The sequence below is a fragment of the Neoarius graeffei genome, chromosome 24 (genome assembly GCF_027579695.1).
Source record: "Neoarius graeffei isolate fNeoGra1 chromosome 24, fNeoGra1.pri, whole genome shotgun sequence".
NCBI lineage: Eukaryota > Metazoa > Chordata > Actinopteri > Siluriformes > Ariidae > Neoarius > Neoarius graeffei.
In genome coordinates, this window is record NC_083592.1 from 18,127,607 (window position 1) to 18,246,575 (window position 118,969).

Sequence of the window (118,969 nt, forward strand, 5' to 3'; positions counted from 1 at the left end):
TGGTTTGGCATTGTCATGTTGGAAGATGCAAGGTCTTCCCTGAAAGAGACGTCGTTTGGATGGGAGCATATGTTGCTCTAAAACCTGGATATACTTTTCAGTATTGATGGAGTCTTTCCAGATGTGTAAGCTGCCCATGCCACACGCACTAATGCAACCCCATACCATCAGAGATGCAGGCTTCTGAACTGAGCGCTGATAACAACTTGGGTCATCCTTCTCCTCCTTAGTCCGAATGACATGGCGTCCCTGATTTCTATAAAGAACTTCAAATTTTGATTCGTCTGACCACAGAACAGTTTTCCACTTTGCCACAGTCCATTTTAAATGAGTCTTGGCCCAGAGAAGACGTCTGCGCTTCTGGATCATGTTTAGATACGGCTTCTTCTTTGAACTATAGAGTTTTAGCTGGCAACGGCGGATGGCACGGTGAATTGTGTTCACAGATAATGTTCTCTGGAAATAATTCCTGAGCCCATTTTGTGATTTCCAATACAGAAGCATGCCTGTATGTGATGCAGTGCCGTCTAAGGGCCCGAAGATCACGGGCACCCAGTATGGTTTTCCAGCCTTGACCCTTACGCACAGAGATTCTTCCAGATTCTCTGAATCTTTTGATGATATTATGCACTGTAGATGATGATATGTTCAAACTCTCTGCAATTTTACACTGTCGAACTCCTTTCTGATATTGCTCCACTATTTGTTGGCGCAGAATTAGGGGGATTGGTGATCCTCTTCCCATCTTTACTTCTGAGAGCCGCTGCCACTCCAAGATGCTCTTTTTATACCCAGTCATATTAATGACCTGGTGCCAATTGACCTAATGAGTTGCAATTTGGTCCTCCAGCTGTTCCTTTTTTGTACCTTTAACTTTTCCAGCCTCTTATTGCCCCTGTCCCAACTTTTTTGAGATGTGTTGCTGTCATGAAATTTCAAATGAGCCAATGTTTGGCATGAAATTTCAAAATGTCTCACTTTTGACATCTGATATGTTGTCTATGTTCTGTTGTGAATACAATATCAGTTTTTGAGATTTGTAAATTATTGCATTCCGTTTTTATTTACAATTTGTACTTTGTCCCAACTTTTTTGGAATCAGGGTTGTGTGTGTGTATATATATATATATATATATATATATATATATATATATATATATATATATATGTGTGTGTGTGTGTGTGTGTATATATATATATATATATATATATATATATATATATATATATACACACACACACACACACACACACGCACATATACACACACACGGGACATTCCACCAAATGGGTGCCATTTGCTTGTTGTACCACTCCCAAATTAAACTTAATTTGTGATATCTTTTCAACACTGATTATAATAACACACATATTTAACTATTCAAAATGTGTATTGGTCAACATCAGGCTACGTTAAAAGGTTTGGAAGTCAAAGATGGCTGCATTTTTTTCAGTCCTGTTACCAAAACTCTGAAAGTAACAGGACTGAGTTTTTAGCCTAGGATTAGCTAATACATGGAATTAAGCCACATGGCGTCATTGCTAATAGCATGACCACACTTAGCACATTCTAGTGATTTACAAAAAAATCTGTATTTTTAAAATAAACAAATATCTGTGAAATAATTTAAGTAACAAGACAGTATGTTGACATTGATCTTATCAGTCAAAGTTAAAAAATCAAATGTACAGAAAAGTAAATGAGAGAACTAACTTTTGGTCTTCCCATGGCCTTCAGAAGACACAACTGATGTAACTTCTTGTTGAGCATGTAATTTATGAAATGTTCCAAATTTGTCAGATGGGGTAATATTTTTGGGTAACAGGACTGAGTGAAAACCCACGGACACGACTAAAATGTGTATTTTAACTAAGATATTGTGGATTTATTCTGAGAAAAATATATTTAAACCACTGATAGGATATGGAGTCACACAACAGTGCAAAAGAAATACTGTTTCTGAAGGATTTTAATCATAATATTTCATAGTTAAGTATAAAGTTAGAGTGCTGGGACAGGTAACACATGCTATTTTTCAGTGTTTTAGGTAGTTTTTATTAATCCTTACAATTATATATCTTAAATTTGAAATCAGATCAATGTGCAGGACATTCTGCGTAATAAGGGAATGTATTTTAAAGTACATTTTTATGTGCATTTATACATACAATTTTCTAGGGATGGAAATGGCACCAATTTGGTGGAATGGCTCATATATATATATGTTTGTGTGTGTATATATATTACATACATACACACTGTGTGTGTGTGTATAAAAAATACACACACACACACACACACACACACACACACACTTTTCCCCCTCCAACTAGGGGTTGTGAGTGAGGTGAAGTTGGGATTATGAAAAAAAAAAAATTGTCCAGTAAAACCTGCCGAAGAATTGAGGACAGTCTGAAAATCACATTGTTTAAAAAAAAAAACTATCCTCCCTTAATTTCTTAAAAATTTCCCTGGTAACTAAAAAACTAAACGCTGACATGGTAAGTTAAAAATGGTTTTAACCAGTTGATTTTTAAGAACACCATCAAGACATTTAAAAAATCAATTGCTTCTTGTCCACCCTCCCTTTAGTTTGTCAATACCATTATCTTGTCATGCACTTTGTTTTTCCAAAAGAAACTAACAAGGTTGTCTTATTTTAGAGTTTGTGAATTGTTCAGTGTGCCAGATACCAAAATGTATGTGCATAAGCACTGAAAAAGTGAGTTTTACATAACATATCCCCTTAAAATAACGTAATATTATTTATTTGGCAATGGTGATTAAATTATGGTGGAATTTCAAAGCATTTTGGAGATTTTGATGTTTGGTTTAGGGTTAATTTTTTCAACCTTGGACCCTGGAGTGGCCAACCTCGTATAGGTATAAATGCAAGCTAAATAGACTTTTGAACTATATTAAATACTGAACAGGCTATTTTTAGCTGCATATTTAATAGAGAAAATGATATTTAATGGTATTTTCATGGTTTCACTATGCATATTTAACTTTATGATGGCAGGGCATGATGATGTGTTTTGTCTTAATTTGGTCTGGTGCCCTATACAATGCATTGTGAGTTGATGGATTTCAGACAGGGCTTTAGTGCTCACAGACAGAGGTGGAAAAACCCGGGTGCAGAAAGTAAAAACCCTGCCACATTTTTGCTCCAGCCAATTCAATGAACCAGCTGATCCTAATTACCACATCCCCTAAGCCAGGTTGATGAGCTAATTGGTGAAATCACCTGTGTTGAGAGCACAGGCAGAAGGAAAACCTAAGCAGGACTTTTACTTTGTCAATCCAGTTTTTCCACCTCTGCTCACAGACAGTATTCAAACATCACACTATTTTGGAAGTCATGTCTCATGCCACTCAAATAAACATGCTCAAACTTTGAACTTGTTTATTAATTTCAATTTAAACTGGGGGGGAAAAAAAACAGGATTTTTGAAGTCCAGGAGACTCAAGTTAATTAACAGAGTTTCATGGTCTATCTGGGAGGGTTTCTTACCCGCTCTTCTTGTTGCACTTAAAAGGCCAATATAATTGATCTCTGACATGCTCTGCAAAAATGGTGTCTTAGCAAGTGACAATACATCAATCAGCAATAACATTAAAACCAGGTGACGTGAATAATATTGATTATCTTGATACAATGGCACCTGTCAAGGAGTGGGATAAAACTGACAGCAAGTAAACGGTCAGTTCTCGAAGGGGGGCACAATCAGTGAAAAACAGTGGTGCTTGAAAGTTTGTGAACCCTTTAGAATTTTCTATATTTCTGCATAAATATGACCTAAAACATCATCAGATTTTCACACAAGTCCTAAAAGTAGATAAAGAGAACCCAGTTAAACAAATGAGACAAAAATATTGTACTTGGTCATTTATTTATTGAGGAAAATTATCCAATATTACATATCTGTGAGTGGCAAAAGTATGTGCCTGAAGTACCTCTAGGATTGAGCAGTTCATTTGAAGGTGAAATTAGAGTCAGGTGTTTTCAATCAATGGGATGACAATCAGGTGTGAGTGGGCACCCTATTTTATTTAAAGAACAGGGATCTATCAAAGTCTGATCTTCACAACACGTTTGTGGAAGAGTATCATGGCATGAACAAAGGAGATTTCTGAGGACCTCAGAAAAAGCATTGTTGATGCTGATCAGGCTGGAAAAGGTTACAAAACCATCTCTAAAGAGTTTGGACTCCGCCAATCTACAGTCAGACAGATTGTGTACAAATGGAGGAAATTCAAGACCATTGTTACCCTCCCCAGGAGCGGTCGACCAACAAAGATCACTCCAAGAGCAAGCCGTGTAATAGTCGACAAGGTCACAAAGGACCCCAGGGTAACTTCTAAGCAACTGAAGGCCTCTCTCACATTGGCTAATGTTAATGTTCATGAGTCCACCATCAGGAGAGCACTGAACAACAATGGTGTGCATGGCAGGGTTGCAAAGAGAAAGCCACTGCTCTCCAAAAAGAACATTATAGCTCATCTGCAGTTTGCTAAAGATCACGTGGACAAGCCACGTGACAAGCCACTTTTGGAAAAATGTATTGTGGATGGATGAGACCAAAATAGAACTTTTTGGTTTAAATGAGAAGCGTTATGTTTGGAGAAAGGAAAACACTGCATTCCAGCATAAGAAACTTATCCCATCTGTGAAACATGGTGGTGGTAGTATCATGGTTTGGGCCTGTTTTGCTGCATCTGGGCCAGGATGGCTTGCCGTCATTGATAGAACAATGAATTCTGAATTATACCACCGAATTCTAAAGGAAAATGTCAGGACATCTGTCTATGAACTGAATCTCAAGAGAAGGTGGGTCATGCAGCAAGACAACGACCCTAAGCACACAAGTCATTCTACCAAAGAATGGTTAAAGAAAAATAAAGTTAATGTTTTGGAATGGCCAAGTCAAAGTCCTGACCTTAATCCAATTGAAATGTTGTGGAAGGACCTGAAGCGAGCAGTTCATGTGAGGAAACCCACCAACATCCCAGAGTTGAAGCTGTTCTGTATGGAGGAATGGGCTAAAATTCAGGACTGATCAACATTTACTGGAAATGTTTAGTTGCAGTTATTGCTGCACAAGGGGGTCACACCAGATACTGAAAGCAAAGGTTCACATACTTTTGCCACTCACAGATATGTAATATTGGATCATTTTCCTCAATCAATAAATGACCAAGTATAATATTTTTGTGGGGCGGCACAGTGGTGTAGTGGTTAGCGCTGTCGCCTCACAGCAAGAAGGTCCGGGTTCGAGCCCTGTGGCCTGCGAGGGCCTTTCTGTGCGGAGTTTGCATGTTCTCCCTGTGTCCGCGTGGGTTTCCTCCGGGTGCTCCGGTTTCCCCCACAGTCCAAAGACATGCAGGTTAGGTTAACTGGTGACTCTAAATTGACCGTAGGTGTGAATGTGAGTGTGAATGGTTGTCTGTGTCTATGTGTCAGCCCTGTGATGACCTGGCGACTTGTCCAGGGTGTACCCCGCCTTTCACCCGTAGTCAGCTGGGATAGGCTCCAGCTTGCCTGCGACCCTGTAGAAGGATAAAGCGGCTACAGATAATGAGATGTGATAATATTTTTGTCTCATTTGTTTAACTGGGTTCTCTTTGTCTACTTTTAGGACTTATGTGAAAATCTGATGATGTTTTAGGTCATATTTATGCAGAAATATAGAAAACTCTAAAGGGTTCACAAACTTTCAAGCACCACTGTAGATAATCAATTGTTCATTCATTTTTCCTTAGAGGAAATATAATTTTCCAAGGAAAGAACTCAAACATTAGCATTTTTTAAATTAGTAAAATCACCAGATTGTAGACAGTATCATTACTGTTACATTCTAAATTACAAAGCAAAAATACTGACCTACAGTATGTCCATAAACACTTTTTTAGCATGAAATTAATGTTAGACCCTAGCAAGAATGTACAGATGTGCTAGTCACAGAAACCAATAGCCTTTCACTCCAATCACCTTAAATACAAAACTGAAAAGGGTGTTGTATTGGTTTTTCTCGATTATATAAAAAGATCAAATGCTCAAATATAAAACAATAAGAAAAGTTTAATAAAAAAAATCTGCCTGCAGTTTCTATCTGAGTTCTTTCTCCCATATAATTTGTCCAACATTTGTATAGTTCAAAAAGACTGAATTAAAAAAGACTGATAAAATCAAAACAAAAAAGATCATTCTAAAATGTCATGTGTACAACACTGTTAATCTACAGTCAGCACATTATAAAAATATATCTCTGTTCCTAAAATGTACTGACTGTGGCTTTAACATTCCCTGAACAAAGAGAAATACATGTTTTTATCTGTCCTTGGTGCCTAGTTTCTCGATAAGTTCCTGCAGAGGAACCAGCTCTCTGCGGTCAATCAGGTTGAATTCCTGTCCATATGCAAGCAAACAAAAAAAGGAGAGAGGAAAAAAAGAAATGATTACAATGAAAAAATTTACTGTCAGACAAATTATTTATGGTTCATCATCTACACTAAGTTGCCAGATGTTTGTATTCGGCAAAGTATGATGTGTTCAGTAAAGTAGGATTAAAAAAAAAAAAGGGCTGATTATAAATCCCCCACCTGCACAAAGAAGATGAAATGCTTGAAGGAAGTGTTGAGATGGGCCTCCTCCTGTAGCTGCATGACAGAGTCAAAGTGCTGGTGGTAAATATGAGCATAAACTCTGAACAAACGCTTCAGAATAGTTTTAGCCACCGACATGAAGTTTTTTGGGAAAGGCACACCTGGAAAGAAGGGAAAAATGTTTCATTCATCATAAGGGAACATCAAGTTCAAAAAATGAACTATTAGGACCACCTCCTTAACAAGCAGCTGTCTGTAAAGATCACACAAGGGCAAACCCACAAAAGAAAGGAAAAAAAAAAAAAAAAACCCAGAAGGTTTCGTATGTACCCATAGTTCTACAGCTGAATGGAGGACCATGGAAGTTTCCTTAATCACTACTTAGGTTTTCCTGTTTGTTTGCTTGTTTCGTTGCTGGCTAATAGCAAAGGCATCACCACAGGACCATGAAAAAGAGCCAACATGCACTGCCTATAAAAGGCCCCCAGTATGCTATGCTGATTCTCTGGCCATTCTTGTCCACCCAAGAGACACAGGTGCACGGTTTCCTTCTGAACTACTGGACACTGTGTCGAAGTGTTAATATTGTTCTTTAGGTGATTAGGGATGAAAACCACTCAAGTGTCACTACTGCTCTCTATTGAAGACAATCATTCAAACTCTGATACTGCTCTCTATTGCAGGTGAGAATTACTCAAGGTGCTGACACTGTACATCCGAGTTTAAGAATTGTTCACTCTTAATAGTATGTTCTGCTGAGAGTGAAGATCACCCAAACTGACCACAGAAGCACATGGTTTGCAGCAAAGGAACATTCCATCTGTAAAACCTGATGCAGGCAGATGGTGAGCTCCATGGCACCAATTCATACACGTCCACAAGTATTGGTCTTTTTAGTGCCACCCAGAAGGTAGCCATAGCACGTCATATGGCATTTAAAAGGACAAAGGTGCCTTCTGACCTGGGCTCACACTGCAAAAAATTTAAAACTGTATTTGAGGAGAAAATTACTTAATACTAGTGAAGTTATCTTGCTGCATGGACAGATATTTTTACTTGATAAGACATCTTAGAATAATTTGGTTGCAATCTAGAACTAGGTTTAATCATCTAAGAATTGGTGTATTGTATTCTTCTAATAGGAAATGCTAGTGCTATTTAGCTATCACTTGCTAACATATCATTTTTGCAGTGCAAAATAATGATATAGTCACTTCCTTGGAATGGAATCTCTTTATGGTGCTCCTGAAAGCACATACAGTTAGTCAGTGACCTGCCAGCTGGTATTCACTTCCACATAGTGCTTGAAAGCCCTTACTGCACACAGGGCACATTCTCAATTACAAAAACAGATAGAGATTGCTTGTTTTACTGATAGCTTGTGGTGTCAGCATCCAGGCAAGTAAACATGTGCCTACTCATCTGGTCATAATGATGGCCAATAAAACAAGAGTGCTCTGATAGCACAATATCCCCCGCTGGCAACTATGCCATAACTCTGGTAAAACGCAACTGAATTGAACAAAATTGCAATATTCGTATTACCAACATATAACAAAGAATCCTGCCAAGTTTTATGAAATTCCTCCAAAAATTGTGAGAGGAGTTGATTTCAGAAGGTGAGTACCCTTCCCAGGACAGACGGACATTGCCATGACAATCCCCTGTCGGGCCTTTTGCCCAGCAGGGGATAAAAGCTGTTTTAAACAAGAGCCACTTTATATCTGCATCTTCCATTACATTGTATGGCAAGAGAGCTGCATGCTGCATATATGTATACAATCAGTGTGTTAATGCTGCATGTGCATTCACAAGAGTGGCTGACCCTTTGTGCACATGCCAGTATGCTGCAGGAGCTGTTTAAAGGGTAGCAGGCACTCAGGGAAAATCAATAATAATAACAAGCAGTACAATGGTATAATCAGAAAGAATGGGGTTATCAGTATGCTACTTACATAGTCTGTCATATGAGCTGTAGTCATACAGTGGTGCTTGAAAGTTTGTGAACCCTTAAGAATTTTCTATATTTCTGCATAAATATGACCTAAAACATCATCAGATTTTCACACAAGTCCTACGAGTAGATAAAGAGAACCCAATTAAACAAATGAGACAAAAATATTATACTTGGTCATTTATTTATTGAGGAAAATGATCCAATATTACATATCTGTAGGTGGCAAAAGTATGTGAACCTCTAGGATTAGCAGTTAATTTGAAGGTGAAATTAGAGTCAGGTGTTTTCAATCAATGGGATGACAATCAGGTGCGAGTGGGCACCCTGTTTTATTTAAAGAACAGGGATCTATCAAAGTCTGATCTTCACAACACATGTTTGTGGAAGTGTATCATGACACAAACAAAGGAGATTTCTGAGGACCTCAGAAAAAAAGTGTTGTTGATGCTCATCAGGCTGGAAAAGGTTACAAAACTATCTCTAAAGAGTTTGGACTCCACCAATCCACAGTCAAACAGATTGTGTACAAATGGAGGAAATTCAAGACCAGTGTTACCCTCCCCAGGAGTGGTCGACCAACAAAGATTACTCCAAGAGCAAGGCATGTAATAGTCGGTGAGGTAAGGACCCCAGAGTAACTTCTAAGCAACTGAAGGTCTTTCTCACATTGGCTAATGTTAGTGTTCATGAGTCCACAATCAGGAGAACACTGAACAACAATGGTGTGCATGGCAGGATTGCAAGGAGAAAGCCACTGCTCTCCAAAAAGAACATTGCTGCTTGTCTGCAGTTTGCTAAAGATCATGTGGACAAGCCAGAAGGCTATTGGAAAAATGTTTTGTGGACAGATGAGACCAAAATAGAACAGAACTTTTCGGATTAAATGAGAAGCATTATGTTTGGAGAAAGGAAAACACTGCATTCCAGCATAAGAACCTTATCCCATCTGTGAAACATGGTGGTGGTAGTATCATGGTTTGGGCCTGTTTTGCTGCATCTGGGCCAGGACGGTTTGCCATCATTGATGGAACAATGAATTCTGAATTATACCAGTGAATTCTAAAGGAAAATATCCGGACATCTGTCACTGAACTGAATCTCAAGAGAAGGTGGGTCACGCAGCAAGACAACGACCCTAAACGCACAAGTCATTCTACCAAAGAATGGTTAAAGAAGAATAAGAGTTACTGTTTTGGAATGGCCAAGTCAAATTCCTGACCTTAATCCAATTGAAATGTTGTGTAACCTGAAGCGAACAGTTCATGTGAGAAAACCCACCAACATCCCAGAGTTGAAGCTGTTCTGTACGGAGGAATGGGCTAAAATTCCTCCAAGCCGGTGTGCAGGACTGATCAGCAGTTACCGGAAACATTTAATTATAGTTATTGCTGCACAAGGGGGTCACACGAGATACTGAAAGCAAAAGTTCACATACTTTTGCCACTCACAGATATGCAATATTGGATCATTTTCCTCAGTAAATAAATGACCAAATAATACTTTTGTCTCATTTTTTCACTGGGTTCTCTTTATCTACTTTTAGGACTTGTGTGAAAATCTGATGTTGTTTCAGGTCATATTTATGCAGAAATATAGAAAATTCTAAAGGGTTCACAAACTTTCAAGCCACACTGTACACAGCAGCACTAGCAGAGGAAATTCATAGAGCCATAGGTTTGTCCCAGTATTCACCAACATATCCTGATCTAAAGCATTTATCTCTGTCCTGTCTGTGAACTATACTGGACAGTAAGTTTTCTGTCTATTTGTAACTATATAAATTATTCTGTAGGTAGTCAAATAAGCTGAACTTCCCATTTGCAAATTTGTAGGCAGGGCTTAAGACAGGGGTTCGTCTAATTGAGTTTAGCTGACCTTGTGCAAAATTACTTACGATTAGCAGCCTGCTTGGTTCTTGACGCAAAGCACCACCATCGGTCCACTTTAGTTTGTATGAACTCCCTATGGGGTTTTGAAAATGTTGCATCATTAGCCACACAAATTTAATTTCTGGCATATTGCCACTGATGATTTTTTTTCCCCGTGTGCTTCTCCATTTTTGCTGAGAGTTATCGGTCATAATTTTTCTCTTTGCATGAAAAGAATGTTTGATTGACCAATGCCTCATGGTGTTTGTACACTGCTAGTGACACCTGCCTTTCTGATATGGCTGACAAGCACGAAGCAACATACCAGATTTCAGTACTTCACTACTAATCTTCATTATCCTGTTTAGGGGTGTGGTGTATCTGAAGCCTATCCAGGAAACACAGGGTTTTAAGCAGGACTACACCCTAGATGGGATGCAAGTTCATCAAAGGGCACCATGTACCGTACAAACCAAACCACCTACTGGCATCTACCACATACATGAGAACTTGGAGGAAACCAGTGCAGATATATGAAAATGCAAAACTCCACACAGTGATCAAATCAGGATCAAATCTGGAGCTCTCTCTTTTTCGGAATCAGAAAATATCTAAAAATAACTTAGCCAGGCATTCTGGTCTGTGTACTTCTAGTGTATTTTTGTTGCCTGTTTTTCTAGCAATGACTGCACTTCCACAGTTATTACTGCCAACTGTTTTGGGTCTTGCACACTTGTGGAAACACTGTGGACACTGTGCTCATTAGCCAGTGGTCTGTTGTTATTAAGCTCCAGTGCTCTAGTTACAGAGAAGAGAACCATCCTACCATCAGCAATGGGATTTCTGAACTGATGCAGGATCCTCTGTTAGTTTTGGTAAACCATAAATGTTCATGCCCTGTTCTGACTTTTGTGTGTGTGTGTGTGTGTGTGTGTGTGTGTGTGTATTGTTCATTTGCGAACAATAGCCAATTCAGGTATCTGTGCTTCCAACTAGGCCAAATCAAATTGGTTCACTGCTGCTCAGAATTATTAAACCAAAATGTATAAATGCAAGATTATGAAAAAGTATTATGAAGAAAATAAGCCAGTTTACATATTACTCTTTACGAAAAGTGCACCGTGTTCTTTAACATGCATTGGGTGTTGCTCTCCAATACATGGGACCTCCATTTTACATTCTATCCGAGGAACGAAAGGTTGTTCCATATCCTTATTGTACAGTGAAGGAAACTTCTGTCCAGTGTTGATGTTTTTGCATTTGGCATAGCCAGGGCATGCCAGGCATAGATGTGCTGGCACTAGTAATTTTGTGGGATGTGTGCAAGTTTGGTAACATTGCCTTGAGGTCTCTCAGACAGTATGCATTTTGTAGAGCACTGTAACGTCCCTTGTGTGTCAGAGACGAGTGATGGCCAATTCCCTGCAAGCAATGACTTGATCGACTCCAATAATTCGGAGAGCTTTCTGCTGGTTCGGAGAGCTTTCTGCTGGTTCAGAGAGCTTTCTGCTGGTTCAGAGAGCTTTCTGCTGGTTCAGAGAGCTTTCTGCTGGTTCAGAGAGCTTTCTGCTGCATGAAATTGCCTTTGTCTCCTGGGCTGGTATAGCAGCACCAGAGTAGTGCCCTCTGCATTCTGCATAGCTCCTTCGGCATGTGAAATTAGCTCAGCCTTTAGGGGCACCAGCAGCTTTAGTATACCGGGAGCCAGGGTGCCGGACATAGCAGGTAATCTTAGGGTCCTAGGCAAGCACAGGTTCTCAAAGATAGTTATCCATGCAGGAGCTAATGTTATACGCCTTCGTCAGTCTGAGGTTATTAAGAGTAACTTTGTAGAGGTGTTTAAATTAGCGAAGGCGATGTCCGATGCTGTAGTATGCTCTGGCCCCATCCCAATGCGGCGTGGCGATATAGCTGACAGTAGGTTATGGCCGCTGAACTGCTGGCTGTCCAGGTGGTGCTCTGAAAACAGTGTGAGCTTTATAGATAATTGGGCTAATTTTGAGGGCACTGCTGGCCTGTTAGGGTGAGACGATATCCATCCCACTCGGGAAGGTGCTGCTCTCATTTCCTGCAGCATAGGTCATAGTCTCAGAACAGGCCTAGTTAATTTCTGACAATCCAGAGCCAAGGCCAGGGAGCAGACGAACAGGCTAAACCGACTGCCTGCTAGCTGCACAGAGTCGTCACTCAGGGTCCATGACATCGAGACTGTGTCTGTTCCCCAAGCTCAACAAAAAGGTAGAAATATTCAGAGAGTTTGTTCCAGTAGCCTAATCAATATCAGAATCAGAAGCACTTTATTGGCAGGTATGTTACACACATGAGGAATTTGACTCCGGTTCGACTTAGCTTTCATAGTACAGACAGAAAGAAAGTATAGGAAAAAAAAAAAAAAAACACACACACACAGTCTCACTGCAGTGAACTCCAGGGGGAGAATCGCGTTTCTACAGCGACGGCCTTGAAGGCAGTGCTGGCTGGGAGAGCCAAGATAAGATTGGAATTTGTTTAGACTTAAGATGGGTAGACGTGTCCTTTTTCGCTTAACCCGCTTGTCCATTCTGGCCACCAAAATGATCCATTTCTCTTTGCAAAGCCATCAACTTCTCCATGATGTCATCAATGTTGCGACTCAAGTTCTGAACAGCCACAGTCTGAGTGCCGACAGCTCTGCCCACCGCCTCAATCATGTCGGGCAGCTTTGTGGGGCTTTGAACAGCTGCCACCGTTAACTGATTTCCTCGATACACCAGGGCAATGCCAAGTCCAATCAGGAAAAATCCTGTGATCATGGTTCCGAATAGGTAAATACCCTCTATGTCCTCCACGGAAAGAAATCGCCAAGCACACCACACGCCACTTCTCCCAGGCATCCATGGTGTATCCAGCTGCAAACATTCCAGCAGGACAGGCAGGTTCCCCTGAACCCAGACTTCTCGTCGAGAAGATTGTTCAATTGCGTGAAGTGACCAGTTGATCAAATCCATAATTTCGATTCGGAGAACAGTGCAGGAAGGGTCTCTCAGACAAGACGAGTCCACAGAAGCAAAGCAGGAGAGAGGCTTGTCAGGAAGGGAGAGGCTGAGAAATGAGAGATGAGAGGAAAAAACACCCACACATTTCGCTCCTATCAGGACCGGAATGTGTAGGCATTAAAACAAAAAAAAAAAAAACTCAGTGCAGCATTCCGTGAAGCACGGAGAATAATTAACACAACAATTACACAAAAACATAGAAAGTACGAGAGAGCAAAGTCCCGTGGCAGCCGTCTGCGGCATCATCTTGGATTAGATCATACTGACTGTACAGCTGCTGCCAGCACGTTTGATCTAAAGGGGGGCTATTAAATATTAGATCTCTTACATCTAAAGCGCGAATGGTTAATGAACTCATTACTGATCAGGAGTTTAATGTACTTTGTTTAACTGAAACATGGATTAAGCCAAATGAATATATAGCATTAAATGAAGCAAGTCCTCCTGGATACAGTTATATACACCAGCCTCGTCTAACTGGCAGAGGAGGAGGTGTTGCGGTTATTTATAATGATTAACAAGGTGTAGCACAAAAACCTGGTTATAAATTTAATACATTTGAAGTTCTTCATACTCATATAATGTATGTAGCCTCGAAAAATAAGTCTACCCAGTTAATTCCATTACTTATTATTTACAGGCCCCCGGGGCCATATTCTGAGTTTCTTTCTGAATTTGCAGATTTTATCTCAGACCTGGTTATTTCCTTAGACAAAGCTTTATTTGTCGGAAATTTTAATATTCACTTCGATAACCCAGAAGACCCTTTAAAAACAGTGTTTGTGTCCATTTTAGATTTAGTAGTGATTAATCAGAATGTCATAGGACCGACCCATAGTGGTGGTCACACCCTCGATCTAATACTAACATTTGGGATAAACGTAGAAAATATAGTCATACTTCCACAGTCTGAAGTTATCTCAGATCATTATCTCATCTCATTCAAACTATGAGTAATAATATATGCACCTCACCACGCTACTGTATTAAACGTACATTCACGTCAACTACTGCACAGAGCTTTATAAATGATCTCCCAGAGTTATCAACTTTGACTGGGTCACTGTCAGCCCCTGCAGAACTTGATCAGGCAACTGAATGCTTAGAGTCAACATTCCGCCATACATTAGATAATACAGCTCCTCTTAAAAGGAAAATGGTCAGAGACAAAAAAGTTAGCACCCTGGTATAATGATGACACTCGCACATTAAAACAGACCAGTCGAAAATTGGAACGTAAATGGCGTCAAACAAAATTGGTAGTGTTCAAATTAGCATGGAAGGAGAGCTTCCTGAAGTATAGAAAAGCTCTTAGTGCTGCGAGATCAACACATCTCTCCTCCCTAAAAGAAGATAGCAAAAACTGGAGAAACTACATACCCACCACCTTCCCACTACCTTATGGGGACCTTCCCACTATACTATGGGAAGAAACTGAATTATTTTCATTAATCTTGGCATCAAAAGCCTCAACTTGCGTACTAGATCCCTTACCTACACGTCTATTCAAACAGATAATACCTAAAGTAATTGAACCGCTTCTAAAAATAATAAATTCTTCTCTTACGATTGGCTATGTACCCGAATCCTTTAAACTAGCAGTTATCAAACCCATGATTAAAAAACCTGACCTTGATCCCTGTCAGCTGCCCAATTATCGGCCAATATCAAACCTCCCCTTTATCTCCAAGATCCTTGAAAAAGCTGTGGCACAGCAGTTATGCTCATATTTACATACCGTAGGAATAACATCCATGAAATGTATCAGTCAGGATTTAGACCTAATCATAGCACAAAGACAGCTTTGGTTAAAGTAGTAAACGACCTACTGTTGGTGTCTGATCAGGGTTGTGTTATACAGGTTACTCAGGGTTAGTATATATGAGAGTTTTTTTCTTTGTTGTTTGTTTTTTGTTTTGTTTTGTGTAGCGCTTGCAAAGTGTGGGTGGAGCACAGAGGACGGCAGGACAACGCTTAGAGGCAGAGAAGGCTATTTATTAATCAACTTTTCAGTTTTAACTGCGGCGTAAGCCCACATACACACACACACACACGCACACTCTGCTCTGGTCCCGGGTTGCGCTCCCTCTGCTCTCTCTCTGCCTCCTTAAATAGGGAGCGGTTACTGGGAAAACACACAAAACACAGGTTAACTACCGTCAGGTGTAGCGATTCTGCCACTCACCTTCCCCGGCTCCACCCTCCTGTCACAGACCGGCGCTTGACCACGCCCCCGCTGCCACATACCCCCACCACCCGACTCAGGCCGGGCGCCCGTCCGGCCTGCAGCCGACTCCCCCCCCCCTTGACGGGAGAGGAAGTCCGCCACGACCATCTGCGCCCCCGGCCTGTGGACCACCTTGAAGTTGAAGGGTTGGAGTGCCAGATACCAACGGGTGATCCGCGCGTTGGCATCCTTCATGCGGTGGAGCCATTGGAGGGGCGCATGGTCCGAACAGAGGGTGAAAGGGCGCCCCAGCAGGTAGTAACGGAGGGCGAGGACTGCCCACTTGATCGTCAGGCATTCCTTCTCGATTGTGCTGTAGCGCCCCTCACGCACTGACAGCTTCCGACTGATGTATAGGATGGGGCGATCCTCCCCCTCCACCTGCTGGGACAAAACGGCCCCCAGCCCTCTGTCCGACGCATCCGTCTGTAACATAAAAGGGAGAGAGAAGTCAGGGGAGTGTAAAAGTGGCCCCCCACACAGTGCAGCCTTTACCTCAGAGAAAGCCCGCTGGCACTGCTCCGTCCACCGGACCGGATCTGGCGCCCCCTTTTTAGTGAGGTCAGTCAGCGGGCTGGTGACGTCCGAATAATTAGGTATAAACCTACGATAGTAGCCAGCCAGCCCCAGGAACTGTCTCACCCCCTTTTTGGTCTTGAGCCTCGGGCAGGCCGCAATCGCTGCTGTCTTATTAATTTGGGGACGCACCTGCCCGTTGCCCAAGTGGAAGCCCAGATACCGTACTTCCACCCGCCCAATCGCACACTTCTTTGGGTTGGCAGTGAGTCCCGCCCGCCTCAGCGACCTAAGGACGGCCCTCAGGTGTTGTAGGTGCCGCTGCCAGTCATTACTATAAATGATAATGTCGTCTAGATAAGCGGCCGCATAGGTGGCGTGGGGCCGGAGGACCCGGTCCATCAGCCGCTGAAACGTAGCGGGCGCCCCAAACAGCCCAAACGGAAGTGTGACGAACTGGTGTAAGCCGAACGGTGTAGAAAAGGCCGTTTTCTCCCAGGATAATGGAGTCAAGGGGATCTGCCAATATCCCTTCGTCAAATCCAGTGTCGAGTAAAAGCGAGCCGTGCCTAGTCGATCGAGCAGCTCATCAATACGAGGCATTGGGTACGCGTCGAATTTAGACACCGCGTTGACTTTTCTATAGTCCACACAGAACTGGACCGAGCCGTCGGCCTTGGGAACCAAGACCACCGGGCTGCTCCAGTCACTGTGGGACTCCTCGACGATACCCATTTCGAGCATGGCCTGAAGTTCTTCCCGAACCACCTTTTTTTTGTGTTCGGGTAGTCTATAAGGGCGGCTATGCACTACCACCCCCGGGGGTGTCTCTATGTGGTGCTCTATGAGGTTAGTGCGACCGGGCAGGGGCGAGAACACATCCAAAAACTCGGCCTGCAACTGGGCGACCTCCGTGAGTTGGGTCGGGGAGAAGTGGTCTCCACAGGGGACCGGAGAGGTACGTGATGCCAATGTCCCTTTTTGAACCTCCGGCCCCAGCTCCGCCTTCTCCGGAACTACCGACACCAACACCACGGGGACCTCCTCGTTCCAGAGTTTCAGCAGATTGAGGTGGTAGATCTGTAGTGCCCCCTCCCTGTCCGTTCGCCTAACCTCATAGTCGACGTCCCCGACTCGCCGTGTGACCTCAAAGGGTCCTTGCCACTTGGCGATTAATTTGGAGCTCGACGTGGGCAACAGGACGAGTACCTTATCTCCCGGAGTGAACTCTCTAAGGCGCGTGCCCTTGTTGTACAGGCGGGCTTGCCGTTCCTGGGCCTGCCGCAAATTCTCCTGAGTTAGGTGGGTGAGCGTGTGGAGTTTTGCGCGCAGGTCCATGACGTACTGAATTTCGTTTTTGCTCTGTGAAGGTCCCTCCTCCCAATTTTCCCGCAGTACATCTAAGATGCCGTGCGGCTTACGCCCATATAATAATTCAAACGGGGAGAACCCCGTGGAGGCTTGGGGGACCTCTCGCACTGCAAATAACAAGGGTTCGAGCCACTTATCCCAGTTACGTGCGTCCTCACTTACGAATTTTTTGATAATATTCTTGAGGGTGCGATTGAACCGTTCAACTAAACCATCCGTTTGTGGGTGATAAACGCTGGTGCGGATCGGCTTAATACCCAGTAGCCCATACAGTTCGCTCAGTGTTCGTGACATAAACGAGGTGCCTTGGTCAGTCAGAATCTCTTTCAGGATCCCAACCCGGGAGATGACGTGGAAGAGGGCCTCTGCAATACTGCGTGCTGAGATATTGCGAAGAGGCACCGCTTCCGGGTATCGCGTTGCATAGTCCACCAGAACCAATATAAAGCGGTACCCTCGTGTTGACCGATCTAATGGCCCGACGAGATCCATCCCAATTCTTTCGAATGGGGTCTCGATTAATGGTAGGGGGCGCAAGGGCGCTTTTGGAATGGCCGCTGGATTTACTAACTGGCATTCGCGGCATGCCGTACACCACTTACGGACGTCGCCGCGAATCCCCGGCCAATAGAATCGGGCCATTATTCGGGCTAGTGTCTTATCCTGCCCGAGGTGTCCAGCCATGGGATTAAAGTGAGCCGCCTGGAATACCAATTCCCAGCGGCTCTTTGGAATTAATAACTGGGTGACTCGCTCTTTCGTCTGAGTGTCCTGCGTCACTCGGTATAATCTATCCTTCAAAATGGAAAAATAAGAGAAGGACGGGGTGGCGTTCGGCTGGAGCGTTTGACCATCGATTACTCTCACTTGGTCAAACGCGTGTCGCAGAGTCTCGCCTCGCGATTGTTCTAGTGGGAAATCCACGAGGGATTCCCCAATAGAAAGAGAAGGAGCCGGCGGCTCCTCACTCTGTCGCGGAGATGACGTAGACGGCTCTGCGACCGCAGCTCCAGCCAAAGCGACACCGGGACCCTCCCCTGTCAACCGGCAGGACCCACTCTTTACTAGGCGTGCCATTAAACCCTGAAATCCCGGCCAATCAGTCCCCAAAATCAAAGAGTGGGTAAGGCGAGGATTAACCGCCGCCTTCACTATAGATTTTTCCCCTCTGAAATATATGTGGACCGACACCAACGGGTATCTGTGAACATCCCCGTGCACACACAACACCTTCACCCCCTGTGCTCCCCCCAATGCCTCGTCTTGCACCAGGCTTTGGCGGATCGAGGTCTGATTGCAACCCGAATCCACCAACGCCTGATATGTAGCCCCTTGTACACTCACCGGTATGCGATATGCTCTGGCCCGATCGAGGGCAGCTTCTGGCGCATCGGGGATCCGCACCACCGCCCCCACCTCCATAGCTGCGCACTGTTGCTGCAGGTGGCCCGGTTCCCTGCAGCGCCAGCAAACCGGCCCGGGCCTTCCCTTTGCAGCTGTGTTCTGGGGCTCACTCACCTGAGGGGGGGGGAGAGACAGACACAGAAGGGAGAGACAGGAGGGCACCACGGGTGCAGCGGGCCGGCTGGGGTGGAGCCGGCCCCCGCCTCCATCGTGGGGGAGTGGGGCGAGGACGGGACACAGAAGGGGGGGAGAAAGAGAGAGAGAGAAGAGGAGAGAAGAGATGGCGTCGTCAGCCGTCCTGCCGCCGGAACAGCCGCCAAATGATCCTCCGCCAGTCCTACGGCCTGATCCAGCGACGCCGGGCGGTGGCACTGGACCCACTCCGCGGTTCCGGCTGGTAAGCGGGCGATGAATTGCTCCAGCACCACCTGATCGATGATTCCCTCGGCGTCGCGATCGCCAGCAGGCGTCCCGGAGCTGCTGGCCGAACACGAATGGCCGGCCGACTTCCTCCATCCGCAGCGCGCGGAAGCGCTGGCGCTGTTGTTCGGGCGTGCGCCCCACGCGCTGGAGGACGGCCCGGCGAAGGTCAGCGTAGGCCAGCCGGCGGTCGGCGGGGAGCTGTAGTGCGGCCAGCTGCGCCTCTCCTGTCAAGAGGGGGAGGAGGCGCGCCACGAGCTGCTCCATCGGCCACCCCGAGGCTTCGGCGACCTGCTCGAACAAGGTGATAAACGCCTCGGGGTCGTCCTGCGGGCCCATCTTGGTCATGGTGAGGGGAGACGAGCCCGCGGCAGGGGCGCTGGCAGACCCCGCCGACGCGAGGAGATGCCGGAACACCTCTCGATCTTCCTGCTGGGCCAGCACCAGGGCTTCGAAGCATCGCTCCTGCTCCTTTCGGAGCGTGACGAGTGCCTGGTGCTGGCTCTGCTGAGCCGTGGCGAGGGCGTGGACCAAGTCCGCGAACGGGGAGGATTCCATGGGGCTGCAAAGTTGGTGCTCCACCTTTTCCCGGGTTTCGGCACCACTGTAGCGCTTGCAAAGTGTGGGTGGAGCACAGAGGACGGCAGGACAACGCTTAGAGGCAGAGAAGGCTATTTATTAATCAACTTTTCAGTTTTAACTGCGGCATAAGCCCACATACACACACACACACACTGCTCTGGTCCCGGGTTGCGCTCCCTCTGCTCTCTCTCTGCCTCCTTAAATAGGGAGCAGTTACTGGGAAAACACACAAAACACAGGTTAACTACCGTCAGGTGTAGCGATTCTGCCACTCACCTTCCCCGGCTCCGCCCTCCTGTCACAGACCACGCCCCCGCTGCCGCATTTTGTTTTAAACAGGGTAAAGCCTTTACAAAAAACAAACAACAAAGAAAAAAACTCTCATATATACTAACCCTGATTAACCTGTATACCCCCATATTTTGTATGCTGCTGAATCTGTCCTTTTTTCAGTAGCTTTGTATAAACAATAACCGCTAAATGTAATGCAATGTTATGTAAGGTGATCGCCTAGGCATTCTCATTGTGAAAAGTAAGTCACATGTACATGGACTGGCATTTAATGTTGTATTTGTTCCTTTCTATTTGTTTTTTGTCTGTTCATATTCTTTTTGGGGGAGTAAAGTCAGTTTAAAAATGCCGTTAAATGCATAGGCCTATAGGCCAAGTTTAATGACCTTGAGGTTATCAGAGGTCATATGTCGTTTTACAAATGAAAAATGAATTCAGCACCCAAACATTTAACAAACAAGGCCATTTGCTAACTTCATTAATCATTTTAGTACATTTCATTCCTTAGAAAGCTGAGAAGCTGGGTTCAGCTGAGACGTTTACAGGCCCAAAGTTCAATGACCTCTAGAGGTCAACAGAGGTCAGATAGAGCTCGGCATATTGCAGAATTGAATTCGGCACACCCAAATTGACAAAATAAGACTGTTTGCATACTTTGTCTCAAAAATGCCTTTAACTCCTTAAAAAAGCACTTTTTTGAATTTTGGTACCAGTCTAATATATGTTACCTCTGGGTGATGTTATTCATAAACATTGTAGCTGTCCTCAACAGGAAGAAGGCCACCTTCAGGAGCAGGGATAGGGAGGCAATGAAAGCAGCACAGCAGGAGGTAAAACGCTGCGTGAGGGAAGCTAAGGACAGCTATGGAGCACTTGCATGTGACGTCACAGCTGATCCAGATTGTGACAGACGCCATCTTGTCGGTCAAACGCCATATTTCCGCCTTCTACTTCTACCTTTTCTTCTGGAAAACCCTACTACATACAATTCTACTACAACGGCTGTGGCTACAAGCTCTCCCTACCTGTGCACGTTTTTTATGTTTTTTGTGTGTATTTTTGCATGTTGTTCGTCTGTACCGGACTTCAATATCCACTACAACCGTATGGACTTACTGGACATTGGTTTCCAGCAGAAAATGACGGTTTGTAGCGATTTCCATCGCATGCACAACATTCCGGACGGGATAGCGAGACCAGCGGGGTCTCCGTGGATTGTTATCGGAAGCAAAGCAAAGGAGGCGGCGCCGGGAGAGGAAGCAAAAGCGAGGCTGCAGAGCCGGCCTGTTGACTAAGCTCAGAAAACAGCCACTCAAATCTCCACTGCCAAGCCTCTACCTCTCCAACGCCAAATCCATGGTAAACAAGACGGACGATTTGGAATTACAGCTGGAATTACCTTATTCTATTCTATAATCGGCTGGTCAGTGCTATACTCAATACTTAAGTGACTTACCCGTCCAATGAGGATTATTTTCTTGTTTACAAGATGCCACATCTGAGGGCGGCTGACAAATCCTGAATTTCTGTAAAGATAACTGTCCAGAGATTTATAAGCACGCAGTGCTTCACCACTGAGCAGCGAGGGAAAAAGTTAATGAGGTAATTATACACGTCTGGGTATTCCGCTGGCAGTTCCATATCCACTGACACGGTCGTGAAAACTACGTCCGGTAAGCCATAAGGGTCACTAATCTGTAGATCGTTTATTTTAGACATATATCTAGTTATCTGTTCATTAGAAAAATGAGCCGTGTAGTCCGTCGGTTGAAATTGATCCATTCTGTACACGAGTGCAGCAGTATTCAGCTGGGTTTTTTACCGACAAGATGGCGGCTGTGTACTTTCCGGTCACGTGACTGCAAGATCTCTATAGGAGAAAGGTGGAGCAGAAGCTGAAGGAGAACAGCATGAGGGAGGTCTAGGAAGGTGTGAAAACCATCACAGGCCACAATACAAAGACCAGAGTCGTTGGAGACAGTGGAGAGGGCGAATGAGTTGAATGACTTTTTCAATCAGTTTAAGCCTAGGTCACAACCGGACGTACGATTTTTTTGGCCGTGCGATTTTTGGCGTTTCCCAAATCGCTGCGTTTTTTTTGTTCATGGAGAAAGACGCGCGTTGGCCGTAAGTTTATCTTGCAACCTGAAAAAAACGTAAGCGCCCGTAGAGTTTGTTTGACATGACAAAGAACCTATGCGGCCAGTCTGCGGCCAGTCTGCCGCTCGAAAATCAGCACGTCACACGCGCACCCTCCGTGCGTTTCACTTGCGCCCTCTGTGCGTTTCTTGCATTTTTTGCACGTAGACCGGCCGTAGGAGCACGTACGGCCGGTTGTGACCGAGGCTTTAACCAGCCCACGTCCCCCCCACCCTCTCCCTCACTACAGCCATCTCTCCTTCTTCCCTCAACACACCTCCCCCCAGTCATCACAGCAGCCCCCTCCTCCCCCACCTCAACACAGACTCTTCCATGCATCACTGCAGACCAGGTCAGAGGTCAACTGAGGAAGCTTCACCCCAGGAAAGCAGCAGGCCCAGACAAGGTGTGTCCCCGACTACTGAAGACCTGTGCTGCTGAACTGGGTGAACCACTCCAATGCATCTTCAACCTTAGCCTGCAGCTGGGGAGAGTGCCCACCCTCTGGAAGACATCATGTATCGTTCCAGTTCCCAAAAAGAATCGGCCCAGCGAGCTGAACGACTTCTGACTGGTGGCACTCACTTCACATCTGATGAAGACGTTGGAGCGGCGCTTCCTCAGACCCCAGGTACAACATGCCCAGGACTGTCTGCAGTTTGCGTACCAGGCAGGTGTTGGTGTGGAAGACGCCATCCTCTACCTGCTACACCGAGCCCACTCGCATTTGGATAAGGGAAATGGCACAGTGAGGATTCTCTTCTTGGACTTCTCGAGTGCCTTCAACACCATCCAGCCCCTATTGCTTCAGGACAAACTGAACAGGATGCGAGTGGCCCCCTGCCTGGTCACCTGGATCTCCAGCTACCTCACTGACAGGCCGCAGTACGTCAGGCTGAAGGACATCACGTCTGACACTGTGATTAGCAGCACCGGAGCACCCCAGGGCACGGTGCTGGCCCCTCTTCTCTTCACCCTGTACACCACGGACTTCTGCTACAACTCGGAGCTGTGTCACATTCAGAAGTTTGCCGATGACACAGCCATCGTTGGGTGTATCAGTGACGACAGAGAGGAGGAGTATAGGAGCCTGGTGAGGGACTTTGCTGTGTGGTGCAACAGGAACCATCTGCAGCTCAACACCTCAAAGACCAAGGAGCTGGTCATTGACTTTGGGAGGTCCAGACCAAGGTCACGACCAGTTCTGATCGAGGGAGTCGAGGTGGAGGCTGTGGATTCCTACAAGTACCTCGGGCTGTGGCTGGACAGCAAGCTGGACTGGACTTGCAACACCAAACACTTATACAGGAAGGGACAGAGCAGGCTATACTTCCTTAGGAGACTGCGGTCCTTTAATATCTGCAGGAAACTCCTGTGGATGTTCTATCAGTCTGTGGTCACCAGTGTCCTGTTTTACACCGTGGTGTGCTGGGGGGGCAGCACATCCAAGAAGGACACATCCAGGCTGGACAAACTGATCAAGCGGACCAGCTCTGTGGTTGGCATGAAGCTGGACTTTCTGGTGACGGTGGCAGAGAAGAGGTCTATGGACAAACTATTGAACATCATGGACGATGCCAGTCACCCTCTGCACACCGTCATCAGCAACCAGAGGAGCCTGTTCAGTGACAGAATGCTTCTTCCCAAGTGCAGGATGAACAGACTTAAAAACTCCTTTGTCCCTCACCCCATCAGACTGTACAACTCCTCTCTGGGGGGGAGGAGGGGTAACAGGAGGACAGAGGATGGGAAGGAGTAGTAGCCTAGCCTAACAATAAGCAATACCGGACAATGTGCAATATCTCTCCTGCCGCCGCCCCCCCCACCTTTTCCCCCCTTCCCCATATCTTATTCTTTTTATATTTGTATATGTAAATACTTTATTTTAATTTATTTAGAAATTTTCTCTATTTCTTTTCTCTGTTTATCTGTAATGATGCTGCTGGAATCTTAATTTCCCTGAGGGAACCCGGCCAAAGGGATCAATAAAGTTTTATCTCATCTAATCTAATCTATTAGTTTCCACTGTTATGCTGATGACACACAGTTGTATGTTTCTGCAAAACCTGATGAGAGACACCAGCTTAATAGAATTGAGGAATGTGTAAAGGACATTAGACACTGGATGCTTATTAATTTCCTTCTGCTTAACTCTGAAAAAACTGAAGTACTAGGACCACATGCAGCTAGAAACAAGTTTTCTGATTACACAGTAACTCTGGATGGCCTTTCTGCTTCTTCACATGCAGCAGTAAAAAAAACACGGAGTGATTATTGACCCCAGTCTTTCATTCGAAACTCACATTGATAACATTACCTGGATAGCTTTCTTTCATCTCAGAAATATTGCTAAGATGAGAAATTTAATGTCACTACGTGATGCAGAAAAACTAGTTCATGCTTTCGTTACCTCCAGGTTGGATTATTGTAATGCCTTACTGTCTGGATGTTCCAATAAGTGCATAAACAAGCTCCAGTTAGTTCAAAATGCAGCAGCAAGAGTCCTTACTAGAACTAGAAAATATGACCACATCACCCCTGTCTTATCCACACTGCATTGGCTCCCAATCAAATTTCGTATTGATCATAAAGTACAACTATTGACCTTTAAAGCACTGAATGGCCTCGCACCACAGTACCTGAGTGAGATTCTGCTTCTCTACGACCTGCCACACCTACTTAGATCAAAAGGTGCAGGCTATCTGCTGGTACCTCGTATAGTGAAGGCTACATCAGGGGGCAGAGCCCTTACTTACAAAGCCCCACAGTTTTGGAACAGCCTTCCAAGTAGTGTTCGGGAAATCAGACACAGTCTCAGTGTTTAAGTCTAAGCTGAAAACATATCTGTTTAGTCAAGCCTTTTGTTAATGGTGTTTATGAGGTAAAGGTGTAGATCTGGAGGGTCCTCAGACATAGAGTGTTTTGGTAAACTGGGATGTATGGATGCTGTCAGTCCCCACTCGCTTGCTCACTCGAGTTTGTTGACGGTGTAGCGACTGGCTGCTTTATGTCCCGGGGCTCCCTCATGCCTGTGTTACCTTCTGGCTCTCCCCTTTTAGTTATGCTGTCATAGTTAGTTGCCAGAGTCCCTGCTTGTACTCAGTGCAATATGTATACTGTTCCTACTTATTCAGGTGACATTGGGCATACCTAACAACCTGTGTTTTCTCTCTTTCTCTCTCTCTCCCCCTCCCCCCCAAAATCTGTCCCTCTGACATGTTGGTCCTGGGATCGAGATGCTGACCTCTTCTGCTCCTCAGACTTGCTTGATCCATCCTGGTGCCCTGTGTCTGGTTGGAGTCTCATCGCATCGCTCCTGTGAAGGACGGCCCCATGAGGATAGTTGAAAGTCACACTTGGAGGACGCTCTGGACTCTTACAGTCATGCTTTTATGGCTGAGGACTACAGTTGAGCGGTTGTCATGAACAGTTTTGCACTCAAGTTTCCATCAATGAAGAGTTTATAACATCAACGAAACTGACTTCATGTTAACACTGTTAATATTATTAGTCATGCTGTCTGTTGTTGCCCAAATGAGGATGGGTTCCCTTTTGAGTCTGGTAGGAACCAGACTCAAAAGGGAACCCATCCTCATTTGGGCAACAACAGACAGCATGACTAATAATATTAACAGTGTTAACATGAAGTCAGTTTCGTTGAGGTTTCTTCCTCATGTCGTCTGAGGGAGTTTTTCTTTGCCACCATCGCCACAGGCTTGCTCATTGGGGATAGATTAGGGATAAAATTAGCTCATGTTTTAAGTCATTCAAATTCTGTAAAGCTGCTTTGCGACAATGTTTATTGCTAAAAGTGCTATACAAATAAACTTGACTTGACTTCCATTTACTTTCGCGGTTTTGAAACTCTCTGGAAATAATACACCAGCACTGATTAGTAAACAAGGGAAATCTCTTGTATAACATGTTTCACCCTCATCCCTGAAAGAAAGAAGTGATCATTTAATGTCTCCTGGGCCTGTGTATTAAAGATTTATCCAGAGACCAACGGCAGCTGGCACTTTTATCATGTTGCAGCTTCAACACACTCTTAAACATATATTTAACAGTTATTCCACAAAACTGAGTCGTACATGTGCTGATAGCCGAGTTGGCTATAAGCTACGTATGATGATATTGAGGGGAAAATTGTTTTATTATATCCACATTCACTGGATTTAGAGGAACAGAGCATTTTTTATTTTTTGCAAATTCGATAAATAAAAACTTTCTACAAAACGTCCAACAAAATCATTTCTGCTTCGGTGGACTTCTTAAAAACCTACCAATGGCTGCACAAATTGATGTTAGTGTTTTATTTGTTTGGTTTTCTTTGTAGAAAGTGCTATCTTGCTGTCGCGCCAAGGTATAGAATAGCTTTAGACATTTATTTCATTCTTCCTTGGACATTTCAATTACCGTAGGTAGTTTTCAAACTGCTTTGAGCTTTTGAACCAGTCTAAAAAAAATTCAACAAATTTTAATGCTTAAAGATAAAGAATGTAAACAAACTGGCAAAATGACAGTAGCAATTTATGAAAAATGCTATAATAATTCCTGAAAAATAAAAAAATATGTTCTTGCCATCAAATACTTTCATTCCATATTTTGTTGCTTTTTTGTATTTTTTGGGGTTTTGTTTTCGAGTAGAGTTTTTATTTCATCCTCAGGTGGTTTAGCAAAACACTCCACCATTTTCTTTTTCTATGCTCACGGTATATGAGCTAATAGCCTAGTAGTGGAGTATCTAATCAGAGTGTGTGATTGCTCCTATCCAGTGAAAGTAGATATAATGATATGGAATAGCCCAGTGGCTCATATGGGTGGATGTATAACAAAACGCCAGTAGAGCATTCCATGTTCCTCCTTTTCACCAAGATATTCAGTCAGCTTCAATGTTGAGCGACCAGCAAACTGGGCATCAAGTTCCAAGAATGAGATTTACAGACAGCAGTATTTTTCACAGTCTGTGAGGCATGCTTCCCACATCCCTAATGACATTATATGGCAGTTAGGGCAGGGCTGTGCAAGTACCTGTCACAGATGCTCAGCTCTAAAACAATCTGGACACTGATCATGTCCATCATTCAACTCTATCAGGGCTTGTTAGGACAAACAATTTGCCAAGAACAACTTTGCTTGTCATATTTGGTAAGAAAACAAAAAACAAACAAACAAAAAAAAACCAGGAAATCTCCACTAGTTACAAACGAATCTTCCCTTGGATACTGGAACAAATGGAATTATTACTGTCCTGGATAAATTGAAGAATTTATTCAGCTTATTTTAATTAAATCCATCTCCGTTTCATTTTAACTTTAACTTACTGATGTTATTTTGAAGTTCTTCATCTTTCATGCAACCTTCCAAAATGTTGTTATGGAGGTGGTGAACTTTTTGAAACCTGAAACCCCAATCTAAACTGTACAACTTAACGAGAGACCTGCACAGATCTTTCAGCCTTTTACATTGACACCAGGATTTGAACCGACATTGCAAAATCTATTCCTTTCCTGGACAGCACTCTAGACTGCTGAGGCACAGAGGATTACATAATGAACTGAGGTTATGTAATGTGGCACTTACATGGTCAGTACGCAGCTGCACCACACCACAACTATGGAATCGCTACCTGAGGCTGGCACACCAATTACATTCTTAAATAATGTTCGAACTCAGTTAAACATACACCTACAGACAGGTGCCTCTATAGGCTTCAGCCAGTGGCTGAGCCAACAAGAACTGTGATCATCAGATTCTTTTTTGACCTCCATTCACCATTCTTCTAACTGCTTATATATTGCTTTAGATCTACTATATGAGTGATATATAAGTAGTAAAAAGAATTAACTTCACAGGCATTTCAAAACATTATAGGTACATTATTAAAAGTATAAAGTGTGAACTTTTAATTTATTAAATCTTTATAAGATAAAGAAAACACTTTGGGGTGGTAATGTGGTCACATCACCCCATCAATCATTATTTTCTTAGAACAACTCACCCCATTGTTTTACTGCTTACTTAACCATTTACATACTGTATATATATTCCTTACTTATCCATATACCATGCTAACCAATTTTGGAAGGAAATAGGGTTTCATCATCCAGCTGATCTTGGACCCAAGTCATCAAGTAGTCAATGTATTTTGGAGCGGAGCATTTGATTGGTTTCTTTATATTGGTACCATCAGCCCAGTGATATTCATACCTGCAGAAAAAACAAGAGATATTGTAAACCATCCAAATGTAGTTATATAGCATTACATATTACATAAGTAACAAAATATTATAAAGTATATTATTAGCATTACCACAAGCAAGTTGAAATTCAAACATCGCAGTGCTGCAGCCTATAGCGTGTGAATGGGCCATTGTCTGCACAGTTCACTATTTGCTAACTTCGTTTTCCGAGCATTACATGAGAGACCTGGTATGACTGGCTGCTTTTTTTTTTTTAGCACTACAATGAATTAGAGGAAATCCTGAGCTTCAGTCTGATATCTTATTTATCATTGACAACCAAAAAGTGATAATTCTACGGTAAGTTGAAATTTATCCTCTTCAGCATTATTGTAATATTTGTTATTCATGAACTGCGCAAGTTTTCATAAGAACAGTAATATATTCTCTAACTTTTCCTGCTTCTAATGATACACATGAAAATCCATAAAATGTAATGTTTGCGGAAACACGTTTTAAAATTGTTGTTAGACACTCGTGATATCATAAATAAACAAGTGAGCAATTACTAAAAATGGTGTAAATCAGGTCCTACTACACATCACTCATTCATGTGATCGTTATGCAACATATTAAACAGTAATAAATTCGAGTTGGAATTTCTCCGCCTTGCAAATACACAGGGCACATTCCAAGTACCTTCACCTGTAGATGTTTCCACAGTGGACTCAGTGTTTTTCACTGTCCTTAAAAGTCCACCAATACCAGTGTCAGGTGCAGACCTCCCAAATGACCCGCAAAATGATATCCAAACCGGCTGATCCACCAAGAAATGAAAAAACCCACATCAGAAAAATCTAAAAGAGTAATGTCAATGATCTGTCAGGATTTATCTAAGCCTAAACTTGCCAATAAAGTCAGCCCTGTCAGTAACTGCCGGCAGCCAGTGATTTTGCCGCCTATAAATGCTCCATCTGAGGTAATTAACACTGGACAAGTCTTGCAGTGACTGCTTTTAGCATATTACAAGTTATGCAAGAAAAATGGATCATGTCATTACGATTTTCTCCAGATCCAAGACAAGTTTTAGAGTGATGAGAGGCAAAGAAGCAATGCTTTGCTATGTAAATATATGAGCCCGCAAGTATAATAGGGGAGAGCAGGAAGACTTGGGACAATTTGTATTCCCATAAATGAATTTCAACCAATCAGGTTTTAGTTTACATCAGAACTTAGTTAATCTTGTTGCAATATGATGTTCAAGGCAAGGTCTATACAGTGACATCCTGTTACTTTTGTTTATCTGTGACTTCAATCAGAGGATAGAGACAGAATTTCTTCAGGGTCAAAAATGGATTCTATGTGAATTTTTAAAGGAAAAGTAACAAACTTGCTTCATTAACACAATGGTTATATTTGATAAATGTATACTGTATATAAAATGTAAATGAGTTCAAAAACATGCAAATTACATGCATAATATGCAAATTAAGTTTCTGAAAATGGATTCTGCATAAAATTTTCCTACTGGGTAGCAAGTTTCATGGAAATATCTCCAAGATTTTTAAAGTTATTGCAGAATAAGTACAATAAATATGTAAAAAAAAAAAATGGGGTCCATAATTTGGTATCGTTTCTATATATAATTGCATACAATCCGGATCCAAGAAATCATCCTGATCCTGCACCTTGCAGTCTCTGTATCTCTGGAAGTATTTGATCGATTTTGATTAAATAATAAGCATTTAAATAAGCAGAAAATACTCTTTAGAATGCATTATATTGCAATGTAAACAACCTAAACTAAAATTTCCATGTGGTGAGGCTAATATTATACATTACATAATATAAGTGACAAAATATGAGATTTCTCCCTACTTGGGCCCTGCAGACATGACAGGACAGTTGGTCTCAGTGCAGAATTCAGTGATGGTGCCATACAGCATGTTGATCTGGTTGAAGAAGTCAACAGCTAAAATAAAACCCAAGTAGTTATTAGGAATGACAAGACCCACATCACACTGTCTGCCTTATGCAGAATTGAAGAAGGCTTTTACTACAAATTTGGAATAAAAACTGTGCACCAAAGGTAAGACTAAACTAATAGATAAATATTTTAATCTCTTTGGAAAATACAAAATTAACAGTTTTGGATAATCTCTAGTCTTGAAAACACTACAGTAAAGGGCCTATACACAGGAAGCAATTCTCAGTGATGTGGCGATGAGCAATCATTTGAAGTCAATGAAGGTCAGCAATATGCGGCGGTGAGAGGTGAAATAATTGCTAGTGATGTGAAGTAGGCGGGTACAGAGTTAAACTGCTCTCAACTTTGAGGCAATGTAATTGAGGCAACTACCATTGGAAGTGAAAGGATATCGCTGACTCACAGATGATGCTGACATTAAGTTCCCAAAAACATTTTGCATAAGGAGACAACCTATGTGGGGTGGCACGGTGGTGTAGTGGTTAGCGCTGTCGCCTCACAGCAAGAAGGTCCGGGTTCGAGCCCCGTGGCCGACGAGGGCCTTTCTGTGCGGAGTTTGCATGTTCTCCCCGTGTCCGCATGGGTTTCCTCCGGGTGCTCCGGTTTCCCCCACAGTCCAAAGACATGCAGGTTAGGTTAACTGGGGACTCTAAATTGACCGTAGGTGTGAGTGTGAATGGTTGTCTGTGTCTATGTGACAGCCCTGTGATGACCTGGCGACTTGTCCAGGGTGTACCCCGCCTTTCGCCCATAGTCAGCTGGGATAGGCTCCAGCTTGCCTGCGACCCTGTACAGCAGGATAAAGCGGCTAGAGATAATGAGATGAGATGAGACAACCTATGTCAAAATGGTGTACAAGAGTTGCAATGAAATCACTTAGGCACATGATGCAATTTATAGGGATTGATCTCCTTCCAGAATGTGATTATTTATAGAGCCAAGACTTCTGATTTTTACTTTGGTGAAACTTTTAGCCAGTCATTTTCTTTATAAAGATTTAGCTGATTTTTGATGAGAAGAATCTGTGATATAGTCCATCATTGTGCTCACTAGATATAGGCAGACAGCCTAAAATGTGTCTTAACAAAGCATTACAGAAACCAGAAAAAGTTACAACTTTGACCTATAAACTTTTCTCTGTTTTTCTGGATTTTCACTATTTTCTACAGAACAGTACTGAAGACATTAAAACTATGAAATAACATATGGCACACATATGGAATTATGTGGTTACTGAGGCAACTGGAGCCTGGAATGTCCAGGTGATGAGTGAATCGCTTTATAAGTGGATGGCCCAAGTGACAAACTTTCAGTCACTACGTTTACATGCACATAGAGAGAATCGAATTTCTGCCATTGCTCGACTGAAATCGAAGTTCAAAATGCCATGTATACACCTTAATTCGGCTGAAATTGAACCGAACTTGATTTCTCGGAATCGAGCTACACGACCTAGTTTATGCGATTTCTGCCGAGCTACTTTGTGCATGTATACCCTATCGAACTAGTTCGAGCTACTTCCGGAAGTGACGAGTGACGAGACCACAAGCGGGAAACACAACAGCCTCGGTCGGCATGACAACAGTAGTAGCGAGCAGCAGAAGAGGTCAGGAGGAACAAACGAAGAAGAGAAAATGGCGATGTAGAGCTCTCTGAAGTGTGGGTGGAGCACAGAGGACGGCAGGACAAAGCTTCTGGTACTAATAGGCTTTTTATTGTCAGACTTTTCAGTTTAACAGCCTACTTTTATTCTTGAGAGAAAAACACACACACACACGCGCGCGCTGTGTTCTAGTCCCGGGATGAGCTTTCCCCTCTGTTCTCCCTCTGCCTCCTTAAATAGGGCGTGGTTACTGGGAAGACACACAAACACAGGTTAATTACCGTCAGGTGTACCGTCGTTCTGCCACTCACCTTCCCTGGCTCCGCCCTCCTGTCACAGACCGGCGCTTGACCACGCCCCCACTGCCACAGGCAAGCAGAAACGTGAACTTCTGGAGCAGTAAGGAGAGAGTTCATGCTCATTCAGCTTAAGGAGTTGAATATATTAAAATTCATGGACGGGAGAAAAACGCGCAATGGAGAACACGGAACTGATAACTTTGTTTACACTCTTGAATAGCTCTTCTTCATGACGACAACCGGAAGTGTACCAACACGATGGGGCGTGTAGCGCCACCTGTGGCTCGGGTGCACAATGCACCTCACACAATAGCCCGATTTCATTGTGTGCATGTAGGATTGGATTTCTCTGGCACCCCTGCTGGGACCTTCAGCTCGATTACCGACAGCAGCTCGATTTGGATGTGCATGTAAACGTATGGGAGACCAGCAAATTGCTTCCAGTATGTATGCTCCTTTACAACAGATATTTTAAAATGTAAAAACCTCACATGTAGATCCATTAACCGGTTTCACGTGATGTTTTTATTAACATGAGATTTTATGAAAGATAATGTCATTTATTTTTAATGGACAAGAATACAGACATACACACTTACTATTAACAGCAATCCATTCATTAAGGTCTTCTCCTTCTGGTAACATAACAGCAGCTCGAAGGTTACCACTTCCCAGTGTTGCTTCAGCATGTTTCAACAGCTCATACTGATGAGAACCCTCTGGAATGTTTTTCTTTGGTTTGAATGTCTTTGAAGACCGATTGCCACTAAATCAAACACACAATCATTTTTTTTTTCACTTTTTTCAGTCAGATGTTGATCACATTGATTGTTCCTGAATAACATTGATCACCTGCACAAAACTGTTTTTTTTTTAGAAAACCTGTGATAAGATTGTTAAATTACCATGCCTTGCATAAGAATTGACCCACCTTGAACTTTTCTGCATTTTTTTTAATGTTGGACAATATGTTTAACTTTTAAAGGTGCAAAAAAAAAATTTTGTGATGCAAAGGTTAAATAAGCAACAAAAATAAAGTTGCAAAGGATTCAAGCCTCTGGGTCAATACTTGATAGAAGCACCTTCAGCAAATATAGCTGGGATATGTTCATTCAGGCATACATTCAGGTTTGTTGATACAACTATGTGTCATCAGCATAACAGTGGAAACATTGCTAAGATAAGAAATTTAATGTCACTACACGACGCAGAAATACTAGTTCATGCTTTCGTTACCTCCAGGTTGGATTAATGTACTGCCTTACTGTCTGGATGTTCCAATAAGTGCATAAACAAGCTCCAGTTAGTTCAAAATGTAGCAGCAAGAGTCCTTACTAGAACTAGAAAATATGACCACATCACCCCTGTCTTATCCATACTGCATTGGCTCCCAAGCAAATTTCGTATTGATTATAAAATACTACTATTTACTTTTAAAAGCACTGAATGGTCTCGCACCACAGTACCTGAGCGAACTTCTGGTCCTTTATGACCCGCCACGCCTACTTAGATCAAAAGGTGCAGGCTATCTGCTGGTAACCCGTATAGTGAAGGCTACATCAGGGGGCAGAGCCTTTTCCTACAAAGGCCCCAGTTATGGAACAGCCTTCCAAATAGTGTTCGGGAATCAGACACAGTCTCAGCATTTACAGTGGGGCAAAAAAGTATTTAGTCAGCCACCAATTGTGCAAGTTCTCCCACTTAAAAAGATGAGAGGGGCCTGTAATTTTCATCATCGGTACACTTCAACTATGAGAGACAGAATGGGGGGAAAGAATCCAGGAAATCACATTGTAGGATTTTTAATGAATTAATTGGTAAATTCCTCGGTAAAACAAGTATTTGGTCACCTACAAACAAGCAAGATTTCTGGCTCTCACAGACCTGTAACAACTTCTTTAAGAGGCTCCTCTGTCCTCCACTCGTTACCTGTATTAATGGCACCTGTTTGAACTCGTTATTAGTATAAAAAAGACACCTGTCCACAACCTCAAACAGTCACACTCCAAACTCCACTATAGCCAAGACCAAAGAGCTGTCAAAGGACACCAGAAACAAAATTGTAGACCTGCACCAGGCTGGGAAGACTGAATCTGCAATAGGTAAGCAGCTTGGTGTGAAGAAATCAACTGTGGGAGCAATTATTAGAAAATGGAAGACATACAAGACCACTGATAATCTCCCTCAATCTGGGGCTCCACGCAAGATCTCACCCTGTGGGGTCAAAATGATCACAAGAACAGTGAGCAAAAAACCCAGAACCACACGGGGGGACCTAGTGAATGACCTGCAGAGAGCTGGGACCAAAGTAACAAAGGTTACCATCAGTAACACACTACGCCACCAGGGACTCAAATCCTGCAGTGCCAGACGTGTCCCCCTGCTTAAGCCAGTACATGTCCAGGCCCATCTGAAGTTTGCTAGAGAGCATTTGGATGATCCAGAAGAGGATTGGGAGAATGTCATATGGTCAGATGAAACCAAAATAGAACTTTTTGGTAAAAACTCAACTTGTCATGTTTGGAGGAGAAAGAATGCTGAGTTGCATCCAAAGAACACCATACCTACTGTGAAGCATGGGGGTGGAAACATCATGCTTTGGGGCTGTTTTTCTGCAAAGGGACCAGGACGACTGATCCGTGTAAAGGAAAGAATGAATGGGGCCAGGTATCCTGAGATTTTGAGTGAAAACCTCCTTCCATCAGCAAGGGCATTGAAGATGAAACGTGGCTGGGTCTTTCAGCATGACAATGATCCCAAACACACCGCCCGGGCAACGAAGGAGTGGCTTCGTAAGAAGCATTTCAAGGTCCTGGAGTGGTCTAGCCAGTCTCCAGATCTCAACCCCATAGAAAATCTTTGGAGGGAGTTGAAAGTCCGTGTTGCCCAGCGACAGCCCCAAAACATCACTGCTCTAGAGGAGATCTGCATGGAGGAATGGGCCAAAATACCAGCAACAGTGTGTGAAAACCTTGTGAAGACTTACAGAAAACGTTTGACCTCTGTCATTGCCAACAAAGGGTATATAACAAAGTATTGAGATGAACTTTTGTTATTGACCAAATACTTATTTTCCACCATAATTTGCAAATAAATTCTTTAAAAATCAGACAATGTGATTTTCTGGATTTTTTTTCTCATTCTGTCTCTCATAGTTGAAATGTACCTATGATGAAAATTACAGGCCTCTCTCATCTTTTTAAGTGTGAGAACTTGCACAATTGGTGACTGACTAAATACTTTTTTGCCCCACTGTAAGTCTAAGCTGAAAACATATCGGTTTTGTCAAGCCTTTTGTAAATGGTGTTTATGAGGTAAAGGTGTACAACCCCGATTCCAATAAAGTCGGGACAAAGTACAAATTGTAAATAAAAATGGAATGCAATAATTTACAAATCTCAAAAACTGATATTGTATTCACAATAGAACATAGACAACATATCAAACGTCGAAAGTGAGACATTTTGAAATTTCATGCCAAATATTGGCTCATTTGAAATTTCATGACAGCAACACATCTCAAAAAAGTTGGGACAGGGGCAATAAGAGGCTGGAAAAGTTAAAGGTACAAAAAAGGAACAGCTGGAGGACCAAATTGCAACTCATTAGGTCAATTGGCAATAGGGCATTAACATGACTGGGTATAAAAAGAGCATCTTGGAGTGGCAGCGGCTCTCAGAAGTAAAGATGGGAAGAGGATCACCAATCCCCCTAATTCTGCGCCGACAAATAGTGCAGCAATATCAGAAAGGAGTTCGACAGTGTAAAATTGCAATGAGTTTGAACATATCATCATCTACAGTGCATAATATCATCAAAAGATTCAGAGAATCTGTAAGAATCTCTATGCGTAAGGGTCAAGGCCGGAAAACCATACTGGGTGCCCGTGATCTTCGGGCCCTTAGACGGCACCGCATCACATACAGGCATGCTTCTGTATTGAAAATCACAAAATGGGCTCAGGAATATTTCCAGAGAACATTATCTGTGAACACAATTTACTATGCCATCCACCGTTGCCAGCTAAAACTCTATAGTTCAAAGAAGAAGCCGTATCTAAACATGATCCAGAAGCGCAGACGTCTTCTCTGGGCCAAGGCTCATTTAAAATGGACTGTGGCAAAGTGGAAAACTGTTCTGTGGTCAGACGAATCAAAATTTGAAGTTCTTTATGGAAATCAGGGACGCCGTGTCATTCAGACTAAAGAGGAGAAGGATGACCCAAGTTGTTATCAGCGCTCAGTTCAGAAGCCTGCATCTCTGATGGTATGGGGTTGCATTAGTGCGTGTGGCATGGGCAGCTTACAAATCTGGAAAGACACCATCAATGCTGAAAGGTATATCCAGGTTCTAGAGCAACATATGCTCCCGTCCAGACGACGTCTCTTTCAGGGAAGACCTTGCATTTTCCAACATGACAATGCCAAACCACATACTGCATCAATTACAGCATCATGGCTGCGTAGAAGAAGGGTCCAGGTACTGAACTGGCCAGCCTGCAGTCCAGATCGTTCACCCATAGAAAACATTTGGCGCATCATAAAACGGAAGATACGACAAAAAAGACCCAAGACAGTTGAGCAACTAGAATCCTACATTAGACAGGAATGGGTTAACATTCCTATCCCTAATCTTGAGCAACTTGTCTCCTCAGTCCCCAGACGTTTACAGACTGTTGTAAAGAGAAAAGGGGATGTCTCACAGTGGTAAACATGGCCTTGTCCCAACTTTTTTGAGATGTGTTGTTGTCATGAAATTTAAAATCACCTAATTTTTCTCTTTAAATGATACATTTTCTCAGTTTAAACATTTGATATGTCATCTATGTTCTATTCTGAATAAAATATGGAATTTTGAAACTTCCACATCATTGCATTCCGTTTTTATTTACAATTTGTACTTTGTCACAACTTTTGTGAAATCGGGGTTGTAGATCTAGAGGGTCCTCAGACAGTGTGTTTTGGTAAACTGGGATGTATGGATGCTGTCAGCCCCCCACTTGCTTGCTCACTCTAGTTTATTGACGGTGTAGTGGCTGGCTGCTTTATGTCCCGGGGCTCCCTCATGCCTGTGCTACCTTCTGGCTCTCCCCTTTTAGTTATGCGGTCATAGTTAGTTTTGCCGGAGTCCCTGCTTGTACTGTACGCAGCGCAAAATGTATACTGTACCTACTTATTCAGGTGACATTGGGCATACCTAACAACCTGCGTTTTCCCTCTTCTCCCCCCCCCCCTCCAAATCTGTCCTTCTGAGTTACATGTCAATCCTGGGATCGAGGTGCTGACCTCTTCTGCTCCTCGGACCTGCCTGATCCATCCTGATGCCCTATGTCTGGTTGGAGTCCCATCACATCGCTCCTGTGGAGGATAGCCCCATATGAACAGTTGAAAGTCACACTTGGAAGACACTCTGGACACTTACAGTAATGCTCTTATGGCTATGGACTACAGTTGGCTTGCTAACTTTGGGACTGCGGTTGTCATGAACAGTTTTGCACTCAAGTTTCCATGAATGAAGAGTCATAACATCAATGAAATTGTTGATGTTATAGTCATGTTGTCTGTTGTTGTCCAGGTGAGGATGGGTTCCCTTTTGGGTCTGGTTCCTCTCAAGGTTTCTTCCTCGTGTCACCTGGGGGAGTTTTTCCTTGCCACGGGCTTGCTTATTGGGGATAGATTAGGGATAAAATTGGCTCATGTCTTGGGTCATTCAGATTCTGTAAAGCTGCTTTGGGACAATGTCTATTGTTAAAAGCGCTATACAAACAAACTTGACTTGACTTGTTGATGGTGGAGTTGCTGGACACTATGTCCCAGGGCGGCCTCATGTCTGTGTCATGTTCTGGCTCTCCCTTTTAGTTATGCCATCACAGTCTTGCCGGTGTCTCTGCTTGCATTCAGAGCACAATGTGCACAGTTCTTAACCACTACATGACAATGAGCACACCTAACAATCTGTGTTTTTCTCTCGCACGTGCGCACTACACATTCTACTTTTCTACTTCTGAGAAACCAGTGATGCTGACCTCTCCTGCTCTCCAGACCTGCCTGATCCATCCTGTGCCCTACTTCTGGCTGGACTTCTCATCACTTCGCTCCTGTGAGGGTGGACAGCCTAAAGATACACTTAGAACATGGCTTTGGACAATCAATACAAACATTTTTTGTAGGCAGGACTGCAGTTTCCACGAACAGCTTATACTCAAGTTTCCATCAGTAAGTTGATAACTTCATGTCAAATCTATAATGAATTTCATCGTGACACAACTGCACTTTTTTGACCATATAGGACACACTTATAGAAGCAAGTTATTTATAATCATGTTATCTGTTACCACCCAAACGAGGCTGGGTTCCCTTTTGAGTTTGGTTCCTCTTAAGGTTTCTTCCTCATGTCATCTCAGGGAGTTTTTCCCTTGCCCCTGTCACCTCAGGCTTGCTCACTAGGCATAATTCATATGTTTACATTTTATATCTGGAATTCATATATTTCTGTAAAGCTACTTTGCAACAATGTATATTGTTAAAAGTGCTATACAAATAAAATTGAATTGGATCGAATGCGTCTCCATTTGCTTTGCACATCTGTATCATATTATTTGTGTCCATTCATCTCGCCAAAATTGCACGAGTTCTGTCCGATTGAAACATGAACCGATATCGATAGTCAAGCCCTAATGATAATGCTGCACACAAGTGCAGGCACCTGATTAGCTATCATAAGTAGCTTTAAAAGTCCAAAAGTACATGAAGCTTTTCGCACATGGGCAACCAATATGGCGCCCAGGATGTGACATCAAGTCATTGATGGCCAAGTACCAGAAGTGTAGCCGATATAAACATACATGTTAACTCTTTCATTGGAATAAATCCAGGCTATCTTCAAGTCAGTATAGACAGTGAAGAAACTGGATATCTGTATGAACCGCAGACAAACGACTATCCACATCTGGTAAATGATTTCAACAGCGAATCATCAGATAATTTGCAAGTGCAAAGTCGGGAAGGCAGGTCAAAGGGTTCGGCAGCTATCTGGTGCTGATGTAGAAAGTGTGCCAAGTGGAAAAATGACACTGAAGGTTTTGATGTAAAAAGAGCATGAACTTTATGCGATACAATACAGGTACAGTCACTGAACTCTTTCACGAATAAACCCAGTTTTGAAACACAAGCCTCAGGGCTAAAAATTAACTTCAGTGCTTGGTTGCCATTCAGGCCAGTATCCCTGAATCCTTAGTGGCCCAGGCCAAAATAAAAGTGGCCCTTAAACTTCCTCTAGTCCAACACACACACAAAAAAAAAAAAACTAAACCATTTTTCTTGAATAACACCCCACAATGTTTAACTTATGCCCCCAAAAATGTATTAATCAACAACATTAATTCTATGTAATGGTTGTTTAGATATTGTACATTATTCAAACATTACACTACATTACAGTCATTTGGCTGACGTTTTAATTCAAAATGACTAACAATAAGTGCATGTAGCCAAGAGAATACAAGAGTGACCAGTGCTGAAGTAGTACTGTAAACAAATAGCCTAAAAATACCATCCAATATCTGGAATGATCAGAGTAGTTAAGAAGTTGAAGAAGCTTGGACAAATACATAGACAAGGAATTATTTAAGTACAGTGTGTTTATTGTTTCCAAAGTTTGACAGCATTTCCATCTGCATTAAAATGGTTAGCATATATGCTTCTCTGACCTAGCGTTTGCTTCTTAAACCTATACAAGAGATATCACGGTACAGTAGGCTAGTAGAGTTCTGTTAGACTAGAGCTAGGTGCAGCACCCTGAATGGCCAAGTAGCCCTTGTTAGGGAGAGCACTGCTTGCTCCACACGGAGAGGAGCCTAGAAAAAGTGGCTTAACCAAAGCTTGTCTCCATCAACCCCCAGTTGGTTAGCCGCAGTCAACGGGCATCTTCCAACCAGTCGAGCACAAGAGAAATCAAAGAAAACTACAAAAACAACCTATCCACCCACCTCGGTGGGTATGAAAGGTCTCAAACTCACATGCTGGAATATCAGAACCATGCTTGACACCAAAGATGGTGGTCACACAGAACGATGATCTGCTCTTATAGCACAAGAACTCTCTAGACCAGGGGTGTCAAACATCCGGCCCGCGGGCCGGATCCGGCCCGCTAGATGGTTTAATCTGGCCCCATACTTGTAGAGAAAAAATTTCTAAGGATGTCAAAAAAAAAAGTAAATCTCTAGCCCATTCCTGTGATGACTTATGAATTTTTAAAGAAATAACTGAAATGCTCAATTCAGCCGCTAGGGGCAGCCAAAAAAAGCAGTACTGACATAACAAGAGATCAGGAAATAAACAGCACATTTTAGCAACGTGCCCAGATATGCTGTCTGATTCCATGAATGGCAGTCTTGCCTCACCACTATTAAGTTGCTATCAAAATTATCAATAGTGATACCCTCATTACCAAAATGTCTTTGTCAAACAGAAGAAAAGTTGACATAGAGTGCAGAGTTTTCCAGGAAAAATGGACTGAGTATTATTTATTCACAGAGGTGAATACAAAACCAGTGTGCTTGGTATGTAAATCAACAGGTTGCAGTGCTCAAAGAATATAATATTCAGCGCCTCTATGAGACTCATCATAAAGAAAAAATTCACAATTTGTATGGACAATTAAGAAAAGAGAAGATAAACGAATTGTTAGTTGGCCTGAAGAAACAGCAGTCTGCCTTTACTCACAGCCGTGAGGTCAGTGATGGAGCAGTGAAAGCTAGCTACCTTATTGCAAACGAGTTGGTGCAAGCATCCAAGCCATTTTCTGATGGTGAACTTGTGAAAAAATGCATGCTGAAGGCTGCAGAAGTCGTGTGCCCTGAAAAGCAATCTGCCTTTGCCAACATTAGTGTGGGGAGTTGGTTCAGGTTGTCAGATGTAAAAATTTATTCACTCAACTGTATAAAAATAAACCAGTGGTTTGAGAGTGAAATGCATTTTATTTCAAATCCATTGGCCTCTCTGTGAATATGGTAAATGTGTAATAATCTAGATCCATTGCTAAAGATTTGGAGTTGACAAAGGTTATTTTGCAATTATTTTACTGGTCCGGCCCACTTGAGATCAGATGGGCTGTATATGGCCCCTGAACCAAAATGAGTATGACACCCCTGCTCTAGACTAAGCATTGGCATTGCTGCTCTTAGTGAAGTCTGCCTCCCAATGGAAGGCAGCCTCACAGAACACGGAGCCGGATATACCTTGTACTGGTCGGGCAAGCCAGCAACGGAGAGACGCCTTGCAGGTGTCAGCTTCATGATCAGGGATTCCATTGCAGCCAAGCTTGAAACCCTACCTACAGGTCACTCAGACCACATCATACCCATCCGTATCCCCCTCCTAAACGAGCAATAGTATGCCACACTGCTCAGTGTGTATGCTCCGATTCTTCAAGCAGCACCTGCTGAGAAGGACAAGTTCTACTCTGACATGCGTAAGCTCTTGCAAAACACTCCTGCAAACGACAAGGTCTTTATCCTTGGTGATTTTAATGCCAGGGTTGGTCATGACTCAGAAGCCTGGAAAGGAGTACTTGGAAAACATGGTGTTGGAAACTGCAATGAAAACGGCTGTCTGCTTCTAGAGTTTTGCACCGAACAAAAACTCACCATTACAAACACCATTTATCAACAAAGAGACAGGCTGAAAACAACCTGGATGCATCCCAGGTTGAAATACTGGCATCTTATTGATTACATCCTAGTGCACCAGCATGACCTCAAGGATGTCCTACACATCAGAGTGATGCCAAGTGCAGAGTGCCGCCAAGTGCAGAGTGCCATACTAATCACCGCCTAGTTCGCTGCAGTCTTCGCCTGCAGTTTAAGCCAAAAAGAGGGGGAGTCCCAAGGAAAAAACTTAATGTTCGGAGCCTTCAGTCTGCCGAAGTAAAGGCAAACTTCCAGGCAAGCCTACACTCGAGACTAGAGGGAACACACCATCAAACTGACCCTTCCCCAGAAGTGCTGTGGGAACATCTGAAAACTACCATCCTACAGACCTCGGAGGAAATACTTGCATTCAGTACAAAGAAGAACAGAGACTGGTTTGATGAGAACAACACAGAAATCCAGGAATTGTTGGCAAAGAAAATATCTGCACACCAGGCTCACTTAGCACAGCCATCTTGTCCCACAAAGAAAGCAACTTTCCATCTCACATGCACCAACCTACAGCGCAAGCTTCAAGAGATCAAAAACGAATGGTGGACAAACATCGCAGAGAAAACACAGCTCTGAGCAGATACAAGGGACTAGAGAGGATTCTATGAAGCCCTCAAAGCAGTATACAGCCTCACACACCATGTCCAAAGCCTGCTGCACAGCAGTCACTGCTCACGGACATGGCATCTATTCTGACTTGCTGGTCACAACACTTCCAGACGCTCTTCAGCACCAACCGAACAGTTCAGAACTCAGTAATCCTCCGCATTCCACAACAGCAACTGAAAACAGAACTGGATGACACACCAACACCCCAAGAGACCATCAAGGCAATAGGCCAGCTGAAAAGTGGAAAGGTCGCAGGAGTTGACGACATTCTACCAGAAGTATGGAAATACGGGGGACTGGCACTGCACACCAAACTACACGAACTCCTCGTCTGCTGCTGGGAACAGGGTAAAACTACCTCAGGATCTCCGAGATGCAATAATCACCTTATACAAGAACAAGGGGGAGAAGTCTGACTGTTCCAACTACCATGGGATCACCCTACTGTCCATAGCTGGCAAAATCCTTGCAAGAATACTGCTGAACAGGCTAGTGCCCACAGTTGCAGAACATCTCCCTGAGAGTCAGTGCGGGTTCAGAGCTAACAGGAGTACCACTGACATGGTCTTCGTTCTCAGACAACTCCAAGAGAAATGTCGAGAACAGAACAAGGGACTGTACGTAACGTTTGTCAACCTCACCAAAGAGTTTGATACTGTCAGCAGGAAAGGTCTCTGGCAAATCATGGAAAGACTTGGCTGCCCCCCAAAGTTTCTCAACATGGTCATCCAACTCCATGAGGATCAGCGTGGCCAAATTAAAACACAGCAACAATTTCTCAGTGCCTTTCCCCATTGCCAATGGTGTCAAGCAGGGCTGCGTCCTCGCTCCCACTCTCTTCACCATATTCTTCAGTATGATGCTCCAGCAGGCCACAGAGGATCTGGATGATGAGGACATCATCCGGTATCGTACTGATGGCAGTCTGTTTAATCCAAAATGACTACAGGCAAAGACACTGGAACAACTGATCTGAGAGTTACTGTTTGCCACTTGTAGCCCACACTGAGGCTGCTCTGCAATGTTACATGCTCTAGGGAGGCATGAACAATCAAAAAAAAAAAAAAAGGGGTGGTGACATAAACCCAAAACACAAGACAACGTAAAAAGGGTGAAATTTATTTACAAAAGTGCTTAACAAAAGGTGATAGAAAAAACGGAATGCAAAGTCCAACAAGGAGGGTGGCAGTCCCAGGAGCCAACCCTCAACCAAGCAGACAGACGCGAAATGGCAAGACGAGCATGCAAAAACCCCAAAACCCTCTCTCCTCTCTAACAGGTGGAAGCACAGGTTTATATAGGCCTTCCTCAAGTGAAAACAGGTGAAAGGAGGAGGAGCCAACACAAGCTGCTACACCTGAAGAGAGAGAGACACACACACAAAGAAGGAGAAACATGCACACATACAAACACAGGAGGCGTAACACGCAACACCCCCACCACCAAAAGTTCAACCTACTATAGGTTGAACAAAAGACTGCCATATAGTTCACACAGCACTACCATTATATGGTACTAGAATAAACACTGACACTACAAATCCACACTAAATGCGGGACAAAGCATCTGCCAAGACATTATCCTTGCCCTTCTTATACTGGATATCCAGGTTGAAACCTTGTAAATCATCAACGCATCAGTCTCTGGTTTGTGTTCCGCATCCTGGATAGAAAAACAAGAGGATTATGGTCAGTAAAAACAATCAAAGGAACTGTGGTTGACCCAACATACACCTCAAAATGTTGTAAAGCAAGCAACAGAGCTAGAGCTTCTTTTTCGATTGTGCTATAATGAAGTTGGTGTTTAGAAAACTTCTTTGAAAAATACAAAATGGGGTGATCAATTCCATTCAAATCTTCCTGTAGAAGAACAGCTCCAGCACCTGTGACACTGGCGTCAACCTCCAGTTTGAAAGGCAGCTGGAAATTGGGAGCAGCCAATACTGGCGCACTACACAACAAAGCCTTTGCATTTTTAAATGCCAACTCACAATCCTGAGACCAATCAAAGTCACAACCATGTTTTAACAAATTTGTCAGAGGAAGAACGACATCAGAAAAATTTCGGCAGAAACCACGGTAGTAGCCTGCCATGCCCAAAAACCTGCGCAGCTCCCTTCTCGTGGTTGGTATGGGAAACTTACAATAGCCAACACCTTGGCCTCTAGAGGGCGAACTTGACCCTGGCCAACTTGTTTCCCCAAATAAGTGACGGTAGCCTTCCCGAACTCGCACTTGGCAAGATTCAAGGTTAGAGACGCATCCCTCAACCGCGCAAAGACGATACGAACATCTTCCAAATGTTCAGCCCATGACGATGAATGAATGATGACGTCATCCAAATATGCTTCACAATTAGAAACTCCAGCAAGCACTTTATTCATCAAACGCTGGAAGGTAGAGGGTGCATTCTTTAAACCAAACGCCATTACAGAATACTGCAGGAAACTGTCTGATGTAACAAAGGCAGAAATTTCAGCAGCTCTGGGTGTCAGCGGTACTTGCCAGTACCCCTTCAAAAGGTCTAATTTGGTAACAAACGAAGCCGAACCCACCCTATCAACACAGTCTTCCATACGTGGTAATGGAAATGAATCAGACTTGGTGACGGCATTGACCTTCCTATAGTCCGTGCAAAAACAATATGTACCGTCCAACTTTGGGACTAAAAGACAGGGCGAACTCCACGCACTAAAACTTGGCTGAGCTAAACCATGTTCAACTAAATAGGCCACTTCAGACTTCATGATTGCACGTTTAGATGGATTTACCCGATACGGATGTTGCTTAATCGGCGCATGGCCTTGCGTGTCGATGTCATGGCTCAGCACATTTGTTAAAGACGGCACATCAGAGAACAACTCAGGAAACTGTAAAATAAGATGTTGCATGTCAGTTGCATAAGACACAGGCAAATAAGACAAAAATGAAGGCAAGTCTTTCAAAATCTCTGAATTTTTAAAACGAGCGCAAAACACCGGCACATCGCCGAAATTAAGGCCATCCTCTTCAAGCAGAGGAAGAGGCGCTACTGCTGACACTGTGAGAATCACTGCTCTCACCTTCTCGTGTCACATAAGGTTTCAACATATTGATGTGACACACACGCGTTTTCCGCCCTCTGTCAGGCGTTTTTACCACATAATCAGTTTCACTGAGTTTTCTGTCAATCTCATAAGGACCAAAGAATTTGGCGGACAGTGACGAACCAAGCATGGACAGTAAAACCAACACTTTATCCCCTTTAACAAAAGAGCGCTGCACAGCCTTGCGATCAAAGCGTTTTTTCATTTTACTCTGCGCAGAGGACAAAGCTTCCCGAGCGCACTCGCAAGCTCTGTGCAGTCGTTCTCGAAATGAACTCATGTAGTCAAGAATGTTACACTTCTTGTTAGACTCTTCCGATTCCCAATTTTCTTTGAGCAGTTTCAGAGGACCGCGAACTGTATGACCAAACACAAGGTCTGCTGGACTGAAACCAAGAGATTCTTGTGTCGTTTCACGAGCAGCGAACAAAAGCAAAGGAACTCCCTCATCCCATTCTTTCTCAGACTCAAAGCAATAAGTGTGCAACATTGACTTTAAAGTTTGATGGAATCTTTCTAGCGCGCCCTGGGACTCTGGGTGATACGCACTAGATACTGCATGCTTGATAGACAGCTCATGCAGCACCTGTTTGAATAAACGAGAGAGGAAATTAGAACCTTGGTCAGTCTGAATTACTTTTGGGAGACCAAACGTAGAGAAAAATCGCAGAAGGGCCTTTACAATGGGCTTGGCCTTCAACGAACGCAAGGGGAAAGCCTCGGGATACCGAGTGGCAGCACACATTATGGTTAAAAAAAACCGGTTCCCAGACTTGGTCTTGGGCAAAGGCCCAACACAATCTAAAATTACCCGTTCAAAAGGTTCACCGATAACTGGAATTGGGCAAAGTGGCGCTGGGGAAATGCACTAATTAGGCTTTCCAACAACCTGACACTTATAACATGAGCGACAATGTTTAACAACATCAGCCTTCATACCAGGCCAAAAGAAGTAACGCAAAACACAATTATACGTCTTTGTTACACATAAATGGTCTGCAAAGTCGTGATCATGTCCGAGTGTCAACACATGTAACCGATATTTTGCAGGAACAACTAACTGGTGGACAGAATCAAAATCTCCGTCTGCAAGATGTAATGGAATCCACTTTCGTTTTAGCAGACCATCTTCCCAATAAAAACCAACAGACATGCTATCCAAATCATTCTTGCTAACAGCAGCATCCCAGCACTTGGCCAAATTAGGGTCTTTCGCCTGCTCCAGCTTAATTAACTCCTTATCCACAGAGAGCGACAAGTCACCCTCCACAGGAGTTGGGAGCGGCTCAGACACAACAGTCACTGATTGGCTGCTGGAAGAAGACTCAAGTAAACCATCCGACATGAACGTATCAGACAGATCAACAGCCTCACCATATTTCCGAGCCTGAGCTCGAGTAACGACACAAGCTGGAAACACCTGAGCAAGGCTTTGATCAGAATCACAATCAGACAGAATCGATGGACTAGCGGTCACCTCAGGAAGTAGCACTTTCCCACCCGCTAAATCATTCCCCAAAATAAAATCAACATCCTTCACAGGAAGTTTGGAATGGATGCCCACTTTGACAGGACCCGACACTAAATCATGAACAATATGCACATTATGCAATGGAACAGACATAATTCCCAGCTCAATTCCCTGAACCAAGACATCGGAGCTGTTCTGCTCTACATAGTAAGTTTTCATTTTGACTTTAATAAGGATAAAATATGTTTACGTTAGAAGAATTTCATAAGGTTTCTAAAAGGTAAAGTGGTGTTTAATCTAAGTTTTGTACTACTTACTCTTACTTTGATACATCGTGACACAGGAAGTGGACTCAGGCAGAGGAAGTTTTCTTTATTCATTACGGAAGTCAGTTCAGTAATGCAGCAAACAAAGTGTGGTCGCTAATGTGTTGTGTGTGCAATGTGTTTCATGAACCCGCCAGAAAGCAATGACTGTACGTATCATAGCTGGTTTAATTTGTCTGGTATTTCTTTTATGTAAGTTTAGTAATACTTGAGTAAGGTTAATTCATTTGATAGTCGAATATTTCTCTCCAACCTCCATGTAATGTTACGTTAAGCTAACATGCGTTGTCGTTATCTTTGATGTCATCATCTGTTGTTAATTTTATTAGCTTCCTACAGTACAGTAAGTAACGGAAATGTTATTTTCCTTCTTTTGTAGTTTCACTCCGATTCATGTTGCCATTTTGATGAAAGAGAAGTTATTAAAAGGAGCAAGCACGCTCATTTTCCTGGCTCTTGAAAAGGAGTTTGGCCGACTGTTTAATCTACGTTCACGCTCAGGGAGCATAACACTTAGAGAGAGCAGTACAGTGAAAAGTCATACCGTCAGGAGGATTCACGCATTGTAGTCATGGAGACCCACGCAGCAAACGGACAAGACAGAGCTCCTTCAGTGGCCAGTTCCAAGCGCTCCTCGTCTTCAAGGTGTTCAGTAGCAGATGCCGCGGCCAAAGCCAGGGCAACTGCTGAAGCTGCACATGCGCGAGCTACATTCGCACAAAAAGAGATGGAATTGAAGAAGCAGAGGGCAAGATTGGACTTGGAAAAGGCCACACTAGAAGCGAGCTTACAGGCACTTGAACTTGAGAGGGCAGCAGCTGCTGCCAATGCTGAGGCTGAAGTCTTAGAGGCGGCGGCGGCGGGAAAGGAGTCAGAGGACATGCACAGTCTCAGAAGCAGCGTCACACCACAGGAGAAACAAAGGCGGACAGAGGCTTATGTCGAACAACAAGCCACTCAGGTCAGTTCCAGCTCCCAGGCTCCCCCTCAAAGCGCACCACAACCCCGTCAAATGAAAGAGTCACCACCAACGACACAGCGAGGCTCTATTTCAAACCCCATAGATCCCAATGATGCTCAAACAGTGTATTCAGCCGCACAAAGGAGCGTGTACTTACCCGCAGACCAGCCTCCACAACTCCCCAGCTCCTACCCTCACTCTCCATATGAAGATCACTAGCAGCAAAGCTACTCCTCACACCATCATCCAAGCCGCCCCCTCCATCCACCTAGAAATGACACCTACAACCCTCACGTCACTCAGGGTGCTGACATGATAGACTTTGCCAGGTATCTAGCCCGCAGGGAGCTAGTTACTACAGGGCTCAGTAAATTTGATGACAGGCCTGAGAGCTTTAGAGCATGGCAGTCCTCATTCTTTAATGCTATCCATGGCCTGGGGTTAACAGCTAGTGAAGAGCTAGACCTACTTATCAAATGGCTAGGGAAGGAGTCCTCTGAACACGTCAAGAGAATGCGAGCCGTGTACATCACAGACACACAGACTGCTCTTAAATTGTCTTGGTCAAGACTTCAAGAATGTTATGCCACACCAGAAGTGATAGAGAGCTCACTGTTCAAGCGCTTAGACAGCTTTCCTCGTCTAACTTCAAAGGAGAATGTTAAGCTGAGGGAGTTAGGTGACCTGCTCATGGAGGTACTCTCAGCCAAAGCAGATGGATATTTACCCGGCCTCAACTACCTCGATACGCCGCGGAGCGTTAATCCCATCGTTGAGAAGCTGCCACTGAATCTTCAAGAAAAATGGCTGTCGTCAGGCTCAAGATACAAGGAACAACACAGGGTTTGTTTTCCCCCATTTGCCTTCTTTGTAGACTTTGTTCGCGGTCAAGCAAAGGCCAGAAACGACCCTAGCTTTATCCTGAACTGTAGTCAGGGTCAACAGCTCAGTGAGAGGGCCGCAGCAAAACCTGAGGGTTTGAGAACTGCCATATCTGTCCACAAAACTGACGTGGCTATGACAGAGTCCGGTCTGCCTCAGGGAGCGGGACAAGGCAATGATCCAGTTAAATTCTGTCCACTTCATAACAAGCTGCACCCCCTAGAAAAATGTAGAGGCTTTAAAATGAAGTCACTCGCAGAACGCAAAAAGCTGCTGAAAGAACACAAAAGATGCTACAAATGCTGCTCACCTTCTCACCTAGCTAAAGAATGCCTTGTTAAGCTCAAGTGCAGTGATTGTGAGAGTGATGAACATTGTACAGCTCTGCATCCTGACACCCCCCTCTCTCAAACCGCACCCTCTGTCACACAGTCATACACGGCACAGCAGAATGGTGCTCCTCCAGAGATCGAGTCAAAGTGCACCAAAATCTGCGGAGACGGTCTCCCTGTGCGTTCATGCGCGAAGATATGCTTGGTCCAAGTTTACCCACAAGGCAATAGAGAACAAGCCGTCAAAATGTATGCCATCCTGGATGACCAGAGCAACCGCTCACTGGCCCGGTCAGAGTTTTTTCAGCTCTTCGGCGTCCAGGGCAGCCCTTCACTCTACCTCATGAAGACCTGTGTGGGCACCTCAGAAATGCTTGGCAGGAAGGCAGTAGGGTTCCAGATAGAAGCCATGAATGGCAAGGTGTGCTTAGATTTACCCCCACTCATTGAATGCAATGAAATGACAAGCAATAGGGCAGAAATCCCATCACCAGAGGTCGCTCTTTCGCATGCCCATTTAAGACCTGTGGCCTCACAAATCCCAGAGCTCGATCCTGAAGCACAGATCCTAATACTGCTGGGTAGGGACATCATCCGTGTGCATAAGGTGAGGGAGCAGATTAATGGGCCCAACAGTGCACCCTTTGCACAGTGCTTAGACCTCGGGTGGGTCATAGTTGGGGAAGTTTGCATCGACAGCACACACAAGCCTACTGTAGCTGTCTACAAAACTAATATCCTACAGAATGGGCGTCCATCTTTCCTGACACCATGCCAAAGTCACATCCACGTGAAAGAGAGGGCAAGTTATGGCGGGGAGCAGAGCCATGGTCTCCCTCGCCATCCAGCAGTCAGTGTTCATGCTAAAAACGAGCTCGGCCTCAACGTGTTCAGTAGAACAGAAAACGACAACAAACCTGCATTGTCCTTTGAGGATGAGACATTTCTGAAAACAATGCATGAACAGTTTGTTCAGGACAAGCAAAACAGCTGGACTGCTCCACTGCCATTTCGGTCACCTAGGCCACATCTCCCAAATAACCGTGCTCAGGCGCTCTCTCGCCTCCACTCCTTGCAACGCACGCTGAACAAAAACCCTGAAATGAAAGAACAGTTTCTTGCCTTCATGGAGGGACTCTTCAAAAACGGGCACGCAGAGGAAGCATCCCCTCTCAGCGAGAACACAGAGCGTTGGTACTTACCCTTCTTCGGTGTGTTTCACCCCCAAAAGCCAGGCCAGATTAGGGTTGTCTTTGACTCTAGCGCACCAGAGGGTGGCATCTCGCTGAACAGCGTCTTACTCTCAGGCCCCGGTTTAAACAACTCCCTTCTCGGAGTCCTGCTCAGATTCCGAAAAGAGCTCATTGCGGTTACTGCTGACATCCACCAAATGTTCTACGGCTTCTTAGTGAGAGAAGATCACAGGAATTACTTACGATTCCTCTGGCACAAAGACAACGACCCAAGAAAGGAGGTAACTGAGTACCGCATGCGTGTGCACGTGTTCGGGAATAGCCCCTCACCAGCAGTGGCCACGTATGGCCTACGGAGAGCCGCTCAACAGAATGAAGAGAGGTATGGATCAGACTCGCGTTGCTTCGTCGAGAGACACTTTTATGTGGATGATGGGCTCATCTCCCTCCCGACCGAAGCCGAGGCCATCGACCTGCTCAAGCACACACGAGCATCACTTGCTGAATCTAATCTCAAGCTGCACAAGATTGCCTCAAACAGTGTTGAGGTGATGAAAGCATTCTCATCCGAAGATCTGGCCGCAGGCTTAAGAGACTTAGGCCTTGACAAGGAAGCCCTGCCTGTGCAGAGAAGTCTCGGTTTGTGCTGGGACATCGACTCTGACACTTTCACCTTCAGAGTGGCGGTCAGTGACAAGCCATTCACACGTCATGGAGTGCTGTCCACGGTCAACAGCCTCTTCGACCCACTGGGCTTTGTTGCCCCAGTGACCATTCGAGGACGAGCACTGTGGAGAGAACTTTCCACAGAGGTGTGTGACTGGGACACTGACCTCCCTGCAGACAAGCTGAATAAATGGGAAACTTGGAAAAAGTCACTACAAGACCTGAGCTGTCTTCACATTTCCCGCTCATACATACAGCAGTCCCTGTCCAGTGCCATATACACAGAGCTGTGTCTCTTTTCGGATGCTTCTAACTGGGCCATAGGGGCAGTAGCTTACCTAAGGGTCATCACACCAGGTGGGCAGTGCAGAGTGGGCTTTGTGCTCGGGAAAGCAAAGTTAGCCCCTCAACCAGAGCCAACCATTCCCCGCCTTGAGCTGTGTGGAGCTGTGCTGGCCACGGAAATGGCTGAATTGATTCTGGAGGAGCTAGATCACAAGCCAGATGCGGTGAAGTTTTTCTGTGACAGCAAAGTGGTGCTCGGGTATATACACAATGAGACTAAGAGGTTCTTTGTATATGTACACAACCGCGTTCACCGCATACGTCAGTCAACCTCTCCCCAGCAGTGGCACTACGTGCCCACAGATCAAAATCCAGCTGATCTGGCCACTAGGTCAGTGCCCACATCACAGCTCAACACTACCATGTGGTTCACAGGTCCTGAGTTCCTTCACAAGTCGCAGCAGTCCGGGACTGACGAGATTTTTCCATTGGTGGATCCTGAAACAGACAAAGATGTGAGGCTACAGCTGACCACCCTTGCCACTCACGTAAGCGAAAATAAATTCACAGAGCGCGTCAAGAAATTCTCCACTTGGGGGTCTTTGCTGCAGGCAGTCTCTTTCTTAATTCACCAAGCATCATCATTCAGGCTAGGTTTGCCAGACACGTGCAAAGGATGGCACCTGTGTAAAAAACCTCGCACTCCAGATGAGCTAGCTGCTGCTAAGAAGCACATACTCATGTCCGTCCAAAGGGATGCTTATCCGGAGGAGTATAAAGCACTGCAAGAGAATCGCCCTGTTCCAAAGTCAAGTGTCATCCTGGAGCTCGACCCTTTCCTGTGTGACGGCGTCCTGAGGGTCGGAGGACGTCTGAGACATGCGTCTGAGAACCCTGAGGTGAGAAATCCAGTCATTCTTCCAAAACAGAATCACGTCACAAAGTTGTTGGTGACACATTACCACACAGAAGTGCAGCACCAAGGGCGACACCTCACAGAGGGGGCAGTGAGGGCCGCTGGCCTGTGGGTCGTCGCCGGCAAGAAGCTGATAGGCTCAGTCATTCACCACTGTGTCACCTGTCGAAAGCTGAGAGGTAAGCTTGAGATACAAAAGATGGCCGACCTTCCCCCAGAACGTCTGGACACATCCAGACGACACATCCAAAAGATGGCCGACCTTCCCCCAGAACGTCTGGACACATCCCCGCCATTCACACATGTGGGCTTAGATGTTTTTGGGCCCTGGAACGTGGTCACCAGACGCACCAGAGGCAGCGTGGCTCATAGTAAGCGGTGGGCTATACTCTTTACTTGCATGAGTACAAGGGGTGTGCACATCGAGCTGATCGAATCCATGGACTCAGACAGCTGCATCAATGCCTTAAGAAGGTTTTTTGCAGTTAGGGGGCCAGCGAAGCAGTTGAGATCCGATAGGGGCACAAACTTCATTGGGGCAAGCTCTGAACTGGGCCTAAGGCCGGACGATCCAGGTCAGGCCAGCACCGTGAAATACCTTCATGAGCATGGGTGCACATGGGAGTTCAACCCGCCACATGCGTCCCATATGGGGGGCGTATGGGAGCGCATGATTGGCGTGGCCTGCAGAATTCTTGACACTATGCTGCTGCCAGCTAAGCGCACAAATCTAACTCATGAGGTGCTGTCTACCCTAATGGCGGAGGTGTCTGCCATAATCAATGCAAGGCCGTTAGTCCCTGTGACCTCTGATCCCTCCTACCCAAGGCTTCTGACACCTGCAATGCTGTTAACCCAAAAACCTGGGGTGTCGGCTCCAGCTGGCAGTTTCAATGAGAAAGATCTTTTCAAGTGTCAGTGGAGACAAGTGCAGGCACTTGCCAATGAGTTTTGGACACAATGGAGAAAAGAGTATCTCCATACCCTTCAGCCGAGGCGCAGATGGCGCACCGCAACTCGAGACCTACAGGCCGGAGACGTGGTGTTACTCAAAGACATTCAGTCTCCTCGCAACGAGTGGCCTATGGGCCTGGTCACTGCTACCATCCCAAGCGTGGATGGAAAGGTCAGGAAGATTGAAATCAAGACCACTTCTCAAGACAAAGTAAAAACTTTTCTCAGGCCAATTTCTGAAGTTGTTTTGCTCTTGCCAAAGGAAGGCCAAGGGTCTAGTTTGGACATTTAAGTGTTAAAGTGGCATTAAATGCCAGACGGGGAGTGTTCTGCTCTGCATAATAAGTTTTCATTTTGACTTTAATAAGGATAAAATATGTTTACGTTAGAAGAATTTCATAAGGTTTCCAAAAGGTAAAGTGGTTTTTAATCTAAGTTTTGTACTACTTACTCTTACTTTGCTACATCGTGACACAGGAAGCGGACTCAGGCAGAGGAAGTTTTCTTTATTCATTACGGAAGTCAGTTCAGTAATGCAGCAAACAAAGTGTGGTCGCTAATGTGTTGTGTGTGCAATGTGTTTCATGAACCCGCCAGAAAGCAATGACTGTACGTATCATAGCTGGTTTAATTTGTCTGGTATTTCTTTTATGTAAGTTTAGTAATACTTGAGTAAGGTTAATTCATTTGATAGTCGAATATTTCTCTCCAACCTCCATGTAATGTTACGTTAAGCTAACATGCGTTGTCGTTATCTTTGATGTCAGCATCTGTTGTTAATTTTATTAGCTTCCTACAGTACAGTAAGTAACGGAAATGTTATTTTCCTTCTTTTGTAGTTTCACTCCGATTCATGTTGCCATTTTGATGAAAGAGAAGTTATTAAAAGGAGCAAGCATGCTCATTTTCCTGGCTCTTGAAAAGGAGTTTGGCCGACTGTTTAATCTATGTTCACGCTCAGGGAGCATAACACTTAGAGAGAGCAGTACAGGAGCCACAATACGTGAGGTCAGAAAAAGGAAGCACGGAGTCACAAATAAAGGACTGGGCGGCACCAGTATCTCGCAAAACTCTAATTGGGATCTGATCTCCCTCCCGACCAGTGAGAGAGACCAATCCCTTTAAAATAAACGGATCATACAGAGAACAGGTAACGTCATCTGCACTCTGGACACGCACAAAGCCACAGCTTTTTGGCTGCGTCTGTGGAGACCGTTTTCGTTTTTGCAACACAGGACACACGGCAATAAGATGGCCAGACTCGTGGCAATAGAAACACTCATGCGTTTCAGTCGTAGGCGAGGTCTTGCTGGCAGTATTTCCATTACCACTGTCAAATCGTCTAAAGACTCGCTTCGGACTAGAAGGCTGAGATTGAACGCAACGGGAGGAGTTAAAAACAGACTTATGTGTCAACGTATATTCGTCAGCACAGACAGCGGCCTGTGCCAAAGTTGTAACATTCCTTTCATTGATATACGTAGCGATTGAATCCGACACACAGTTTTTAAATTCCTCCAATAGAATCATCTCGCGAAGCTGATCTTTAGTCTGGATTTGCAAGGACGAACACCAGCGATTAAACGAGTTCTCCTTTTCTCTTGCAAACTCCACGAACGTCAAGTTGTCTAATTTTTTTAAACCACGAAATTTCTGTCTATATGCCTCTGGGACTATTTCGTAGGCACGCAAAATTGCAGTTTTAACAATCGCGTAATCAGAACTCTGATCAACAGTTAGAGCAGAATAAACGTCTTTAGCCTTTCCAGTCAACACGCATTGCAGCAACAGTGTCCACACAGCAGAAGGCCATTGTAATGTTGTTGCAACGCGTTCAAGGTGTGCGAAATATTTTTCGACTTCGGCTTCACTAAAGATTGGTACCATTCGAATATTTCTGGTTACATCAAAAGCAAAGTCACGTCGAGGAGTAGGGGGAGAAACAACGGCAGCTTGAGAACTACCAGCAGGTAGAGTCACCTGCACAGGCCGTACAGGAGACGACTGAACAGAGTGTGGAGGAGAGGTAGGAGGAGGAACTAGCGGAGCGCTGGGCTGCCTTGCAGCCAACTCTAATCGAAGCTTTTCCAATAGGAACTCACGCTCCGCTTGTTCTCTCTGGCGTTGAAACTCTCTTTGTCTTTCTTTCTCCACAACCTCCTGTTCCAACTTTTTAAGGTCCAACTCACGATCGACTTCCAGTCGTCCGAGTTGGACTTTATTATCAAGCTCGAGTTTAAGAGCGCGCGCCTCACAGTCGGCACGAAACTTTTCTAAACTTCCCCCACGCAACTGAGAACCAGGTGTACCAAATGTTCGTAATGGAGAGGGAGGGGCACTAGAACCTTTAATAAAAACACCTTGCTCGATTAATGCCTTTTCCACAGCCGAAAATAACGTGTCTTTTAATCTTTTGTCGTCACTACTGACGTGCACGGAATAATGGTCCGCAATTTCCAACAGCTGATCTTTCGTACATTTTAATAAAACATCCCTTGAAGGATTGTCATGAAATTCTTCTAATGAAGACATGGTTTCAAATCAGAACAAAGAACCACGAAATTACGACACAACAAACTCTTTGCAATATTCCGAAATTAAATCTACAAAAATAATAATACTAACAGGGCCGTCACCACCAACTGAAAAAAACAAATATGCAAAGTGAAACGAATAAAACAAGATCAAAACCACTAGTGCGAATTTACCCAACCACCCTTAAACAGCCAAGGCACGACTGCGGAAACCCTAGTCCTACTTACCTACCCCATAAAAAAAAAAATAACTAGCCTCGACTAGTCTTCAGAGGCGTACCGATTGAAGGCGGCTTTAAATGCTTAACACATAGGAGATGCATCAACGTGATCCACCTCCTTGCAGCATACCTCCCCCCGGGGTAACCTCCAAAACAGAAATCAAAGAAAGCAAAAATAGTGCTCCGATGGAAGAATTCCAGAAATCCAGCTGGAGCACACTACCTCACTAGAGTTTCCGAATAAGAGCAGCTTATTAAGTACGAGCGCCCAAGTGGAAATTTGGGTTTAAGACGAGCCCCCAATTGTTACATGCTCTAGGGAGGCATGAACAATCAAAAAAAAAGGGGTGGTGACATAAACCCAAAACACAAGACAACGTAAAAAGGGTGAAATTTATTTACAAAAGTGCTTAACAAAAGGTGATAGAAAAAAACGGAATGCAAAGTCCAACAAGGAGGGTGGCAGTCCCAGGAGCCAACCCTCAACCGAGCAGACAGACGCGAAATGGCAAGACGAGCATGCAAAAACCCCAAAACCCTCTCTCCTCTCTAACAGGTGGAAGCACAGGTTTATATAGGCCTTCCTCAAGTGAAAACAGGTGAAAGGAGGAGGAGCCAACACAAGCTGCTACACCTGAAGAGAGAGAGAGAGAGAGAGACACACACACAAAGAAGGAGAAACATGCACACATACAAACACAGGAGGCATAACACGTAACATGCAATGCATAACAACCTGCTTCGCAGAGTCCTCACAACTCTTTCGTCTGGAAGTCAGCTTGAAAAAGATTGAAGTTCTGTACCAACCCCCACCCCAAGAAGCATACCATGTCCCCCACACATCACCATCGGTCAGACAGAGCTGAAAACAGTCCATCAGTTCACCTACCTGGGGAGTACCATGTCATCAGATACAAAGCTGGACAAGGAAACTGACAGCAGACTGGCAAAAGCAAGCAGCACCTTTGGAAGACTCTACAAAAGAGTTTGGAAGAACAGACACCTGAAGAAATGCACCAAGATCAGCATATACCGAGCAGTGGTACTGACAACACTCCTCTACGGTATGTAGTGAAAGTTCATTATGTCTACCTATTGAAACTATTCTTTAAATTCGTTTCTTAAGACAAGGATTTTTTAAGATGTTACCTTGACAGTTTCGGCGATAAACTTCCGCCTTCTTCAAAACAGTCACCAGATGTCGAGTGGTGACGTGCCTTAACAGCTGATGTTACTCTAAGGAGGCGTGAACGTCCCGCCCAATTTGACAGAAATAGATAATAGAAAATAGATTCCAGCGTTGGATTTTAGAGGCAGTGGAGATACGAAAGCGTGCGCAGAGAACGATGAACCGGGATGAGGGAGCGTATGCGCTGTCACACACCTGGAGCGCCGTCCTGGAGGAGCGACCTGACAGCAGGAGGCGTGAACTACCTGTCAAATTGGGCGGGACGTTCACGCCTCCTTAGAGTAACATCAGCTGATAAGGCACGTCACCACTCGACATCTGGTGACTGTTTTGAAGAAGGCGGAAGTTTATCGCCGAAACTGTCAAGGTAACATCTTAAAAAATCCTTGTCTTAAGAAACGAATTTAAAGAATAACTCCTCTACGGTGCCAAGATGTGGGCCATCTACCGTCGCCACCTACGACTTCTGGAATGTTTCCATCAACGCTGCCTCTGCTCCATCCTCAACATCCACTGGAGCGACTTTGTCACCAACATCAAAGTCCTTGAAGAGGCAGAGGTAACTGGCATCGAGGCCATGCTGCTGAGGACACAGCTACGCTGGGCTGGGCATGTCTCTAGAATGGAGGATCATCGCCTACCCAAGATCATGCTGTATGGTGAGCTGTCCTCCGGTCACCGAGGCGTAGGGACTCCAAAGAAGCGATACAAAGACAATCTGAAAAGAATACTGAAGGACTGTTGTATCGATCACCGCCAGTGGTCGACATTGGCTACCAACTGAGTAGCCTGGGGACATATAATTTAACAGCCTATCTCCTCTTTTGAAGAGAGGCGAAGGTCTGAAGCAGCAGACAAAAGAAGAAGGACCGTAACACCAAAACCAAAGAAACAAACCCTACAGCCCAGACCTTCTCCTGTAACTTCTGCAGTCTGACCTGTCATTCTTACATCAGGCTGTTGAGCCATCAGAAGAGCTGCAGCAGCCGTGGACAACCCTCCCACTGAGCTTTGTTCATCGAAGCCATGCCATGATGATTTCCCACATTAATAAAGTACTTTGTGTCTGCTGCATCTTTCAGTTCTTTTAAATCAAGGCTGAATACTTGCTTCTTTGCCACTGCCTTTTATTCAAATCAAATTTGAGGCTTTTGATTAATTCCTCGCTCTGCATTCGAACTTTTATTCTTGTATTTTATGTTTTATTCTATTTTAGCTTATTTTCTATTCTCTTACCATTTTTAATTGTACTTGAATGTCCATTTATAATGTGTTTCTACCTCTGTCCATTCACCCCAACACACTACAATATTATTGCCATTTTCACGCCATAACTTGTAAATTTGTCTCGTGCCTGTTGTCATAAGGAAAAACAAACTACTGCTATACTCAGTCTAAAATACTTAATGGTCCTTATGAAACAGCTTTTCTTTCAGCACGACTGCAATGCATGATGGTATATATTGCTTGGTTAGTGACCAAAAAGTTGTATACTTCTTTTCACCATGCATTGTGGGATACCATAAGTCCACGATATAGGGTGTAATAATTCGCCCTACACATTCGGACAGCACTACAAAATGACAAACTTATTATATAGTCCACTATATAGTAGCCCACTATATTTCGGACACAGCAGTGTATCCACTGCTGTATCCACAGAGTATCCAGATCGTGGCGCGATCTGAAAACTCACAAACGGCTTTGAATTCTGCACTTTACAACTAAACTTTTACTAGAATTCACAAGTTTAGAGATGAGGAAAGGAAAGCAAAGAAAAGAAAGGTACTCCAAGGAAGGAACATTATTTAATTTTTATTGCAATTTTTATCGTACTTCTCAAATCACCTCAATTTTTAATCGCCCTGGTCAATTTTTAGTCACCACTGGTGACCATGCAACTGCCAAGTTTCAACCCTGAAGCCTGTATTGGAATAGGCCATAATAGCCAGGCATGTGAGAGGGCCAGCGCCAGATGGAGAACTCACAAATCAGTAAGCAACCTATTATAGATAAAAACTCAGTGTTTGCACATGTTTATGTCTTTGTGTGTGCCCATACTAGCTACAAAGCCTATTTATTTATTGCATGTGTGATTACAGGGATAGAGATTCACTGTGCCACAATAGTTATATGGTCAGGCTCGTGACAGCTTGAAGTAGTGTGTGAATTTGTAGCGGGGCAGAGCGAAGCCCCATACTTAATAGAATATGATAATGCATCGACCTGATTTTTGATGTCTTTTGTGACCACAGGATGCCCGATCGTAAGTGCAAGGCAACGTATCTCAAACGCTTGACCCCTGGAAAACAAAGTTTGTATCTCTAGTCACATAAGATAGATGGTTTTTTATCCAACCCTTATTTTTTATTTGCTTTTTAAAAAATAAATGTGGGATTATTTACTAACACATTTTACACTCATCAGGAGCTCCACTTTTAGGCAGTGCCTAAATACACAGTACTGTGCAAAAGTCTTAGGCACCCTATTTTTTTTTAATGCAAGCTTTGTGATCGATTTCTATTTCATGACTTCTACATTGAGTCAGTACAAAAACATTTTAGAGTTCCAAACATTTTTCAAGCACAAAATCAAATGTTATAGAAAAAAAACAGTTTGTATCTGAGCAGCATATTACATAGGAGACCACTTTTCAGATTAAAAAGGAAAGCATAATGAAGGCTATTTGCTTCAAAATTAAGAAGCAAGTCAAAGTACCCAGAAGAACTGCGGCTAGTTCTGCAAGATGCTCAGTAAAACCCACAGCTCATTTCCTTATAAAACTGCACTAATTGTACCCGAGACTACTATTTTTTTTAAAGCAAAGGGTCATCTCACACCAAATACTGACTTTCATTTATATTAAACCGTTTCCGGTTGAGAGTACGTCATGCGCATTCTGGCTGCCGCTTCTCACCGGAGCTTTTTTATTTTATTTTCTCTCCTTTTTTTATTTTAATTTATTTTTCTTTTTTCTGTGTTTGATGTTTGAGTGTTTTTGTCCGCCGGTTGTGGTGTAGCTCCGGACCCAGTTTTGGGTGTCGGTTCCCTCCAGGCCTTGGTTCGCTGTGGGTGATGCCTGTGCTCCCAGCTATGGACTGCAGTGAGCTCGTTGCTCATTTTAACATCATGGTTGTCCAGCACTCTGTGCTTTAATGCTTGGAATGATGTTCCGAGCAATGTTGCTCAGTGGCGTCGCGGCAGCTGTGCAGGCGGTTTGGGTCATACCAGCGCTCTGCATGGCGGTGCTTCTGTGCTCGCTTTGTGGATCCATGGCGTGGTGTTCGAGCGATGTTGCTGGCGGCGTCACGGCGGCTGTGCTGGAGATGTGGAACTTGTTTTCATGCGCCTTTTGGTGGGACTGTGGCTGTTACACCACTGGAATGATATCCTGACCTCTATTTGTTGGACTTTTTTTTTTCCTGCATATTATTGTAAAGCGACCTTGGATTTTGAGAAGGGCGCTATATAAATTGAACATATTATTATTATGGCTTACTGTTGTTTATAGTATTTTTTTAATGTTGAAATATTTCATTATTTTTAAGCCATTTTTGGCCTACAGCATTTCTCTACATGTGCCTAAAACTTTTGCACAGTACTGGACATGTATATTAGCTTCAAATGCCTATACTATTCTAGCTAATCAATCAGTTTGCATGGCCTGAATCCTTTTTCGATGGATGATGTTGGAATATTGTTGGCACAGCATTGGGTTTGAATCTAACATGACCTGCATAACCCAAGAGCTCAGCCTGTAGGTTCCTTTCAAAGGAGGGTAATTCCACCCCAAATCACCAGATTTAGAAAAATGTTCGCCACTGACCATCTCAGATTTGCTTCATACTTTCTGGAAATATTGTCAGTGTGCCCAATAAATAGTGTACAAAATTTTAGGCTTGTACCTTCATTAGTTTCTGAGATATAGGGGCTTTTAAAAAGGGGCATGACCCCAATTTCACTGTTGAAACGCGTGCTACAGAAAACGGACCTAACTTCCATAAGTCATTACTTTTAAACTATTCATGCAAGATACATGAAATTTTCAAGGATTGGATAGGCTCCAGCTTGCCTGCGACCCTGTAGAACAGGATAAAGCAGCTAGAGATAATGAGATGTTCTTCAATGCCAGACACCTCTAAATACTAAAATAGAAAGTTCACAGTTCAATATTTGCCAAGTTATGGCTTGCTGAAAATCATTAAAAAAATGTGCTTTGGAGCAACTTTGACACCCCATAGCTCCACATTAAAGCACACGAGATCTTTCACATTTTCTTATTTATTACTCATGTTATAGTACTCTTTAGACAACTAGGAATGTGTTCAAAAGAAATCAAACTTTCTGGTTTATCAGGCTTTAAAATTTTTTTTTTTTAAAAATTGCATCTATAATTCAAATGCACATTACAAATGTATGACAAGGTCTACCATAAAAACAATTACACCACTGAAAAAAGCTTGTTTCGATTAGCAAATGCACAAAATATGAAGTTGGTACCCTAAACCAAACTATAAATATTAAGGTATCAAGTACGGCATGTTTTACGATAGACAGAAATGCTGTTTTAAGGCATATTACAATACAATTACAAACCTACAGTGTAGGAAAAATAGCAACCTTAAAAATACTTTATTTGAAGAGCTTAAACAGTGTATTGATTTGCTTTTCCACATCAGATGGAAGTTTATACTGCCTGCCAGTTGATGTAAGTGGGGCATCAATGATTTTCATGACATGCACCAGAGGGACCCAACAGTTATCCTCTCTCCTGGGCCAGCTGTAAGTCTGAGAGGGACCATGAGGATGCATAAATGTTACTTGTACATCTTGTTCCTCCTCTGATAATGCACGAATGTTGCTTATCCACCACTGTCTGTCATACAAACATACAACATATTTACCAGGAATTGTATCTACCAGAGAGACTGCTGATTTAACAGGGATTTTATGCATTACTTGTGGCCGATTCCCACTCATATCCACAATGAAGCTAGGACCACCTGACACCCTGCTGACCTGCAGCTGGTTGGACATGATTGGAACGAATGAGTGGTTGTCTCCTGTTCCAGGAATAGTAGCTGACCTTGAAAATCTTGTGTCCAATGTTTTTCCACTCTCCATAACTTCCCCTGTACCAACCCAGATGAATTTGGATGTCCTTGATATGTTTTTCTGCCCACAAAAACAGATCAGATGGGGTTAGTACGGTATGTGACCACTCATAACTGCCTGTAAGCTAACTCGAGCTGCTGACCGCTTTACAGTGCCTCCAATATCATCACAGGGTGATTTACCATGAGAAGTGGCAAAGAAATGCCATTCTGCCAAAAGTCCAAAATCGTCTGCATGTTTTATTAGATTTGTGAAATTTTTATAGTTTTTGTATTGGGCTGCTGATCCATCACTGAAGTAAATGACCTTTTTCAGCTGGGGATGTAAATGGAATACATATAGTAAAACCTTTTTTAAGAATGCATGCAAGGCCACTGTATCATGCTTAAGGCAGTCACTTATTATGCAGATAGCAATGCATTTCGTTACTTTTGTACCATCTTCATTCTTTGCTCTAATGTACACTGCAAATGGATGAAGAGTGCATTGGCTGTTGTCCCAGTGGTATCCCTGGGCAGAATCCTGTACACAGAATGAATAGTTTTCGGCAAAATCCAAAAGCATAATACATTCATCCGCTGACAGATTTTCCTTCAAATTCTTCAAATATCCACTCTGGTGTTTGGCAATGAAATGATGTTTTGCTAGTTTGTCTGCTAGTAGATTATATGCCTTAAAACAGCATTTCCCTCTATCGTAAAACATGCCGTACTTGATACCTTAATATTTATAGTTTGGTTTAGGGTACCAACTTCATATTTTGTGTATTTGCTAATCAAAACAAGCTCTTTCCAGTGGTATAATTGTTTTTATGGTAGACCTTGTCATACATTTTAAGCCGCTGTCAGAACGCGCTATCGCTCAATCCCGTTCCGAGAATCGGGGCACTACATTTCAAACACATCATGACATTACTTATACCCACAAGAATCGTATATAAAAAGTTCTCCACTTGAAATCCTGCAGTTAATCAAAGAAATTATATTATTAAGAAGCGAATTTTCTTCAAGCGCGTAACGTTCCCGATTCAGTCGTTATGAGGCTACCAGTAACGGCTCGGCCAATCAGAGCAAGCCTAATTGGGTTGCCCCAACTAAGTAGGTCAATCATTGCGCAGCGAGTTCACACTTGTAAACAAGCATGGCGAGTGACACGAGTGATGAAAATTCGGTTTCAACGTCAGTTTCTAGAGGAAATACAGCTCTATCAACACATACAAATTGTATACTTCATATTGGAGATGGTGCAGAAAAAGATTCTGAGTCGTTCAGGAAGGTTAGGTGGAAGAAATTTCAAGAATGTGCAAGACAGTGGTTGGAAACATCGGACAATCATGAGGTAGATATAGCCAACACGTGGGTTGATTACTTGGATACATCATTTGCCGACATCCCGAACAATTGTGGCTTCCATCCAGCTTGTTATAGACGTTTTATCGACAAGAAAAGGATTACAGGTGCTCTACATAGGTGTCAGAAGGCTTCTTCTCCAAAAAGACGGTTTCTGATGTCGACGAACCTGCCCCTTCTCCCAAGAGACTGCGGTCAAAAGTGGGTTTGCTTGGGCAAGTTGGAACTCCACACCGTCACCGAAGTCATCATGTACTGCCGAAAATTTGCATTATATGCAGGAAGACTGACAGATTTATCACTGTCCACAAAAAGCATGAGAATGATAGACTGATACAAGCTGAGACAAAAGATGCAGGTAGGCCTATTAGAGACTTTATATATCTTCGCACAGTGAAATAATGAAAAATATATTATCTCACAACTAATCTGGACCAGGGCGGCACGGTGGTGTAGTGGTTAGCGCTGTCGCCTCACAGCAAGAAGGTCCTGGGTTCGAGCCCCGGGGCCGGCGAGGGCCTTTCTGTGTGGAGTTTGCATGTTCTCCCCGTGTCCGCGTGGGTTTCCTCCGGGTGCTCCGGTTTCCCCCACAGTCCAAAGACATGCAGGTTAGGTTAACTGGTGACTCTAAATTGACCGTAGGTGTGAATGTGAGTGTGAATGGTTGTCTGTGTCTATGTGTCAGCCCTGTGATGACCTGGCGACTTGTCCAGGGTGTACCCCGCCTTTCGCCCGTAGTCAGCTGGGATAGGCTCCAGCTTGCCTGCGACCCTGTAGAAGGATAAAGCGGCTAGAGATAATGTGATGTGATGTGAAGTTGGAACTCCACACCGTCACCGAAGTCGTCATGTACTGCCGAAAATTTGCATTATATGCAGGAAGACTGACAGATTTATCACTGTCCACAAAAAGCATGAGAATGATAGACTGATACAAGCTGAGACAAAAGATGCAGGTAGGCCTATTAGAGACTTTATATATCTTCGCACAGTGAAATAATGAAAAATATATTATCTCACAACTAATCTGGACCAGGGCGGCACGGTGGTGTAGTGGTTAGCGCTGTCGCCTCACAGCAAGAAGGTCCTGGGTTCGAGCCCCGGGGCCGGCGAGGGCCTTTCTGTGTGGAGTTTGCATGTTCTCCCCATGTCCGCGTGGGTTTCCTCCGGGTGCTCCGGTTTCCCCCACAGTCCAAAGACATGCAGGTTAGGTTAACTGGTGACTCTAAAATTGACCGTAGGTGTGAATGTGAGTGTGAATGGTTGTCTGTGTCTATGTGTCAGCCCTGTGATGACCTGGCGACTTGTCCAGGGTGTACCCCGCCTTTCGCCCGTAGTCAGCTGGGATAGGCTCCAGCTTGCCTGCGACCCTGTAGAAGGATAAAGCGGCTAGAGATAATGAGATGAGATAATCTGGACCATATAATATTGTTCTTTTCTTTACCTAAATACATGTAGTCTTTTATGTCTGCAGTACATAAAAGAGCTCTTCAACCAGTCATCAGTGCTCCTAGTCCAGATGCATATGGTTGGAAGGTAAGGGATTGTGATCTGGACATTGTTTGGATGACCAAGGACCCTGCTCCTAAGGCTATCCTGGAATCTCTCCACTGTGCTTGTAAATCGAGTGCTTGCACTGGTGGACGGTGCTCTTGCTACAAGGCAAAATTGGCTTGCACGGACCTTTGTAAGTGTTCAGACTGTGAGAACTGTGACAGATCTGATGTATCACCAGAGGAGACACTTGGCATGGATGAAAATCTATCGGATAGTGATGACTGTGATTTTGACATTTGAACACATACATATTCCAGTGGCTAGTTTACATGTAGATTGTTTTGTTTAAGATATTGTTATTCTCTCTTGTTTTCATTGTAAATTGTTATACTGTGTATATTTAAAATCTAATACCCATTCCACCTCTCTTAATTTGAACATTTTAAAAGCAATTTGGTCATTGTGCATATGAACTTAATACATTAAATTAACAAGTAGATGATATTGTGTTTCTATGATAGGCCTATAATGATAGCAAACCATCTTTTTAAAGAAATTCTTAATTTGTAATTTTTGCATCCAGCCAGAGAAGTATGTTATTTTGTTAAATATTGTGTGTCAGGCCTACTATATACTGGTATTGCTAATATTGTACTATTCGAACTTTGGTTCTTGAGGCAAAATTAATTTGATAAAATCATTAAAGTTTTTATGTTTCATATTTGAAATCTTATGGCAAACTTTTTTTTCATAGTTCTTTTTTTAGAATCTGATTTTAAAGTGTTTCTGTAAGAAATCTTATAGTCTAGACCAGGGGTGTCAAACCTGATCCATAAAGGGCCTTGTGGCTGCAGGTTTTCATTCCAGCCATGCAGCAGCACACCTGACTTGGCTCATTCAATCAACTGAACTGTCTTCACACAGTCAAATACTTGCAGCCACACCCACCCTTGATTAAAGGGTGGGTGTGTCAGTTGATTGAATAAGCCAAATCAGGGTGCTGCTGCATGGCTGGAATGAAAACCTGCAGCCACACGGCCCTTTATGGATCAGGTTTGACACCCCTGGTCTAGACCATCAGTCCTACTGAAATGGGGAATGAGATTTAATTTCGGTTCACAAGTTATAACTACAATTAACCTTTATTCAATGAATACTTAATTTCAAATGCTAGTTATCTTTCTGAATTAACAGATTGACATTGGTTTCAAGAGATATTCAAAAAATTTGGCCTGGAAAAAATGAGTTGCATAGAGAGTGAAGTTTATCCTGCTCAATCTTGATGAAGTGCCGTATTACACTTTGTGTATCTTTTATTTGGTTAAAGATAATTGACTCGTATTCACAGGATGTATACATGGTGGGATTGGTAATGGCCACAGAAAAAAAATCAATGCTGTGCGTTTTATATTAAAAAAAAGATATGCACCATCAAAAAGAGATATAGACCTCAAATTGTCAATTTTTTTCGCTAGATCGACAACTTGTGGGATCATTTTCTCAAATACTGCAGGTTTTTTCATGGAGAACTTTTTAAATATGATTCTTCATTCACTTGAGTCTCAGAAAAACCAAAACTTAGGTAGTGCCCGAATTCTTGGAACGAAACTCCATTTTTAGGCTCATTTTCAGCTTTTGACTGTGGCCTATTTGTAATATGCATTTGAATTATAGATGAAAATTTTTTTTTTTTTTTTTAAAGCCTAATAAATCAGAAAGTTTGATTTCTTTTGAACACATTCCTAGTTGCCTAAAGAGTACTATAACATGAGTAATAAATAAGAAAATTTGAAATATCTGGTGTGCTTTGATGTGGAGATATGGGGCGTCAAATTTGCTCCAAAGCAAATTTTTTTATGATTCTCAGCAAGCCATAACTTGGCAAATATTGAACTGTGAACTTTCTATTTTAGTATTTAAAGGTGTCTGGCATTGAAGAACAATCCTTGAAAATTTCATGTATCTTGCATGAATAGTTTAAAAGTAATGACTTATGGAAGTTAGGTCCGTTTTCTGTAGCACGCATTTCAACAGTGAAATTGGGGCCACACCCCTTTTTAAAAGCCCCTATATCTCAGAAACTAATGAAGGTGCAAGCCTAAAATTTTGTACACTATTTATTGGGCACACTGACAATATTTCCAGAAAGTATGAAGCAAATCTGAGATGGTCAGTGGCAAGGCCTCTGGTGATTTCACATGGATTGACCCAGCAATCAGGCTCAAAACTGTCCTTACAAACAACAGAATTTCTACCAAAAGGAGAGTACTTCTAAAATGTGACCTGTTCCCAAGTTGTGTAGCCACCGTTTAGCGAGTCATTTGCTCAGTTGTTGGCAATGGAACGCAGAAAAAATTGCCTTCCCTCATTACTATTTTTGCAACCATAGGCTTTGCATGCCACCATTTTTCAATGATGTTTTGTACATCCGGCTACATCACGGTATCAGGAGCAGTGAGCCAATCTAGATACAGGAAACATATCAACGACTATATGTCATGCTGACCTTTGACACCGCCTAGAAGACACCACCTGTGCCCTGAAATGAAACTTAAGTGAGCAGGAATACAAAAGAATTTTAAAAGCACTGCTTTATGTGACACAGTGCGAAATCAAAATGCATTTGTGCAAAATATGTAATTATTGTAGCCTATGTTTATTTTTCACTGCAAGTACCTGCTCTACCACTGAAATGGGCAATATAATGCAATTGACTAAAGTTTTACTTGATTAAAATCTCTCAAATTCTCTCAATATGAGGGAGTGATACAATCAATCCTTGAAAAAAATCTCCCAGCCTTACTTGCCCAATGGGCAAGCAGCTCCCAAAACGTACTTGCCCGAAAAACAATTCCACTTGCCCAGAGCTTTATTTTATTTTGGAGAGGACAGAATACAGTTGGGGTGGCACGGTGGTGTACTGGTTAGCGCACAGCAAGAAGGTCTGGGTTCGAGCCCCGTGGCCGGCGAGGGCCTTTTCTGTGTGGAGTTTGCATGTTCTCCCCGTGTCCGTGTGGGTTTCCTCTGGGTGCTCCGGTTTCCCCCACAGTCCAAAGACATGCAGGTTAGGTTAACTGGTGACTCTAAATTGACCATAGGTGTGATCGGTTGTCTATGTGTCAGCCCTGTGATGACCTGGCGACTTGTCCAGGGTGTACCCCGCCTTTCGCCCATAGTCAGCTGGGATAGGCTCCAGCTTGCCTGCGGCCCTGTAGAACAAGATAAAGCGGCTAGAGATAACGAGATGAGAGATGAGATAGCCAGCCTCTTTTGTTTTATTTCTTGACCGGCTAACACTGGCCACTAGGCGGTGTGTCTCATCTCATCTCATTATCTCTAGCTGCTTTATCCTGTTCTACAGGGTCGCAGGCAAGCTGGAGCCTATCCCAGCTGATTACGGGCGAAAGGCGGGGTACACCCTGGACAAGTCGCCAGGTCATCACAGGGCTGACACATAGACACAGACAACCATTCACACTCACATTCACACCTACGGTCAATTTAGAGTCACCAGTTAACCTAACCTGCATGTCTTTGGACTGTAGGGGAAACCGGAGCACCCAGAGGAAACCCACACGGACACGGGGAGAACATGCAAACTCCGCACAGAAAGGCCCTCGTCGGCCACAGGGCTCGAACCCAGACCTTCTTGCTGTGAGGCGACAGCGCTAACCACTACACCACCGTGCCACCCCAGCCCTGATCATAAATCCACAAAACCATAACACCAATATATGCAGACACATTCAGAAAGAAAAGTTCTAGTAGCAGAGGAATTAATAATTTAGGGTATATTAAGCTGTGGAGAGTTTTGAATTAGTATAATAATAATGTTGGAGCTTTGTATCGGTTATCAAAGGAACACAGTCCTGTGCAAAATGTCACCATTGAAACAGAGTGTAGTAATGAACCTACAGTTCGAGAGAGTTCTACACAAACACACTGAACTTTACAACAAGCTGCACGCATGTGAAATGGAAATAAATCGACTCAGGCAGGAAAAACTATTTTAGATAAATTTGTTATTGTCCGTTACACACTGATCAACCTGAGTGACTCAGTTGTGTCTTTGAATCGAGAATCAATGTAAAGGGAACTGAACATTAACTGTTTATTGAAATTATTATTACAAGAATGATTATAGTTACTATATGACTACAGCTACAACTGGAATGTGCTGATTCTGTTAGCGTTTGTAATTATTGTACCATCCACTGTTAGATAAAATTAAAATAAAATCTTACAATATTGTTTGAAAGTCTAGAGCAATATATTTTGTTATTTTACAAATAACACTTCAGATATTGTTTTAACAATAATAAGTATCACTGTATAAATGAGTGTGCACAGATAGCTGTATACTGTAACTACATGTCCTTGGGGTTGCTGAGACATGGACAGGTGGAAATAAGATCTAGCCCACAGTTCAAGTCAAAGCCCTTTGAGAGTAAATGATTTGGCTTTCACAACATTCTGTTGCCAAAGGCTGATGTCGGGAAAAAGTCATTACACAAAGAAGGTTTTCTTGCTTCTGTAGTTTTTTTAATACTATTTTTCCATGTCGGGACTTTTTGGGAAAAAGAACGTATATTTCAACATGTACAGTAGCTAATGCTAAGCCACAAATCTGCCCTGTCACTCAAGTCATTTCGAGGAATTTTGCACGGATCATAACCACTAATAAACTCTAATTTCCACGTATATCTATCCTTCGCTTCTTTCTGACTAAGACTGTCCAAGTAATCCGGTAGTAGAGCTTTTTTAGCTGTAGTTTTCTTTGGACAACAGCAACAGACGCCGGACATCTCCGCTCGGCTTCAGTATGCGAACAGCCAGTCAGCAGGTCCTGTATGTGTTTACGATTTTTATGTCATAATTTACAACCAATGGGAGACACCCTTTGTCAGCTGTCCACCAATCACAGGCTCCCGTGCCACAATGGCAGTATGTTGATAAATATTTAGAAAATAAAAATATCATTACAAATATGAAACCATCAAAAACAAATTTAAAAATTGTAATCTATATACTGGTTAGAGGTAAGGAACATTATTCAGTGATATAATTTATTATTAACTCCAATCGTGATACAAAAGGTCCAAGTTTGACACCTGCCCACTTCAACCGCACTGCTGGCACATGATGTCCTTGACCCTCATTGCCCTTAGCCAATTGGTATAATTACGTCATTACGTGGAACCCTCTGAGCCGAGCTTTTCCAGTACATTAGAACACATGCATACTTCGATGAATTATAACCAAAAACAAGGAAATGTGAATTATTTCCTCAAAATATTTTTGTAATTTTATATATTGTCATGTTGATGAATAAAACTTTTTAATGCATTTCCCGTGAAAAGAGACAAGCTACTTTAGACTGGTTCCCTGCTCTCTTCGCGCCTGTGTTGCTTAGGTTACCAGCACTAACTTTTGTCATCCAATCGGACAATTACCGTTAAAGTTTTACTCGTCCTTGCACAGACTTTACTCGTCTGGGATGACCAGACATGAGGTTTTTCGAGCATTGGATACAATTGTGATAAATATTCAGTTATTATATATTGAAGGAAGTTAAAAGACAGGGCTAGTGGTCGTCTTCATCCTCAAATAGTGGGCGATGAGCACTTCCTATAGTTTCTTTTCAAAAGCACATGGGTGTCAAAGATAATCCCAAAAATTTTACAATTAACTTAGCCCTAAATATAATAAAAATGAACATTAAGCATTTCAGTATTTGTATCACTCCACTTATTAAATAAAATTAAATTAAACTTGTTCAATAAAGTTCCAATGGAAACTTTATTGAACAATGGAAACATGCATCCAACATCCAACTGTGACTTATTTAGGGTTTTTTTTTTCAGAGAGCAAAAGTAAATAAAAATATTTGGGCATATTGTGTATCAAATGTCAGTTATTTGGTATGAACTTGTTTTATATTACAATACCAACACAGCTGTGATCACCTGTAACTGCGTGCCCAATCATAGCTGTTGTTCACTACAACCACACTCTTGTTCCTGTCATATCACATTTCACATAAAAGTGAAATCACTGGCAAACTGCTGTGGTATGTGCTTTAATTGGTAAATTATCAACATCGGAAGGGTCAGTTGCATCAAACCAACCTGCTTTTTTTGTTTGTTTTAAAAACAGGAGAGAGTTTTATTCCTTACATGTTATTTTCCCTGCCTATGTGTGTATGGTGACGTAGGCATAAAACAACAAAAGTCATCACATAATATAGAACTTTGTAAGAAACATTTTTTTTTTAAAGAATGGAAAACATGATATTGAGAGATTAACTGTGTGCAATAGGCCAAGGACATGACATGTTCAGTTTTAAGAGGTTAGTCCAAGTCCTAAAACTAAACAAGACGCTTTTAATTGCTTTCATTCTTTTACATATTGTCTTTGGTGTTAGCTAATGAGCAGTTCACCATCAGTTTGGCCTTTAATCACCTCGTCAATAGGACAACTGGTTTAATAACATCATTTATATCAAGTTCTTCAGCGGAAGCTTCATGGAGATCTTTCAAGGAAGAGAAAACGCGGTCTAAAGGCGTCCAGGGGATTGACATTTAAATTTTCAACTCACAAAGATGTTGTTTAATATAAAAACTAACATTTAATATATTTAATATCTTATCGTAGTTTTGTGGTGGCTAACTTTTAGTAATAAAGCTGGCCTCAGGCACATCAGTGGACAGAAAAGTTACACTATGGGCTAGTTAGTTAGTCGTAGCTAAATATTCAACAGAAATATATCTAGTTATCTCGACTACGCCGTTTCATAATAATAATGGACCGCAGGCTAACGAGTTAGCAAGCCACCGTTACTTACAAGAAGAAGCTCATTTCCGGTAACTTTGCTTTCAGACAGCGTAAAGCCCAAGTTTCCCAGAGCAAAAAGTCTTCACGAGAGTCTTAATTTCGGAATCAAACCGAGTTAAATACTGTACTTGCCGAAGTTTCAAAACTTTAACCAAAGTGAACATGAAACCGCGCTGGAACAGGAAGTCTTTGCACCGCCGCAGAGAAAAAGGAAACAGCAAAGAGTCCGATGTTGTCGCTAAAATACAGTGTAAATTTAGTGACAGCTGCGTTAGTGTCCTCTCAACAGAGCTGTGCACAAAAACAATAATAATATAAGCTATATTTAAACTTGAGAAGGTTTTCTTTAGTACTACAATTAAGCAATTCATTTAGTGATACAATTTATTAGTAATAACACAATGCAATGTTATGTAAAATAAGAGGAGAAATAGGATTTCCTGTATGTGTACAGCAGCCAACAACATTATCACACACTACAACAATAATAAAGGTAAAATAAGTGACTTCAGAAGAAGTACACAGCTCTGTAACAGTGTGTAATGTAATCACAATGGTAATATCGGATTAAGGGATGAACTCTCATGGCCCTTTATAGCTTACTTTTGTTTTATGCAAAAACCTTGGTTTTATTTTATAAATGTTGGTGTGTTCAAGGTGGATATGGCAATGCTACAGTAAACTCCCATCTTATTTATATAGAGAGGATATCACACGGGTGCCTGAAGATATTTACAATGCCAGAAAATAAACTTCATAGCTTTGTGCCACAGTTCTTTATATTATATGGATACATCCACACAAACAAATACGCAAGTTAATCAAAATAATTTTAATTCTGAACTGGTTCGCCATTTTGACAACGCGCGTCAAGTCAGCAGGAAAACACTGGGAGTGACATCATCAGAGTAAAATCTCATCTCATTATCTCTAGCCGCTTTATCCTTCTACAGGGTCGCAGGCAAGCTGGAGCCTATCCCAGCTGACTACGGGCGAAAGGCGGGGTACACCCTGGACAAGTCGCCAGGTCATCACAGGGCTGACACATAGACACAGACAACCATTCACACTCACACCTACGGTCAATTTAGAGTCACCAGTTAACCTAACCTGCATGTCTTTGGACTGTGGGGGAAACCGGAGCACCCGGAGGAAACCCACGCGGACACGGGGAGAACATGCAAACTCCACACAGAAAGGCCCTCGCCGGCCCCGGGGCTCGAACCCAGGACCTTCTTGCTGTGAGGCGACAGCGCTAACCACTACACCACCGTGCCGCCCCTCAGAGTAAAATATTGGGAATTATTATACATATAGGCCACTTTTTCCATGGAATAAAAACATGTATTCTATTCCCTTCTAGTGGGTTTATTGATGGCATGCAATATTATCGTATTGCTCATCCTCCATGTATTACGCCACTGTACCCAATGGAGAATTAGCGTGCAATATTGCACATTGTCAAGACAACACGACGTCACACTTTGGAGCTCGTGTGAAGATCCAGTGACACAACTTTTTTGCTGCGCATGCACACAATCATTTCTTTGTCGGCCAAGAGAGAGAGAAAACGGGGTTAATTCAGTGCTCGGATTAAGCACTAAATAAATAAACTGAAACTAAAGATGTGCTGGACACCCGAAAGGCTACCAAAACTTCATTATATGTTCTTCATGCATATTTACAAGAGAAAAACATACCAACGGACATCAAAAAACTGGAAAAGAGACACGTCAGAGATTTAAAACTTATGCAAGTGAGCAACAGTTTGTGCACAAACATGGCCATGAGGTTTGCTTCATTAAAAGCGGAAGATTTGAAGAGAAAGACACGCTGAACACCTGAAAGGCTACCAAAACTTCTCTGGATATTCTTCACGCATATTTACAAGAGAAAAACATTCCAACCGACACCAAAAAAACTGGAATAGAGAGCAATAGCAGAAATATTGTCAAAGTTCTACTTGGAGGTGAGGAAAAGTGACAACTTTTACAAGAGGATTTCATTCGTGGACTTCACTCAGGAAAGCCCTTTTGTTTTGAACAGCTGCAATGTAACAATTAACTACTACCAAAAGTAACTTTGAACTTGAACTGTCAACCTGTATGTACCTTGTGTATAAGTTGGGTTGTTTTTCAGGCTTTTTGGACTTGTACCATTGTTATTCTTAGAACTTTGACTTTGTACATGTACACTGGATTGACAGAACATTGAATTACATTTGATCAGAATCAGCATTCAATATTGGTAAGTTAACCCCCTGTTCTTAACTTTTTATAAAATCTATAATTGTTCCATGAAATGTGTTTGTGGCAGCAGGGGCGTGGTTAAGCGTCGGTCTGTGACCGGAGGGCAGAGTCAGGGAAGGTAAGTGGCAGAATCACTGCACCTGATGTCAGTTAACGTGTGTTTGTGTGTCTTCCCCAGTGACCGCGCCCTATAAGGAGAGAGAGAGCAGAGAAAGAGAGCTCTCTCCCCAGCCAGACGACCTGTGTGTGTGCATGCGTGGCTGGGAGAATAACGTCACTGTAAAGTGTCCAAATAAAGAGATTTTGTTGAACTCAGTTCTGGCCTGCTGTCCTTCTGTGCTCCACCCACCCGTCTGAATTACAACAGTATTACAACCCCGATTCCAAAAAAGTTGGGACAAAGTACAAATTGTAAATAAAAACGGAATGCAATGATGTGGAAGTTTCAAAATTCCATATTTTATTCAGAATAGAACATAGATGACATATCAAATGTTTAAACTGAGAAAATGCATCATTTAAAGAGAAAAATTAGGTGATTTTAAATTTCATGACAACACCACATCTCAAAAAAGTTGGGACAAGGCCATGTTTACCACTGTGAGACATCCCCTTTTCTCTTTACAACAGTCTGTAAACGTCTGGGGACTGAGGAGACAAGTTGCTCAAGTTTAGGGATAGGAATGTTAACCCATTCTTGTCTAATGTAGGATTCTAGTTGCTCAACTGTCTTAGGTCTTTTTTGTCGTATCTTCCGTTTTATGATGCGCCAAATGTTTTCTATGGGTGAAAGATCTGGACTGCAGGCTGGCCAGTTCAGTACCCGGACCCTTCTTCTACGCAGCCATGATGCTGTAATTGATGCAGTATGTGGTTTGGCATTGTCATGTTGGAAAATGCAAGGTCTTCCCTGAAAGAGACGTCGTCTGGATGGGAGCATATGTTGCTCTAGAACCTGGATATACCTTTCAGCATTGACGGTGTCTTTCCAGATGTGTAAGCTGCCCATGCCACATGCACTAATGCAATCCCATACCATCAGAGATGCAGGCTTCTGAACTGAGCGCTGATAACAACTCGGGTGGTCCTTCTCCTCTTTAGTCCGAATGACACGGCGTCCCTGATTTCCATAAAGAACTTAAAATTTTGATTTGTCTGACCACAGAACAGTTTTCCACTTTGCCACAGTCCATTTTAAATGAGCCTTGGCCCAGAGAAGACGTCTGCGCTTCTGGATCACGTTTAGATACGGCTTTTCATTTTCTTTCTTTTGTGTGTACAAATAGTTACATACATTTTTATACATGTTTGAAATAAATAAATTCATTCATTCATTCATTCATTCATTCATAGATACAGCTTCTTCTTTGAACGATAGAGTTTTAGCTGGCAACGGCGGATGGCACGGTGAATTGTGTTCACAGATAATGTTCTCTGGAAATATTCCTGAGCCCATTTTGTGATTTCCAGTACAGAAGCATGCCTGTATGCGATGCAGTGCCGTCTAAGGGCCCGAAGATCACAGTCACCCAGTATGGTTTTCCGGCCTTGACCCTTACGCACAGAGATTCTTCCAGATTCTCTGAATCTTTTGATGATATTATGCACTGTAGATGATGATATGTTCAAACTCTTTGCAATTTTACACTGTCGAACTCCCTTCTGATATTGCTCCACTATTTGTCGGCGCAGAATTAGGGGGATTGGTGATCCTCTTCCCATCTTTACTTCTGAGAGCCGCTGCCACTCCAAGATGCTCTTTTTATACCTAGTCATGTTAATGACCTATTGCCAATTGACCTAATGAGTTGCAATTTGGTCCTCCAGCTGTTCCTTTTTTGTACCTTTAACTTTTCCAGCCTCTTATTGCCCCTGTCCCAACTTTTTTGAGATGTGTTGCTGTCATGAAATTTCAAATGAGCCAATATTTGGCATGAAATTTCAAAATGTCTCACTTTCGACATTTGATATGTTGTCTATGTTCTATTGTGAATACAATATCAGTTTTTGAGATTTGTAAATTATTGCATTCCGTTTTTATTTACAATTTGTACCAACTTTTTTGGAATCGGGGTTGCACAATAATAATAATAATAATGAAGAAGAAGAAGAAGAAGAAGAAGAAGAAGAAGAAGAAAATGAGGAAAAATGCTATGGAACTTCATGCTATGGAACTTCATGTGTACAACTGTACACATTATGTCTGAAGGGATGAAGCACTAAATAAATAAACTGAAACTGGAGACATACTGAACACCTGAAAGGCTACCAAAACTTCATTATATATTCTTCATGCATATTTAGAAGAGAAAAACATACCAACAGAAATAAAAAAACTGGAAAAGAGATATGTCAGAAATGTAAAACTTCCACGCTTGCGAGTGACTGTGACAATTTGTAAACAAACATGGCCGCAAGGATTGCTTCATTAAAAGCAAAAGATTTTGAGAGAATTTTGGCTGCCAGGTTGCTCCATTGTGTGTAGTTGTCGATGTTGACTTTAAATATAACTAAGTAAATTACACAGGGAAAATAATAATATTCGGCTTGACTGTGCTAGCATTGGCCTTCACTAACACTCACGGGCGCAGATAGAGGGGGGACGGGGGGGATTCGTCCCACCCAGATTTAAATTCACCTCGTTCGGTCCCCCCCACTTATAGGGAGGACAAAAACGTCTATGCTGTCTTTCTTTGCATAAGGCAGACCTCACGGAAAAATCAAAAGACTAATTACCATTCGGTTTATTGAGGTGCACAGCAGTATATACATAGTTGCAACTGCGCAGACTGCACAGGTTGCGAGCTAGAGCTTGGTTGCTATGGTTACAAGTTTGACAGGCATATCGGGGACAGCTCCTCCTAGTTCAGGACCCCAACACGGCATGATGAAGGGTGCCAAAAGGCAGAAAACGATTGCATCGTTTTTTCAAAAAAAAAAAAACGACTGTAAGTAAACTGTGCCTTACTTTATCATATCACCTTTCAGTTTTTTGATAGTCTGTTCAAAGTAATGTCGTAGTGAAAGTAAAATCGTACGAAGTAGAGATGCCTTTCTGGTAGCCTCCTTCTTTCAGTGGTAGCCTGTAGATACAGTGCTCAGAAGGCAGTTTTAATGTTTAATCTGGCGTTCCCTGCCATAATTTCAGCGAGCATATTGTTTCATAAGGAAACTTTGCGAAGAGTTGTTGACTGACTGCCGCTCACGCAACACACAGGCATAGTTAGAAAGTCAGGATGCACTGGTTTACACTTTACACACACACACGTAGCCCAGCCTCTCGCTATGTTTAACAGTTGGAACTTAGCGGTTTTAAAACTAGTTTTGCAGTTTTGCAACTTCTGTGCATGATGATAATGTGTAAACTTTGGATTTCCATAGGCTATGTTAAAATGTTATCATTGTCCTGGCCTGCAGGTAGTTCCTGGTGATGGCAGTGAGGGAGGTGAAATAACATGTATACACACTACCGTTCATAAGTTTGGGGTCACCCAGACAATTTTGTGTTTTCCATGAAAAGTCACACTTTTATTTACCACCATAAGTTGTAAAATGAATAGAAAATATAGTCAAGACATTTTTCTGGCCATTTTGAGCATTTAATCGACCCCACAAATGTGATGCTCCAGAAACTCAATCTGCTCAAAGGAAGGTCAGTTTTGTAGCTTCTCTAAAGAGCTAAACTGTTTTCAGCTGTGCTAACATGATTGTACAAGGGTTTTCTAATCATCCATTAGCCTTCTGAGGCAATGAGCAAACACATTGTACCATTAGAACACTGGAGTGATAGTTGCTGGAAATGGGCCTCTATACACCTATGGAGATATTGCACCAAAAAACAGACATTTGCAGCTAGAATAGTCATTTACCACATTAGCAATGTATAGAGTGTATTTCTGATTAGTTTAAAGTGATCTTCATTGAAAAGAACAGTGCTTTTCTTTCAAAAATAAGGACATTTCAAAGTGACCCCAAACTTTTGAACGGTAGTGTATATATATATATATATATATATATATATATATATATATATATATATATATACACACACACACACACACACACACACATATATACAAAATGGAATCATTTGCTGACAGCTCAGTCCCCCCCAGTTCAAAAATCCTATCTGCACCCCTGCTAACACTACACCAGCTGGAAGGTAACTGCACTGCCGCGCTAATAGCACCGAGTCACAGGTTAGCTAGCGTTAACCTTTGTTAATGCTACTGCTATGCCAGCTGGAAGGTAACCGGACTGCCGCGCTAACAGCACCAAGTCACGGGTAAGCTAGCATTGGCCTTCACTAACACTACTGCTACGCTGGCTGGAAGGTAACAGGACTGCCATGCTAACAGCACCAAGTCGTGGGTAAGCTCGTGTTGGCTTTTGAGAATGATGATATGAAGAATGTGTGTATGTATAATAATAATATTGGCTGGCTTTTTTCATGGTCTATCAGATATATTCCATTCAGCAGCATGATATTAAACTCGTCTTTGACTTATAGACCACTCAAAGCTAGCCAATACTATTTAAGTATTATACATACAGGATATCGAATGATGGAATAAAAACATGTATTCTATTCCCTTCTAGCGGGTTTCATTCATTTGGTTTGATAGCGTGCAATATTGGTAGCATATTACTTATCCTATGTGTATTACACCACTCTACCCAGTGGAGAATGAGCGTTGAATATGGTTTACAATATTGCATGGATGTCAAGACATGATGTCACACGTCAGAGCTGATACGAATATTCAAGGAGAAAATTTTCTGCTGCGCATGTGCAGAAGCATTTCTGTGTTCGCCGGCGGCACCCGCAGTAAACTGTCACAATGAATTGAAAATGCCATAAGGTGTGTATTGTCAGTTTGTTTATTTTTAAAGGACCTCTGTTATTGTGTTATGGCTTTAACAGTCAGAATAAGCAAAGTGTTACAGTTTCGTTTGACAAAAAAAAAGTATCTGATCAGCTATGAAATATTTGTTGTTGAAAGTTTAATTTTAGATTACCTACAAGACTAATGTAGCTAAAAAATAAGGGAAGGTTTTAGCCACAAATTTACAGTGGTGCTTGAAAGTTTGCGAACCCTTTAGAATTTTCAATATTTCTGCATAAATATGACCTAAAACATCATCAGATTTTCACACAAGTCTTAAAAGTAGATAAAGAGAACCCAGTTAAACAAATGAGAAAAAAATATGAGAAAATGATCCAATATTACATATCTGTGAGTGGCAAAAGTATGTGAACCTTTGCTTTCAGTATCTGGTGTGACCCTCTTGTGCAGCAATAACTGCAACTAAACGTTTCTGGTAACTGTTGATCAGGTCTACACACTGGCTTGGAGGAATTTTAGTCCATTCCTCCATACAGAACAGCTTCAACTCTGGGATGTTGGTGGGTTTCCTCACATGAACTGCTCGGTTCAGGACCTTCTGCAACATTTTGATTGGATTAAGGTCAGGACTTTGACTTGGCCATTCCAGAACATTAACTTTATTCTTCTTTAACCATTCTTTGGTAGAATGACTTGTGTGCTTAGGGTCGTTGTCTTGCTGCATGACCCACCTTCTCTTGAGATTCAGTTCATGGACAGATGTCCAGACGTTTTCCTTTAGAATTCACTGGTATAATTCAGAATTCACTGTTCCATCAATGATGGCAAGCTGTCCTGGCCCAGATGTAGCAAAACGGGCCCAAACCATGATACTACCACCACCATGTTTCACAGATGGGATAAGGTTCTTATGCTGGAATGCAGTGTTTTCCTTTATCCAAACATAACGCTTCTTATTTAAACCAAAAAGTTCTATTTTGGTCTCATCCGTCCACAAAACATTTTTCCAATAGCCTTCTGGCTTGTCCACGTGATCTTTAGCAAACTGCAGACGAGCAGCAATGTTCTTTTTGGAGAGCAGTGGCTTGAGAAAATGTAGCTGCGGGTGGGCGAACGTGACAACTCACAGGGGCCTGCGCATCCATCAAGGGAAGGCAAAGTGTGGTGGAGTAAGCCAGATGCAATCTTGCACTGCCCTAGCAGATCAGACAAGTAGGAGACGGAGCCTGGTTGAGCACCACAGTGCTACTGTTTCCGATATTGCAGATGGCCAGAGGGAAGAAGAGCACCTTTCTCAGCAGCAGGAGCACAGACAACATCTAGTGCCCACCCTACACAATGAGCAGCAGGAGGAGACCCCTAGCAGTGAACCCCTGACACAAATAAGGAGGGAGAAGCCTGTTCAACAACCTAAAGTCAGGTGGCCCAAAGACAGTGACAAAGAGGCATGGAGAAGTTTCGATCATGATCTGCATGCCATTCTTGGGAAGTTGCTGCAAGGCAACGTAACCACCAAGCTGAACCTCTTTGGTAACATCATATGAAGAAGGCAAGGAGAGGTTTGGGGAAATGGCGCAGAGGAAGACCACAGCCAGGGAGCCATGGAGAAGAGAGAAGGAGATATACAATCTCATGAAGGAGAGGAGGTCCCTCAGGAAGGCCTGGAGGAAGGCTGAAGACAATGAGAAGGAAGGATTCAAGGCATTCTGGGTCCAAATCAGAGGGAGGCTTGCAACCTTGCGGAGGGTGGAGCGGATTCGAAGACGGAGAAGTAGGATAGAGAGGGTGAAGTTCTTCCAGGACCCCTTCAAGTTTGCCAGGAGTCTCCTTAAGGAGAAAAAGAATGGGAGGCTGGAAGCCACAGCACAGGAGCTTGAAGAGCACATGAAAACCCAGCTAAGTGATCAGGAGAGGAGCATTCCTCTTGGTTCACCAGGATATGTGCCCCGTCCTGCCGAGCCTGAATCCCAGTTCGATACAACACCACCAAGGTGGGCGGAGATCAGGCAAGTGGTAGAAAAAGCAAGATCTGCCTCAGCACCAGGCCTGAATGGTGTGCCCTATAGGGTATACAAGAGCTGCCCGATGGTATTGAAGCTCCTTTGGAAACTGATGAGAGTCGTCTGGAAGACCCAAGCCATTCCATCTGAGTGGACCAAGGCAATAACCACCTTCATCCCAAAAGAACAGGATTCCCGTAACATCAACCAGTTCAGAGGAATTGCCCTACTGAATGTGGAAGGGAAGATTTTCTTCTCAGTGGTGGCGAAGAGAGTGACTAGCTGCCAAAAGGCAGGCATCCCAGGATTCCCAGGCTGTGTGGAACATTCAACAATGATTTGGAACCAGATTCAGACAGCCAAGCATGAGAAGTCCGACCTGCATGTTGTATGGCTGGATCTGGAAAACGCCTATGGTTCTGTCCCTCACCTGCTCATCACCTTTGCCTTAGAATTCTTCCACATCCCAACCTGCATTCAGAGGCTGGTATCCAACTACTTTAACAGTTTTCAAGTTTGCTACTCCACACAGGACATTACCACCAGCTGGCACCAACTTGAGAAAGGCATCGCAATGGGCTGCTCAATTTCTCCCATCATCTTTACGGCAGCCTTCGAGGTGATTCTGATTGGCAGTAGGCAGATGGGGCGAGGAATAAGATCACAGTCAAGCCAGCGACTACCAGCCTTGAGGAGTTACATGGACGATGTAACAAGCCTGCTACAAACAGCGCCGTGTACTGCCAGGCTCTCAAAGAGGTTTGAAGAACTCCTTGGATGGGCCAGAATGAGAGTCAAACCATCAAAGTTGATCCGGAAGGGAGCCAGGAATGACCTCATCTCCTTCACAGTGGATGGAGAAAGGATCCCTTTGTTGGCTGAACAACCAGTCCGAAGCTTGGGAAGGCTGTATATGGCTGAGCTGTCTGACACCCATATGCCTGCCACCATTATGCATCAGCTTATTGATGGGCTGGAGAGGATTGACAAGTGCCACCTCCCAGGGAAGCTCAAAGTCTGGCGCTATCAATTCACCCTCTATCAGGGCCTGATGTGGCCCCTGAAGTTGTGTGAGATCACCTTATCCACAGTAATGAAAATGGATGCTAAAGCCAACAGTTTCATCCGCAAGTGGCTTGGTTTACCCCGAAGCCTTTCCAACATAGGCCTATTTGGGACAACCACACTTCAGTTGCCACTGAAGTCCATTAACCTAGGCTACAGACAGGAGAAGGCGAGGCTCGTGTTAGAGCTGAGAGACTCAACTGACCCGTTTGTAAGAAACACCAAGGCACCGGTCCGAACAGGACGCAAATGGAAGGCAGAGGAGGCTGTCGACCAGGCCATCAGCAGGCTTTTGCACAACGAAGTTGTGGGCAGGACACAGTCAGGGAGAGCTGGCTTGGGGTGGGGAACAGCCAAGTTTTGGTCCAAGGCTACAAGAAAGGAGAGGAAAGAGCTGGTGATTGAAAAGGTGGTCAGGCACGAGGAAGAGCAATATAAGATCAAGGCACTCAGCCAACCACAGCAAGGGCGATGGACAACCTGGGAAGGAGTCGTCAATAGGACCATCAAGTGGTCCGACATGTGGAAGATGCCTCAAACAAGGCTTAGTTTCCTCATTCGGGCCACCTATGACACTGTGGCAGCGGGGGCGTGGTCAAGCGCCGGTCTGTGACAGGAGGGCGGAGTTGGGGAAGGTAAGTGGCAGAATCGCTTCACCTGAGTGTGATTAACCTATGTTTTGTGTGTGTTCTCCCCAGTAAACCGCGCCCTATTTAAGGAGGGAGAGTGAGAGCAGAGGGGAACTCATCCCCGGACGAGACGCTGGTGTGTGTGTGTGTGTGTGTCTCTGTGTTGGGAAAATATTGTTAGACTGAAAAGTGTGGCAATAAAGCCAATGTACAAACCTGATCTCTGTCCTGCCGTCCTCTGTGCTCCACCCACTTGTAAGGAACTGCCACAGTGGTGCCGAAACCCGGGAAGGTGGAGCACCTGTCCTGCAGCCCCATGGAATCCTCCCCATTCGTGGACTTGGTCCACGCCCTCGCCACGGCTCAGCAGAGCCAGCACCAGGCACTCGTCACGCTCCGGAAGGAGCAGGAGCGCCGCTTCGAAGCCCTGGTGCTGGCTCAACAGGAAGACCGAGAGGCGTTCCGGCACCTCCTCGCGTCAGCGGGGTCCACCAGCGCCCCAGCCGCGGGCCCATCTCCCATCACCTTGACTAAGATGGGCCCGCAGGACGACCCCGAGGCGTTCATCACGTTGTTCGAACAGGTCGCCGAAGCCTCGGAGTGGCCGATGGAGCAGCGCGCGGCGCGCCTCCTCCCCCTCCTGACGGGAGAGGCGCAGTTAGCCGCACTACAGCTCCCCGCCAACCACCGGCTGGCCTACGCCGACCTTCGCCGGGCTGTCCTCCAGCGCGTGGGGCGCACGCCGGAGCAGCAGCGCCAGCGCTTCCGCGCGCTGCGAATGGAGGAAGTCGGCAGCCCGTTCGCGTTCGGCCAGCAGCTCCGGGACGCCTGCTGGCGGTGGCTGAGGGCCGAAGATTGCGACGCCGAGGGGATCATCGTCCAGGTGGCGCTGGAACAGTTCATCGCCCGCCTACCCGCCGGAACCGCGGAGTGGGTCCAGTGCCACCGCCCGGCGTCGCTGGATCAGGCCGTAGGACTGGCGGAGGATCATCTGGCGGCTGTCCCGGCGGTAGGACAACGGATGTCATCATCTTCTCTCTCCTCTTCTCTCTCTCTCTCTCTCTCTTCCCCCTCCTCCCGTGTCCCGTCCTCGCCCCATTCCCCCACCACGGAGGCGGGGGCCGGCTCCACCCCAGCCGGCCCGCCGCACCCGTGGTGCCCTCCCATTTCTCCCTTCTGTGTCTCTCTCTCCCCCCCCTCAGGTGAGTGACCCTCAAACCACAGCTGCAGAGGGGAGGCCCGGGCCAGTTTGCTGGCGCTGCGGGGAACCGGGCCACCTGCAGCAACAGTGTGCCGCGATGGAGGTGGGGGTGGTGGTGCGGATCCCCGACGCGCCAGAGGCTGACCTCGATCAGGCCGGAGCGTATCGCATACCGGTAAGTGTACAAGGGGCGACATATCAGGCGTTGGTGGATTCGGGTTGCAACCGGACCTCGATCCGCCAAAGCCTGGTGCAAGACGAGGCATTGGGGGGAGCACAAGGGGTGAAGGTGTTGTGTGTGCACGGGGATGTTCACTGCTACCCGTTGGTGTCGGTCCACATACATTTCAGAGGGGACAAATCCATAGTAAAGGCGGCGGTTAATCCTCGCCTTACCCACTCTTTGATCTTGGGGACTGATTGGCCGGGATTCCGGGGGTTGATGGCATACCTAGTAAAGAGTGGGTCCTGCCGGTTAGCAGGGGGGGGTCCCGGTGTCGTTTTGGCTGGAGCTGCGGTCACAGAGCCGTCTACGTCATCTCCGCGACAGAGTGAGGAGCCCCCGGCCCCTCCTCTTTCTATTGGGGAATCCCTCGCAGATTTCCCACTGGAACAATCACGAGACGAAACTCTGCGACATGCGTTTGACCAAGTGAGAGTAATCGATGGTCAAACGCTCCAGCCAAACGCCACCCCGACCTTCCCCTATTTTTCCATTTTAAAGGATAGGTTATACCGAGTGACGCAGGACACTCAGACGAAGGAGCGTGTCACCCAGTTGTTAATTCCAAAGAGCCGCCGGGAATTGGTATTCCAGGCGGCTCACTTTAATCCCATGGCGGGACACCTCGGGCAAGATAAAACACTCGCCCGGATAATGGCCCGATTCTATTGGCCGGGGATTCGCGGCGACGTCCGTAAGTGGTGTACGGCGTGCCGCGAATGCCAGTTAGTAAATCCAGCGGCCATTCCAAAAGCGCCCTTGTGCCCCCTACCATTAATTGAGACCCCGTTTGAAAGAATTGGGATGGATCTCGTCGGGCCATTAGATCGGTCAACACGAGGGTACCGCTTTATATTGGTTCTGGTGGACTATGCAATGCGATACCCGGAAGCGGTGCCTCTTCGCAATATCTCTGCACGTAGTATTGCAGAGGCCCTCTTCCACGTCATCTCCCGGGTCGGAATCCCGAAAGAGATTCTGACTGACCAAGGCACCTCGTTTATGTCATGAACACTGGCCGAACTGTATGGGCTACTGGGTATTAAGCCGATCCGCACCAGCGTGTATCACCCACAGACGGACGGTTTAGTCGAACGGTTCAACCGCACCCTCAAGAATATTATCAAAAAATTCGTAAGTGAGGACGCACGTAACTGGGATAAGTGGCTCGAACCCTTGTTGTTTGCAGTGCGAGAGGTCCCCCAAGCCTCCACGGGGTTCTCCCCGTTTTAATTATTGTATTGGCGTAAGCCACGCGGCATCTTAGATGTGCTGCGGGAAAATTGGGAGGAGGGACCTTCGCAGAGCAAAAATGAAATTCAATACGTTATGGATCTGCGCACAAAACTCCACACGCTCACCCACTTAACTCAGGAGAATTTGCGGCAGGCCCAGGAACGGCAAACCCGCCTGTACAACAAGGGCACGCGCCTTAGAGAGTTCACTCCGGGAGATAAGGTACTCGTCCTGTTGCCCACGTCAAGCTCCAAATTAATCGCCAAGTGGCAAGGGCCCTTCGAGGTCACATGGCGAGTCGGGGATGTCGACTATGAGGTTAGGCGAACGGACAGGGAGGGGGCGCTACAGATCTACCACCTCAATCTGCTGAAGCTCTGGAACGAGGAGGTCCCCGTGGCGTTGGTGTCGGTAGTTCCGGAGAAGGCGGAGCTGGGGCCAGAGGTCCAAAAAGGGTCATTGGCATCTCGCACCTCTCCGGTCCCCTGTGGAGACCACCTCTCCCCGACCCAACTCACGGAGGTCGCCCAGTTGCAGGCCGAGTTTTCGGATGTGTTCTCGCCCCTGCCCGGTCGCACCAACCTCATAGAACACCACATAGAGACGCCCCCAGGGGTGGTAGTGCGTAGCCGTCCTTATAGATTACCCGAACACAAAAAAAAGGTGGTTCGGGAAGAACTTCAGGCCATGCTCGAAATGGGCATCGTCGAGGAGTCCCACAGTGACTGGAGCAGCCTGGTGGTCTTGGTTCCCAAGGCCAACGGCTCGGTCCGGTTCTGTGTGGACTATAGAAAAGTCAACGCGGTGTCTAAATTCGACGCGTACCCAATGCCTCGTATTGATGAGCTGCTCGATCGACTAGGCACGGCTCGTTTTTACTCGACACTGGATTTGACGAAGGGATATTGGCAGATCCCCTTGACTCCATTATCCCAGGAAAAAACGGCCTTTTCCACACCGTTCGGCTTACACCAGTTCGTCACACTTCCGTTTGGGCTGTTTGGGGCGCCCGCTACGTTTCAGCGGCTGATGGACCGGATCCTCCGGCCCCACGCCACCTATGCGGCCGCTTACTTAAATGACATCATCATTTATAGTAATGACTGGCAGCGGCACCTGCAACACCTGAGGGCCGTCCTTAGGTCGCTGAGGCGGGCGGGGCTCACTGCCAACCCGAAGAAGTGTGCGATTGGGCGGGTGGAAGTACGGTATCTGGGCTTCCACTTGGGTAACGGGCAGGTGCGTCCCCAAATTAATAAGACAGCAGCGATTGCGGCCTGCCCGAGGCCCAAGACCAAAAAGGGGGTGAGACAGTTCCTGGGGCTGGCTGGCTATTATCGTAGGTTTATACCTAATTATTCGGACGTCACCAGCCCGCTGACTGATCTGACTAAAAAGGGGGCACCAGATCCGGTCCAGTGGACGGACCAGTGCCAGCGGGCTTTCTCTGAGGTAAAGGCTGCACTGTGTGGGGGGCCACTTTTGCACTCCCCTGACTTCTCTCTCCCTTTTTTGTTACAGACGGATGCGTCGGACAGAGGGCTGGGGGCCGTTTTGTCCCAGCAGGTGGGGGGAGAGGATCGCCCAGTATTATACATCAGCCGAAAGCTGTCGGTGCGTGAGGGGCGCTACAGCACCATCGAGAAAGAGTGTCTGGCGATCAAGTGGGCGGTCCTCGCCCTCAGGACACCTGAGTTGTTCGCGCCGAGTCCTTTTTCCCGCGAGTGCCGGCGTTAATTACTAATCCTTTTTTAACTTTTTTTCTATAAATAAATTTCCAGTATCCTCTTCATTTTTATTATACTGTCGCTTTCATTTTTGTACTTTTCACTTTCGCTTTCTTTTTTCCGGTTTTTTTTCCCGGTTTTTTCTCTTTCTTTTTTCGGAAGAACGCCGAGACCGGAAGCTTTCTTTTTCTCTCCTCCTGTGTAAAGTCCACAAGCGGAGGCCATCTGATCTGCTTTAATATCAACAGATCTTCATTTAAGGTACTTGAATCTTTTCATCATGGCACACCTTCAGCCTGTTCAGTGTGCTGAGTGCAGGATGTTTAGTCATTCTTCCTCCGTCACTAGCGATAGCTCTATTAGCTTTACTTGTGATAAGTGCAGATTAGTTAGCTCTCTGACGGAGAAGATTTCAGTGCTAGAAGCGCGTGTCCAGGCTTTAGAGCAGGTTAGTGAGCGTGAGAACAGTGTAGTTTCTGTTAGGGAAAGTCTGGACGCCCTAGGTGGAGTTAGCAATCCCCCAACTCTGGCATTAGAGCCCTTACAGCGGGGCGAATGGGTGACGGCTCGGCGGCATAAGCGTAGAGCCAAAGCTACCGCTGAGGCTCGCCCACGGGAGCACCACTCCTCTCCGCGTCACGTGTCGAACAGGTTTGCTCTCCTTAGTGATGCACCCACTGAGAAACCTGAAAGAGCTCTGGTTATAGGGGACTCTATCATACGGCACGTGAAATTAGCTCAGCCTTTAGGGGCACCAGCAGCTTTAGTCAGGTGTATACCGGGAGCCAGGGCGCCGGACATAGCAGGTAATCTTAGGGTCCTAGGCAAGCACAGGTTCTCAAAGATAGTTACCCATGCAGGAGCTAATGATATACGCCTTCGTCAGTCTGAGGTTACTAAGAGTAACTTTGTAGAGGTGTTTAAATTAGCGAAGGCGATGTCCGATGCTGTAGTATGCTCTGGCCCCATCCCAATGCGGCGTGGCGATGTAGCTTACAGCAGGTTATGGTCGCTGAACTGCTGGCTGTCCAGGTGGTGCTCTGAAAACAGTGTGGGCTTTATAGATAATTGGGCTAATTTTGAGGGCACTGCTGGCCTGTTAGGGCGGGACGGTATCTATCCCACTCGGGAAGGTGCTGCTCTCATTTCCTGCAGCATAGGTCATAGTCTCAGAACAGGCCTAGTTAATTTCTGACAATCCAGAGCCAAGGCCAGGGAGCAGACAAACAGGCTAAACCGACTGTCTGCTAGCTGCACAGAGTCGTCACTCAGGGCCCACTACATCGAGACTGTGTCTGTTCCCCGAGCTCAACAAAAAGGTAGAAATTTTCAGAGAGTTTGTTCCAGTAACCTAATCAATATAAAATTAGATCAGACTGACTGTACAGCTGCTGCCAGCACCTTTGATCTAAAGGTGGGGCTATTAAATATTAGATCTCTTACATCTAAAGCGCTAATGGTTAATGAACTCATTACTGATCAGGAGTTTAATGTACTGTGTTTAACAGAAACATGGATTAAGCCAAATGAATATATAGCATTAAATGAAGCGAGTCCTCCTGTATACAGTTATATACACCAGCCTCGTCTAACTGGCAGAGGAGGAGGCGTCGCGGTTATTTATAACGATTATCTAGGTGTAGCACAAAAACCTGGTTATAGATTTAATACATTTGAAGTTCTTCATACTCATATAATGCATGTGGCCTCGAAAAATAAGTCTACCCAGTTAATTCCATTGCTTATTATTTACAGGCCCCCGGGGCCATATTCTGAGTTTCTTTCTGAATTTGCAGATTTTATCTCAGATTTGGTTATTTCCTTAGACAAAGCTTTAGTTGTCGGAGATTTTAATATTCACTTCGATAACCCAGAAGACCCTTTAAAAACAGCGTTTGTGTCCATCTTAGATTCAGTCGGGATTAAGCAGAATGTCATAGGACCGACCCATAATGGTGGTCACACCCTTGATCTAATACTAACATTCAGATTAAACGTAGACAATATAGTCATACTTCCACAGTCTGAAGTTATCTCAGATCATTGTCTCATCTCATTCAAAATATGTCTGAGTAATAATATATGCACCTCACCACGCTACTGTATTAAACGTACTTTCACGTCAACTACTGCACAGAGCTTTATAAATGATCTCCCAGAGCTGTCAACTTTGATTGGGTCACTGTCAGCCCCTGCAGAACTTGATCAGGCAACTGAATGCTTAGAGTCAACATTCCGCCATACTTTAGATAATGTAGCTCCTCTAAAAAGGAAAATGGTCAGAGACAAAAAATTAGCACCCTGGTATAATGATGACACTCGCACATTAAAACAGACCACTCGAAAATTGGAACGTAAATGGCGTCAAACAAAATTGGTAGTGTTCAAATTAGCTTGGAAGGAGAGCTTCCTGAAGTATAGAAAAGCTCTTAGTGCTGCGAGATCAACATATTTCTCCTCCCTAATAGAAGATAACAAAAATAATCCTAGATTCCTATTTAATACTGTAGCAAAATTAACCAGGAATAAGTCCACTATCAACACATGCACACCTGCAGTATGTAGTAGCAACGACTTCATGAATTTTTTTAATGACAAAATTGAGAATATCCGACAAAAAATTCAAACTACTAATTTAAGGTTAGACAATGAAAGTGACCTTGTAGTTAACAATATAACTGTATCAGATCATCAGTTAGAATGTTTTACTCCCCTAAAAGAAACTGAATTACTTTCATTAATCTCTACATCAAAAGCCTCAACTTGCGTACTAGATCCCTTACCGACACATCTATTCAAACAGATAATGCCTGGAGTAATTGAACCGCTTCTAAAAATAATAAATTCTTCTCTTATGATTGGCTATGTACCCAAATCCTTTAAACTAGCAGTTATCAAACCCCTGATTAAAAAACCTGACCTTGATCCCTGTCAGCTGTCCAATTATCAGCCAATATCAAACCTCCCCTTTATCTCCAAGATCCTTGAAAAAGCTGTGGCACAGCAGTTATGCTCATATTTACATAGGAATAACATCCATGAAATGTATCAGTCAGGATTTAGACCTCATCATAGCACAGAGACAGCACTGGTTAAAGTAGTAAACGACCTACTGTTGGCGTCTGATCAGGGCTGTGTCTCGCTACTTGTGTTGCTTGACCTTAGTGCAGCATTTGATACCATTGATCATTCCATTCTTCTGGATAGACTAGAAAATGTTGTGGGAGTTAAGGGAATGGCCCTCTCCTGGCTCAGGTCTTATCTAACTGATCGTTATCAGTATGTTGATATAAATGGTGATATTTCTAGACGTACCGAGGTAAAGTTTGGTGTTCCACAAGGTTCTGTCTTGGGTCCACTGCTTTTTTCTCTATATATGTTACCTCTGGGCGATATTATTCGTAAACATTGTATTAGTTTCCACTGTTATGCTGATGACACACAGTTGTATGTCTCTGCAAAACCTGATGAGAGACACCAGCTTAATAAAATTGAGGAATGTGTTAAGGACATTAGACACTGGATGCTTGTAAATTTCCTTCTGCTTAACTCTGACAAGACTGAAGTACTTGTGCTAGGACCACATACAGCTAGAAGTAAGTTTTCTGATTACACAGTAACTCTGGATGGCCTTTCTGTTTCTTCACGTGCAGCAGTAAAAGACCTCGGAGTGATTATTGACCCCAGTCTTTCATTCGAAACTCACATTGATAACATCACCCGGATAGCTTTCTTTCATCTCAGAAATATTGCAAAGATAAGAAATTTAATGTCATTGCATGATGCAGAAAAACTAGTCCATGCTTTCGTTACCTCCAGGTTGGATTATTGTAATGCCTTACTGTCTGGATGTTCCAATAAGTGCATAAACAAGCTCCAGTTAGTTCAAAATGCCGCAGCAAGAGTCCTTACTAGAACTAGAAAATATGACCACATCACGCCTGTCTTATCCACACTGCATTGGCTCCCAATCAAATTTCGTATTGATTATAAAATACTACTATTGACCTTTAAAGCACTAAATGGTCTCGCACCACAGTACCTGAGTGAACTTCTGCTCCTCTATGACCCGCCACGCCTACTTAGATCAAAAGGTGCAGGCTATCTGCTGGTACCTCGTATAGTGAAGGCTACATCAGGGGGCAGAGCCTTTTCTTACAAAGCCCCACTGTTATGGAACAGCCTTCCAAGTAATGTTCGGGAATCAGACACAGTCTCAGCATTTAAGTCTAGGCTGAAAACATATCTGTTTAGTCAAGCCTTTTGTTAATGGTGTTTATGAGGTAAAGGAGTAGATCTGGAGGGTCCTCAGACATAGAGTGTTTTGGTAAACTGGGATGTATGGATGCTGTCAGTCCCCACTCGCTTGCTCACTCGAGTTTGTTGACGGTGTAGTGGCTGCTGCTTTATGTCCCGGGGCTCCCTCATGCCTGTGTTACCTTCTGGCTCTCTCCTTTTAGTTATGCTGTCATAGTTAGTTGCCGGAGTCCCTGCTTGTACTCGGTGCAATATGTATACTGTTCCTACTTATTCAGGTGACATTGGGCATACCTAACCACCTGTGTTTTCTTTCTCTCCCCCCCCACCCCAAATCTGTCCCTCTGAGTTACATGGAGTCAACAGGATATCTTTTGGTGGAGACGATGGGGACCTCGACTGGCTATCGTAGCCTGCAGGGAATCGGCCATCAGACATTCTGTCGCATGTCCCAGACCCGGTGAAACGTAACTGAATTGTCTTGGCCAGGCCTAAGGGTCCCATCTGCATCTCATCATTGCTGAGGAGTGTGCTCCCATCACCCAATCAAGCATCCAGCCAGAGCAGGTCATGATATATTTTTTACCATATTAACATGCCATTGTGTGTTATGCTTGATGTAAAGACTCTCGTCTCTGCGAGCCTACCACACAGATTTAATACTTGTCATTTTTAGGGCATACCTAACAACATGTTTTCTTTCTCTCTCTCTCTTCCCCCCCCCCATCTGTCCCTCTGAGTTACATGTTGATCCTGGGATTGAGATGCTGGCCTCTTCTGCCCCTCGGACCTGCTTGATCCATCCTGGTGCCCTGTGTCTGGTCGGAGTTTTATCGCCCCACTCCTGTGAAGGACGGCCCCATGAGGACAGTTGAGGGTTATACCTGTTAAAACTGTTAATATTATAGTCAGGCTGTCTGTTGTTGCCCAAATGAGGATGGGTTCCCTTTTGAGTCTGGTTCCTCTCGAGGTTTCTTCCTCATGTCGTCTGAGGGAGTTTTTCCTTGCCACCATCGCCACAGGCTTGCTCATTGGGGATAGATTAGGGATAAAATTAGCTCATGTTTTAAGTCGTTCAAATTCTGTAAAGCTGCTTTGCGACAATGTTTATTGTTAAAAGCGCTGTACAAATAAACTTGATTTAATTTGATTTGAAAAGTGGCAGAATCGCTTCACCTGAGTGTGATTAACCTATGTTTTGTGTGTGTTCTCCCCAGTACACCACGCCCCATTTAAGGAGGGAGAGTGAGAGCAGAGGGGAACTCATCCCCGGACGAGACGCTGGTGTGTGTGTGTGTGTGTGTGTGTGTGTGTGTGTGTGTGTCTCTGTGTTGGGAATATATTGTTAGACTGAAAAGTGTGGCAATAAAGCCGATGTACAAACCTGATCTCTGTCCTGCCGTCCTCTGTGCTCCACCCACTTGTAAGGAACTGCCACAGACACCCTCCCCAGCCCAAGCAATCTGAGTCAGTGGTACGGCTCAGAGGAAAGTTGCCAGCTCTGCAACGCCCTAAACCCAAGTTTACAACATATCCTGTCCAGTTGCAAGATAGCCCTGGCTCAGGGTAGGTACAGGTGGCGGCACGATCTGGTCCTGCGGAAGCTTGTGGAAGTCCTTGAGGTGAGGAGGATGGAAGCAGCCAAAGACCCTCCTTCCAAGACACAGACACTGATCTGCTTCGTTGGACAAGGGGCTGGAGCTCAGAACATCAGCCAGAGGGAGAGATCACCACTGTTAACACCTGGATGTGACTGGAACTTAAGGGTGGACCTTGATCGGCAGCTCAAGTTCCCACCAGAGATAACCACCACCTCTCTGAGACCAGTCGTCGTCCTGTGGTCCCCTGCAGTCAAGACAGCAATCCTGGCAGAGCTAACCGTCCCTTGGGAAGGAGGAATGGAGGCTGCTTTTGAAAGGAAGAGGGACAAATACATCGAGCTGGTAGCCAAGTGCCGAGAAGCTGGATGGTCGACCATTATCTACCCTGTGGAGGTTGGCTGCAAGGGGTTCATTGGAACATCCATCCAGCGCCTCCTCAGGAAGATTGGAGTGACCGGAACAAAGCTGAAGAGGGCATCCAGATACTTGGCAGAAGAGGCGGAAAGAGCCAGTTTCTGGCTGTGGCTGAGAAGGAAGGACAAGTTGTGGGGGAAAGAGGGGTCCTAGGGGTGGCTGCAGGGGGCGGCAGGGAGACGTTCCTGTCGTTGCTCCACTACCGTGAGATGTTCCAGGAATAATGGAGCGAAACATCAATGAAGGGTGGCTTCCGGCTGATGACCCTGCAGTTACCCCATTGGCACCGTCAGAGGTGCGTCAGGCAGTAATGCCATGCAGGTAGTCCTTACCTGTGCTTCTATCTGGCTTGTCCACGTGATCTTTAGCAAACTGCAGATGACCAGCAATGTTCTTTTTGGAGAGTAGTGGCTTTCTCCTTGCAACCCTGCCATGCACACCATTGTTGTTCAGTGTTCTCCTGATGGTGGACTCATGAACATTAACCAATGTGAGAGAGACCTTCAGTTGCTTAGAAATTACCCTGGGGTCCCTTGTGACCTCATCGACTATTACATGCCTTGCTCTTGGAGTGATCTTTGTTGGTCGACTGCTCCTGGGGAGGGTAACAATGGTCTTGAATTTCCTTCATTTGTACACAATCTGTCTGACTGTGGATTGGTGGAGTCCAAACTCTTTAGAGATGGTTTTGTAACTTTTTCCAGCCTGATGAGCATCAACAACGCTTTTTCTGAGGTCCTCAGAAATCTCCTTTGTTCGTGCCATGATACACTTCCACAAACATGTGTTGTGAAAATCAGACTTTGATAGATCCCTGTTCTTTAAATAAAACAGGGTGCCCACTCACACTTGATTGCCGTCCCATTGATTGAAAACACCTGACTAATTTCACCTTCAAATTAACTGCTAATCCTAGAGGTTCACATACTTTTACCACTCACAGATATGTAATATTGGATCATTTTCCTCAATAAATAAATGACCAAGTATAATATTTTTTGCCTCATTTGTTTAACTTGGTTATCTTTATCTACTTTTAGGACTTGTGTGAAAATCTGATGATGTTTTAGATCATATTTATGCAGAAATATTGAAAATTCTAAAGGGTTCACAAACTTTCAAGCACCACTGTAGCAATGCCTAAACTGTCAAACACTCACTTCAAATAAATCTTTTGTCTTATTAGTGCCATTAGTACATAAGTATTTTAATAAAATGGCAAAATGCATTTTTATGAAACAAATAGTGTAAATATACCAATTATTGTAGCTACCTTAATTTCTAAATCACTTCAAAAGTACAGTTCCACCCTTAAAGGTATGCTATGTAGGATTTAGTGGCATCTTGTGGTGAGTTTGCAGATTGCAACCAAATGGGGTCTCCCTCACCCCTCCCTTTCCAAGTGTGTATTCAAACCAACAATGGCAGTCAAGTGCAATAATATCTTTCTGCAGAATTGTGGCAGCACATGTGCAGCCACTGTTGTTTGGTTTATCTGGGCGACTTTTAGGCTAATCGACATTTCAGGAGTTTCAGTAGTTAATGATAAATTTGTTCTGATAAATAAAACTAACACTTCTGAATCTTTTTACAGTTTTCTTCCAAAAACTAAAAGCCTTGTATGTGATTTACCATCCTGGTGTTTACTTGGGCTTTATGTGTATACTTACAGTACATGGACGGGGGAACAACTTTAAATAGGCTTAAACAGTGAACATAATATTATTTTATTGGAGCCACCAAAACAAATACACAAGCAAGAATGCAACGTCACAGAGTTACCTCACATTTATTTCTTCTTTCAACTTCACTGACATTTACCAGGGCAGGGCTTAAGATGTCTCCTACAGTCTGTCTTCTTGCCAATGCTGGCTGCCACTTTTAAAAACGTGAAACACGCTCTCTAGAGCCAGTGTTTGGTTTGACAGTTCTGCACTACTGTAGAGGCACAACCTGCTGGCTCTCTGGAAGAGGACCTGCTCCCTATGTAGATATGAAAAACTAAAAGCCTTGTATGTGGTTAACCATCCTGGCTTAATGTGTACACTTACAGTACATGGATGGGGGGGAACAACTTTAAATAGGCTTAAACAGTGAACATAATATTATTTTATTGGAGCCACCAAAACAAATACACAAGCAAGAATGCAACGTCACTGACAGTTACCTCACATTTATCTCTTCTTTCAACTTCACTGACATTTACCAGGGCAGTGCTTAAAATGTCTCCTACAGTCTGTGTCTTCTTGCCAATGCTGGCTGCCACTTTTAAAAACGTGAAACACGCTCTCTAAAGCCAGTGTTTGGTTTGACAGTTCTGCACTCCTGTAGAGGCACAACCTGTTGGCTCTCTGGAAGAGGACCTGCTCCCTATGTAGATATGAAGAGCTCAATCTAAGCTTACGAAAACACTATGATTCATAGTTACAGGTGGTTATACACAAATGAAAACATAATTATCCATGTTATATTCTATTTCTGTTTATAGATCCCCCTAAATCCTACAAGGTGCACCTCTAAACTTAGACCACAACTCCTACCCGAATCCCATGCTCATGCAGAGTGACGTGACACCACATGCTGAGGTAAAACCTGATTCAGGCTTTAAGATGGCTGCTGCTGTTTTTAGCTATACCATCACATTTTGTCCATTTTTATGAATAAAAAAGTGTCATCTAATATCAGAAACGGTTAATTATCTAAACACAAAGCTTCTTGAAGAATGTGTGTGATGAATTTAGGCAGGTAGTTTTCATAATGATAAACTGGCAGATATATTTTACTTGTTAGCATTGTTGCACCAGTACGTTTGGGATATGGTTCAAACTGTTATATTTTCACTGTATGACTCCTTTAGCTCTGTACAGTGGAGGAAAGTATTCACAATATTCTTGAGTCCCATAATGCATCATGATATGAAGCGCTTTGAGTTCAGTGCAAAACTGGGGTCCTATAAATCTTATACTAGCATTGCATGTTTTTGAAGTGGAACTAAAGGTTCCAAACTAAGAATTCTCCATAAAACCTATTCAGAAAACTACTGTGAGGAAGGATGGTGTCCAGCCCAGTGGTACAGATTAAGGCATATTTATAAATATATATAATTTATATTATATATAAATATATAATAAATAAATATATATTATTTATAAATTATAATGAAAATATATGACCTGCTGATGTGCTACAGTGGTCTGTACAGTAAATTCATAAACAAAATCCCAATGCAGGATGTCATAAAGTTTAAATGAAAATCAGTGATGCTGATCAGCATGGTGGTGTAGTGTCACCTCACAGCAAGAAGGTCCTGGGTTCGAGCCCAGCGGCTGATGAGGGCCTTTCTGTGTGGAGTTTGCATGTTCTCCCTGCATCTGCGTGGGTTTCCTTCGGGTGCTCCGGTTTCCCCTATAGCCCAAAGACATGCAGGTTAGGCTAATTGGTGGCTCAAAGTTGACCATAGGTGTGAATGTGAGTGTGAATGGTTGTTTGTCTCTATGTGTTAGCCCTGCGATGACCTGGCGACTTGTCCAGGGTGTACCCTGCCTCTCTTGCCCATAGTCATCTGGGATAGGCTCCAGCTTGCCTGCGACCCTGAACAGGATAAGCGGCTACAGATAATGGATGGGTGGATGGACAGCAATGCTGATTTTATCCATGAAAACATTCATTGATATATGTTTTCACCAAATTATAGGCACAATATATACTCATTATTAATGATAGAATTTGTATTTTACATTTAATTATTGTTATACAGCTGTGGCGAACTATACCATTGTATGAGCATCAACAAGTCACTGTTGATATTTAGTTCTGAATGACACTAATGACTGAAATGTTAATAGCAGCCTGGAAAGGGATTTACTGTCTTGAACTGGCTGAGTATAAACAGCTGATTTTATCATGCATCTCTTCATAGAATTGTATTGTCGTAGTTGAATGTTGCCCTTTCCAAGATGGGGACACGTTGACGTGTCGCGGTAGCTAGAAATCTTGTCGCGTTTGGTCGGAGGTCATACATTTTAGTGCAGTGTGGTTGGTGGGCGGGGCTTGTGTTCTGACCCGCCCGCTCCATGACGCACAGTTACGCGAGTGAGGAACGAGAAGATAAAACAGCTCTTTCCTCTCTAGTTTCGCCACTCTCTTCTAGGACTTTTATGTGTATAGCTTTTCCTATTGCGCACTATAGAGGCTGAAGTATGGCCAGTTTAAGAACGCTGCGGAAATTGTGCCAGCGCGCTCAGCACCATGTATGTAACCTTCATTTGTCGGTGTCGAGGTAAGAGTCCTGTCTTTCTGTCCCAATCGATAAGACAATATGGATGTGTGCCTACTAAATTAATTTGATGTCTCTCTATTTTTTTTTTAAAAGTTGTCATTGTATTTACAATCGCGCTTGACCCTGACCCCATCCTGTAGTCTGAGCGCGGACCTGCGGGCTTTAATTCTGATCACAGTTCTGAGACACTTCGGAGGATACAATTGACTTTCATGTTCCCGTGGGAGCTTGTTTTAACATCAGTAATAAAGATTTTAAACCCAATAGCGAGCTTGCTTAGTAATCACGCTAATTAGCGCGCGCCCTCGTGCGGCTTGCCGGCGGATCACGCGTCATTTGTGAATGATGAAATTCTGATCACAGTTCTGAGACACTTCGGAGGACACAACCGACTTTCATGTTGTTCCCATGGGAGCTTGTTTTAACATCAGGAAGAAGCATTTTAAACCCGATAGTGAGCTTGCTTAGTAATCGCGCTAATTAACCCGCGCCCTCGTGCGGCTTGCCGGTGGATCACGCGTCTTTTGCGGATGATGAAATCCTGTAGAAAGCTTGCACTGAACCGAGTAAAGGCGTCCGCCGCAGCTGGATCAGTAGCAAATCTTCTATTCAGGCATTGAACTTGAGGTTTATCCTCATATGAGGCTAACAAAATAAACAATAAATAACTAAAAAGAATACGGAATATATACACACTAGGTCTAACCCATGAGGCAGTTATCAAGCCTTGAATCAGAAATTTGATGGACAGTGACCCTTCAGAACTGGAGATGTAAACTCTGAAATGTATGTAAATTAGTGTGTAACTATCTCTCTTGTGACCTGTAAATTTGCCAGCGCGTGCTGATGCTAATTGACTATCATGTGTAGCATGTGGTCGATAATTTCCCTGGCTGAGACGGCGTGTGACAAAAGCACGCAAGAAGACATGTTTCTTATTAAAGAAGCAGCCTTTATTTGTCACACATGAATTAAAGCATTGTGAAATTCTTTCTCTGCATTTAACCCATCCGAAGTAGTGAACACACATATACCCAGGGCAGTGGGCAGTTGAGGATTAGGTGCCTTGTTCAAGGGCACTTCAGCCATGGTTGTAGTGGGAGGAGAAAGTGTTCATTCACTCCTCCTACCGACACATTTTCCTGCTGGTCCATGGAATCGAACTAACAACCTTTTAAAGGTCTAAGACCTGTTTATGGTTGCTCAGGTTTGTGTTGGTCCAGGGGTGTCCAGTCCCAGAGTGTACACAATTTGGAACACACCCAAGTTCGACTGTTGAGTTGTCTTTGAACAGAGCTTTGACCAGCTATGATAAATCCCAGTTTAGAGAAAAGTCTCATCACTGGCTGACAAAGATTAAGGACCAGCAGTGTGGCAAAAAAAGTCAGATATTGAGGATATAACTGCTAGAGCTCTTAAGGTACTGAGAAATAATTTTGAAGGCAGTTACTTTTAATGCTGCGGAGTCCTAATCAAAATTATGGCTGGCCATTCTTCTACTTCAACAGGCTGGCTTGCACCATACCAAATGGCTCATAATGTGGCTTCTTATGGGGGGGGGGGAAGTAGTACCCAAGGGTCAGTGGACTTTACATTTAAATTATCTTGGGTGCCAGTACAAATACAAACTGAAAGATGCATAAAGATTATATCCATATTACTTCAAGCTTAAAATTTAAATGGCAGTGATGATACAACCTGCACATGAATGAAGACCAGGAATAATATTTGTGTTCCTGTTGTTAAAGTGATCATTGCCAATTAGATGTATGTAATCAAATTATTCATGATCTACTCTCTGCTCTGAACGTTGACTTCTCTCCCTCAGGCCAGAAGCTGTGGTCATCTCTGGTAAGAAGCTGGCACGTCAGATCCGTGATGAGGCACGTGTTGATGTAGAGAAATGGGTTTCAACTGGCCACAGACGACCTCATCTTAGTGTGTTGCTAGTGGGTGATGATCCAGCCAGCCATTCTTATGTACTCAACAAGACGCGTGCTGCTGCTGATGTAGGTAAGGTCGTATGATTTTTTTTTTTTGTGTATGTATGTACACTTTTTTTTTTTTTCTAAATTCATAAAAATTACGTGCATATCCACAATATATTGCATTAACGTTGCAATAGGGCTGCATGATATGGACAAAGAAAATGATGCTTGAAGTTGCTGGACATCAAGGTGGCACATTAATACTAACACCCCCACCCCCCAAAAAAAGTTTGTTTTTTTTTTCTTCAGTCCCTAAAGAAGAGCAACTACTTTATTCATCACACGCTTGTGAAATTCCTCACTGCATTTAACCCATCTGAAGCAGTGAACACACGTGAGCAATGAGCACACATGCGTATGCAGGGCAGTGGGCAGCCATGCTAACAGCGCCTGGGGAGCAGTTGGGAGTTAGGTGCCTCGCTCAAGGGCACCTCAGCCCAAGGCTGTCCCATATTAACCTAACCGCATGTCTTTGAACTGTGGGGGAAACCGGAGCACCCGGAGGAAACCCACGCAGACATGGGGGGAGAGAGACACACGGAGTACTGTGCACATGCAAAGGAATGTTGTAATGGAAATGTGACTTCAAAAAATTTCATAATGGAATTAAATGTAGTAGTCCAAAGTACAATTTGTACAGTTTTATAAGGAAATTGGCAAGTTTCACTGAGCATCTTGCAGAACTGGTTCTTCTGGAGACTTTGACAGTCACATATGCTTCTTATTTTCAGTAAAACTCTGCAGCTGTCATTATTTTGTCTGAAAAGTGGTCTCTTGTGTAATATGCGGTTTTCTTTTCTGACTTAGTTTTCTGTAACTTTTTATTAAATGTTCTAGTTGGAAATTTAAAATATTAGTACTTATTCAGTAATGGTGTGTGTTTTTTACTGGTATAGACATGACTCATAATTACTACTTATTTCTTGTTTACTTGTATCAGGGTTTTTTGTTTTTTTAAATGGGGGTTTTGTGGGTGTCAACAAATGCAAATAGTTGTTGTAATTTACACATGTACATACAAGTGTGAAGAACGTCCAGGGGTGGCTTTTTGGGGGGTATTTTTGAAATGTACTCCATCATGTGGCCCAACACTGCTTGACATTTATTGATGAAGTGGGAAATGTATCATAAGGATACTGGTTTTTGACTTTTGTAGTTGTGTTCCAATTCATTGGTTAAAATAATCTCAATTTTCCTGTAGATGGGGTGGTTCTAGAGGAGATGATGATGTTTTTGTTTTTATCTTTTTGTGCTGGCTCTCTTGGGTTGTGTATAGGTATCACAAGTGAAACCATACTAAAACCCTCTTCTATCTCTGAGGAAGAACTGATGGAGTTGATTGACAAACTCAATTCTGACCACAGAGTGGATGGTCTTCTGGTCCAGTTGCCTCTACCTGGTAGGATTATAAATTTAAACACTGTCTTTTATGATGTGCCTTTTGGGTTTGTTTGTCAGGATATAGTGTAAGCTGCTATTTCATTAGGTAACCCTATTGTATACAGACATGTGAATTATTGGTACAACTTTGTTTCCCAACAAGGGGAGCGCAATGATTAAAACATCCCTATATATATATATATATATATATATATATATATATATATATATATATATATAATATGTGATTCCACGCTTATGGGTACTGAAATGGGGACATGAACTTATTTTTAAAAATTCACCTAAAACCATTTCTTTTTTTTTTACCATCAGGTCACAAAACATGTAATCTTTAATGAATGATATGTAAAAAGCTAACTTTAATTTTCTGAGATGTAATAACATATGCCAAAGTCAGAACGTAACAGAAGTGTTGTGGACATATATATTCTCAATTTTAACAATGTAGAATTACTTTTTGAAACATAGGAAGGTGATGTTTTAGCAAATATAATTAATAAACATGTGTAATAGAATAAACATACACATTATTTCAATAAGATTAACATGGTATATAGCTAGGTTGTAATTAATTTGTAACAGACGCGAGATGGACAATCGTAACAGAAGTAATGTAACAGACATCATTTTGGAACTCATAGGCTTGACTTTGGCATATAAATATGTTTTTATTACATCTCAGAAAATTAAAGTTATCTTTTAACGTATCATTCATTAAAGATTACATGTTTTGTGACCTGATGGTAAAAAAAGAAATGGTTTTTGGTGAATTTTTAAAAATAAGTTCATGTCCCCATTTCAGTACCCATAAGCGTGGAATCACTCATGTGTGTATATGTATGTGTGTGTATATGCAATGCATTCTCTAATTTTTACTGATTTGGTTGTAGATAACTGAAATTCAGTGTACAAGTACTGACCATCTGTAACTGTGCACAAATGACTGACTATTAATGGACCACTACAGGACCTGGAAATGGGCATGTGAGACTAGTAAATGCAGGGCTCGAAATTCTTTTTTTTTTTTTTTTTTCACCAGCCAGCTGGACTAGTTACCTTCCAAAGTAACTAGCCAAACAGAAAATCAACTCGCCAAAACTTGTTCATATATGAATTTTACTTCTGTCAAAAATGACACAAAAGAGAGTAGTTACCATTGTTCATGACTAATGTGCATTTATTTCAAGACATGAGTATTTTGATAACTTTTTTTTTTTTTGCAAACTTTACAAACTGGCATTTGCTGTTCCACGTCCTCCTCGCAATATCCAAAAAAATGCCAGATGACTGACCCCTTACTAGTTCTTTTCAGAACCAATTCGTCTGCTTCCATTTTTAATTTGTCGCTGAAATTGATCGAGCTTGCACACCATTATGCAGCACCAGCGATTGTACAAACTGAGTCAGCGCTGTAAACCGGAACTAGAAAATCTTCCCGCAAGCAGTGTTGCCAGGTACTGCTGAAGTTTTCCAGCCCGAAATGTGTTCAAAACCTGCCAAAATGCACTTAAAACTGCCCAATCTGGCAACACTGCCCGCAAGTTCCTTTCAGCACCTAGATGTCACCCAGGATTGGTTGGTGAGTGCGTGACATTGTTTTCTTTACCCTTGGGCAGCCTCTCGCGTTACTGCCTGAGGGACAGGGAGAAAACCACTGGAAAAGGTTTTAAACAAACGCAACAAACACGAAACAAACGCAAGTCGGCAGATGACCATAAAATACTCGATAGTTACGATATAATAAATTTATGTATCTCACACAGAATTTTCAGAGATATATCGAGTATATTCAATATATTGCACAGCCCTAGTCTGAATCTTCGCTTCATATATATTTTTTATTTTCAACTAGCCAGCCCGGCTGGCTAGTGACAGGAATTACCCGCCAAATGACAAATTAAGTCGCCTCGGGCGACTGGACCACCGCAAATTTCGAGCCCTGAAATGTATACCTACAAAGTGACATGTATATCTGATGAATGTTAAATCTTTGTACAAGTCTGCCTTAAAGTTACAAAAGATCACTTGTAATTTGAATCATGATTAAAATTATTTGACTCTCTGACCTGCAGAACACATTGATGAGCGGCGTATATGTAATGCAGTTAGTCCAGATAAAGATGTTGATGGATTCCATGTGGTCAACGTTGGCCGTATGTGTTTGGACCAGTCCTCTATGTTGCCAGCCACACCATGGGGAGTATGGGAAATCATTAAGCGTACAGGTTAGGAGTACTTTATCATTAAATGATCTCATCTCATTATCTCTAGCTGCTTTATCCTGTTCCACAGGGTCGCAGGCAAGCTGGAGCCTATCCCAGCTGACTGCGGGCGAAAGGCGGGGTACACCCTGGACAAGTTGCCAGGTCATCACATGGCTGATACACAGACAACCATTAACACCTACGGTCAATTTATAGTCACTAGTTAACCTAACCTGCATGTCTTTGGACTGTGGGGGAAACCGGAGCACCCGGAGGAAACCCACGGGGAGAACATGCAAACTCCACACAGAAAGGCCCTCACCAGCCACGGGGCTCGAACCCGGACCTTGCTGTGAGGCGACAGCGCTAACCACTACACCACCGTGCCGCCCCTAATGATATAACGAATCATATTTATTTAAATGGGTCCCAGCCCAATTATTTTTATATATTATTTTGACTGTCAAAGCACAGTTTTTGTTTTACAACTGGGTTAAAAGCTAGAAGTAATACAGTGCATAAAATGTTTACAAGCTTGAATGCTGAAGGAAAAAGTTGTATTGGTATTTCTGATAACTCTCTTCTCTTTTCAAAGGCATTCCTACTTTTGGAAAAAATGTATTGGTAGCTGGTCGGTCTAAGAATGTGGGCATGCCAATCGCTATGCTTTTACACACAGATGGAAGACATGAAAGGCCAGGAGGTAAGTTAGTGCTATACAGTACTAATGTAAAGGGATCCCAGCAATCCTAGATCCATTTTCTGTAGACTGGAATATTAGCATAAGATGCTGGGTTTGTTATTGGGGGGGAATAATCTGAGAGAATTCTGAAACAAGTTAACTTGCTGTTATAACATGCTGGTTATTGGAATGTATTTACTTGATGTGAATTTCACTAAAATATTATACCGGTACAGTGTGGACCCATAGGGTCTTCTAGCACCTACACTTTACAGTGTGGGGAAATAATAAGGAATTTTAAGCAGACTGCCACCGGACAGACAAGTCTGAAATGTCTGTCTGTCCAAATTTCAGCCTGTCCGAATGATGGGCCAAAGGCCCAGAAAAATGCGTCCAGGGATCCAGGGCCCACCTTAGGGTCCTGGAAGCTGAAGGGCTTTAGATACCTGGAGATGGGTTCTCTGCTATTTCCAGGCATGTTTGTGATCTTCAAAGGCAAAATTAGTTGCTAATTGCACTACAAATTAAATACAATTTACAAGAATGTCTGTCAGACAATTGAAGAGAAAAACACTTAGTTATACCCAAGCAAACTAGTACACACAGGTCCGTTCCATGTCTAGAAAAAAAGTATGGGGGGGGCAAGGATGTTCCAGTTGGCTGTGTGTGTCTGTTTTTATTTATATATATTTATATATATATATATATATATATATATATATATATATTAAACCCCCCCCCCAATTTAATTCAAAACACTTCATTTGTCCCCTGGGGCAATTAAAATCTTTTATACTACGTTTATAAGTCTATAAGAAACTTGGTAATTAAGACTGGAATATTAGATGATGCTAGGTTCGTTAAAATTTTGAGTACGAGATTCGAAGTAACTTTGTAACAAAGACTTTTAATATGACTCAAAACTAGACCTGGTCATATCATTTGGCATTCAGGCTAAAATCTGCTGGACTAGATCTTAGAAAATAAACATTCTATTTAAATTTTTTTTTTTAAATGGTTATGAAGATGGATTGATGTAAACTAACAATTCATGTGAATAATTGAAAATGAGGAACTCGCACAACGAAGATATCCGTCTCCAAAAGTCACATGTCTATGCAGAATGGATGACTTCATGGAGGCTGCCGTTGCAAATGTGTTAACCAATCAGGAAAAAAAAAAAAACCCAGTCGTTTCTGGCAGCACTCTGATGTCATTTGGGCATAAGACACAGAAGCTGCACATAGCGAGTAAGACTTGAAGATGCCCCTGGCTGGAGATTATTTCATAAGTTTATATGAAAAAAAAAATTGAAGTTCCATTTCTCTAACAGAAAAGTGTGTGTGTGGGGGGGGGGATGATACTGATAAACAGTAAGGGAATGGTGAACAGCTGATGTATTCCTATGTGACTGAATGGGGGAGGTAACGTTTTCATATTTATATCCCCGGTACAAGTAGTGCTAAACAACCTACAAACAGATCTGCGTACAATCTGACTTGCCTAAATCTGTCAAAGAGGCAAGTGCGTGAGTTTTTACACGTTCCTGGCAGCATAAGTACTTGTTAGCATGCTTGGCATACTCTCAACTCCTTCATGAAAAACTTCAAGATATCACCAGGCAAGCCTATCATAATTACCGTAGTAGTGTCCAACCCCTGCAGCAATGCAGAAAGGGGGTAAACAAAAACTGCTTCACTCGGCTCATGTGCTCTGAACATTTTGAAAATTTTCACTCAAACAACTCTGATGCACTGGCATTGGGAATACTGTACAAGCCAGTGCTGAATCCAGATGCAGTTCCCACAATCTTCGGCCAAAAAGCAGACGACAAACAAAACAACACAATCAGTAGTCCGCAAAAGTGAAGTTCAAAGGGTAAGAAAACACACACACATATAACTTTTTTTTTTTTTTTTTTTTTTAAATGGCTTCCCTAAGTTTTTATTAAGCCTGATTTGTTATTTTGAGTTCCTTTGGGCATAAACGTAAGAATTGCTGATGCAGCAAAGCGGCTTGATTGTTGGGTGTCTTGCTTTGATTTAGTGTTTTAGTAATGACTGACTTAAAACAACTCCAATAAATATTATTCACTTGTGTGTAACTAATTGATATGGTAATGCTTGTTTTTCATGATCATTATTTGTGTCATTGTCCGACATACTCGAGGAAATCAGTGAAGAAACGTCACTGGCGCTATGGTCCATTTTGTCGAATATGGCTGTGTATTGTAAGTGACATCACACTTGACATAAACCATTCAGTTCTTTTAGGTATGCAGGAATTTTTGTGAAATAGTGGACGTTGATCAGTGTAATCTAGTCAAACACGTGATAATTTTAAGAAACAGGTGAAACAGTTTTTATGGAGTAAATTCCAAACCTGTGTGTGTGACCATTGCTGCCCTCCCCAGGAGTGGTCGACCAACAAAGATCACTCCAAGAGCAAGGCGTGTAATAGTTGGCGAGGTCACAAAGGACTCCAGGGTAACTTCTAAGCAGCTGAAGCCCTCTCTCACATTGGCTAATGTGAGAGGCCTGTGAGTGGCAAAAGTATGTGAACCTTTGCTTTCAGTATCTGGTGTGACCCTCTTGTGCGGCAATAACTGCAACTAAATGGTTCCAGTAACTGTTGATCAAGAGAACTCAGTTAAACAGATGAGACAAAAATATTATACTTGGTCATTTCTTTATGGAGGAAAATTATCCAAGATTACATATCTGTGAGTGGTAACATTTGCTGCATCTGGGCCAGGACAGCTTGCCATCATTGATGGAACATGAGTCCACCATCAGGAGAGCGCTGAACAACAATGGTGTGCATGGCAGGGTTGCAAGGAAAAAGCCACTGCTCTCCAAAAAGAACATTGCTGCTTGTCTGCAGTTTGCTGAAGATCACGTGGACAAGCCAGAAGGCTATTGGAAAAATGTTCTGTGGATGGATGAGACCAAAATAGAAATTTTTGGTTTAAATGAGAACCGTTCTGTTTGGAGAAAGAAACTGTGCATTCCAGCATAAGACCCTTATCCCATCTGTGAAACATGGTGGTGGTAGTATCATGGTTTGGGCCTGTTTTGCTGCATCTGGGCCAGGACAGCTTGCCATCATTGATGGAACAATGAATTCTGAATTATACCAGTGAATTTTAAAGGAAAATGTCAGGGCATTTCTCCGTGAACTGAATCTCAAGAGAAGGTGGGTCATGCAGCAAGACAACGACCCTAAGCACACTAGTCGTTCTACCAAAGAATGGTTAAAGAAGAATAAAGTTAATGTTTTGGAATGGCCAAGTCAAAGTCCTGACCTTAATCCAATTAAAATGTTGTGGAAGGACCTGAAGCAAACAGTTCATATGAGGAAACCCACCAGCATCCCAAAGCTGTTCTGTACAGAGGAATGGGCTAAAATTCCTCCAAGCTGGTGTGCAGGACTGATCATCAGTTCCTGGAACCATTTAGTTGCAGTTATTGCTGCACAAGAGGGTCACACCAGATACTGAAAGTAAAGGTTCACATACTTTTGCCACTCACAGGTATGTAACATTTGATCATTTTCCTCAAGAAACAAATGACCAAGTATAATATTTTTGTCTCATTTGTTTAACTGGGTTCTCTTTTTCTACTTGGGACTTGTGTGAAAATCTGATTTTACGTCGTATTTATGCAGAAAAATATAAAAAATTCTAAAGGGTTCACAAACTTTCGTGTGTGTGTGTCTCAGAAACTGGTCTCTCATTTGGGACATTATGGTCAAAAATACATTTTTCTAATTTTACTTAACACTCAATGTTTCTTTTGTCATATTTTAATAAGAATAAAGATGGCATCTTACTTTATCTGGCCTCCACTGTGGAAAATTTTAACGATGTTCTGAAGTTCACTCGTGTAACATGGAAACGTATGCATTTAAAAATGCTCTTTAATAACCAAGGAATATCTTTTTCTGTACATATTTTTTAAAATGCAATTATTGGACAGAAAAACAAACTGTTTAAATTTTACTCCTTAGTTTTGAATGTTCATCAGTTATCATACATTTTATTAAACTTTAATTTGTTGTGCCTGCAGGATGTCCTGTAGATAACCCCTTATTTTGTACTAAATTATCAATTAGCATAATGGCAATGTACAGACACAAGTTTGAAACTGTCACACAATATCCCATTGATTTATTCAATTATTTGCTTTTTCATCACTAACGTAACATGGAAACACTTTTTTAAAACTAGTTTTTTACAGTGAAGATATTACTTATCACATCTGAACGAGTTGCAGATTTACACACTGCATTAAAATGTAATCATTCTCAACTTAAAGTTAAATTATATTTTGATTACAATTCAAGTTTTTGTAAAATTGATTTACATATAAACTACAGGAATAATTAAAGCCTCTCCTTCACAGAGGAGTGAAAATATTGAATAAATTTCCTCTTATTGATTGCTTGGGTTAATGCCAAGTTATGATAACTGAATTGATTATTCACTTAAATATGAATGATACATTTTGGGTATTTGATATGGCGAAATAGGACTGTTTGCAAAATGACAGTGAAATATAAGCAGTATCAGTGATAAAAATGACCCTTTCAATAGTGCATACCGTCAAAACAATCCATTTTCTCATCCTGATCAATTACATACAAAGAACTACTAAGATATAGAATAAATGTGACTTTTCCTTGATATGAAACTTCAATCAATTTCGCCTATAATCTGTGAAAGAGGGGCTTTAAATACAAGGAGGCACAGACAGCTGACCACTTCCGTGTTACGAACGGAAGATAAAATCGTTAATTCCACAGTTGCTCACAATTAATATAAATTCTTTTCCGCTAACTGTGTGACTTATTTCTGTGAGGAACTGAAACAGCGACACATTTAAAAAAAAAAAAAAACTCATTCACTCTTTATGGTTACAAGTTCACTCTCGTAATGAGGAAGCACGATCTCAGACAGCTGTCCACTTCATTACAAACGTGAGATAAAATCATTAATTCCAATAAAATCATTATTTCTCACAAATCACATCAACTTTTCTCAGCTCTGTCTGTTATTATCGCTTCTGAAAGGAAATGAAACGGTTGGCCACCTTATTGTAATAATTCTTGTTCCCATTTTATGGTTTAAAAGCTCACTATTGTAATAAACGATTACATGTGGCCGTTTCCATATTACGAAAGTGTGAAGTTTTAAATTCTCTAATTCCTCATAAATATAAATTCTTCACAGCTAGGCCCGATGGTCATCAACTATTAATGTCAAAGTTATTCAATATGAGATGCCGAGAACTAAGCTGATAATGTGGCTCATTGTGACCAAATATTCAAATCCATCATCGTGGCAAAATGACTGACCGTGGATTCTATCAAAAGTTCGATCTAAATTGACCATGGTTGCAAAATATTGGCCAAAAATACGCAAACACTACAAAATATATGAAAGTAAGATGAAAAAACATTCTATTGCCTTGTACTGCAAGACTAAAACAAAATAAAACTGTCACCTCACCTTTTCAGTGATAATGTCCGAACAGATCACTCGTGTAACAAAGACCGCAAATGGAAGCACGATCAACTTCTAACTGTTGGAGTGGAAAATTCCATTCTACACATGCAAATTGTTAATGTGTGTCCCTCCCCATACACAACACGCTATGGTAAAAAAAAAAATAGACCACAACTCGTTTTATAGCTCAGAAATTCATACAAGACCAGCTACCATTGTATTCTTTCAGCTATTTTCAGCTTTCGTTTTAAAAAACAAAATTGCAGATTTATAACTAAATTTTTATATGTCGTAGTGATTAAGTTACTACTTTTGGTGAGGTAATGACCTTGACCCTGGGGTTTTCTGTTTAGATCAAAACACACGATTGTATTGGTTTTGGGTATGCAGAAAATGGAGTTACAACGGTGATCAAATATTTTGCATGATTTATTATGGTTATGATTATTCTGTGAGCGCACCAATCCTTAGGTGTATAAAGTTATAACTTAAAATACAATTAGTGATAACTGTGGACTTTTCAGTGGACTACAACCTTTTTAAGGGAATGTGATGTAGTCAACCATTTATCATGTCCCAGATCAAGCTGCCATTTTTCCACAAATTTGCAGAATTTTTGCCAAATTCTGAACAGAGTATTCACATCAAAGATTTAGTTTTATCTGTTTCTTTTTCATTTTATTTCAAATTAAAACCAACATCATTCAAAACTGTAGTTTATTGACTGAGTATATTTAGTGGGGTACCCCCACAGTATCAGTTTCTGAGACGCATGTACCGGTGTGTGTGTGTGTGTATTTTGATTTTCATCGCTGTTTTTATGCAATTGTCAATTTATTATTGTCTTATTTTGTTTACTGCTGTTATCAAGAGGATCACATTGGAAATAAGTGTATTTTATACTTTGCGTTGTCCTTGGTGCTATTTATACTGTATCTCTTGCATGTATGAATTTTACCAAATAAATCCATACCAGCAGCTCAGGTGTTTCTGGCAATATTTCCGCCTTTTTCCGTACAAGTGAATCTTCCTGTAATGTTCACATGAATCCTTTATAGTAAAGCAGTGTTTACCCTCTTTCTGCATTGCCGTGGGGGTTGGACTGCCTACTGTCATCTGAGGGAGTTTTTCCTTGCCACCGTCTCTACAGGCGTGCTCGTTGGGGATAAAATTAGCTCATGTTTTAAGTCGTTCAAATTCTGTAAAGCTGCTTTGCGACAATGTTTATTGTTAAGCGCTATACAAATAAACTTGACTTAACTACTATGGTAATTTATGGTAGGCTAGCCTGGGGACGTCTTGAAGTTTTTCATGAATGAGTCGAGAGCATGCTAATGAGTAGTATAACAGTTTCAGCCTTATTTTACAAGTAAATAGTTCAGATTTGCATACAAGTCAGGGTTGCAGCTCATGAATGCGCCATTTCATATGTATAGTGAAAAAATCGACATTATCACCTGAGTAGACCTTTTTGCTTTGCCCCTTCAGTACTGAAGTATACACTCAGCCTTGTGCCCAAATGACGTCATGCATCGCCCTTCCAACAGGCAACATGGCAGCCTCCTGGTGGCATTAGAGTAGCAATACAAAAACGCTCACACTTTTTTTTTTTTTTTTTTCCTTCTTTCTCTCCCCCTTATAAACAGTCAAACATGCCTGAAACTACAGGCTCTCAATATTAAAAGCTACCAACCCATACATGTATTTACTTTGCATTTTCTATTCCTTTAAAATCTAAATCTACATCCTCCGAAGCATCTGACTGCCATTCTCGTTATGAATTTAAAAAAAAAAATTGCACATAACATTGATTAGTAGTTTGACACTTAACAATACTGTACTGCAAAATTTCATGTAAACTGAACTCTTAATCAATTGACTGGATTAATCCGATATGGTCAACCCTAAAACACTAGTTCAACTGCATCATGCAATAAAAACAGTGAATACTGACTTACTTAGTGTGCTATTCTGGGAGAGGGAGGTGCCTATAAATTTTGGCAGAGCTGAGACCTTTGGTGGCAGAGTTATGAACTTTTAAATCCCCACACGTGTGAGCAGTTGGAGCCAGGGCTCATGCTAAAGCTTTCTGCGCTCACTCCTGACATTGGATCCGGCCTAGCCTGGAATGGTTTGAGAGGTCTTGGGGAGAAGGCTGTACCTGTTAATTTTGGCGGGACAATCGGTGGCTGAGTTATGAATTTTTAAAGTTGCATCCTCGGGGGGGTCCCCTGTTTCACAGGCAGTGTTATGACCAGGTACATTAGCGCCCCCCCCCCATTTATTTATTTATTTATTTATTTAAATGGGCCATCTGGTCCAGTGCTTTTTGAAATACAGGCAGACGTGAAAATTACCAGTTGACTTTTGACCCCACCCCACATGCGTGTGCACATGCTAGAATGAAAAAACCTTTTGTTTTGTAAATCTGATTTTGGGTTTTGTGTTTGGGGGGGGGGGGGGGAATGATGGATTTTTATATTTCTCTCCTGTATGGAACTAGTCTTCAGGTAGTTTTTATTATAGAAGGAAATCAATTACAAATGTAAGACTTGGTAGTTAAAAGCTTTTTTTTAAGAGCCAACTTTTTTTTGTTGCAGTATTGGACAAATCCAAGACATTCAAAGACATGCAGTTAGGTTAACATGGGGCAGCCATGGCCTGAGGTTGGGCTGAACTGCCCTTGAGCGAAGCACCTAACCCACAACTGCTCCCTGAGTGCTCTAGCATAGCTGCCTACTTGTGTGTGTGCTCATTGCTCACTTGGGTGTATTCACTGCTTCAGATGGGTTAAATGAAGGCATTAAATTTCACTGTGTGCTCAAGTCTGTGCTTGAGTGTACGTGTAACAAAGAAAGGCTTCTTTGCTTTGCTTTTCTCAGAGACACATTCTGTCTCTACTTTAAAGATATATTTTCACAGAAGTTCAAATTGTTCTTGTTTATTCTGTGATTACTTGAATGTTTTGGGTTTTTGCTTTTAATATGGCAGAATAACTGTTTGTATTGATGCTCTTCTGCTTCTTTAGGTGATGCTACAGTTACGATCTCTCACCGTTACACACCAAAGGAGCAACTTTGTCAACACACACAAATTGCTGACATCATTGTTTCAGCAGCAGGTAACAACTCTCTCTAGCATTTGTCATTTTCCAGTCTACGTGTGTTCTACATTCATAATATGCATTAAAGTAAACTTAATAGCTGTAACAGTGCAGGTGATTAGTCAGAAATTAAACATAGTATTGGTTTTTTGGTTGATTTTTTTTTTTTTTCTGTACATTTGGTGGTTTCAGATGGTGTTGCTCAATTTTCTCAAAGGAAAATTACTAAGATTTTATCTCTAATGCTCTTGAAGGTATTCCTAACCTCATCACTGCAGATATGATAAAAGAAGGAGCAGCTGTCATTGACGTGGGTATCAACAGAATACAGGACCCTTTGACTGGAAAGGATAGACTTGTTGGCGATGTGGACTTTGAAGGTAAAGATGAGAGGAAGTGGAATTGAAAGAAATGAGTCCCCATTTCAGTAAAACATCTGTCTGGTGTCTCTAGTGGGGTGTGGGTGATTTTTTTTTTTTTTAAACATTTGAGTTTAGTAAAACAACACTTAAATGATCAACATAGTGCTTGAGGACCTCCTTCTTAGAGATGAATATCCCTACCTGCCTTCTGTCATGATCCTTGCCCTGATCCTGAACCCTACTCATTGCAGGATTATAGTCAAAGCTGAGCTGCTGATAGACATCATGGCCAGGTATCCTGAGCACATATGGTCCTAATCAGTACCTGTGTGTGCTCAGGATAACCCAAAAGAAAGCATGTGGCATGTGAAACATGGACAGTCATTTCCTTACTACCGAGAAGGCAATCTACAATAATTTCTCAAATTCATTGCATAAAACAAGGTTATGTTTCAAATAGTTTTTCTTTCACACAAACAACAGATTTAGTTTACTTTTCTTTGCTCCTCATTTAACAGGTAGCTGAGATTATTCACCTTTAGACACACTTAACTGGTGCAAAAAAATCTTCACAAAAATGCAACTTTAGGAACTTGCATCTTCATTTACTAAGTTTGTTAAACCTTCTTTCTGGACCCCACCACCTCTTGCATTTTTAAAGATTAAAAAAATTAACTTATGATTTCCAAAGCTATGATGCTGATACTGAATCTTTTTTTTTTAATAGGGGTACGAAAGAAGGCCAGCTATATCACTCCAGTCCCAGGAGGTGTTGGACCCATGACTGTTGCAATGTTAATGAAAAATACTATTAAGGCAGCAAAAATTCTCCTTTTGACCCCTCCACAGCGAATGCATATGGTAGCATCCTCCTAACACCCCTGTTTAGCACACTCCTTGTGTTTCATAATTCCACAGCCCTCTTTGGGAGCAGAGGGCAATGCAATAGCACCAAGTCCTATTTTTGGTAGGTCACTTGGTTTGTAAATCACAACACAAGCCAAGTCAGTTATGCCATGAACTATTTGAACATACTAAAGGCTGAGTGAAGCTTATTAACTGCTTATTACTGTTATGGCTCCTTTTTCAAACATACAGTTTGAAACACACTTATGAAAGCCTTGTTAAATTAGGTGAAACACTAAACTTTGCAGTTCATTGTTCTTCCAGGAGTCAAGGTCTTCACTACCTGTCTACATAACGCTTCAAGTGTATTACTTAAGAGTTTTGCTGTTAGCGCTTTATATATTGTTTTTGTTTTACTTTTGTAAAAGATGTAATTTGCAAATGCAAAAAATATTTAAATATTTATTTCTCTTCAATGTACAGTACCAGTCAAATGTGTGGACACTTCAAAGTGGTGTCCCGTCCCCCCCCCCCCCCCCCCCCCCCCCCCCCCCCCATTTTGACTATTTTCTAAATTGTATAACAATACTGAAGACATCAAAACTATGAAATAACATAATGTATGTGGTAAACAAAAGGGTTGTTTTTTTTTTGTTTTGTTTGTTTTTTTAAATGTGTGTTATAGCCACCATTTACCTTGATGCTTTGCACACTATTGGCATTACCTTAACCAGCTTTGAGGTAGTCACCTGAATGCTTTTCAGTTAAACAAGTGTCTTGTAAAAAGTTAATGGAATTTTTTTTTTTTTTTTTGCCTCCTTGATGCATTTGAGATAATCAAATAATAAATTAAAATACAGTAAATAGTACTGTTCCACAACTGTAGTAATCGTATGTCAAGAGCTGCTCAACTAAGTAGTGAGAAAGGAGTCCATTACCTGAAGTAATAAAGATAATTAGGTGTGTCAACTTTTGACAGTTACTGCAAGTACATTTTTGGCTGGAACTGCAGCATTAGGACTAGAAGTCATGTGATTTCCTTATTAAAACTTATTTTCTTTTTCCTCCCATGAATGGGGTGAATACAAATATCAGTCCATCTAATGAGGGCTTCTTTTAGTGTCTTGTGCTATTTAATAAAGGAGGTTCACTCAATAATACTTGCTGATCTGATGAAATAAGGTGTTTTGTCATTTTAATATTATTTTCTTGTCTTGTTTGAGTGTAGCAAGGCATGTAATCTTGGAGCAGTGAACGAGACAATCAGTATTTATGCTATGAGTAGAGATAACACACATGGCATGTCAGAATTCTGTGTGAGAAATGAAGCTTTAAGTTAGTGCTGCAGGTGCCTTTTTATATGTGCAAAACAAATAAAGCTTGGATTAAATGTTTATGGGTTTTTAATATTTTTATTTTTAAAAAGGGTTTATTTCTGTACAGTGTAATGACGTAGCACTCATTTTGATTTAGGACCAGGCTTTTCAATAAGCAGGACAGTTGCTAATATCTGTTCATATACTCACCTGGTTTGTTGCTAGGATGGATACGTGTGTGTCTGTTAGATTAGATAAACCTTTATTGATCCCTGTTGGAGGATTCCCTCAGGGAAATTAAGATTCCAGCAGCATCATTACAGATAAACAGAGAAAAGAAAGTGAAAAACTTCTAGATAAATTAAGTACTTACATATACAAATATAAAAAGAATAAGATATGGGGGAGAGGAGAAGGGGGAGAGATATTGCATATTATATTGCACATTGTCTGGTATTGTTTGTTAGGCTCCTTTCTGTCCTCCTGTCCCCCCCCCAGAGAGTTGTAGTACAGTCTGATGGCGTGAGGGGACAAAGGAGTTTGTCTGTTCGTCCTGTACTTGGGAAGGAGCATTCCGTCACTGAACAGGCTCCTCTGGTTTCTGATGATGGTGTGCAGAGGGTGACTGGCATCGTCCATGATGTTCAATTGTTTGTCCATAGCCCTCTCTCTGCCACCGTCACCAGAGAGTCCAGCTTCACGCTGACCACAGAGCCGGCCTGCCTGATCAGTTTGTCCAGCTTGGATGTGCTCCCCCCCTCCCAGCACACCATGGTGTAAAACAGGACACTGGCGACCACGGACTGATAGAACATCCACAGGAGTTTCCTGCAGATGTTAAAGGATCGCAGCCTCCTAAGGAAGTATAGCCTGCTTTTTCCCTTCCTGTATAAGTGATTGGTGTTGCAAGTCCTGTCCAGCCACAAATACACATGTATATTGTGTGTGTGTAAAAGTTGTTTGCTTTAATCTTCTCCAGTTGTTAACTGTGGTATGACCAGGCAAAGCAGGCAACCAGGTGGGTACTGGCAGATGACTAAATTAGGGAGAAAATGTGGAGGCTTGGAATGATGTAGGAACAGAAATATTTGCAGCACAAGCTATTGGTTATCATTCTTTAACCACTGAACCTGCCATTCTTGCTGCTTTCAGGTTGTCCTGCAACTCTTCTTGCATATCTGCTGGTTCCTCTCTTACCTTCCTTATCATAAGTCTTGTACATATTGGCAGAATTGACAAAGTTGACTTGATGCATCTGAGAGCATGTTGTGACGTTGTGCATGCCACACTGATCTAAGAACCAAGTTTCCTTTCCAGCTGAATAATATAAACCACCTGTACTTACAAGGATATTTAAGTTATTTGCTATTATTCTGTAACTTTTTACACAAGTGTTTAATAATGTCCCTGAGAACTTTCAAAAGTTCCTTCTTATCATATTCATGACTTCTGCACAAAAACTTCCTAGTCCATTGTTATTATGAAACTAGGTGTAATTTGCACAGACTACTTTTTGCAACATTGATATCAACAAGCCCAATTCCATAAATTTGGGACACAGTGTGAAACATCAATTAAAAAAAACAAGACACTGTGCAAATCTTGGAAACCCTACATTTCAGTGAAAATAGTACAAAGAAAATGTATCAAATGTTGAAATTGAGATTTTGTTTATTGAAAAATATATGCTCATTTTGAATTTGATGTTCAAAAAAAGTTGGGACATTCACAACAGAAGACTGAAAATATGTAATGCTTTAAAAAGTCTAATTTGGTTAATTGGCAACAGGTCAGTAACATGATTGGGTATAAAAAGAGCATCCTGAAGAGGCTGCGTCTCTCAGAAGTAAAGATGGGGGAGGGGTTCACTGCTCTGTGAAAGACTGCATAGGCAAGCAGTGCAACAATTTAAGAATAATGTTTCTCAAGGTAAAATTGCAAAGAATTTGGGGATCACATCATCTACGGTACATAATATCAAAAGATTCAGAGAATCTGGAGAAATCTCTGTATGCAAGAGAAAAGACTGAAAAGTGACATTGGATGCCTGTGATCTTCAGACCCTCAGGTGACACTGCATTAAAAGCAGACACGTGTATGTAGTGGAAATCACTGTATGGGCTCAGGAATACTTCAGAAAGCCATCTGTGAAAATAGTTCATTACTGCATCCACAAATGCAAGTTAAAACCATATATCAACAGTTTCCAGAAACACCGCCACCTTCTCTGGGCCCAAGCTCTTTTATGATGGACTGAGGTGAAGTGGAAAATTGTCCCAAGGTTTGACAAATCAAAAATAGAAATTATTTTTAGAAATCATGGACACCATGCCCTCCAAGCTAAAGAGAAGAGGGACCATCCACCTCATCAATGCACAGTTCAAAAGCCAGCATCTGTGATGGCATGAGGGTGCGTTAGTGCACATGACATGGGTAGCTTGTACGTCTGGGAAGGCATCATTAATGCGGAATGATATACGCATTTCAGAGCAATATGCTGCCATCCAGACAAAATCTTTTTCAGGGAAGGTCTTCCTTCTTTCAGCAAGACAATGCCAAACCACTTTTTTTGCTCATGTTAAAACTGCATATCTCCATAGTAAGAGTCCAGGTGCTAAACTGGCCTACCTGCAGTCCAGACTGGTCTCCCATTTGGCACATTATGAAGCGCAAAATATGACAAAGGAGACCCCGAACTGTTGAGCAACTGAATCAGGTAAGAATGGGACATTTCTCTTTCAAAACTGCAGCAATTTGTCTCCTCGATTCCAAAATGTTTACAGAGTGTTGTTAAAAGTAGAGGTGATGCAACAAAGTGGTAAGCATGCCCTGTCCCAACTTTTTTGAAACGTTGCTGACATCAAATTCAAAATGAGCATATCTTATCTCATTATCTCTAGCCACTTTATTCTGTTCTACAGGGTCGCAGGCAAGCTGGAGCCTATCCCAGCTGACTACAGGCGAAAGGCGGGGTACACCCTGGACAAGTCGCCAGGTCATCACAGGGCTGACACATAGACACAGATAACCATTCACACTCACATTCATACCTATGGTCAATTTAGAGTCACCAGTTAACCTAACGTGCATGTCTTTGGACTGTGGGGGAAACCGGAGCACCCGGAGGAAACCTACGCGGACACGGGGAGAACATGCAAACTCCACACAGAAAGGCCCTCGCCGGCCACGGGGCTCAAACCCGGACCTTCTTGCTGTGAGGCGACAGC

General features: G+C 43.0%; 2 protein-coding genes across 4 annotated transcripts; one reads left to right on the forward strand and one right to left on the reverse strand.

Annotated features, from left to right (window-relative positions):
• Positions 1-5,689: 5,689 nt before the first annotated feature.
• mob1a (MOB kinase activator 1A) lies at positions 5,690-72,848 on the reverse strand. 2 transcript variants are annotated; one of them, XM_060906850.1, is made up of 7 exons: positions 72,617-72,848; positions 37,774-37,845; positions 33,088-33,254; positions 30,478-30,571; positions 28,494-28,627; positions 6,605-6,768; positions 5,690-6,410 (listed from the first exon to the last, which is right to left on the reverse strand). In XM_060906850.1, exons 1-7 carry the CDS (start codon positions 72,628-72,630, stop codon positions 6,333-6,335), a joined length of 723 nt encoding a protein of 240 aa, XP_060762833.1. In that variant the 5' UTR covers positions 72,631-72,848; the 3' UTR covers positions 5,690-6,332. The 2 variants fall into 2 exon arrangements, with proteins under 2 accessions (XP_060762833.1, XP_060762834.1); XM_060906851.1 differs by lacking the exon at positions 37,774-37,845 and having other exon boundaries at positions 5,692-6,410; positions 72,617-72,842.
• Positions 72,849-98,144: 25,296 nt separating this feature from the next.
• Positions 98,145-114,962, forward strand: mthfd2 (methylenetetrahydrofolate dehydrogenase (NADP+ dependent) 2, methenyltetrahydrofolate cyclohydrolase). 2 transcript variants are annotated; one of them, XM_060906852.1, is made up of 8 exons: positions 98,145-98,334; positions 100,163-100,347; positions 101,599-101,721; positions 103,796-103,948; positions 104,523-104,630; positions 113,144-113,236; positions 113,473-113,598; positions 114,308-114,962. In XM_060906852.1, the coding sequence occupies exons 1-8, from the start codon at positions 98,255-98,257 to the stop codon at positions 114,454-114,456; spliced, it is 1,017 nt and encodes a 338-aa protein (XP_060762835.1). In that variant the 5' UTR covers positions 98,145-98,254; the 3' UTR covers positions 114,457-114,962. The 2 variants fall into 2 exon arrangements, with proteins under 2 accessions (XP_060762835.1, XP_060762837.1); XM_060906854.1 differs by having other exon boundaries at positions 101,647-101,721.
• The last annotated feature ends 4,007 nt before the right edge of the window (positions 114,963-118,969 follow it).

Excerpts from the sequence above, each read along its gene's own strand:
- mob1a (XM_060906850.1), bottom strand. Across the intron at positions 33,255-37,773 it reads AGGTCCGAGGAGCAGAAGAG|TGGCAATCGGTCTTCAAAGA; the intron begins GTCAGCACCTCG and ends TGTTTGATTTAG. Across the intron at positions 6,769-28,493 it reads CCTATTTCCTTCCAAAATTG|GTGTGCCTTTCCCAAAAAAC; the intron begins GTTAGCATGGTA and ends CCTTCTTTCCAG.
- mthfd2 (XM_060906852.1), top strand. The coding sequence starts at position 98,255 with ATGGCCAGTTTAAGAACGCTGCGGAAATTGTGCCAGCGCGCTCAGCAC. Across the intron at positions 101,722-103,795 it reads GGTCCAGTTGCCTCTACCTG|AACACATTGATGAGCGGCGT; the intron begins GTAGGATTATAA and ends TCTGACCTGCAG. Across the intron at positions 113,237-113,472 it reads CATCATTGTTTCAGCAGCAG|GTATTCCTAACCTCATCACT; the intron begins GTAACAACTCTC and ends ATGCTCTTGAAG.